The sequence below is a fragment of the Glycine max genome, chromosome 4, assembly GCF_000004515.6.
Source record: "Glycine max cultivar Williams 82 chromosome 4, Glycine_max_v4.0, whole genome shotgun sequence".
Taxonomy (NCBI): domain Eukaryota; kingdom Viridiplantae; phylum Streptophyta; class Magnoliopsida; order Fabales; family Fabaceae; genus Glycine; species Glycine max.
In genome coordinates this window covers 17,221,484-17,332,101 of record NC_016091.4, presented here as the reverse complement: position 1 = coordinate 17,332,101, position 110,618 = coordinate 17,221,484, and the positions used below count along the sequence as shown (strand labels likewise).

Sequence of the window (110,618 nt, the reverse complement as noted above, 5' to 3'; positions counted from 1 at the left end):
AGTTCTTACGAATTCAGGTACAAATAAGACATTATCCAAATACAAACTTTTTTCGGAAGTAAAAACTAAATTCACACAACCTAATCTTAGGATTGGTTCAGTTGCAACATTGCCCATCTTCACAATAGAGCCATCATCGATTGGTGTAAATTCCTTGAACCAACGACAATCTTTGCACACATGGCTTGTTGCTCCCGAATCAAACCACCAAGCAACGTCATCATCCTGCACATAGAATGCATCAGATATTAGTGATACATAATTTGAATTCGTATTCGAATTAAAATTATTCACTACAATCTGACCTTGTTGCTTTTCAGGATCATTAGACCCAATTGGACCAGCCTTGTTCTTTCCTTTGAACACCCGGCAATCCCTTTTTAAATGACCAGGTTTCCCACACTTCCAACATGACAATTTTGTCTGTTTGTTTGGACCTTTGTTCTTATTTCCTTGAAATTTTCGTTTGTTAACTTTAGCATTGTAATTTTGCTTAATTGTTCCACTTTCCTCTACCATATTAACGGAAGAGGATCCTGCTACGTTTTTATCATTGACTTTGTCAATTTCCTGAGCCCTCAGCGACTCCTCAATCATGAAATGACTACCGAGTTGAACCAGAGTCAACTCTTCCTTCTTATGTTTCAAGGTATGCTTGAAGTCTTTCCAAGAAGAAGGCATTTTATCAATTATAGATGAAACTGCAATGGATTCATCCATTTTCAAATCATGTTGAGTAAACTGACCCAAAATCCACAGCAGTTCATTATACTGTTCCATAACAGGCCTCGAATCAATCATTTTGTAATTAAAGAAATTACTAACTAAGAATTTGTTACTTGAGGCATCTTCTGCCATATACTGGGATTCAAGAGAGTCCTATAATTCCTTAGCAGACTCAACATTTTGATAAATATCAAAGAGAGAGTCAGACATACCGTTCAGAATGTGTCCACGACAAATGTAATCGTCGTTCTCCCATTTTGAACGCTTCCTTGTTTGATCCAGAGTTTCGTCTTCCATAAACACCGGCATCGGTGTACTCAACACATACACCACCTTCAATGTTGTCAAGAGAAAGTGCATCTTCTTCTGCCATCTTCTGAAATCCTGCCCTTCAAACTTGTCCAACTTCGCAAACTTGCTTGTCATCTTCGAACTATCGTTCGTCATCTCGAAAAAAATTTGATTCAATCTTTTGTTGGTTAATTCTAAAATCGAGATGATACTGGATAAATCGGAAGTCGTGTATAACACTTTCAGATTGAATCAAATTTCGAGGTTCAACCAAAATTGTTCAATCGGATAAAATCAGAAGATTATAATTCAAGAGTTTTGTTTTGGTCTTGTATATTTTGTCACCCGTTATGCTTTCTGAACCAGAATGATTATTTATGATCAAAGAACAAGTGGTTTTTGGCAGTTGATGGAAGTTTTTTTTTTTTTTTTTAAACTGTCGTTGATGGAAGTTTTAGTAACTTCCATGTAACTTCCAACCGTTGATGGAAGTTTTAGTAACTTCCATGTAACTTCCAAAATTTGCCTAAACCGAACATCTCGTTATTACATTAAAACAAGCGTGCACTCTTATTTTAACATAATAAAGAGATCAATTACACTAAAATGTCCAACACTCATGGCCACTGCTCGGCCAAAAAGCAAGCATTCAGTTAGCGCTGTGCTTGACATTGTTATGAGAACTTAAGGCATCTGCTGTCTTAAATGACATGCAAGCCAATATAAAAATTATGTGTGAATTGATGTGCCTGATTGCTAAGAAAAAGGAAAATAAGGAAAAGGAGGAGACAAATCAATATAAAAAGACATCTCCAATCACCTGTTGTAAGGGTTGCAGCTGTAATCTCCTGACTTCGGAGTCTGCTGCTTGTTATTAGCAGAGTTGGTTTACCAGTCTGCTTGGAAGGGTGAGGAGTTGCAACATAGCCAACATTCTTGCTATCTGAACAGATCATTAATTATCATCAATATACTACATCTTTAACTAACTATTCTAAAAGGTGACACTATTTATGGGTCTTACTAACCAGTTCCCTAAGGGCACTAGTTCAGAAACTAAAAGGAAAAAAAACATTTAGTTTGAAAATCATGGGATAACACAAAAAAAATCATGGGTAGCACAATTTAATGCATAAGTGATTGGGGCTTCCCCTGTGAATAGAATAGTGACTGTTCCAAGAAAATACTTAGTGTGATGAGTAAATAATCATGGAAGGCCCAAGCAACAACCCATGACAACTTGATAACAACACGAAAAACCTCACATGTAAATTACAATATTCACATCTTAAAGTATCCAATTTAGCACATCCAAAATGAGTATAAAACAAATAAAGCTTGGAGTAAAAAATATAATACATGATTTACAAAAATAAATGTCACACAAGAAAGAGTTTGGGAGAAAAAAAAACATTACCAACTAACTAGTCTTCTGAGGAGTAACAAATTTTGTCTTCTTCACAGAAACAAGTGTTTTCTTAGAAGAGTCAATACCCGTGTTATTGCTTGCTTCAATCTATATGACAAAAAAAGGGAAGGTTAAATTCAAATCAAACCACAAAAATGAAACACCTTATAGTCCTTCCTTACCTTCTTGGGTGTCTCCTCATCAGATTCATCGTCTCCCTCCTCCTACATAACAATCTACTATCTCTCATATATTTACCAATGACAATGCCATGCATTTAGTTACAAACTACACTTATTATTCTATCTTTTTGTGGCCAATGAATAGTATTTTGGACTTGAAATCTTCAAACCATTTCATTTCACTAACATCAGCTTAAGAAAATTATATACCACCAAAAAAATTATGCAAGAGTCAACATCATCAACAGTCCATCATAAAAGTCGCTTGTGGTTGTTGTATAAATACCTGATCTTCACTTGAATCATCATCAGATTCAGATTCAGAGGAATCTTCATCTTCACCATTTGCTATCTTCTTCTATTTAGCTTCATTTGCATTAGGTTTGATGCCATTGTTCACCTCAATCTTAGGTTTACCTATTTAAATGTTAACAATATACACTAGATAAACTGTTTTATGGCATTATAACTACAAAAGATGGACATATATACCATTGGCAGCACTAACTGGAATATCTTCATGAAAATCTGAAACAAACATGATAATGGGTGCAAATAAGTTGTATAATAATAGTAGCAATAGTAATCAAATAAGGAACATAATCTCACCAAAAAAATGTTCATCATTATCAGTAATGATAAAAGAAGAATGACGTTAAGGACACACAATATCCATATGTTGTTGAACAAGTTGCCTCAGAAATTTTAAGAAGAGGGGAGGTTGAATTAAGATTTTGTTGACTATTCCTAATTGAAAATTTCCCTTACTTAGATATTCCCTAGATTCAATTATTTCTTTAATTATAAGTTACTCGAATAATAAATAAGGAGAAGTAACTTTAAAGAAATATAAAAACAACAGAAAGTAAAAGAGATTAAGGGAAGAGAAAATGCAAAACCGGATTTACATTGGTTCGGCCACAACCCGTGCCTACATCTAGTTCTCAAGCAAATTCTACTTGAGCGTTTTCACTAACCTTGTAAAATCCCTTTACAAGCAATGAACCACAAAGGACTTCCCTCCTTTGTGTTCAGTGTTTACACCAAGAGGCAATCCCACCTCTTGCAATGAACCCCAAAGGACGTTACTCCTTTGTGTCCAGTGATTACACCAAGAAGCAAATTTCACTTCTTGCAATGAACCTCAAAGGACGTTACTCCTTTATGTTCAGTGAATCAACCAAGTAGACCGTCTCTTGAAAAGCTTTTTGTAAGAATGGAGGAGAGAAAGAAAATAGAATAGCAGAAGTTTTTGCCCAATGAACTTTTCTTGACAAAGCAAGTGTTGAACAAAAACTCTTAGAAAGATGTTGAGAATAAACATTTTTAAATTCGTGCCATGGTCACATATTTATAGCCATTTGATGGCTCTTGAAGAAGCCATGTTAAAAGTTGTGACTTTTGGCAATTTCTTCAAAACCAGTCACTTTAAAAAGTTGTGACTCTTGGCAATTTCTTCATGTAGAAGCAAGCTTCATGATGAATCAATATTGATTCAAGGAGTTTTGATGATAACAAAGATGATGACAAAAAGCTCAAAAGTCAAGATCACTTCATGATAACAAAGATGATGACATTCAAGAATGAGTTCAAGATTGAGTCAAGAACACTTCAAGGATCAAGAGGAAATTTGATTTCAAGAATCAAGATTCAAGATTCAAGATTCAAGAATAATCAAGATCAAGATTCAAGACTCAAAGATTCAAGAATCAAGAAAAGACTTAATCAAGATAAGTATTAAAAAGTTTTTCAAAACATTGAGTAGCACAAGAAGTTTTTTACAAAATCATTACCAAAGAGTTTTACTCTCTGGTAATCGATTACCAGATTATAGTAATCGATTACCAGTGGTTTTAAAACATTAAGATTTTCAAAATTCAAAATGAAGAGTCACATTTGTTGATGTGTAATCGATTACACCTTTATGGTAATCGATTACCAGTGACTGTTTTTGAAAACTTCATTTCCAAAAGTCACATTTCTTCAAGTGACTTGTTTCTGAAGATTCTTTCAAAAGTCATATCTTTTTAAGTGATTAGTTTTAAAGGAATTGCCAAGAGTTACAAGTTTTGACTCGAGTAATCAAGAAACTATAAATATGTGACCTTGGCATGAAACATTTTTAATTATCTCATTCAGATCTATCATCTCTTTCAACCATTCTATCTTTCAATCTATCTTTCAATATCTTCTTTCATTTCTTTCAGAACTTTCTTATTTCATCTTCTCTTCATCTTTCTAAAAGTTTTTGTTCAAAAATTTTTCTTCCAAGAAAATTTCTTTGTTCAAAAACTTGTGCTATTCATCTTTTTCATTCCCTTCTCCCTTTGCCAAAAAGAATTCGCCAAGGACTAACCGCCTGAATTCTTTTTGTGTCTCTCTTCTCCCTTTTCCAAAAGATCGAAGGACTAACCGCCTGAATTCTTTTGTGTCTCCCTTCTTCCTTGTCAAAGAATTCAAAACGACACAGTCTGAGAATTTTTTTAATTCTTCCCTTTCCCTAAAACAAAAGATTTCAAAGGACTAACCGCCTGAGAATTCTTTTGTTTCCCCCTTCACAAAGTTTCGAAGGACTAACCGCCTGAGAACTTTGTTTTAACAAATTGGAGGATACATCCTTTGTGGTACAAGTAGAGGGTACATCTACTTGGGTTGTTGACTGATAACAAGAGATGGTACATCTCTTGTGGATCAGTTCTAGTGGAGGGTACATCCACTAGGTTATTCAAAGAGAACAAGGGAGGGTACATCCCTTGTGGATCTTTGCTTGTAAAAGGATTTTTACAAGGTTGAAAAGAAATCTCAAGGACCGTAGGTCTCTTGGGGACTAGATGTAGGCACGGGTTGTTGCCAAACTAGTATAAAACTCTTGTGTGTTTGTCTCTTTCTTCCCTACTTTTTTAATTTCCGCTGTGCACTTTAATTTCTGCTTTTACTTTTGGTTAAGTTTCTTTTCTATTCTTTATTTTCTTAACAACATAGTAAAAGCCTAAGAAGGGTAATTTTTAATTAGTAAAGGTCTAGTAATAATTAATTAAACCCCCTATTCTTAATTATTTTGAGGCCACTTGATCTAACACTTCAAAACTAGTCACTATAAAAGTTGTGACTCTTGACAATTTTTTCAAAACCAGTCACTTTAAAAGTTGTGACTCATGGCAATTTTTCAAATCTAGTCATTGGTAATCGATTACTATAATGATATAATCGATTACACAGTTTATTTTATCAAAAGTTGTGACTCTTCATGTTGAGGTTTGAAATCCAACGTTCAAAAAACACTGGTAATCGATTACAGATATTGTGTAATCAATTACACTATTTTGAAAATACTTTTGAATGTTACAAGACAATGGTAATCGATTACTACTTTGTAAATCAGTTATAAAATGTTTTGGGCTTCTGGTAATCGATTACTACCTTATGGTAATCGATTACCAGAGAGTAAAAACTCTGGTAAAAGATATTTCTTGAAAAATTCTCTTGGACAATTTTGTGTTGTTCAATCTTTTCTTTGAAAAATTCTTTTTAACTTACTTTGATGTTTTTCTTGAGGCTCTTGCATATCTTGAGTCTTCTCTTGAATCTTCTTGATTCTTTAATCTTGTTTGAATGAATCTTTAATAATTTTTGGCATCATCAAAATAATCTTGGAAGCTTTGCTTCTACATATGTGAGAGAATATTATAGAATGCGTTAGTGACTGTTAAGAGAAAATGTGTTCTTATATCAATGTAAAACAGTATCAAAAAGGATATCCATAAATGGGGTACAAACACCTTGCCTCTGCATGTCAACACACAAGAACCTTTAGGGAACAATCGACACACTAACTACAGAAATGTAGCAAAAGAGGACAACATTTAAATTAAAAGAGGACAAGTTTAAGCACACTACACCTACTAAACGATTCAAAGGTGTGTAGACATACAACATAGAATTGAGATACATTGAACACCTCATCACTGTAACTATATATAATTACACTAAATTATGGAATGTATATGTGCTACCTGATTTTTGTTCTTGTTAGATGCGTTGTCAATAGAACTACCATAACAATGACTTGCAATCAATTAGTGTGCCACAACAAAAAACACTTATCCTATCAGGTTTATCATCTTAGTCGATCTGAATATTTTAAATTTTTAATTCATTATTTTAGTGACTCTATTTCTAAATTTCGATTGTATGGGAATCGACAGGTCAATCCTTGGTGTGGCCAGCACCTTTTTATGGTACTGTTCTTCCTCAATAATATGATATACTAGAGTCACCATTATACTAGAATACTTATACATCATCCTCTGTTTTACGTAACTCATTTTGCTTCAAGCAACAATTGATCCGTGGGTTGCCACTGTTGTTCATATTAATATCTAGGCTTCTCATGGGCCAAGCTTTGCTAATTCCCTGCTCTTTAGGACACTTGGTTGGAGAATCTCCATTGAAGTAAAAGCATTTTTTAAGATATAAAATGAGCACAACTCACAGAAGAGGCAGAACAATAACATGTAAGAGGAACTTCTACTATCCATCATCATTCATCCCATTTTGGCAATTAAGGCACACTTTTTAACTCCTTTAACTACGAGTGAACCTAAATATAAAGCCTACTAGTTGAGAGTTTCAATTTTTAAAAAAGATAATCATACAAATAACTTGACTAAAAAGCATATGTGCAGATGAAGCATGGGTACTCTATTGTGGCAGATTTGACGAACATGCACGTAGATATCTATTCAAACTTCTTAACATGTTTCCAAGATAATTCAGTCAAATAGTATCTAGTAGTCTTATTTTAATTGTAAATTAGGCTCTTAAATTGGGGTTACTTATGCATGTTACACTCACTATTTACAGTAATTAGTAATTAGAAAATTTATTAGCTTCGCAAAAGACTGTGAACAGAATCAAAATGTGTTCAAATACCTTGCCTTCTTTATCTGGTCATATACAGCTCTATAAGTATACTTCCACCAAGACTCGAAAGCGGCTTTTATTGGCACTAGTTGATGTAAGCTCCATTGGAGCTTGTAGGCCTAGGATCTTCTTCATCAATGGATTCCTTTGCTTCTTGGAAGATGAATAGCAGCAGAATGGAGAAGGAAGAGAGGAGGAGACGCCACTTCAAGGAGAAGATGAGTCTAGAAGAAGCTCACCACCATAGGAGGCCATGGATAAGAGCTTGGAGGAAGAAGGAGATGAATGAAGGGAGATGAAGAGAAGAGCACGAAATTTTATGCTCTAAAAGAGCTCTGAAATCTGAAGTTTAATTTTCAAATGATCAAAGTTGAAAAAATGCACACACATGACCTCTATTTATAGCCTAAGTGTCACACAAAATTGGAGGGAAATTTGAATTTCAATTCAAATTTCACTTGAATTTGTGGAGCCAAAATTTCACTAATTATGATTAGTGAATATCAAGATGGGTAGCACTAATCCAAGATCAATTCCAAGATTATCCACTAATTGTGCTTAGGTGTTATGAGGCATGTAAAGCATGAAGGACATGCACAAAGTGTGACTATATGATGTGGCAATGGGGTGTAGTAAGCAAATGCTCACCTCCCCCTCTAAAATTTAATTGGATTGGGCTTCTACCAATTCAATTAAATTTATTTCCCAACACACACATCAAATGTTCACTTAGTGCATGTGAAATTACAAAACTACCCCTAATACAAAAACTAGTTTAGGTGCCCTAAAATATAAGGGTTGAAAAATCCTATATTTCTAGGGTACCCTACCTACATTATGGAGCCCTAAATACAAGGAACAAATATAATGACATCCTAATCTAATATGTACAAAGATAATTGGACCCAACCTTGGCCCATGGGCTCAGAAATCTACCCTAAGGTTCATGAGAACCCTAGGGCCTTCGTCAGCAGCTCTAGCCCAATCCTCTTGAGTCTCTTGCTCATGGCTCTAGTGACTGGTCCCTTCCTAGGGAGGATTACATCATCCTCTCCCCCTTGAAGAGGATTTGACCTCAAATTTGTTAGTTCCTCCTCCTCAATATCAGCTCCACCTGCAAAAGGAATTAAATCAGAAATGTTAAAAGTGGTGTTGACTCCATACTCTTCTAGGAGGTCTAACCTATAGGCATTGTTATTGATCCTCTCCAAAACCTGGAAAGGTCCATCCCCTCTAGGGCTAGGCTTGGATTTCCTTTTAGTAGGGAATCTATCCTTCCTAAGATGGAGCCAAACCCAATCACCCTCATTAAGAATTAGCTCTTTTCTTCCTCTATTGCTTTTAGTTGAATACACCTTTGTTTGGCTCTCTATTTAGTTCTTAACCCTCTCATGCAACTTCTTTACAAACTCTGACCTAGATTCCCTTTCTTTATGTATAAAAGAAGTGTCCATTGGAAGGGGAATGAGGTCTAACGGTGTTAGGGGATTGAACCCATAGACAACCTCAAAAGGGGATTGCTTGGTGGTTTTATGAACCCCCCTGTTGTAGGCAAATTCTACATAAGGAAGATACTCATCCCAAGACTTATGGTTGCCTTTCAGAAGAGCCCTTAAAAGGATGGATAAAGACCTATTCACTACCTCTGTTTGCCCATCAGTTTGTGGATGACAAGTGGTAGAGAAAAGAAGTCTAGTTCCTAGCTTAGCCCATAAGGTTTTCCAGAAGTGGCTAAGGAACTTAGCATCTCTATCTGACAAAATGGTCCTAGGCAAACCATGGAGTCTCGTAACTTCCCTGAAAAAGAGTTTTGAGATGTGGGAAACATCATCCACCTTGTGGTAGGGTATAAAGTATGCCATCTTGCTAAACCTATCCACCACCACAAAGATAGAGTCTACACCTCTTTGGGTTCTAGGAAGCCCAAGGACAAAGTCCATACTAATGTCTACCCAAGGTGCAGATGGGATGGGTAAGGGTGTGTATAGCCCATGAGGCATCACCCTAGACTTGGCTTGTAAACAAGTCACACACCTAGTGCAATGCTTATGGACATCTTTCTTCATATGGGGCCAATAAAAATTTTCTTCGAGTAAGACAAGGGTCTTGTCTATCCCAAAGTGGCCCATGAGCCCACCCTCGTGGCTCTCTTTCACAAGTAATTTCCTAATGGATCCTTGGGGTATGCAAAGCTTTCCCTCTTTGAACAAATACCCCTCAACCAAATAGAATCCATCTTGGGCCTTTTTCCCACAACTCTCGTAAATGGGAGAAAAATGTTCAACTAAAGCATACAAGTCCCTAATGTTATCAAATCCTAAAATTTGAGCTTTTAGGGAGCAAAACAATGTGTGTCTCCTAGAGAGGGCATCAGCTACCACATTTTGATAACATATGGAAATTACTCTAGGTACTCTACCCATTTTGCATGCCTTTTGTTTAACTTGTTTTGCCCTCTAATGTACTGAAGTGATTGATGATCACTATGAACTACAAATTCCTTGGAAAAAAGGTAATGTTCCCAAGTTTGCAGGGCTCTTATTAAGGCATAAATATCTTTATCATAGGTGGGGTAGTTGAGGGTGGCACTATGAAGTTTTTCACTAAAGTAAGCAATAGGGTGCCCACCTTGTAACAATACAACTCCAACTCCCACTTTAGAGGCATCACATTCTAGCTCAAAAGTTTTAGAAAAGTCAGGAAGAACTAGAACAGGTGCCTTAGTAAGCTTTTCTTTGAGAAAAGCAAAGGCTTGCTCTTGTTTTTCACCCCAGGTAAATGCCACATTCTTCTTCACCAGCTCATTGAGAGGTGATGCAATTGTAGAGAAATTAGGAACAAACCTTCTATAGAAGCTTTTTAATTCATGGAAGCTCCTAATATCTCCCACATTTCTTGGGGTGGGCCATTCTTGGATGGCCTTGATTTTCTTAGGGTCCACTTGGATCCCATTTCTACCAACTACAAACCTTAAGAAAACTATATTATCTACACAAAAGGTACACTTCTCTATATTTGCATAAAGGGTGTTTTTCCTAAGGACTGAAAGAACTTGCCTGAGATGTCCTAAGTGATCATCTAGGATCCTACTGTACACTAAAATATCATCAAAATAAACAACTACAAATCTACCTATGAAATCCCTTAAGACATGATGCATAAGCCTCATAAAGGTGCTTGGTGCATTAGTGAGCTCAAAAAGGCATCGCTAGCCATTCATACAAACCAAACTTGGTCTTGAAAGAGGTTTTCCTCTCATCACCCTTTTTCATTTTGATTTGGTGATAACCACTTTTAAGATCAATTTTTGAAAAGATATTGGCACCATGCAACTCATCAAGCAAATCATCAAGTCTAGGAATGGGGTGCCTATACTTTACAGCGATGTTGTTGATGGCCCTGCAATCTGTACACATTCTCCACGTACCATCCTTTTTGGGCACCAACAACGCTGGCACAACACATGGGCTTAGGCTCTCTTGGACCCTACCTTTCTCCAACAATTCTTTAACCTGAGACTCTATCTCCTTAGTCTCCTGAGGGTTAGTCCTATAGGCTGGCCTATTAGGAAGGCTTGCTCCTGGGACTAAATCTATTTGGTGTTCTATTCCCCTTAAGGGAGGTAGCGCTGGGGGTATCTCTTTGAGAAATATATCACCAAATTCATGTAAGAGTTCTTGGACCTTTAGGGGTAAGGTCTCAAATGTAGGAATTGTGGCAGTGCTAAGGGATGTTTCCCTTGATAGGAGAAGGTAGAAAGATTGTTTAAGAAGAAGTGCTCTTTTAATATCACCTTTTGTTGCAAAATGATTTTCCTTCTTAACAATCTTCTTGGAGGAATCCTTTCCCTCTTTTTCCTTCCCCTTGTCCTTTGAAGACAAGGCCTTACTATCCTTATTTTTCTTTTGTTTTTCTAGTTTTTCTTCCTCATCCCTCTTATCTTTCATAGTTAGTTGATCTTTGGCCACCTGTGAAGGTGTTTGAGGATGCAACACAAATTTAGTGCCAAGATGGGTGAGGGTAATCTAATTAGTTAGGCCATTGTAAATGATCTTCCTATCAAATTGTCACGGCCTTCCTAAAAGAATATGTCCTGCCTCCATGGGAACTATATCACAATTAACTTCATCCTTATATGTCCCAATGGAGAAAGGTACCTTCACTTGTTGGTTAACTATCATTTCCCCTTGCTCATTGAGCCATTGAAGTTTATAAGGTTTTGGGTAGGGAATGATAGTGAGGTTCAACTTGGAAACTAATCTTGTGCTACAACAATTGCAATAAGATCCACTATCCACAATGAGAGAACAAGTTTTATCTAAAATTTTGCATCTTGTATAAGATGTTCTATCTTTGGGATTGAGATAGATCACAAGATTGACCTCCAAGGAGCCTTCTAACCATTAAGAGGTCATCTTCTTCATGGGAGTAGACTTCCTCACTAGACTCTTCACCCCTTACATCATCTTCACTCCCACTAGAGGAAGGGCAAGAAGTAGTCTCCTCTTGACTACTATAAATGTCTTGACCCTTCATGATCATGATTTTCTTTGTGGGGCATTGAGAGGCAATATGACCTCTCCTAAGACATTTGAAGCATTTAATGTTGCTAGTCCTTTCTTGGGAACTAGTCTTAAGGGTGTATTTCTCTATGGTCTTACCCCTATCTTCCTTTGGTTTTGAAGGTGCAGCCCCCAAAATTCTATGGGCTTGGTCTTTCCTTGTATAAAAGTGAGAGCCATAAGATTTTGAAGAAGACTTTCTTTTAATTTTTTGCTCCACTCTTATACAAAGTTGGACTAGCTCATCAAGGTCCCTATATGGAAGGAGTTCAACCTTGTCCCTCACTTCTATACTAAGCTCACTAAGGAACCTAGCTATGCTTGTTCTTTCCTCCTCCCTAAGTCCAGCTCTTAAAAAGAGTAGTTCCATTTGTTGTCTATATTCTTCAACACTCATTCTCCCTTGTCTAAGCCTTTGGAGCTTGTCCATAAGCTCCCTTTCATAGTAGGAGGGAATGTGCCTCTTCCTAAGGGCACTCTTAAGATCATTCCAATACTCTACTGGAAGATCCCCATGAATCCTTCGTTCCCTAACAAGGGAAGTCCACCAATAGAGGGCATACCCTTGAAAGCTAAGGGTAGCCAATGGAACGTTTCTCTCTTCGCTAATACGATGGCAAGCAAAGAGTTGTTCAACCTTCATTTCCCAATCCAAGTAGGCCTCAACATTATCTTTTCCGTGGAAATATGGGAGGCTAATGTTAACCTCTTGAGACCTTTTATCCTTTTCTCTTCTTTGGGAATGATGTTTAGTATGTGAACTATGACGCCCTCTATAATAGTTGCTAAGTTCTTCACTTAAACACTTGCAAGAGTCATGACTACTATAGGAGGCATGCTTTTCTCTTTTTATTTCTTTCATTATTTTTCTTCTTTCTTTCTCTCTTATTTTGTCTCTTTCATCTTGACTTATTTCTTCCACTCTTTTTTTACCTTTTTCTTATCTCTCTTGGTTTTCTTTCCACAACTTAAAGGATCTCAACTCATCTAATATCTTATACAAGGGGTTCTTAGGAGTAGAACCCTCACCATTAACACTAGATGAAGAATGAAGACTCATGTTGGTTCCTAAGTTATGGTTCTTTCTTGTTGGGGGTTTGAAAACAAAAGGTAAAAGAAACTATGGTTGAAACTAGCCAAAATAAACACTAAAAGAGGTGTGAAAGATAAGGTAAAAACTAATTGGTAAAAGGTAATCTATCTAGGCAGTTTGACAATGGAAGGTAAAGGAAATAAGCTATAAAAGTAAGCAAGAAATGTAAACTAGGAGAATCCTAAGAGTGTTTGGATGACCACATTTAAGGTTCCCAACAAAACACTCACAATCCTAAGGGAAAATTGCCTAAAATTATTACACACAAATGGAAGTAGGGTGACCTATTAGAGGCTCCCAACTTACTTCCAATAAAAGGCCTTTTTGTTACAAAATTTGAAAGCAATGAAAATAAGTAAATTGTCAATTACAAAATTATAAAAAGGTCCTCAATTTTGGTGGTTGTTCTCTCTTTGGTGATTCACTTAATTTGGAGTGCTTCTCAGTCCAATAGCTCTTAAAGTGGTTTTCCCCTTGTTTCTTGACTCAAATTCTTCAAGGGATGGCACCAATCCTCCTTTCCAATTCCCTATATGGCAACTCACAAATATGGAAACAAAGAGACAAGTAATAACCAAAGACCAAAAAAATGAAATTAAATCTAAACTAATAGAGTTTTAACAAGACAAATTTTCAAGGATTATTCAACAATTAAAGCAATGAAAGGCACATAAAAGCAAGCTAGGACTCAAAGAGAAACTTAGAATGACTCTAGAGTAGAGTAAAAAAAACTAAAAAAAAAGACTCAAGAAACCTCTAGTTTTGGAACTTGTATTCATAGTAATTTTCAATTGAAATTTTAGAACTAGGATTGGTATAAAATAGGCACCAATTATAGAACAAATTTTGAGGCCAAAACAACAAGCACACTTCCCTTTCACTTTTTTTTTTCCTGGACACTGATTTTTCTGTCAACTTGTGTGATTTTTCTTATTTTTTTTCCTTTAATCCAAATCGCTTGGTTCTTTTTTCATAATTTTGTTCCAGATGTCTAGAAAATTCAGTAAAAATTTCAGCTCAAAAAAAGTAGTGACCAATTCCCAGTAATTTATACAAATTCTTATGTCCAAGCTGCCAGCACCAGCGATATCAACCTAGAAATCAAGAATTGTGTTTATGTTGCTTAAGGCTTGGATAGTTACAATTTGTGTTTGCTTATGCTCAATTATCTTGAATAACAAAATTCAATAGAGCTTAAGACTTATTTTGATTTACAAATCCAGTCACAAATCAGCACCACAACTCAACTTCATCATAGGCATCATGTAGGAAACTTAGAAAAAAAAAGAGTTCAACAACAAGACTACTTCTAGGAATTTATTTAGAACATGTTATGAACTAAATAACATGCATGAATTAGACTCAAAATTCAAAAGATAGGATAAGAATGACAAGAATACATGAACAAATGTATCTAGAATTCAATCAACAAAAATAAAAATTCAACACAAACTTAGAACATAATGTGACAATTACTATTACTAAACATGACTCTAAGACAACATGGATTAAGTGATTTACACTTAGATTTTTGTGTTTTTTTTTCTAATCAATATTTTGGAAGAAAATTTAGATCTAAGGTTCAACATAATAATATTATGAATGAAAAATGATAGAACCTAAAATCAACACAAAAACATGATTCAAGAGTAGATCTACAAAATTTAAACCATAGAAATGCAAGAACAAGTGTAGATCTAAGATTTAATTGGTTTATTTTTTTGAATCAACTCTAAACAGCACCAAACCACAAGATAATGGAGGATATAGATGGAGAATATGATGAAGAACAAGGAATTAAAGAGAATTCACTGAACAAAAAGATAGAGGAAGCAAAAGAACATCACCTAGATGAAGATGCTCTTGATACCACATGATGTAAGCTCCATTGGAGCTTGTAGGCCTAGGATCTTCTTCATCAATGGATTCCTTTGCTTCTTGGAAGAATGAATAGCAGTGGAATGGAGAAGGAAGAGAGAGAGGAGATGCCACTTCAAGGAGAAGATGAGTCTTGAAAAAGCTCACCATCATAGGAGGCCATGGATAAGAGCTTGGAGGCAGAAGGAGATGAATGAAGGGAGAGGAAAAGAAGAGCACGAAATTTTGTGCTCTAAAAGAGCTTTGAAATCTGAAGTTTAATTTTCAAATGATCAAAGTTGAAAAAATGCACACACATGACCTCTATTTATAGTCTAAGTGTCACACAAAATTGGAGGATAATTTGAATTTCAATTCAAATTTCACTTGAATTTGAAATTGAATTTGTGGAGCCAGATTTTCGAGCCAAAATTTCACTAATTATGATTAGTGAATTTCAGTTATGGTTCAGCCTACTAATCCAAGATCAATTCCAAGATTCTCCACTAATTGTGGTTAGGTGTCATGAGGCATGTAAAGCATGAAAGACATGCACAAAGTGTGACTATATGATGTGGCAATGGGTGTAGTAAGCAAATGCTCACCTCCCCCTCAAAAATTTAATTGGATTGAGCTTCTACCAATTCAATTAAATTTATTTCCCAACACACACATCAAATGTTCACTTAGTGCATGTAAAATTACAAAACTACCCCTAATATAAAAACTAGTCTAGGTGCCCTAAAATACAAGGGTTGCAAAATCCTATACTTTTAGGGTACCCTACCTACATTATGGAGCCCTAAATACAAGGACCAAATATAATGACATCATAATCTAATATGTACAAAGATAATTGGACCCAACCTTGGCCCATGGGCTTAGAAATCTACCCTAAGGTTCATGAGAACCCTAGGGCCTTCATTAGCAGCTCTAGCCCAATCCTCTTGGAGCCTCTTGCTCATGGCTCTAGTGACTGGTCCCTTCCTAGGGAGGATTGCATCATAGTGTCTTAGTGGCGTGTGCCTATTGAAAAAAGATGATGAAACTCAATAAACCAAGAGGGTGGGTGAATTGGTTTTCAAACAAAATCGTACTTTTAAAAATAGTTGCAGAAATTTTTTTTCTAAACGAATCGTATCACAAAACAAATGTAAATTGAATGTAATCAATACTTAATCAATCATTCCTTACACATGATCCTTCATTAACTTTCTTTCTGTCAAAATCATAAAACTTAAATCTTTTCAAACCTTGAATAAAACTTGAATTAGTTGATTAAACCTTGAATGAGTGAAAGATATGAATCAAGAGACGAAGACACAATCTTTTATACTGGTTCACTCTCTATTTCTAGAGAAGCTAATCCAGCTATCTAATCTACAACCTGAATTAGATTTCCACTATACATCAAGAATCCTTACAAACAATCTACAATTCCCACCCCGAAAAAAGAGACTCAGGCACCAACACTAGGACCCTCTGTGTATATAATCCTAAGAGAACCCTACTCTTAGCCCAACCTAGAAAAACCTATTCTAGCATGTTGTAAGAAATTCACGCATAAACATAAGACCGTGTAAAAACCATACACATGACAAAGACTAAGTTGGAGAGATACAACTTGACCAATCTTTCCACAAAAACCTTGGTGGATTGAGAAGTTGATCTTCTTTTACTCAAAAGAAACAACTCACTTCCAAGAAAAGATCCTCCAAATCTAAAGATTAAGAAGTTGTGAGTTACTATAAAGCTATTTTCTCTCTATCTCTTGTTCACCAATGAAAGTACAAAATCTTGCTCATACTGAGGCTAAGAAGTAATTTTTGAGATGTATTGAGTATTCTCTAATGATCTCATGATATGTAGATATGAACACAAGCTGATTATTTATAGAGAAAACAATTATAATCACCTGTAATCAATTAAATTTATAAGGTAATTGATTATTTCAATGAAGTAATTGATTATATTAGCTAAGTAATTGATTTAAGTGTTCATCCAACATCTAGAAAACAACTCAAGAACAATGTAATCGATTAGATGACCTAAGTAATCGATTAAAGTGTTATTGTTCACCTCTGAACAATTAAGCAAGAGAGAAGTAATCGATTAATACATCTGGTAATCGATTAAAGCAGAGACTCCTGAAAAAATCAGTCATTGTCTCAAACAATAGTGTAATAAATTAAACCAATACAAGGCTTAACTCTTTAAGCTTCAAACAACTTGTTGTAATCAATTATGACAACTCCGTAATCGATTAAAACATAGAGTTTTTGCCTTTGAAGAAATTTTTCTAACTTAGAAAATTTCCTTCACACACACTATGATGATGCACAATGCAAAACAAATATCAAATGTACTGAGATGCAACAATCAAGTTAACAACCAATACAAATGTTACTCAAGGGAGTTGGGCATGTAAAAGCCAAAACATCTTCTAAAGATCCTTCAAACTTTTCCTCGAGCTTCAAGCTTTAGCCTTAGGTTGTTCCATGTTGCTCATGTTGCTGCTCCCCTATCTTTAACACCCGCGGTTAGTGATTTCATAATCACTAATACCTATGATGAGGACTAAACACTTTGAGGCTCGTTTAGAATCAAAGTGGTCATTTATAGAACGCAATAGCTATCTCCTATAATGGTTCAAGTTCTAAAATAATTATATTGAGATTTTTGTACAATCTCAATAAGGTCTAAATTTTATTCTCATTTCCTTAGTGTACCAAAATTAAATTTCTAACCAACAATTGTTGCTATAGAAATTCCAATTGTAGGGAGTTATGTATAAGGAGGAGATTCAAGCATGTATGGGCCAGATGGAATCGTGTCGTATGCAAGATGATCCTCCTGCATGACAAAGATATCATGAGTTATAGAAGAGGATGCAATCACTACTTATACAGGAGGACTGCTATTGGAGACAATGAGCCAATACTTTTTGGTATCGTGAGGGCAATAAGAACTCATGATATTTTCAAGCAATTGCTTTGACGAGAAAGAAAGGCAATAAGGTGAAATGCTTGGTGAATGATGAAGGGGAGGAGGTTTGGAATCATATTGGGTTGTGTGGTGTTGCCAAGCTATATTTTGAAGGTCTTTTTCAAGAGAAGGATATGATTTTGGATCATATAATAGACATCTTGAGTCCTCATATTATGGAGGAGGACAATAACATGTTAACAACACCCTTTGAATTGGAAGAATTTAGACATGTGATGTTCTATATGCATTCTGATAGAGCCTCGAGTTCGAATAGTCTAAACCTGGGGTTTTATAAGAGGTATTGAGAGGTTTGTGGAAATGATATATTTAATGAATGCAAGAAGTGGTTAGAGGAGGGTGTCATACCAATGAGAGTGAATGATACAAATATTGCCTTAATTCCTAAGTGTGATAGCCCAAATACTATGAAAAACCTATGGCCAATTTTGCTTTGTAATGTTGCTTATAAAGTTTTATCCAAATTGCTTGCAAATTGGCTCAAGACATTACTTAGCATGTGCATAACAGAGGAACACACAACTTTTCTAGAGGAGAGGGCAATCCTAGATAATGTGTTAGTTGAGAATGAAACTATTCATTATCTAAGATGCAAGACGGGAGGAGGGATGAGAGAGGCAACTATGAAAATTGATTTCAGTAATGCATATGACAAAATAAACTGGAAGTATGTTTGTGCCTTAATGAAGAAGATGGGTTTCTCAGAAAGGTGGGTGTCCTGGATCTATATGTGCCTCAATTTTGTGGTTTATTCTGTCTTGATGAACAATGAGCAAGTGGGACCTGTCATTCCAAGATGTGGCAAGTGAACTAAATTGCACAAGTAATATAAAATAGAAAGTCCAAGTATCATTTTTCCAAAGGACTTGTCAATCAAAGTATTAGTATTCAAAGGAATTTTTGTGGGATGGGGATTGATCAGGAAAAAAGAAAAATAAGTTGGGTGAGTTGGAGAAAATTTGTTTCACGAAGAGCCACAAATTTCCTTGGCATTAAACACATTAAGATTTTTAATGTGGCTTTGATGGCTTTGTGGGTGAGGGTTATTCAATCCAAGTATGGTGGTGGGAAGGAATCTTAGAGGTTAATAATATATCATCTATTTGGTGGAGGGATTTGGTATAAACTTGCGGAAGGGGCAATGACTTGAGATGGCTTGATAAGAGAGTTTGTTGGAAGTTAGGAGAGGGGGTCAAGCCGTTTGATAATTGGGGTGGTGTCTTAGCATGGCTGAGAAATTGATGTGCCATCATTTTCTTCTATTTTCTAAACCCTTTTTGCACCATTTTAATTACTGATTGGTCTTAATTGTCAATTAATCAGGCAGTTTTATTATTTGGGCTCATTTAGCTAATTTGATGTTTTTAATCTAATTTCAGGAATTAATGAAACATTGGGCTTAATCCGGATTTTGGTTATGGACTTGAAGAGGGAAAATTAAGCAGCGCTTACCTTAGTTAATTAGGAAATTTCGCAATTTTATTTTATGTTGTTCAGTGTTTATTTCGTTTTGGGCCAGAGTATTGTAATAGGGCCCAATGGCTTTGAGTGACTCTTTTTAAATAGCAGCCTTGGGATTCGTGCAAGGCTATTATGTTATGCTATTCATTATTCAGAGCTTTTGTTTTAGGGTTTTCGTTTTTCTGCTTTGATGCTACTGTTCACGTAATGCAATTTTACGTTTTCTGCTTCTAATTACAATTTTGTTCTTGCTTCTTCTTCTACTCTCATTTACGTTTCTGTTCCATTTACAATTCTGTTCATTTACGTTTCTGCTTCATGTTTCATTTGCGTTTTCTGTTTGAATCCATGGAAGGCTAGATTTTCTGGTGTTGTTTCCTTTTGAGGACGAAGCCCAACTTTCTTTGAGGTTTCGCTTGTAATGTGGTTTCCTGGCAGTTTTCCCTTCACCAGTTATCCCAAATTCGTGAATATTAATCAGTGCACGCTTCGTGTTCGATTAATTGCCTCTGAGCCTAACTTGCGTTCATGCTTAATGGACGAAGGGCTAACTGGTGTATGTGGTGCCTAATCACGTATTGAAAATCCTAAGTTGATTTTCGCTTAGTAAATTGAAATAGGGTTGGATTAAGTGGTTAACTGTCAGGGACGAATTCTCCATAACCCAGGATAAGAGAATGGCTTCTGAATCAGAGGAAACAACCCGTTTTTAATATTAGTAGTTTCGTATTCCAGTTTACTTGTTCTGCTCTTTAATCACAAAACAAACAACCCCCCCCCCCCAATTGTTACTGTTACTGCAAGTATATTATGAACATTTGGTTTGTCACTGCTCGTTGGGAAACGACCTAGGATCACTTCCTAGTTACTGTATTTTCATGTTTATTTGATTCGGGTACAGCCTCGATCAAATTTGGCGCCGTTGCCGGGGAGCAGTGTCCAAAGGTTCATAATAGCTAGCGTTGTGTGTTTAATTCTTTCGTGTTTTATGTTTAATTGTTAGTATTGTGTTAGTATGTGTGTTAGTGTTGTTTAGTGTCCTGGTATTTTGTTTAGTGTGTGTTCTGTTTCAGTTTTCCCATTAAGCGTTTTCCCTGTTTCAGTCTTGGGTGTTTTGCTGTGAATAGTGTTTTGCGACGGACTTTGCGACCACTTTTGCTTGCGGCAAAACAGAGTAGTAGTAGAAATCAATTAGAGACGGATTTTAGCGACCACCCATGCTGAATTATTTGTGATTTTTTGTTTTAGTAGCTAGGGTTGTTATTTTTGGCTGCATTTTTTTGTGGTAACTTCTTTTAATCCATATTTTGTGGGAAAAATAGCTAGAGCCTTTAGTTTGGTCAGATTTGAAAGTTTCAAAAAACTAGCAAATTTTGTGTTTGTCAAAACTTCAAACGACCATAACTTTTGCTCCGGTTATCAGAATCGCAATTATTATATATGCATTTGGGGTAGAAAAAAATTTCCTACGCCGTGGCAGCTTGCGGTCGGCTGAGGTCTCCATCGTCCAAAAAAAGCGATTCTGTCAAATTTTTTTTATTTTTCAAGTTTTATTCACTTATTTTTCTTAACCTACCATTTTTAGCTTTCATAGTTAGACTTTGAATTTTTGTCTGAAATTTGTTGTGCTATCTTCTCATCATTTTATAAGGTTGCTCACAAAATTTCAAGTCATTTGGATATCATTTGAGGGTAGCTGTAGTTCAAACCTACACCTTTATTTACATGACAAGGCAACTAGTTGTGTGCATGCTGAATGTAGTGTATGACTAGAGGCAATCCATCTGACTTACAACCCTTTGATCCTGAGATAGATAGGACATTTCATAGATTAGTTAGGCATCATTTTATACCTTTTGATCATTCTGAGCATTCCATTACTGGTGAATCTGTGCATTCTGTTATTGGTGATTTTGAACATCCTGATCTTGAGCATTATAATTTTGAGCATTCTGATTCTGAGCATTCTGATTTTGCACATTCTGAGAACATGGCACAACCTCCACCCCGTGAGAGGACTCTAAGGGAAGACCCGCACAAACATTTGAAAGAATTTCACATTGTCTGCTCCACCATGAAACCCCCAGATGTCCAAGAGGATCACATATTTCTGAAGGCTTTTCCTTATTCATTAGAGGGAGTGGCAAAGGACTGGCTGTATTACCTTGCTCCAAGGTCCATCACAAGCTGGGATGACCTTAAGAGAGTATTCTTAGAAAAAGTTTTCCCTGCTTCCAGGACCACAGCCATCAGGAAGGATATCTCAGGTATTAGACAACTCAGTGGAGAGAGTCTGTATGAGTACTGGGAGAGATTTAAGAAACTATGTGCCAGTTGCCCCCACCATCATATTTCAGAGCAGCTTCTTCTCCAATATTTTTATGAAGGACTCAGTAATATGGAGAGAAGTATGATAGATGCTGCCAGTGGTGGAGCCCTTGGAGACATGACTCCTGCTGAAGCCAGAAATTTAATTGAGAAGATGGCTTCCAACTCCCAGCAATTTAGCGCCAGAAATGATGCCATAGTCATTAGAGGAGTGCATGAGGTAGCTACAAACCCATCTGCATCATCTGAAACTAAGAAGCTTGAAGGCAAATTGGATGCATTGGTTAACTTGGTAACCCAGCTGGCCTTGAATCAGAAATTTGTTCCTGTCGCAAGAGTTTGTGGTTTGTGCTCCTCTGCTGACCACCATACAGACCTTTGCCCTTCCATGTAGCAACCTGGAGCAATTGAGCAGCCTGAAGCTTATGCTGCAAACATTTACAATAGACCTCCTCAACCTCACCAGCAAAATCAACCACAGCAGAACAATTATGACCTCTCCAGCAACAGATACAACCCTGGATGGAGGAATCACCCTAACCTCAGATGGTCCAGCCCTCAGCAACAACAACAACAGCAGCCTGCTCCTTCCTTCCAAAATGCTGCTGGCCCAAGCAGACCATACATTCCTCCACCAATCCAACAACAGCAACAACCCCAGAAACAGCCAACAGTTGAGGCCCCTCCACAACCTTCCCTCGGAGAACTTGTGAGGCAAATGACTATGCAGAACATGCAGTTTCAGCAAGAGACCAGAGCTTCCATTCAAAGCTTGACTAATCAGATGGGACAATTAGCTACACAATTGAATCAACAACAGTCCCAGAATTCTGACAAGCTACCTTCTCAAGCTGTCCAAAATCCCAAAAATGTCAGTGCCATTTCATTGAGGTCGGGAAAGCAGTGTCAAGGACCTCAACCCGTAGCACCTTCCTCATCTGCAAATGAACCTGCCAAACTTCACTCTACTCCAGAAAAAGGTGATGACAAAAATTTACCTAACAATTTCTGTGCAGGTGAATCTTCTTCCACAGGTAATTCTGATTTGCAGAAGCAGCACATTCCCCCTCTTCCATTCCCTCCAAGAGCAGTTGCCAACAAAAAAATGGAAGAGGCAGAGAAAGAGATCTTGGAAACATTTAGAAAAGTAGAGGTAAACATACCTCTGTTGGATGCAATCAAGCAAATTCCAAGATATGCCAAATTCTTGAAAGAGCTGTGCACTAATAAGCGGAAGCTTAAAGGAAGTGAACGGATTAGCATGGGCAGAAATGTCTCCGCATTGATTGGTAAATCTGTTCCTCAAATTCCTGAAAAATGCAAAGATCCAGGTACATTCAGCATACCTTGTATTATAGGGAATAGTAAGTTTGACAATGCCATGCTAGATTTAGGAGCTTCTGTTAGTGTTATGCCTCTGTCTATTTTTAATTCTCTATCTCTAGGCCCCTTGCAGTCAACTGATGTGGTAATTCATTTAGCTAATAGAAGTGTTGCCTACCCTGTTGGTTTCATAGAAGATGTCTTAGTCAGAGTTGGTGAACTGATTTTCCCTGTTGATTTTTATATTTTGAATATGGAAGATGGATTTTCTCAAGGATCAGTTCCCATCATTCTAGGCAGACCCTTTATGAAAACTGCTAGAACTAAGATAGATGTTTATGCAGGCACACTGTCCATGGAGTTTGGTGATATAACTGTTCATTTTAATATTCTGGATGCTATGAAATACCCATCTGAAGATCTTTCTGTATTTCGTGCTGAAATAATTGACCATGTTGTTGATGAATACATGACTGATCTTTATTCTAATCTGCATGCCTCTCACTCTTCATGCATTGAGTCTGAAATTGTACTTGATCATATGTCTGAATTTGATGCTGAGAGTGAATCTGAGAGTGATATTGATTGCATGGCTGGTGGTGGTGTTTTACCTCTTGAGATTGATTTTATAGAGTCAGATAGAACTAACCATGTTTCAGGAAGTACACATACCTCTGACTTTCTTTATGAGGTAAAGGCTGAGAAACCATCTCCTTCTACCACTGTCCAGTCGACCACACCAGAGTTGAAGCCTCTGCCATCAAATTTAAAATACGCATACTTGGATGATAGCAAGAGTTTTCCAATGATTATATCTGCCTCCCTTGCTGATGAGCAAGAGGAGAAGTTGTTGTCAGTTCTCAAGAAACATAAGAAGGCTATAGGCTGGACCTTGGCGGACATTCCTGGTATTAGCCCATCCACATGTATGCATCAAATAAATTTAGAGGATGGAGCTAAACCAGTAAGACAGCCACAGAGAAGACTCAACCCGGTGATTCTTGACGTAGTGAAGAATGAGATAACCAAGCTTTTGCAAGCTGGAATCATTTATCCTATCTCCGACAGCCAATGGGTGAGTCCCGTCCAGGTAGTCCCGAAGAAGACCGGCCTCACAGTGATCAAAAATGAGAAGGAGGAGCTAATTCCTACTCGGGTGCAGAACAGTTGGAGAGTCTGCATTGACTATAGGAGGCTGAACCAGGTTACCAAAAAGGACCATTTTCCCCTGCCATTCATTGACCAGATGCTTGAACGCCTGGCAGGTAAATCCCACTATTGTTTCCTTGATGGTTTTTCTGGTTATATGCAAATTACTATTGCTCCTGAGGATCAGGAAAAGATCACATTCACCTGCCCCTTCGGCACTTTTGCTTATAGGAGGATGCCTTTCGGCCTGTGCAATGCCCCTGGTACCTTCCTGCGGTGCATGATTAGTATTTTCAGCGATTTTTTAGAAAATTGCATAGAGGTGTTTATGGATGATTTCACTGTATATGGATCCTCTTTTGATTGTTGTTTGAATAGTTTGGAAAAAGTTTTGAATAGATGCATTGAAACTAACCTTGTTCTAAATTTTGAAAAATGTCATTTTATGGTTGAGCAAGGTATAGTTTTAGGCCACATTATTTCCAATAAGGGTATTGAAGTAGATCCTGCAAAAATTTCTGTTATTTCACAATTGCCTTACCCCTCTTGTGTGCGAGAGGTGCCATCTGTTCTTGGTCATGCAGGATTCTACAGGCGCTTTATAAGGGATTTTAGCAAAGTAGCCCTTCCACTGTCCAACTTGTTGCAAAAGGAGGTGGAGTTTGACTTTAATGACAGATGCAAAGAGGCTTTTGATTGCCTCAAAAGAGTGCTGACTACCACCCCCATCATCCAGGCACCCGATTGGACAGCCCCTTTTGAACTTATGTGTGATGCATCAAATTATGCATTGGGGGCTGTCCTTGCTCAAAAAATTGATAAATTGCCCAGGGTGATATATTATGCTTCTAGGACTTTAGATACTGCCCAAGCGAATTATACTACTACTGAGAAAAAGCTTCTAGCCATAGTTTTTGCTCTTGAAAATTTTCGATCTTATTTGCTTGGTACCCGCATTATTGTTTATACTGATCATGCAGCTCTAAAGTACTTGTTGAAGAAGGCTGATTCTAAGCCTAGGTTGATCCGATGGATGCTCTGGCTCCAAGAGTTTGACTTGGAGATCCGTGATAGGAACGGAGCACAAAATCTAGTTGCTGATCATTTGAGTCGGATCGAACATGTATCAGATGCGGATTCACCCATTCGGGATGATTTCCCGGATGATCATTTGTATATACTGTATAGTATTTCTGACTCTCTTTCTACTCCCTGGTTTGCTAACATTGTCAATTATTTAGTTGCCTCTGTTTTTCCTCCCTTAGCATCTAAGGCCCAAAAAGATAAAATTAAAAGTGATGCTAAGCATTTTATTTGGGATGACCCCTACTTGTGGAAATTGTGCAGTGATCAGGTAATTAGACGATGCATTCCAAATCATGAGACTGACTCAGTCCTGCAGTTCTATCATTCTTCCGCACCGGGAGGTCATCTGGGTGTTCAAAGGACAGCTCGCAAGGTGCTTGATTGTGGTTTTTATTGGCCCACCATCTTTAAAGATGCGTGGAAGATCTGCAGCACTTGTGAGTAGTGTCAGAGAGCAGGAAATACACTTACATGGTGACAACAAATGCCTCAGCAACCTATGCTATTCTGTGAGGTGTTTGATGTTTGGGGTATAGATTTCATGGGCCCTTTTCCTGTCTCTTTTGGTTATGTTTACATTCTCCTTGCAGTTGACTATGTTTCAAAATGGGTGGAAGCCAAGCCCACTAGAACTAATGATGCTAAAGTTGTTGCAGACTTTGTCAGGTCTAATCTGTTTTGCAGGTTTGGAGTACCTAAAGCAATCGTTAGTGATCAAGGAACCCATTTTTGCAACAGGACAATGCATGCCCTACTTAAGAAGTACGGGGTGGTACACAGGGTATCCACACCATACCACCCCCAGACCAATGGATAGGCAGAAATTTCTAACCGGGAAATCAAGCGAATTTTAGAGAAGATTGTGCAGCCAAGCAGGAAAGATTGGAGTGCTAGGCTTGATGATGCTCTCTGGGCACATCGGATTGCCTACAAAGCACCCATAGGAATGTCTCCTTATCGGGTTGTCTTTGGAAAGGCATGTCATCTTCCAGTGGAAATTGAGCACAAAGCTTACTGGGCAGTGAAGACTTGCAACTTCTCTATGGATCAAGCTGGTGAGGAAAGAAAGTTGCAACTGAGTGAGTTAGATGAAATCCGCCTAGAAGCCTACGAGAATGCCAAGTTCTACAAAGAAAAGACCAAGAAGTTCCATGATAGCATGATAGTTAAAAAGGACTTCATGGTTGGGCAAAAAGTGTTATTGTATAATTCTAGGCTCGGACTCATGAGTGGTAAGTTGAGGTCTAAGTGGATTGGTCCTTTTGTTGTTACTAATGTTTTTCCTTATGGTACAGTTGAGATCAAAAGCGACTCCACAAACAAGAGCTTCAAGGTCAACGGACATCGACTTAAGCCATTCCTCACGAACCCTTCTTTAGTGGACGTAGTGGTGGAAGAGACTTCCTTACTCCACCCTACTCTTCCTCCACCATGACTTAGGGAGTTTTCCTTTTCCTATCTCCTTCTTTGCTTTTATTACACTTGTCTGATTCTCTTTGATGATTTAATTGTTTTTAATCTTTTAATTGTGCTACATTGAGGACAATGTGTTGTTTAAGTATGGGGGGGAGTGTTCTTTGGTTTTGCTAGTTTTGTTGGTTTTGTTAATTTGTTAGTTGTGTTAATTTGTTAATGTTGTTAGTTTCGTCGGATTTTTAGTTTAATATTTTGGGTCAATTTTGTGTGCATGTACGACTTTGCATGTTTTTCTTTGAATTATAGGATATGTTCAAGAAATGGGTAATTGTTTTGAAAATAAAAGTTCTTGACATTTTGTGACTTGAAATCCTTGATTCTCCTCTACATGTCATGATAGTTTTGAAAGCTCAATTTGAAAGTGATGAGTTTACCTTTGTGAGAATTTGAGCCATCCATCATCATAATCATTTGGTGTGTTTTGCCCCATTGATTGCTTGCACAATAGCCTTGGCTTGATTCTTGTTGATGCTTCCTAATTCACATGCATATTTGGAAATGATTGAGGCAATTTTGTTCTTATAAGCTTCTAGCCAAATGGACTTACCTTGAATTAATTCCTTTGATAGCCCTTTTGAGCCTTGTTTCCCTTTCCTTGTTTTGAAGCTCACTACAAGCCTTAAATGAAAAACCATGATATCACCATATCCTTAAGGAATTTTGGAGCTTTGGAATTGTTTTGGGAATAAGTGTGGGGGTTTTTTGTTTCATTGGATAACTTGTTTTGTTGGCTATGTTTCATGATGTATTTTGGGCCATACTTGATGTACATTGTATATTGGTTAAATGTTGGACATGCTGAATGAAATGTTGTTTCTCAAAGGCTATAGAGCTAAAAAAAAATTAAAAAAAATAAAAAAAAATCGAAAATAGAAAAAGAAAAGCAATAAAGTTGAGTGAATAAGATCTTAAATGACACAAGAATGAAGAAACTCTTGGTTCTACTCTTTATGTTTAAATTTTATCTTTACTTCTTTTTATTTTCATATTTTTTCTTAATATGCACTTATTCCCCATTGCTCCTCTATTCCTTTGGGATTTAGCCACTTATTCCATATTTTTCCATACCTTGTCCTTGGCCCCATTACAACCTTAAAAGTCCTTTTGATCCTCATGTGCTAGTGTTTATGGGTTGATTGTCAATTTTAGAATCTTGCCAAGTTTATGTGGTGTTTGCTTTCATGGGTGCTTTGAGGGTAAATAGTAGCCTAGACACTTGAGAGATAGAGTGTATATCTTGTGAGGCTTTATCACTTTTCATTCTTGAGCTGATTAACTATTTTGCCATGATTGGGTTACTTGGATGATTTTCATGAATGTCTTGACTTTTTGGATCTCCTTATGTTAGATGTTACCCATTCCTTTCATTCCTCGATGTTCATTAAGAAATATGTGAATGTTTTTGTTTGTCTCTCTTTGATATCCTTGGATTTTGTTCTTTGTTTCATTTTGCCCAGGAGTGCAAAAGGCTAAGTATGGGGGGTTTTGATGTGCCATCATTTTCTTCTATTTTCTAAACCCTTTTTGCACCATTTTAATTACTGATTGGTCTTAATTGTCAATTAATCAGGCAGTTTTATTATTTGGGCTCATTTAGCTAATTTGATGTTTTTAATCTAATTTCAGGAATTAATGAAACATTGGGCTTAATCCGGATTTTGGTTATGGACTTAAAGAGGGCAAATTAAGCAGCGCTTAGCTTAGTTAATTAGGAAATTTCACAATTTTATTTTATGTTGTTCAGTGTTTATTTCGTTTTGGGCCAGAGTATTGTAATAAGGCCCAGTGGCTTTGAGTGACTCTTTTTAAATAGCAGCCTTGGGATTCGTGCAAGGCTATTCTGTTATGCTATTCATTATTCAGAGCTTTTGTTTTAGGGTTTTCGTTTTTCTGCTTTGATGCTACTGTTCACGTAATGCAATTTTACGTTTTCTGCTTCTAATTACAATTTTGTTCTTGCTTCTTCTTCTACTCTCGTTTACGTTTCTGTTCCATTTACAATTCTGTTCATTTACGTTTCTGTTCATTTACGTTTCTGCTTCATGTTTCATTTGCGTTTTCTGTTTGAATCCATGGAAGGCTAGATTTTCTGGTATTGTTTCCTTTTGAGGACGAAGCCCAACTCTCTTTGAGGTTTCGCTTGTAATGTGGTTTTCTGGCAGTTTTCCCTTCACCAGTTATCCCAAATTCGTGAATATTAATCAGTGCACGCTTCGTGTTCGATTAATTGCCTCTAAGCCTAACTTGCGTTCATGCTTAATGGACGAAGGGCTAACTGGTGTATGTGGTGCCTAATCACGTATTGAAAACCCTAAGTTGATTTTCGCTTAGTAAATTGAAATAGGGTTGGATTAAGTGGTTGACTGTCAGGGACGAATTCTCCATAACCCAGGATAAGAGAATGGCTTCTGAATCAGAGGAAACAACCCGTTTTTAATATTAGTAGTTTCGTATTCCAGTTTACTTGTTCTGTTCTTTAATCTCAAAACAAACAACCTCCCCCCAATCGTTACTGTTACTGCAAGTATATTATGAACATTTGGTTTGTCACTGCTCGTTGGGAAACGACCTAGGATCACTTCCTAGTTACTGCATTTTCATGTTTATTTGATTCGGGTACAGCCTCGATCAGAAATTCCCTAGGTTTTTTTCTTGTCTCCTTGCAACAACTGTTGCGTATTAAGGAGATGGGGTCGTGGGGTGAGAAGGCTCACAATTTGTAGAAGAGTTGGACCAAGTCTGGAAATTGAAAATTCAACCGAAAAGTTGCTTCTTGATTTGGAGATTACCTACTAAGGATAATCTAATCAGCAGAAATATCATTGATGCCCACCATGACAGTTTGTGTGTATTTTTGTTTGGAAGAAGAAGAAACGGCCTCACATTGCTTTTTCTCATGCTGCAAAATTTATGGTATTTGGAGAAAGTGTTATGCTTGGCTATAGGTATCAACGGTTCTGCCACAAACAATTGCTTCAAATTTCTGGCAGCATTCAGTCTTCTTGACGTCTAGAAAGAAATTATTATGGAGAGTGGTGTGGGCAGCGGTAAATTGGTGTGTATGGAAGCTTAGAAATGAATGTATCTTCAGGGAAGTATCCTTTAATTCAGAAATTCTCATGCAAATATCTTGTTTACTGAATTACTGCTTGGGCGTGGAGCAAAGATAAATTTCCAGATTTTATTTTTTACTTCTCTCAATGCTCCGCAACACCTGGAGCGTGTATACTGAGAGGCGAAGGATGAAAGTGAGGAGCGGTATGGGGATTGGAGATGTCTCTATCATTTAAAATTGTTTGGCAGCTTGACACAAGCACAATTCTGGATTTTAAAGGAGATAAAGATATGGGTGGGGATTGATTGGTGCAGCGAAGGATTTTATTGCTGCATTGGGTATCATTTTGCTGATCAATGGGTTATACATCATTTAGTTGCATGTTGCCTCTAAATGATTGTTTAACCTATTGATAGGAGATGTATGGTTTGGTTAGATATGTCCACCACTCCACCATATTAACATTTGTGGTACATCTAGTAACTCAGATTTTAGCATGTGAGTGGGGGTGTGGATTAGTTGATGAGAGAAGTTATAGGGATAAAAAAAATTAAAAATGATTTTGGAGATATATAAAATGAGAAAAAAAATGTAGAATAAAACATCATATTTCCTTTTTTTAATAATATATATAGATATATAGTTGTTTTGTTGATAAAAAATATATATATTTTCCAAGTATCCGGATGAATGAGATTGTTTAATTTATGAAACCCTAGTCAGACGATTTTCCTGAAACACTCATATTTTTTTTATCAAAATCAAATCAATTTAATCGCATAAAAAAATATGGTTAGGTAAAACGGGGGAAGAACTTTATAACATATACTTTGATTTGAAGAACTATTTTTCTCTAAAAATTCTTCTAGATAAAATTAAATTATTAATGTCTATATCTTTGAAAAATAACGTTCACTTTCTAACATGTTATTATCTATTATCTATGGACTATTCTATTTATTCTATTATTTTCTATTAAGTGGAATTGTAATTTTGATTCTATTATTTTTTTTAATTTTTACAATTTCAGTCTCAACATTTTTTAAAATCTGTACTTTTATTTTTTCTTATATTTTATTTCTTTCATTTTGACCTAATTAAATCCTAGATCTAATATATTTATTTAATCATTATAAAAAATAATTTAGTTAATTAAAATATAAAAAATAAATGTATGAAAAAATTGAAAATTTTAAAATATAGAGATGTAAGAAAAAATTAAGGGATCAAAAATCATGGAAAATCAAAAGAAGATGAAAATTGCAATTTAACATATATATTATCTAATCTTTTATCATTCAGAAAGAAATCTATTATATAATAATATACAATCCAGTTAAGTTTTATTTTTAATATAACAATTGTATTTTAAAAAAAAAAAGACCGGCCACGCTGAAGAACAGAAGAGAGTTTCAGAAAATCATGGTGTACGTGTGTGGGAGGCAAATTATGAGTGCATGTAAGTTGTGCTTGGTATAGACGAAGGAAATTAGATTGGACTTTTATTTATCAAATGGGCTCTAGCAGTCTCATAAATAGGGCTGCTCAAGAAAACTAATTTTAAAAAAATAATTCTAATTATGTCTAGTTTTATAGAAATATATATTTATTTTAAATAATTTATTTTTATTCTTTCATAACCGATTATATAATTGGTTTTAGATATAACTTGTTAAATAATTGATTATATAACTAGTTAATTTATAAACAATTATATACCCATATTTTAAAAATAATAATTGATTATATAAAATTATAGCTAGTGATGATTATTATAGTTATAATATTTTCTTATAATTTAATTATTTATTAGTTATAGTTATAATTATGTAAACATTAAAATTATGAGTATCCCTACTCGTAAAAGTTTTTTTCTGTTTAAAATTACCTCATTATATAACCTCCACCTCCATTATCTTTCTTTTTTATTTTAAAAAATAAACATGGAGAGGCAACGAGGCACATGATGCCTCTTTTCCCCTAGCTAGTGTATATAAACACGTTTGCCCCCTCTTTCTGGAATATGAAGTGGAGTATGAACCATGCAAAGAACTTCCCCTTTATTTATTAAATGAGTTATACCTCGCAGATGAGATGAGTAGTGGAAATTCTTTATAAAGATCAATGGAACCACCAAATCATTTGCTGGAGCTGAAAACCGAAAAGAGAAATTAAATCAAATTAAGAGCAAGTGTTGAAAAATGTCCATGCAAACCTACGAAGATTTGGAAGCGAAATATGGAACAGAAGAAACGCCTGAATCAATCCTCCTGCTTGTTCAAATTCCTGATGGTTTGTTTGGTTTTCTATTGCTCTCTTTCTATAATAAGCAGCATCAAGTTTTTATTTCTCCTATGGCGAGGTTATTTTATAAGATTTATCAAGTTTTAATTTTTTTTTCAAGAAAATTTGATATAAACTCATCATGGTAAAGTAGGTTTACTGTTATCCCATCACAAATAAATTGTAAATGATAAATAATAAATTTATTGATATGTTATGTACTGATAATACAAATTAATTTTATAATTTTATATTTTTATTTAATAACAAATTCTAATAATTTTTTTAAATTTTATATAATTTTCTTAAAAGTCATATCAACAATAAGTGTTGATTGCACGACAATATAAAACTTTTATCATTAAACTTATTTTTATACTAATTATCTTATAAATTATATAAATAATGATTTTTATTAGTTGCTAGTGTAAAAAATTTACATTAACAATACATGACCATTAAATTATAATTTTTACATTTAAATTAACCATTTAGTTTTTATAGGTGATACTCATTTAGAAGTTATTTTCTATGTGAAAAAAAAATAACTTCAAACCCTTATATATACACTCTTATTAGTATACGTTGGTCCTTGATGTTACTATGTTTTAGTGTGTAAAAATTAAATTCATAAGTTTTTATGTTTTTCTAATATAGTATAGATTATCAATAATTAATACTAGTATATTAAAATTAATGAAAGATAAAAATATATAAATATTCACACATAAAAATTAAATACAAAAAATGTTTTATTAAATTTTATGCATTTTTTTCATTTTTATTTTATACATTTTTTTCTTTAAATTACTGATTGATACAAATCAATAATATGTTATACCTTCTTGACTATTCTTGTGAGCGACATAATAATTGGAAAATTAAGGAACCGAAATTCCACATAAAGTAAAATATAAATCCCAAAAGAGCTATTTTTGTTAAAGCAATTTTTATAACCATATTGTGCATGTTGTTTTCCACGAATGTGCAGGTTTTGCACGAGAGCATATTGGAGCCAAAATTGAGTACGAGTTTGCAAGGGTGAGAGTTCATGGTGAGCGATCACTTGGAAACAATAGAAGGTCACGTTTCAATGTATTATATCAAATTCCAGAATATTGTGACATTAATAGAATTAAGGCAAAGTTTGATGGCAAAATTGTCACCATCACAATACCAACCATTCCAGGAAAAGTCTCTAAAAAAGAAGCAGAATCAAACCCAGGGGATGAAAAAGAAGGTACTCCTACAGATGATGATCAAAAGAAAACCATTGTTAGTGATCAGGTTCCCAAATTAATAGTTGAGTGTAAAGAAGAGATTGATCATGAGGCTTCAACCCCATCAAATTAAGGTCACAGAAGAGTCTATGCATCAAATGGGTCAAGAGGCTTCATCCCCATCATGCTAAATGTTGTGTGAGATTGAGGCCTCTAGTAAAAAAGATAATAAATCAGATAGTTAGCAATGTAAACAATATGCTTAGGAATAAAATTTATGGTGCTTGCAATAAAAAGGACTTGGGTAACCCACAAGTTTACTTCTCTCAATTATTGTTGCTCTTTTCTCTGTAGTTTCAGAAAAATTATTAGATGGTGTGAGATTATATTATATTGTCGACTAATCTGTACATAATATATAATCAAGGATTACTAAAAAAAAATCATAAATTAAAAAATTTAGTATGTGCTATACAAAAATTAGTTGGAATCGTGAATATATGGTGGTCCGAGACTATTTAACATTTTCATTTTCACAATATGTCTTGAGTGACAACTCAATGTAGTCTTTAAGATATGTGCAATGAATTTTGAACTTATTGAACGGAATTATAATGGACGGGTAAAAAGTAAATATTGATTTATTTATAAATCCCTGGAAACTATTTAAAAATTTATAATAAAAAATACTAAGCCCATTAACTAAGCATCCTCTCTATATAAATTAAAATAATGTATATTGAATGAGAATAATTTTATTCTTTCAATTTATTATTTTCAATATTTCTAGTTCAAATTTAAATTTCAATTTATGATTAACAATAATTAAAAATAGCATTGCATCAAAATATAAATTATTTACCAAAAATGTAAAATATATTTTATATGTTTAAGAATATCTTTTTATTACATTTTAATTATAATATATTTATATGTTTAAAATTATTTATTTATTATAAATTTTAATTATATAAAATAAACATTTATTATATACAATACACATATTAAAATACTGGTTTGTTATAAATTAATATATAAACCACCCATTTCATGTATTATATTTTATTTTTAAAAGCTATTTTTGTAGAATTAAATTTAATATTTCTACATATTCTTATACCGAAACACCTTAGGATTTAGAACAATTACTTTAAAGACCTATACCCAACTAAATAATTTTGGACTATTTGATCTAAGAATTATAAAGGTGAGAGTTCACATTTCCAATCTCAAGCTCACTTAAAAGATTGAAAACTTTAAATTAAAATTTCAATTAAAGTTTCCCAGTAAAACACATGTTTTCCTCTCAAAATCCAGTGTTGGATTGAATGAGTACTTAAAGATTTAAATTTAATTGTCGGTACCTAATAATAAAAAACCTTAACTTTAAATAAAAAAAAGTTTAATTGAAATTATCAACTAAGTTCAGCATAGTTAATAAATGATTGGGTTTCTTAAGTATGCTAATAAGAATTTGATTCCTTGGTCGTGTGCCTAAAGAAGGCTTTGTTGGAATGGTAAAACCCACTTTAGTGATTTCTACGTTTCGAGTGAAATATCAACAATCACACTAGAATGAAAATTGAATAGTGTTAATCAAATATAAGAACTTTTTTGTAAATAAAGTGTTTTATCCCAAGTTCAGAAAGATATATGCACTGGAGTTGTCCACTAATAAGAAAAACCAAGTTTAATGAAAATAGAGGTTGATCGTCTAGTAAATATAAAACAATATTTTCAAAAAGGTTTTCAGATAAAAATTTGGTGAGAAAATAATGACAAAGTAAGCTATGAAAATACTTAATAAAACCGCTTAAGAAAGACATAAAAACACTTGATTTATACCAGTTTACTCAAACACAACTACATCTAATTCTCCTTTACACAACTGTAAAGGATTCTACTAATCAAAACTTTGATTACAAAACAAGCATTTTGTCATGTCACTCTTGACTATACAAGTATTCTTCGAGCCACTTCTAGCACACCCTTAAACTCTCCTTGAATATAAGAACGCCTAAGTATTGTTTAACACTAAGTCACTTTTAACTTTCACAAACAAAAGTTTGAATGAGTATAACGATTCAACAACACTAAAATAGTGAATAAACAATTTGAGCTCGAATACAAATAGTTTTGCTTAGCAAAGGATAGACAATATAATCTCAAGTGTATTGTCTAGTGATTTCGCAAAGTTTTGCTTCAAAGATTTTGTTCATTTTTTTAATGATTTTTTTGTGTTATGCTTTCGAGTACAGACTGCCTTTTATAAAATTTAGTGAATGAATCATTACGGGATTAGCATTGAGTTTTGATATGATCGTTGTCTCACATTTGGAAGATGGACAACATGACATGCTCTGATTAGAAAGGAATGGAACAATAGTACAGACAACAACATGTATTCCTCTTCCGCGTCGAAAGCGAACTCTAGAAGAATATTCTTTAAATACCTTCTTTTGTCCTCTATTCTATATTTTCCTTAAATTCAAATGTTAACAATTCAAATAAAGAGAGACAAAACTGAATTTCGTAAAGAGAGATAGTGCACTTTCCTTTGTGGCTAACATTGTCTTTTCGTACTCAAATGGATGTCACCTTTTAAGAGTGTAAAATGAGTGTGTAAGTAATATATATCAAGTGGGCATGAGTAGTAAACAACTCAATGTATAGACATGGGTTATCACAATAAGTGGACGCGATTGATTTTATAATGCGTTGGACGTTGGATATATCTTTAAAAAATGTTTTCCACTTTAAGTACAGATACAACTTAGTAGAGCATAGATGTTGATATAACAATGATTAAACTCTTTTACGAAGATAGTCTTATACACTTAACAACAACTAATTAGTTTATCAACCACTTATACTTTTATAAACATCAAAACTAAGGTGTGGTAGGTACGTAGTTCAATTTAATGGATCGTCCAAACCTAACATTGAGTTTTTGTCTCATGACTTTAGTAGAGAATAATTGTGCCAACATGATTTTAATATTCTAGACCACCATTTTGTAATTCTAGAATTGTTTTTCTTATGAATTCAATGAGATACCAATGAGTAATTTCTAATTTCATGACTCATGATACAATGAAAAATGCTTTAAGGAATTAGAAAATTGTCTTCATTAAAGTTTATTTAAATTAAAATATATTTTCAAACAAACTTTTTTATTAAGAAAAGGATAAATTAGTTGACAAATTAGAGATATGCATAAATCAATTCAATCAAAATAAAAATAAAAAATAAAAAATGAAAATTGAATAAAGAAAAAATAAATAAATAACAAAAAAATCATTAGATTTGATCGGATTTCAAAATTTGATTTTGAAAATCAAACCAATCCAATTCAATTCAAATTGAACCTATAGGTATGAATACATTTTTATTTATAAATTTACTATAACACATATTTTTATTTTTATTTTTTTATAAATTTATTAAATTATCAAGTAACTTATTTATGATAAATATATTTTACTAGAGTTTATCTTTTCATTAACAATATAAATAAATGTATATAAATATAATTATCAAATTACATTTTTTAAGTCTATTTTTTAAGAGTTGTACTGTTATTAGCATCAAATGCTCCAATAATTCCCTCAACGAAAGTAGATGCACTCTATGAGCAAATAAATTTCTACCTTTTTGAATACTTTTTAATATTGTATCTAATTTTCTTTAATACACATGTACATTTATGACTTAAACTTGATATTATTGAATAAAATTTAAATTATAATTTTGATTTCCCTATATTTTAAATATGTAATTTTGGTCTTCTTATTTTTAAATCAAGACATTTAGTTTTTTTATTTTTTAGAATAAGCAATTTTGATTTTTTCGTTAGTTAATCATATAAATTCAAATGTTATCTTTCTTACGACATATTAGTGCTGATGTTTAAACATTATTTTATAAATATTATTTTACATGTATCACTAGTCAATAGTTATTATTTTTTTTCAAATTATAAAATATAAAAATTAAAATAAAATATTTAATATTTAATTTTACATGTATTATACTTATTATAAAAATTTATTTTAATATAAATTAATAAATTATCATATATAAGAAATTTTTCTTATTTTTTTATAATTTTAAAACAATTGCATAAACTAATATATAGATTATTTTAAAAAATATTTTACGTAATTTACACAAATTACGTCAATTTAAAATAATATTTAAATCATTTAAAAACAAAAAATTAATAACTTATTACTTTTTATAATTAAAATAAAAAAAATTATATTATTTATATATAAAAATAAATTTTCATAATTTTAATAAATTAAATAGAATAATTTAAATATTAATTTATGTAATTTTCTTGATTTATATAATTGGTATTTAAAAACTTATTTACTAAATAAATGTGTAGAGTTAAAACAAAAATATTAACATGTAAGTTTCCTAAAAAATTAAATATCAAAGTATTATTAATTTATATAATTAAAATAAAAAAAATTGACATATTAAAATAAATTTACTTAATTTGTATAATTTACACATTAATTGATGCAATTATATTGATTTATACAATTATAGTAAACATAATTTGTATATTAAATCAATTTACAAAATAATTTGTATAAATAACATATATATTAATTTATGAAATTATATTATAAATTTTTAAAATAAAAAAATGTAAACTATTCAAAATAAAAATATATAAAATGATAAAAAAATATAATTAAAAATATTTATATATTAAATATTTTTAAATTTAAATTTTTTTATAATTTGAAAAAAATTAATAACTCTTGACTAATGATACATATAAAATAGTGTTTATAAAATTAATTAAACAAAGTAAGTGTTTTAGTGATTTATTACCTTATCTTTGAATAAAAGGTCATTTGTTCAATTTCTCTCAAGACCCTTCTTATGTTCACTTTATTTAACTCCTTGTGATATATGTATCATATCAATAGCTTAGACAAATATCATATCAGCACCAATATGTCACATCACAGTCAGCATTTGACTTTAAATTGTCAACTAACAATCAATTGGAAGGATCAAAATTACAATTTCACCTTGATTAAATTAAAACAATATAAAGATTGAAAATTAATATAAACTTATATTTTAAAATATAAAATAGGTTTAGTTTAAAAAGCTTCAAATTGAGTTTATTATTTATATATATATATAATAGAATAATTATCTTGAATGAGAGTGTTTTTAGTTGTCAAGTTTTAATGAGGGCATTTTTAGGAGCTTTTCAATTATAGTGTTTTTAGAGATTTTTCTTAACCTTTTCAATATATCATTTTGGATATCTTTAGTCTAAATTCTAACTTTAATATCAATACTTTTAAAATAAATTATCAATAATTAAAAATAACATTATTATACGGTATAAATTACATATTATTAATCATGAATTTAAAATATAATTTATATGTTGAAAAATGTTATGTTGTTGCAAATTTATTTATAATCTAATTTATATATATTTAGAAGCATTTATTTATTTTAATTTCTGGTTTTATAAATTTTATTTTATGCAGCTAAAATACCAATAAATAAATATTTTTGAACATATAAAATATGTTTTGAATTTACAATAAATAAACAATGTAAATTTTGATGCAAGATTAACTATTAATACTATTGATAATTGCTAAAAATTCTTAGTTGAGGGATGTAAATTTAAGTAATTATCTCATCTTTTTTGTTACTAAGAACCTTGTTTGGGCCTTTTTAATTATAAATTTGTGAATGTTTATTTTTCTATTTAGTTTATCATTTTGATAGGTTACATGTGCTTATTGATGGATTGTTTTTTTTTTTTAGGAATTTGAAGTGGTTTAAAAGAAAACCTTAACCAAAGATTGAGAAAGCTTCAAGTGGAAAGTTACAACAAATTTGCCTCAAACTGAAATAGGTCAAAATGTGTAGATGCAAAAATATGCCTTAAGCCCGAAATTTTGGCTTAAGCTGATTCTTATTAAAAAGCTATTATTTTAGGGATTTTAACCAAATCTCCATTTTGAAGGGAGCTTCATTTCAAGACAAAAACACTATTTGGTGAAGGAAAGCTTCCCTATTTCTCCTTTCTTTCATTCTTCCATCCATTATTGGATTTTGGTGCTACCCATGGAAATAAGTTGCTAGATGTAACTAAATGTTTATATATGCATCTTGTTCGTTAATGGTAGTATTTTACTTCTACTCTTAATGCTTGTTATGATTTGTTATTGGAAAATGTTTCCATAGTTTAATTTTTAGATGAGATTATGATTGCAAAATACTCTATTTATCTTGAATTGTAGTAGAACACTCTATAAACCTTGGAGCTAACTAGGAATAGAATAAGGGTTATTGGTTATCTTTGGGTCATTAAGCTTAAAGTTCTTTTTATTAAATGCGCAAGAGATTAACATTTAATGGAGGAATTTAGGCTCTTTTTCATGTAACCAATTAGGATTAGAATATTATTTTTGAACAATGATTGATATTAACATTGAATCTCAAGTTAGGGATTGTGTTTTATTGCATGGGAGTTTGATTTGGTGAAATCAAACCCCAACAACGTTCATCATTTGATTTTCGTACCATTTTATCGTGTTTTTATTTAAAAACCCAAAAAATATTTTCAAACTTGTGCCTTTGTTGATTTAATCCTTGTTATTAAATGTTTTTACTATTTTTTGTTAGCTTAGATAGTAAATTTGCCAAGTATTACGTGAGTCTCACTACTACAAAAAAGACTTTTTGAGACAGTTATTTTACTTTTTTCACGATGGTTTTGAACCGTCTATAAATCTGTTGTCGTAAAAGTGTTGATTTTTCACGACGATTTTTAAACCGTCTTAGAATCTCAATTTTTACATCGATTTTCTTAAAAATCGTCTTAGAATATATTTTTTTTAAAAATAAAATCTAAAGATATCGACAACTTAGTACTCTTGTCAATGAGTCAACAAGTTTTTTGGTGTCATTGTTGGGGACTTGCGTCTCAATACTAGGCAACCTCACATTTTTCTACTTATTTAGGCTTCATTCTTTAGATTTATTTTCTAAATTATGTTATTTTGTGCTAACTTGTGTGCTCTAGTCTTTTGTTTTCTAGTTCTTTGTATTGTATTGTGCTAATTGTAAAAAAAAATTAAAAAAAAAACTCTTTTTCTTTGAGGCTATACATGTAAGATATTTGTAGTATTCACGCGTGCGCACACACACACACAACAGAGACTTCTTAGTAACCAATTAGAGATGTTGTCTGAGCATCTTGAAATCATGTAGTTGAGGATCAATCATCCACAATCTATCAATTGTGATTTTTGTGGAGGAAAACATTTCAATGGTGATTGTCGTCTTTACTCCAAGAAAAAATCTTGGTGGGAGCAAGAGTCATACCCTTCTAATTAACTTGAAGAAAATAACTCTCCTGAAAATGTGTTGATGCAATTCATGGAAGTTTCCCAAGCTAGCTTTGAAGTCAATCAAAGTTCGATTAAAAATCTTGAGATTGAAGTTGGGAAGCTAGCATAACAAATTGTTGAAAGGTATCCTTTAGCCATAAGGGGAGGCAAATCAACTGAGGTTAAAAGTTAAAACACATGAGGAGAGTCTTGAAGTAGAGCATCATTCAAGAGAAAATGGTGAAGAAAAAGAATAGAAAGATGAAGAGAGAACACAAAAACGATGTGAGAAGTGCTTGCGAGTATAAATCCAACAAGTAGAAAGCCTTCCACAAGTTAATATCTCTTTTCACCAATTGATTGTCAAGGAAAAAAGACACAATGAACTTGATAAATCCTTAAGTGCCCTTTTTGTATTGCTCATCAACACTTCCCATGCATTGATATGGAAACCGCTTTATAGATATATGATCATAGAGCTTCTAGCTAAGAAGCAAAAGTGGAAGAAGGATATAATCAATGTGACCTTTATGCTTGTTCAATGGATGAAATTTGGATAAACCATGTGGCCTAACAAAAGTACACTATCATTAAAAATAATTGTTTCTAACAATATCAATATTTAATAAAAACCCCTACAAACATTCTCATTCAAGACAACAATTCATATTTATAAAGATTAGATAGATTTTGGTGGTAACCTAATTTTCAATTTTTTTTTCATTTTGTGTTGATTCTGGTTGTGATAATAACTAAATATTTTGAATCCTTAATTTCAAAAGATGAAAATTACCATTTTTACTTATATAAGATAAGATTAAAGAAATCAATCAATTTATAACTTTTAAAGTAGTTAAATTTTGCAGTAAAAAATAAGTAGTTAAATTTTCAAATATTTTATTTTTTAAAAAACTAATATATATATATATATATATATATATATATATATATATATATATATATATATATATATATATATATATATATATAGGATGGATCAACTTATTCCAAGAATAACTCTTTTAGGAGGGAAGTCATTTTTCTGTTTGGCAAATGAAGGAGTTTGGAATTGTAGAGTCTTGGACTCTGTTGCTGAAAGTCAGTTATCAGCGTCTTCCAATATCTAATTTATTTTGTTACCGATTTCCATTGTGGATGTCTAAAAAGGGAGAAGTCCTATTGCTGGCAAGCAATGCAGGTTTTGAAATAATTTTGTACAACTTGAGAGATAACAAGGCAAAGTAGATTCAAATTCACACCAATCTTAGTTGTTTGTGAAGCTTCTTTCATTCACTATTACAAAAAGTAGTTTTAACATCGGTTTTGTACAGAACCGATGTAAAGTTAAACGCGGTGGCATATTTGTAAATAAAGTATCCTTCTTAACATCGGTTTTCCAAAAAACCGATGTTAATGCATACACGTTAACATCGGTTTTTCAAAAACCGATGTTAACATATAATATGCTAACATCGGTTTTCCAAAAATCAATGTTAATGCATACACATTAACATCGGTTTTTTAATAACCGATGTTAACTAATAATGTTAACATCGGTTTTTTAATAACCGATGTTAACTAATAATGTTAACATCGGTTTTTGAAAAAACCGATGTTAAGAAGTGAAATTTAATAACCGATGTTAACTAATGATGACCAACATACAAATGGAAGTGAAATTTAATATTTTGGTTATTACCAAATGCATTGTGTTAAGAGTAAATAGTGGATGCTACTAAAAAAAAAAGAGTAAATAGTGTATGTTAATAATTTAATTTTTTACACTAATATTTAATAATAAATTATCATGTACAATTTTTTCTCATGTTAGTTATCCTAAAAATTGTAGTAATAATAAATTTTAACTAATGAATGATATAAAAAAATTATATGGTTTCTTTATAGAAATTAAAATCTTGCGTAACTTTTTTTTGTCAAAGATCGGTCTACCGCAAATGTCCAAATGTAGTATGTGACTACTATCCAAGTAAGTGTAGGGTCGGATTGATTAATTTTTTTTATTCGTAAAAATTAAACATAAAAATATATAATAACCGTTCAACCAAGAAAAGACAAAAAAAAAAATTCTTTAGTCAGATCTCTTTGACTATCAAGTCAAGGGTAAGTCGTAGATACCATTTACGACTTTAGAGTTTTTTTATTTTTGGTTTTTTTTAAAAGTCGTGAAAATTTCTTTGACTTTATTATGAAATCTAATTTTTTTAGAAGTTGTTGGGCCCGTGACTTTTTAGTTTTCCTTTTTTTTTAATATGTTTGAAACAGAGGTCGTAGAATATGTAGGGATTTCTTTCTTTTTTGAAATAAGTATTATTAAAATAAAAATTTATTTAATTTATTTAATATGATTATTTTAATATTAAGGATAAAATATTTATTTACTAATAAAAGGTAAGAAAAATGCGAAAAAGAAAGAAATAAATCATGGATAAACTCATGACTTCAAATTGAAATTGAACAAAAAAAAAATGAGGTTGCAAGGGGTTTCATGACTTTGGTGAGGACAATTTTTTTTAAGAAAAGAAAATTAAGAACATTTTAATATAATTTTTACAACATAGATTTTACTGTGTAAATGTGGTTTACCAATTGTTTAGATTAATAAAGAGAAAAAAATTAAAAGGAATGAAAGAAAACAAATAAAAATTAAAGATACATATAGTCGAAAAAAGTGTTGTTTAGGCAAATATAAAAAAAGAAAAATAAGTGGAAATATTAATATTACTTGTTTGAATGAACGTAAAAGAAAGCAAAAATAAATAAATAATTATATTAAAGCCTAATGTTTTTTGCATGTACTATAAAAAATGAGTGATATAATGTTTTATTAGTGCCTCAAGAACTCCAATTAAGGATGTAATAATAAAAATATTTTTATTAAAATCCGTACAAATATACTCCTCATATAATTCATTAACTAATACCTTTAGAACTAGCAAAATCCAAAAGTTAATTACATTGAGGGGACATCGCTATCAGGACATTTTCATGCGATTTTCTAAAGCAGTCATGAACTAAACAAAGGTTTAAATGTCTTGAAAAATTAATTAATTTAAATTTATATAAATAATTAATATAATTTTATTTGAAAATATAAAATTAGGAAGAGAAAAGTATGAGATAAAATGAGTAATTAATATGATAGACAAAAATAAAAATAAAATTTGTAACTAAAAAATTATTTGATCCATAATTTCACTAGAATACATATTTTTAGTTGTTGAAATTAATTTATTCTACTAATCAATTATGTCATATAATCAATTTATATTAGCTTTGAATGATTTCTTTATCACGTTATTAGTTTATGTGATTTATCTTAGTATAAGAACTAAAAATATGTATTTTAATAAATTAGATGTTAAATAAAAATTATAAGAAATAAAACTAAAATTATCTAATTTCTAGGTGATAAATCACTTCTGGCATAAAATCTATTACTATTTTGAAACTGAAAGTGAATTTTAAAAGATTTAAATAAAATTAAAAAAAAAATGGGAATGATACATAGTTATTATAATTGGATATTATCAGAGTTAATATAATTATTATAAAGAATTAATAAACTTAAAGTTATTATATATAACACTTTCTGATTTAACACGTAAAAATCCTTTATACACCAAATGGTGATGGTTGTAATATTTTTGGTGGGATAGAGCATGGGCTGGAGGCCCAAATGTAGATAAAAATGAAATATCGGTTCGAAACAGATAAAAATGTAGGAGCCAGAAAACTGCTACTTCTCGACCCACTTTTGAAGTTCAAAACTTAACCCTAGTTGTCTCTCTCTCTTTCTTCTGCATCTTCAACCTTGGCAAGGGAAGCCACAGCTAGTGAGCAACATCAATGCCTGCACTGCCGTCGCCAACGTCGTCCGCACCACCCTCGACCCTCGCGGCATGGACAAGCTCATCCATGACGACAAGGGAGCCGTCACCATCTCCAACGACGGCGCCACCATCATGAAGCTCCTCGACATCGTCCACCTCGCTACAAAAATCCTCGCCGACATCGCCAAGTCTCAGGACTCCGAGGTAACTTTAACTTCCCTTCGATCTCATGCAATGCCACTGCTTTCAAGATCTTTTCATTTTCGCTTCATTCAGATGCTTTACACTGTGGAATTGGAATTTTAATTTTGTTAGTAAATGAACTCTTGTATTGTTGTGAATGTGAAAAAGGTTGGCGATGGAACCACCACTGTGGTGTTGCTTGCAGCTGAGTTTTTAAGGGAGGCCAAGCCATTCATTGAAGATGGTGTTCACTCTCAAAACTTTATAAAATTAATATTTTATATAATAAATTAAATTTCATATACTGTAAAAAAATATTACAAATTAGTTTTATTAATTATTTTTTTACATTTTAAATTAAAAAGTTTAAATATATCTATTCAAATAATTTTATATATTTTTTGTAATCACTAAAATAAGTTCATGTTAATTAAATTTATTTAATATACTACAGTATTTTTTATCAACATATCCTTTCATTGATTGAGACGGTTTTTTTACATATATATATTTATTTAAGAAAGAATGTATTTTTTTTATAATTTAAGAAAGAAAATATTGTATCTGTAAAAATAGAAGTCCAGAAGCAAAATTTGTTCACGTAACATGATTTACTATATGATTTGAGTGTTTGAACTGATTAGTGACAAGATGTGGATAAGATTTATGCATATCCTAACTCAAATTATCAACGTTAATTAAATCCGCACTAGTGAAGTGAGTTGAAGCTAAATAAAAAAGAAATAGTAGCATAATATAGGTCTATTTTTTAGATGCTCCATGTGGGTCCCACTATAGGTCTATTTTTTAGATGGCATAATATACTTGGACCCCTTCATTCATTTCTTTTATTTATTTTTTAATATATATGTTGATTATATTAAAATAATTGCATATATTGTATTTTGTTTGTATGAGTGTAACATCTTGCACAGGAATTTGTATACTTTTTCTTTTTTTTTTCTTTTTACTTTTTTTCTGGGATTTTATTGTTTTCCTATTTATCAAAGACAATAGTATTTAGTTTTGGGGGCACACGGATAATATTTATTTTAAAAAAATGTGTCACAATTATGAGGAAAATTGGGGTATGAATCAAGATATGGTGCATGGTGGTAGAGAGGCAGGGTAAGATGATGGATGACAATTTGACGCTTTTTAATTTTTATCATTGGAGAACGTTAAGGACCATGTGGTCCTACGAGTGCCACGGTCAATTCCTCTTGTATGCCCGATTGCAATTACCATTAACAATATCTTCTGCAATGATACCATGAATATACTGTGTATAATTGGACGCATCCAATTCTTGGATGAAATTAATGTTGGTTGTTGGCTTAGCCAATTTCTCTTAATCTATTCTCTAGTTTGGACGCATCCAATTCTGTCTGATGTCCGATAAATGTATAAAATATTAAATTAGCATTAATATAAATTATGAGGTATTTTATTATATTTTGTTTGTATTTACATACGAATACGAATTTTTTGCATATAGTTTAATTTTGTCCCTTGTGATCTCAAATTTTCCAATTAAGGAGGCAGCAGTAACTTTTCTCTTATTTTCTAATTTCTAATTAGGTTAATGTATATAGGTGTGGATTTGGATGAAAGTGGTGTGTGACTGAAAATGTGGGGGATCCCGTGACTGGGCCTGTCCACAGTGCAGTTCTATGATCTTGTGAGAGGTAATATAAGTTATTGGTGTCTGGTTATGTTATGTTGTTAAGGTACGTGATTGAAATAAAAGTTCTACTTATATATATTTTATGTGTGTGTACACTAATTGTAGTTAACGTTTAATTAATATCCAAATTTCATTATGTATTTAGTGTAATAGACAAAAAGGAATCACTGAATGTGGCTACTACGTGATGCATTGGATGTCCACGATAATCTTAGGATCTTTCAGGAATAATTAGGAGACGGTAATTGTTTATTTCAAACAAAGTTGGTTTTTTTATAATTGTTATTATATTATTAATTTATTTTTTTATTTGATCATGCAGTATTTTAATTTTAATGAAGTTAGACCATTGGAAGCAGAGAGATTCAAGGCACTTCGCATACAGTGGGCACAGTATTATCTAAAAGTTAGAAATCAAACATAGGATGTTAGGTAACTATGTAACTTTAGGTTACTTAATTAATTTACATACTTTGCATTACATTTTTTACAATTGTTGTTTCATCTTAACATTCAATAACCTTTGTTGATAGCTAGTTTTTTGCTAAAACTTATTTGAAAACAAAATGCAAATGATATATGTTGTGTGCTGTGTGGTCTGATTTTAAATTTACAGGTTAAATTTTGATTTTTTTGTAAAAACAGAGACATTATTTAAAAAAAATTCCTGAAAACAACATCGATTTTTTTTATAAAAACCGATGTTAACTGTCAATAATAACACATTCGTTAACATCGGTTTTCTGTAAAAAACAGATGTTAACGTTAGTTAACATCAGTTTTTTGAAAAAACCGATGTTAACTGTCAATAGTAACAAATTTGTTAACATCGGTTTTTTTACAGAAAACCGATGTTAACTGTCAATAGGAACACATTCTTTAACATCGGTTTTTTACAAACAACCGATGTTAACTGTCAACATTAACAAATTCATTAACATCGGTTTTTACAGAAAACCGATGTTAACTGTCAATAGTAACACATTCGTTAACATCGTTTTTTTTACAGAAAACCGATGTTAACTAACGATGACATCGGTTTTTTCAAAAAACCGATGTTAACTGTCAACATTAACGCATTCGTTAACATCAGTTTTTTGTAAAAACCGATGTTAACTTTCAACATTAATATACATTTTCTGGGTGTAATTCATATTACCAACATCGGTTATTTATATAACCGATGTTGGTAATTTTACGTTAACATCGGTTTTTAAAAAACCGATGTTAACGATAATACTATCAACGTCGGTACTTTCAACATCGATTCAAAAACTGATGTTGAAAGTCATAAATAACCGATGTAGAAAGCATATTTTCTAATAGTGATTATGTTCCAAGCTTGGTTTTGCCTTATTGAAATTGAGCTCCAGAGTTGTGATTGGGTTATCTGAATTTGTGTTACAGCAAGTAAGTGGTCAAAAACCTTGTGTGAACATATTTTTGGTGGTTCTGCAGTTTGACTAATTTGTTGGTTCATTCTATTAGCTATTGTTATAATTGTTGGGTAAAAATCTTAAGATTAGATGATGTCATTTTAATTTTCTATTTATTACTCAAAGGAAATTGTTTCTCTCCTAAATTAATATTTTTTTTCTTTGGTCTTCAAAATCTTCAAAAAGGGATTCCACCTAGTGGAATCTAGGAAGATAGATGTTTGCAGCCTTGTCTCCATAAGTAGAGTGGCCTTATTGTTACAGCAAGGTTCTTCCTCTTATGTAAAAAAAAACTTGAGTTATTTCATTTCTTCCATTAATCTTATTTTCATTTGCTTAATGCGTGCAATCCCTTTTAGATTGCATAGAACATGTTGAAGATTTTAAAAGGACTTCTTTGCAATCTTTGTACTACAATCACCCATCTCATAATTAGAATAAGTCTGACATTTTCTTTTTCTGTAGAGACTTTACTTGTTTTACAATACGGACTCATGATAGAAGCTTTTACTATATGTATTAGCTAAGTGCTTATCTGTTCTAATTTAGAACGAACATTTACATGATACTCTTGTTTCCATGATTATCTGTGAAAGGGATCAAAACAAGAGTATCATGTAATTTTTTTGAGGCTGAAGCATGTGATTATCTGCTCTATTTAAAATCAAAATTTTGACTTTTCACATTAAAATAGCAAAACATAATCTTTATCTAATAAAGTTGATGTTTTTTGTTAATAACAACAGACAAAAGTATTAAAGAATGAAAGAAAGCGTAAAGGAAATTGAGACTGCAAAGACTTGTTTTATTCAAATATGAAGCAACGTATTTATAAACATAGAAAAGAAAGTAACTGCAAACAGAGAGATAACATCACTAATAGATCATGCCTAGAGAATAGAACCAAAACTGCTTTATCCTATCAGTCAACATGACTTTTATTTTTCCTAAAAAATAGCATAAAAATATGATCTACTATAGTTTGTTAGACAGTTCCAACAGTCACATCTTAACACTCCTCGTTGACTTTGGAACTGCAAACTCCAAGCTTTTGTCTCAAGTATTCAAATCTGGCTTTTGGAAGTGCCTTGGTCAGAATGTCAACACTTTGATTCTCTGTTTTGCAGTAACTTCACTTCTCCTTCCCTTTGAACTTCTCTTAGAAGAAAAAGCTTTATCTTGAAATGCTTAGTTTTGCCATGAAACACTGGATCATTAGCAATTGAGATTACAGCCTGGTTGTCCACAAAAATCTGTGTGCTTTCTTCTTGTTTCATATGCAAATCTGTCATAATTTTCCTGATCCAAAGAGCTTGATTCACTGCAGCAACAACAGCTACATACTCTGCTTCTACAGTTGATTGAGCTATAACTTCTTGCTTTTTAGAACACCAAGAAAAGACTCCAGAACCAAAGGAAAACAGTAACCAGAGATGCTTCTCATGTCATCAGTACAACTTACCCAGTCACTATCAAAATATCTATGGAGCTTACAATTTTGAGAATGAGAGTACATTATACCATAGTCTAAAGTGCCTTTAACATATCTAACAACTTGTTTGGCAGTGTAACATCCCATTTTTCGTAAGCCAATCTAAAAAGAATTTTTATTTTTAAATAAATAGAGTTTTAGAAAAATGATCAGGTTTTTATAAATAAATAAATAATGAGAAATAATGATTTGAAGGAAAAAAAAAAGAGAACATTTGATTCATTCATTTGATAGGGAATAAAATAGAGTTCTTTTTTTATAAAATATAAAAAACAAATAAATAGAGTAATAACAAGCTGTGTGTACCCTAGGTATAAATAGCGATGTTAGGTCAGTTTTCATACTGACGATGCCTCTTCTTTCCCTCATTTTCGTTTTTCCCCTTCTCCTCTCAAAATACTTTCTTTTTCCCGCAGTCCACCAAACCTGTCTCAGAAAAACGACGATCTCGGACTCATTCACTGTTAGATCGTCGTGAAATTTGAGCACCATGTTCGCAACCCAATTCCGAGCATTCTCACTGTTGGGAATTTTGATATCATTTTTGAGCTGAGAGAAATACCTTTCGCATCGTAGCCTTTTCCTTTCCCGCAGAAACCCAAAACGACATCAGTAAAACTACAACCTCGATTTCGTTGACCGTTGGATTTTCATGAAGTTTTGATATGTAGTTCGCGATTCAGTTCCTCACATCTTCACCATTGGGATTTGCGAGATAATATTCACGGAGAGAGAAAAAGGAATCACACCAAGACAGTACAAGTGGAGGCTTCAATCCCTTCTCTCTCTGACGTTTGGGAACTCTATCGGACCAGTTAGAGGAAAAAGCTGAAGGAATCTCAGGGAACCAGTAAAGATGCTGCTATCGTTGGCTGAAGACACATGAGCCCGCTTAGAGGTAAGGGATGAGTTATTCACAATTGGAGATTAGTGAGAACATGTGTAGGAATCCTTAGAGATATCAATTGGAATGAATTTTGGGGTGTTTTTATAATTTTCATTTTATCCTTATAATTATGACAGTGAATTATATATGTTTGATGAATCAGTTGACGTCCCAATGAGAAATTGCTGTGAAATTGATGTGTTTTTGTTGAGTGTGAACCCCTTAAAAAAATTAAGTTTTTTTTTTATTAACGTAAATTATATTTTAAATAATATTATTCAATGACTTATTTTATACAAATTATTATCTTGTTCTAATTTTTCTACGATGATGACCAACATGTTACGTGTATATAATTATTGTAATACTAGAATAATAAATTAAAAAAAATTGTAAGGTTAATGCCTAGTGGTAATTTCTTTTGATGTAATATTAAATTAATTGTTATAGAAATCCTTTGATTAAAAACAATGTAGTTTAATTTACTATATACATATACATATATATACATATACATATATATATATATATATATATATATATATATATATATATATATATATATATATATATATATATATATATATTGTATCATGCAAATATTATTATTGTGTGAAGTATATATGAGTTATAAGGTGTAATAAGTTATTATAATGGTGTTATAATATTATAGTGAAGATTGAGTAGTATAAAGTTGAATGTGTTAATTTGCGAGATACATGTAAAAACGAGATGGTTGATGTGATATTATAAGATGTTAAATTGTTGGCATGATATTTTTTTGTGAATAAGTGTGTGTGTTTGACACTTGATGTGGCAATAATTATATTATGAACTATGAATTATACAATAACCCGACCAGTGTTATCTTGAGAAAAGTGTAAATGCGCAGTATTAAAGAGAAAATGTAGGTTTCCTATTCAGGAATCAGTGTTAAATTGTAACACAATGTGTTAAACGTGTTTGAAACACGAGTGTGAGGTCGTGGGTATTGTATAATTCATGAGCAGTGCTTATAAATGAAATATGTGATGAATTGTGGAATAATATGTTGCCTTGAGATTTTAATATTGTTATTGAGATTGAGTCAAAGTGTAAAGTAGAACAGGTGTTGAATTGTGAGATACGTGAAAACATGTGATAGTGGATTGTGACATTATGAGATGTGAAATTGTGAACGAGTTTTGGTTGTGAATAAGTGTGTGATTAACTCTTGATGTGACATTATTTGTGTTGTAAGCTGTGAATTATACAATAACCTGACCAGTGTTATCTTGAGAAAAGTGTAAATGCGCAGTGTTAAAGAGAAAGTGTAGGTTTTCTATTTAGGAACCAGTGTTAAAGAGAAAGTGTAGGTTTCCTATTTAGGAACCAGTGTCAAATTGTAGCGCAATATGTTGTACGTGTTTAAAACACGAGTGTGAGATCGTGGGTATTGTATGATTCACGAGCAGTGTTTGTGTGCTAAAATGATTTTAGGGGTTGGACCTGAATCAGGAGGGAGAGACCCTGACGGACTCTTCGGAGTGTAGGCCTTGGGGGTCACCGGGTTTGAGTGCTCCTTTAAGCCTATGCTGATCCCATATGGTTGGAGCATTCTCGCAAAACATCGTGACCCTGACTGGTCTCCCTATGATCTTACTTAGTGAGAGTGACCTGACAAACCCATTGTGTGGTGTGTCTTGTTATGTACTCCTAAGCGTCCAGGGTGATCTTTCATTGACATGGTACCACATTGCATATAGGCTTGAGTCTTAGCATAACTGTCTCATGTGCTTGCTAATTGTTTATTATGGAATTGATGTGTTATTGTGTCTTGATCAGAGCGTGTGATTCTTGTGTAATGTGATTGATGATTGAAAAGTGTGATTGATGGATGAAAAGTGAACTTTGAATGACAAAGTGGTGGAATTACGTGAATTACGTGTAAGTAAGTTTTATTTGGTTTATATGATATGTATATCTAGTTGTCTTGTTTCTCTATTAGTTAGGAATGTGATAACTCACTCCCCGTGTGTTGTTCGTGTTTGGATCTTGTGATGATCTTGAACTTTGTGTTCGGGGGAGCAGATGACTAGGTGAATTGCTTTAAGGAACCTTGTGTTGAAAGACGTCGAGACACAACGCTCTGATAGGATGTGGCATTGGGGTATAGGGTTTTATATTAATTGTATGAAGTCTTAGACGGTCTTGTTTGAACCGAGATGACTTTATTATATGATGTAGAAGAAATTGAATGTGAGCCTTTTATCCCTTTGAAAGGCTTGTATTTAAAAATGTAAAAAAAATAAAAATACTTTTAATTAATATTTGAATTTTTATTCCTTTGTTAGTATATATGTGAGGGGTAGAGGGTATCACAGGCAACTTGAAGATGAATTTCACTAGCACAATGCATGAACCTTGAAAGTATACTTACTGCAAACAAAATGTCAGGTCTAGTTGCAGTAAGATACATTAAGCAACCAATCAAGCTTCTGTAATGCATTTCGTCAACTTTATCAGCTCCATCAACCTTGCTAAATTTCTCCTTTTGGTTCATTGGAGATGTAGTGCTTTTGCAGTCCTCCATATGAAACTTCTTGAGTATTTCCCTTGTGTACTTCTTTTGGTGAATGAGGATTCCATCATGATCTTGTTTCACCTCCATTCCCAAAAAGAAACTCATCAAGCCAAGATCTGTCATTTCAAATGCTTTAAGCATTTCAGCTTTAAACTCCTTTATGAGTTTCTCATCACTTCCTGTCACAAATAAATCATCAACATAGACAACAATAATGATTAAGTTTGCATCTACCAATTTCACATATAATGCAACCTCACTTGGACTTTTGACAAATCCAAGATCTTGAAGATGATCATCTATTATGCTATACCAGGCCCTAAGAGCCTGTTTAAGACCATATAATGCCTTTTTCAACTTGTAAACTTTATGCTCCTCTCCTTTGATTTGAAACCCCTCAAGTTGCTCTACATAAATCTCTTCCTGCAAGTAACCATTTAGAAAGGCAGATTTTACATCTAAATGATAAACTTTCCACCTTTTATGTGCAATCAAGGCAAGTAGCATTCTAATTGTATCCAGACGTGCAATTGGGGCAAAGGTTTCTAAAAAATCCACTCCAAACACCTGAGCATAGCCTTTCACCACCAACCCGACCTTGTATTTATTTATAGAACCATTTGGATTAAGTTTGGTTCTATAAACTCATTTTACCCCTATAGGTTGTTTGTGTTAAGGTCTGTCCACTAGCTCCCACGTGTCATTTTTTTATCATTTTCAAATCTTCCTTCATAGCATTTATCCACTTGTCATTCTTTTTAGCTTCTTCAAATTCTACAGGTTATAGGACAACTACATTACTCTTTTGATAAATCTCAGATAAAGATCTTGTACCTCTGACAAGAATGTCATCTACATCATCATCAAGGAACTATGGGATTTCTGGCAGCTGCTTCCTTATTGGTTCATCCCAACTCCATTGTTGATCTTCCATAAATTTGACATCTCTACTCACAAGAATTTTTCCATTTTGAGGTTGGAAAATTCTGTAAGCTTTGGAGGTGTTGCTATATCCAATGAAAACTCCGGGTTCTTCCTTCTTATCAAGTTTTTCCCTTTTAACCTGTGGAACATAAAAGAAACAAACACAACCAAAGATTTTTAGATTTTGTAAATCTGGTTTGTAACCAAACCAGCCTTCAAATGGAGTTTTTTTGTGCAGAACTATTGTAGGTAGTCTATTAAGTAAAAATACTGCAGTGTTTGTAGCCTCCGCCCATAGCTTCTTTGGCAACTCCTTTTCATGCAACATACACCTTGTAATCTCCATGATACTTCTATTTTTTCTCTCATTCACACCATTTTGTTGTGGGGTGTAAGTTACGGTGAGTTGGTGCTCAATACCAGCTTCTTCACAAAATTTATCAAAAACATCATTTCTGTATTCCTTCCCGTTGTCAAGTTCTTTAAAGAGTTTCAAGTCATTAGTCATATGGTTTGTGCAACTGTTGTCTATTAACCATGAATCACTGGAACTATTGCTTGTGGCAAAGCATGTTGCGACAAAGAGTTGCTTATCTTCTTGTTCCTCCGCAGCCACCTTTGCCTCTTCTGATTTGGACTTGCATATTCACTCTACATGTCCCATATTGCCATAATTTCTGCACTTGACATCTGGTCTCCACCAACATTTTCTTTCAGGATGATTTGTCTTTTTGCAATGCGGACAAGAAGGAAAGGTCTCACCTTGCAGCTTGTTGGAGCCTTCTGGTTTTTTGTTCCTCCATTTGTTGTTCTTCTTGTCTTTGCCACCTTTTGAATTTTGTGCTTTCGTATGAAACACACCTTGTACCACCTCCTCTTGTCTCATCATTCTTCTCTACTCCTGGGCTTGTAGAGCATTTATGAGTTCTCCCAAGGTGATGATTTACAGGTCTTTAGACTCCTCCAATGCTGATATCTTCGATTCATACTTCTCGGGTATAGTGACCAGTATTTTTTGCACTATTCTTTCATCAGGAAAGTCCTTCCCAAGAAACCTCACTCTATTTGCTATACCTAATAGCCGGTCAGTGTAGCCTTTAATTGTTTCAATCTCTTTCATGCTCTGCATATTGAATTCTCTGCCCAAGTTGAGTACTTGCATGCCTTTGGTTCTTTCACAGCCTTGATATTCTGATCTAAGATAATCCCAAATCTGTTTGGCAGACTTGAAGTTCATAATTCTTGTAAAAATAATTTTTGACACAACAGAGAAAAGGCAATTTTTAGCCTTAGCCTTTTTGGTATTCCTCTCTCTATGATTCTTCATGTGAGCCACCATTGGATTTAAAGGTAGTTCAAGAACATCATAGTTTTCTTCTACTACTTGTGAAACCAAAGCTTCAAGATGAGTGGTCATCCTTGTAGCCCATAATTCGTACTCTTCACCATAAAAAATTGGTGGTGGACCTACTGTGTATGATGTTTCTCCCTCCATTACGATTTCTCTCAATTCATAGATCCCTTAAAGATAAGAGCTCTAGATACCAATTTGATGTTTTTTGTTAATAACAACAGACATAAGTATTAAAGAATGAAAGAGAGCGTAAAGGAAATTGAGACTACAAAGGCTTGTTTTATTTAGATATGAAGCAACGTATTTATAAACATAAAAAAGAAAATAGCTGCTAACACAGAGATAACATCACTAATAGATCATGCCTAGAGAATAGGACCAAAACTGTTTTATCCTATTAGTCAACATAACTTTTATTTTTCCTAAAAAATAACATAAAAAATCTGATCTATTATAGTTTGTTAGACAGTTCCAATAATCACATCTTATCAAAAGTATATGGATGCAAAACAAAATTTTAACTCATTTGACTCTTGATCATTACTTTTGGTGGTAGCTTTTATTTTTGGCCTCTACATTTTTCACTTACATAACCCAACCAAACCTATATAAAAGCCTTGATGTTGGATAAATTAAGTGAACTTAGTACAACGTTAAGAACCCCACTATATATGCATTACAAGCTTATAGAAACTTTTGAGCAAATCTTATTTAGCGTGTTTAATTATTCTTGCGCTGGCGCATGTTTAAGTATTGTCACAGATTTGGAAAGCCTTTTTACTCTACACTTGATATTGATATAGAATTTCATTTTTAATAACACTGCTATTCTATCACCCAAGCTAATTTATTTCTTTGTTTACTGAGTGATTTGGCTATTCATTTAGCATGATACATCTATTCTTTTTTGTGTCAAAATTAAAAAATTTGTAAAGGCTATCTGTGTAGATGCTGCATCTTTCCAATTCAGCACATCATGGATTTTTTAGATGTGCAGAGGAAAGGAAGGAAGACAGAAGGGATTACTATAGCTACAGTTTTTCTCTTCATTTCTTGGTACCTGTTCGGTGAAAGACATTTTTGGCCCTTTTCATGCCTCTATTTAAGTTCTTTTGGGAACAATGGTTGCAACTTGCTACTAAAGAATTACCCTGTCACTTCATTTCATAAATTAAATTAGTTAAATTGTTTTAAATCTTTTACTTACAACTCACCAAGTAAAATATAAAACTTTTCTTAAAATTATAAAATATCAAAATTATATATAGTTTTATAAAATAAATAGTTTTATAAAATAAATAAATAAATAAATACGGTGTATATTATTTTACAGTGAATTTATATTACATATTACTATGTATATTTTAATACTATATATATATATATATATATATATATGTATATGTATATATACATATACATATAATATTCAACGTTTATTTATAATAATATGTAATACTATATATAAAGTAATAAGAAAATAAATTATATAATTTTATTGAATAAAATAAATTATACAACTGTCATACAAATTAATATATCAGTATACATTATATTTATTATATTATAAATCTTTTATTTGTTAGCATAATATTATTATACATATTTTTTTAATAGTTTAAATATTATAATAATATATATAGATAAATAGAGAGATGTGAGCTTATTATATCCTATTGATTGCAACATATTCACATAATAAACAACATATTATAACAAGACAGGATCATGTCTTGTACTATTTTGACCATCAATCAGACCCTTAATTTATAATTATTGATATGTAATTATTTGACAATACTCTCATCTATATATTATATATTGTACTCATTTTTCTCTGGAATAGATCATTCTTACCACCAAACAGACCTTTAATTCATAATGTGTATGGCATTATATTATAAGTAAAAAAAATATTAAATTGAATTCATTAAAAAAAAATTAGTCCTCTTACACCTTACTTGAATGAGGTGAAATAAGAAGATAAAATTAAAAAAGAAAAAAAAATCTTATTTAGATGCGTTGAAAAAGATAGAAGAGTTATAATAATTGGTCGGTTTTACCAAAAGTATTTACCATTTAAGAGACATGAAATGGGAGTAAAATAGTGAGTGCTATTTTTTAATTCTAAAAAAAAAGATAAATTATTTTATAACATAAAAGAATAAAATAATAATTTTGTGTTAAAAAGAACGACATAAAAAAATTTAATTTTAATTTTTTATTAAATTTATTTTCTATAATTTCTTTATTTTTACTTCTTCCAATATCTTTATCTAAGGTGCATAGTGCAAGCCTGCAAGTAATTCATTTCTCTTTTAATTCCCTTTTTAATGCTTCTTAATTAGAAACATTCTAGTAGTCAATGGAAATGTAGGAGTAATTATGCTTTATAGAACAATAGGTATCATGAATATTGTTTGTGTGTGTGTCTATATATATATATTAAAAAAAAACGTTTGCCCCCTCTTTCTGGAATATGAAGTGTAATAGTCAAGCAGAGAACTTTCACTTTATTTATTAATGAAGTTATACCTCACAGATGACTAGGGAAATTCAAGAAGTTTAATCATGTAGGAAAACCAATGCAGGCAAAAAGGTATGGTTTCACTTTTAAGAAAACTCAACTTCTCAACTATTCACTATTAAGATCGGAGGAACCACCAAATAATGATCAAGAAACATCGTATCCATTCTCGCATTGCCGTACTTAATTTGCTGAAATTGAAAGGAAAAAAAATAAAATCAAAGCACAATTGTAGGAAAATGGCTACCACGCAATCCTTCGAAGATTTGGAAGCGAAATATGAAACAAAGGAAACTTCTGAATCAGTCATCTTAGTTGTTCACATTCCTGATGGTTCGTTTGGTTTACTTACTGCTCCTTTTCTATTACTTGCATTAATTTTTTAATTGTTCAGTAGGTATCAAATTTATGAAGAGATGATTTTCCTCCTAATTTTTTAATTGGTTAAATTAAGTCCTTCATCTCAAAATTTCATCCAATAATTAACAAAAAAAAATGTAATGAATGTATAATATATTATTTTTTTTAGAAAAGTAATATATATATATATATATATATATATATATATATATATATATAATTTTTTATATTCAAACTGAGTAAAACAAAATGACTTTATTACATTTTAATTTTTATTTAATTATTTTATATACTTTCTATATAATACAAATCAATAATATGGTATCCCTTCGTTACAATTCTTGTTAGAAGTATAATTGAAATAATTGAAAAACTACACAAACCGATATAAACAATTAAATTTAAAGAAAAAAAACAGATATATCGATAGACTGAAATTGAAATTGTTATTTTTTTAGAGTAATAATAAATAAATACTCTATTATTTTAAACACTCTATAAATATCTTTTGTTTTTATTTCTTTCTATCACATCATTAATCTTATCATACCTATATTTTTTTTTCTCTTTCTAAATATTGGATAAGGATTTAGATGTCTATTAAATTTCTTCCTTTTGTCAAAGTAATTTTTGTAGTAGTCATTATTATTATATGCATCTCTTTTCTCTTTGATCTTGTTTCAACAACATTTTTCTTCTTAATTCTCTATTCATTCCTTGTCAATCATTTATCACATCTATTATTTTTCTCTTTCTTTTTTTATCTTTCTTCCTTCCTTCTACCCAATGCCTCATTTTTGGAGTGTAAGTTGACCATTTTCCTTTTTCTATAATCATGTGCATGTTGTTTCCCATGATTTTCCTTTGTACAGGTTTTGTACGAGAGCATATTGGAGCAAAAATTGAGTACGAGTTTTCAAGGGTGAGAATTCATGGCGAACGATCACTTGGAAACAATAAAAGGGCACGTTTCAATGCATTATATCAATTTCCAGAGTATTGTGACATTAACAAAATTAAGGGAAAGTTTGATGGAAAAACTGTCATCATTACAATACCAACAATTCCAGGGAAAGTCCCTAAGCTAGAAACACAACCAACTGAACAAGAACCACCCAAAGAACCATCAGAAGAAGAAGAATCAAATCCAGAGGAAGAAAAAGAAGGTACTCCTACAGATGATAATCAAGACAGTAAAGAAGAAGCTAATCATGTGACTTCGACTCCACCAAATGCCACACAAGAGTCCATGCATCAAAAGGATCAAGAGGGAATTCCCCAAAAAGCTACACTTACCAAAGTTGAAAGTGAAAAACATGTTGGTCAAGAGGCTTCAACTTCAACCCCACCAAAAGACACACAAGAGTCTAAGGGTCAAGAAGGAATTCCCACAAAAGATACTATTACAAAAGTTGATAGTAAAAAACAAGTTGCTCATGAGGCTTCTTCAACCTCATCACAGGACACACCAGAGTCTAAGGCTCAAAAGGGTCAAGAAGAAATTTGCACAAAAGATACTATAACAAAAGTTGATAGTAAAATACAAGTAGGTCATGAGGGTTCAACTTCAACACCATCACAAGACACAGAAGAATCTATGCCTCAAAAGGGTCAAGAAGTAATTCCCCCAAATGCTACACTAGCAAAAAATGGCAAGCTTCAAGGAGAGCAAAATTCTGAAGGAGAAATTGACGAAAATGTGGAAAAGCAAAAGCTTGTTGAAAAGGAAGAAACTGAAGACCATTCCAAGAAGACTTGGGAATCAGGAAAGCCACCTGAAAAGGCTATGGTGGATGATTCCCCTAACAAGGAAGGGAAGGAAGAAAGCAAAGGTTTGGGCCCATCTGAAGGAGAGAAGAGAAGGGAAATAAATGGTAAAATTGGCAATAATGTTGGAAAAAAGAGTGATAAGAAGGCCATTCCTGAATCAACAACAAGGGCAAGAATTAAGGAAGTGGCTGCTTCTGCTTCTCAAGCTATAACTAGTCTAGCCAAGAAATTCAATGAAGAAGATAAACAAAGGATAGTATACATGGGTGCAGCAGTTCTTGTGGTGGCACTTGGAGTTTATGGTACCTACAAGCTTCGTTCACGTAGACCATAGGCAATTAATGGCATCACATCTATTTCCTTTCACATGGTTTTTTTATTACTAAAGAGTTTCCTTTCAATAAATAAGGACTTGCAAAAATATTGTAGAAGAAGCATATTTGCTTCAGAAGTTATTTGTTCAGGGCTCTTTGTGTATGCAATTATGCTTTAAAATAACATTTGTGCTACTTGCGCAATTTTACTCCTTTCAATTGTTTATCATTCTTTTCTCCTTGAACTCCGCATCATGCCTAAGTGACAACTCAATGCAATTTTGGGGCACAAAGAGTAAACAAGGGTGTGAAAAGGGATGTATTTAATGAATTATAATGGATAAGCAAAATAAAATAATCTATTAATTTATTTATTTTTAATTTGTCAAAATTCTCTAGGATTAGAAAATTAATTAATCATGAGTTGGTTTACTTAATTGATCACATGGATGAGTCTCTTAAATTTGATGAAGTGACGTAAGGCATAGGCCACACTAAAAAGTGGTGTTTCAGAAAAATTATATACATGCGCGCAAGATAAATATACAAAAACAAATAGTTGTTAAAAATTAATTTCAGAGATTATTTTCAAAACTAATAGTAGTACTAGTACATCTACAGGAGAAAATGAAAAAAAAAACATTAAGCAATACGCTAAACCAGAACACCGTCATTTCTACATTTAAACAAAATTTTGGACCATTATTAACAACATAAACCCCAAAGTAATTAAAATTAAGATACTACTTAAAATCAAAAAGTATATAACACTTACATCGTATAATCGTAATACAAATAGAGAGATCTTAAGCCCCAAAAAAAAAATTATAAACACACTCATTTAAATAACTTTAAAATCACTACCAACATTTAAGTAAACTTTCCATGAAAACGAATAAAAGCTCACACAGTCACATACAACTTGAATGTCTCAAACTCAACTTCTATAAGTTTTGATCACTACTCATAATACCAAAAGCAAAAGCAAACAATCCAACTCTAGATCATTACTCCAGCAAATCATTCAAGCTCAAATCATAATAACCATCTTCCATATGACCCTTATCACCTTCATTATCCATGGCATCTCTCCATCTCCATTAAAGTCATCATCAAAATTAAGAATCTCCAAATCATTAACAGGGTAACACTACCATCACCATTAGCTTACTCTCCATCTTGATCGAGTCTTCTTTATTTGGAATATCCAAGTAGTCTATATATATATCTAAACTCTCAATGTTAGATGAACTTTCATCATTATCCACAACCTAATTATCATTGCATGAAATACCATTGACATTATAAACAAATTTTCCTAGTTGCTTCTTGGCTAATTCATCACAAACAAATTATTCATTCTTTTGCTTCAAATGGGTTCATCATTTCTTCGTATGGACTTAAAATACAAAAGCAAATAATCAACTGCAAGTAGTAGATAAAAATGAATCTCAAAGGCACTCAAATTATGATCACACCCAAAGGAACTGCATGCAACTTTAATATTTGAACAAAAAACTTTTTTGAGTTCTATATGTCCATCCCCATAAGATTCACGCCATTATGATTAGTTTTGGTGTTCACTAGAATCGTGACTATCAAAAACATTTTTATCATGTGTTTGGATGGAGATATTTAACAAGGTAATTCATTTTTTTATGGAATTTAATGCTTTATAGAAAAATATCTTGTTTGGAAAGAATATTTAAAAAAAATAAATTCTAATATTTTTACAAGATATTTTAAACAGTTAAAATGCTAGAATTTCAAATTCTCTCAAAATCTAAGGAATTTGAATTTCTTTTTCGCTAAAGCTCTCGCTCACCACTCTGTGTTTGTTTGATTTTATTGTTGATTATGAATGCAATTAGTATTTAGTTTGTAATCTTCTCATTTGCATGATTGTTTGGAACCAGCCAGTGGTGAGTCTGATTGCTTATTTGTTATGTTTTTTTTCTCACACTTTGTATCTGAGCCAATTAATGGTGTAGAAAGCATTATGTTTTCACTTTATAGCATATATCATATAGCTTTTTAACACCTGTTTTGAACAAAAAAGCTTGTTTGTTTGCATATTAATCATAGGGTTTCAAGGTTTCATTTTCTACTCTGTTTGATTTCGTTGTCTTGGTACAATGCAATTCATTCTTGTGTTGAGACTGAGGTCAAAGGTGCATTTTAAAGAAATCTGGTGCAGCGGTAAAGTTGTGCCTTGGTGACTTGTTGGTCATGGGTTCGAATCCGAAAACAGCCTCTTTGCATCTACAAGGGTAAGGCTGCGTACAATATCCCTCCCCCATACCTTCGCATAGCGAAGAGCCTCTGGGCAATGGGGTACGAAGTTTTTTATTTGGGAACTGATTTCGTTGATTGATTGAGGTTACCTGGACAATTCGTTGATAATATATACAATAGAGATTCTGCAGCTTGGTGCCTATAATTGTGGAGAACAATTCAAGCAGTTTCATGAACTTGGAATCACATTTATTGGGTGTCTTTAACCCTTGTTGCTTTTTTTGTTTTGAGAAATGTATCAATGCACCAAGGCAGCATTTAATCCTTCATTGAACACCTAAACCAGCCAAATGATGATGTGAAGTGTAGATTCTGCATGGTTATGCAGAATTCTTACAAGTTGCTCCAGTAATAAGCCTATTGGAAGCCATCATTGATCAATTTCGATGCTTTGGGCGTATGTATTGTTACTAACTTGTTAGCTAATGCTTAGGGGTAGAGACAAATAGAACATAGTCATGCTAGAGATGACTCAAATGTTCTACTTTACAACATTTTTCTTTTTTTTTTTGTTTAATTAGAAGTACTTAGACATATCACCATAATAATGTGTAATTGGAGATCGATTTTGATTTTAATTATTATTACAAATAAAAATGTTTACCTTTTAACATTTTGTAAGTTAGGTATGTGAGATTTTGGAATTTTGGTTAGGCTAGAAGTGGATCCAATTGAATCTCAAGGAAAGATTTTTTTTTTTTTTTTGGTGATTGATAGAAAAATATATAATCGAGTATAGTTACTTACACATGAACTTGTTAAAAGGCTTACAAGAAAATTTAATGATTGAATCATCATTGAGATCTTGTGTTTTGACTCAGCAGTTTATTCACTTTATTGATTTATAGCTTGTTTAATCATACTCTATCCAGAAAAAAAAAAGAATTTAGCTTTTGATTTTGGAGTCATATTACTCATTATGTTGATCATATTAATAATAATACTTTTTTTTTGCTCAGCAAAAATAAATATCATATAAAACTGAAATAGTACCAGTGGTACTATAATTGCATATGTTGAGGTATGGGCCCGGCTGGTTCCAGCTTTTTCACAGAACCAAGCTAGGGACACATTAATTTGTTACATAGTCCAGCCTCACCCATCCCCTCCTAGTTACTAAATCCTTCCTTGAGATTTGATGACCATTGGTTGAAATGTATTACAAAATCCTTCTCGATGGTTTTGATCCACGTCCAGATTAAGAGAACTGCATCGTTCAGCATTTTGCCATCAAAAGTTGCATTCTAAAAAACTATTTTATTTCTGTGCTGCCAAATTGTCCATGTTAGAGCAACCCACCAACATTTCCATCTTGTGGACTTCTTTCCATCAGCAACCCCACTTCCATGTTGCATGTAATGATCCCTAGGATTTTGTGGCATTGTTGTTGCTAAGTTAACCCAGGACAGTGACTCCCACCATAGAGGGAGGATATTACTACAAGTGAAGAATAAGTGAGCAGTGTCCTCCTCTTTATTTCTGCAGAAAGGGCACAACGTATCATTTACCATCACCTATCTCCTTCTAAGGTTTATCTTAGTTGGTAGTCTATCCCTAATTAGCCTCCATGCGAACACTGTAGATTTGGCTGGAATTTTGAGTTTCCATAGCTCCACAAAGTCAAAATTCTGATTTACCTCCATTAATTCTCCCCATATCGTGTCATACCCACTTTTTGTTGAATAATACCCACATGGGTCAGGTTTCCAAATCCAGGTATCTTCTCTTTGTGGGTGTATATGCTGCTGTGATATCTCCCCAATAAAAGTATCCACCATTGCTACTTCACAATCAAAAAGAGATCTCCTCCAATTGAGCTTCCATTCCCATTCGGTGTTCGTGTTGCTCCCCATCTGCATGATGGTTTGCTTTTGTTGGCATGAAATCCGATATAGCCTTAGGTATTTCTTCATTAATGGTAATTCATTAGCAACCCATCGGTCCTCCTAAAACCTAAACTTATCACTACCACCCACCTTCCATATTGTTTCCCTTTTAATTACATTATTCTATTGCTACAGTTGTAATGTGACCAGGTCCTTCCACCATGTGGAATCTTGACTGCCTCTTCTCCCTTCCTCTAATGTCCTCCACCCACCATACTTCGAGAAAATTATTTTGGCCCATGGTTCCTCCTGCTTATGAAAGAGATCCCAACGCCATTTCCCTAACAAAGCTGAATTAAAGGTCCTGAGATCTTTGATGCCTAGTCCACCTTTGTCTTTTGGTAGACAAATTGTCTTCCAGTCGACCCATGCGATCTTCCTATGATCTTGTCCCCCTCCCCATAGAAATCTTTGCTGAATGGCTTCTAGTTTGACTATTATTTTTGAAGGTACCCTGAAAAAGGAGAAGAAATAAATAGGAATTATTGTTAGGACTGCATTAATGAGAGTCACTCTCCCCCCGAAGGATATGTGTCTCTGTTTCTACGTGGCTAGTTTTCTCTCACATTTTCTAATTATGGGATCCCAAAACTCACTACGTCTTGGGTTATCCCCAATGGGGATACCCAGATACAGGAATGGCAAGGACAATATTCTGCAATTAAGGTATTCAACTGCCTCCTTCCGCCATTGATCGAATTTCCCTATTGCCCCAAAACTGCTCTTTGCAAAATTTATCTTTAAACCAAATGCAAGTTCAAAGCTTCTCAACATTGACTTTATGGTCTTCACATTCTGCATTGTGGTTTCACCAAAAAATATGGTGTCATCTGTATATTGTAATATGTTAATTGGTGTTTTGTTTTTTCCCACAAGGAGGCTACTGAAGAGGCTCTTATCCAGTGCTTCTTTCATTAATCCAGTTAAACCTTCCGCGACAATATTGAAGAGTAGAAGCGCTAGTGGATCACCTTGCCTGAGGCCTCTGTGTGGAGTGAATTCATTTGTGGGGCTACCATTAACCAGAACAGAAATGGAGGTTGATTTAAGACATCCCTCTATCCAGCATATCCACTTAGGTGAGTCATATGTTCTCTCATAGTCCACTTTGAAAACCAGGCATGGCTTGTTGCACCCTTTTGCTTCCTCCACCTCCTCATTTGCTATCAGCATGCTGTGCAACAATTGTCTTCCACTTATGAATGCTGACTGCCTCTCATCAATTATTTATGGCATCACCTTCTTCAATCTATTCGCTAGGAGCTTAGCCACAGTCTTATAAACACAACCTATTAATGAGATAGGTTTATATTCATTAAGATTTTGTGGATCTTTCAACTTTGGGATGAGGGCAATAAAAGATACGTTGCTGCCCCTTGAGAAGACCCCATTAGCATGGAATTCGACAAGGAATCGATTGATGTCGGGCTTTAATATCTCCCAAAACTGTTTAATGAATTTGAAGTTTAGACCGTCTGGTCCTGGACTTTTTTCGCTCCCACAATCCCATACTACCACCCTTATTTCTTCCTCAAGAAAACTTCCCACCAGCATGTCATTTTGCTGTTGTCCCATCTCATAAAATCTGGTCCCATTATGGTTTGGTCTGCACAGCTCAAGCTCATTGAATCTGTTGTTGAAAAAGCTGCGGACCTCTTCTTTCACTCTTGTGGGGTCATCTATCCATGAGCCATTAATGATTACGCCTTTAACTGCATTATTTGTGTGTCTAGAGTTCATCAACAAGTAGAAGTAGCGTGAGTTATAGTTCCCCTATTCCACACCTTCATTGCCTCCTTGAGTTTTTTTATTTTTACTTTGAGTGCATAGCCCCTCCAACCCCTTGGTTGTGTGTTTGTCCAACACTCCCTGACTATCCGTTCAAGAGATTTTTCCTTCAACCAGCAATCAAACACCCTGAATGGTTTTGGCCCCCAATCGATCAATATTGTTAAGCATAATGGGGCAATGATCTGAAAATTTTCTGTCCAAAATGAAACTGGTACAACCTGGCCATTTTTGAAGCCACTCATGGGATACAAGGAATCTGTCTAATTTGCTCTTAGCAGCCCCGTTTGGTTTGAACCACGTGAATTTTCTCCCCACACTAGGTATTTCTTCAAACTCTATGTCAGCTATCCATTCATTGAAATCATTGATGTTGTTGGCTTCCACTACCCTATGAGGCACGGGAAGCACCACAGTCCTTGAGGACCATGTTTGAAGAAATACCTAGGAAGCATTGATGTTGTTGGCTTCCACTACCCTACCATTGATGCCTGATGTTGTTGAAATCTCCCAGGAAGCACCACAGTCCTTGAGGACCATGTTGTCTCAACTGCATGAGTGAGTCCCATAGTTCCCACTTATTCTGACTATCAGATGGGGAATATATATTTACTATAGATGCTTTCTGATTTTCTTGGGTCCACACTCCTTCCAGTAGGATGAAGCCTCTTCCCCTAACTCTTTGTTCCACTTTGAAAGCTTGTTCACTCCAAATACACAGTAGTCCTCCCGCTATATTTATTGTTGGCTGAAATTCCCATCCAACATCCATATCTCCCCACAGAACCTGGCACATAGACTTGTCAATTTGCTCCTTCTTGGTTTCTCGAATGCATAACATGTCTACTTTGTGTTTCCTGACCATTCTCCTGATTGCAACCCATTTGACCCCTCTCCCAAGCCCTCTAACATTATAGGAGACAATATTCATGACGAAGATTGTCTGTCACCCAATTCCTCAACCTCTTTCCTGTCTCTGTTCTCCATAGCACTGATTTTGTTGATGATTATGGTATGCTCTGAATCGCTAGACACCCACATGATTTTTGCAAGCTCCCATTGAGATGATGCCTCTTCAATCTATCCTTCGTTGGGTCCCTTAGATTTTGGAAGCAGCTTTGGGTTGTTTTCAGTGGTTTGTTCTGATGTGCCTCTTTCCATGGAAGATGGGTATGATGGATACCCCGTAGTTGTTGATTTCATGGCCGCGCTAGTGGGATCCTGATGGGTAGTCATGTTAGCATCGCCCAATTTGAGTTGATTCTCACTCTTTTGGGCCATATTCTGTTTACACCCCTTTTTCCTGGCAAACACCTTCCACTCCCTTCCACCGTCGGAGGTTTGATAAGAATGGGCTGCATTGTTGTGTTGTGGGTTATTGGCAGTGGTGTGGTTAGAAAGGCCCACCTTAGTAGTTGGCCTAGCTTCAGCAGCTGCACAGTCACGTGCCACTTTTGAGGGCATTATAGGCACGTTGGTGGCTTTGTTAGGTGTTGGGCTGCCTGTTGTGTGTTGAATAAGGCCCAGTTCATTTGTTGGCACGAATTCATTAGTTTGGGTTTGAAGTGACAATTTTAAGGCCATTTGTGGCCCGTTGGGAGTTTCATGGTCAACTCTCTTTTGAACTTGGGCAGTCGCAACAACTATTTCCTTTTGAGGGTGACCTGAACGCTCCTCTGCTACTCTCAACGTACCTCTACTCCCCTGGGCTTTCTGCATTGGCACCTCACTTACACAATCTTCACCGATCTTGGGCGTTATCTCTGCGAAAAAGTGCGCCGCGAGCTCCTGCTCTTTTTCCTTTTCCATGTCTGAACGCGCACAATTATTGATACTGGGAAGTTGTGCCCAGCTTCGATGTGCAATACCCACTATGTTCTCCTTGGGTCGAGTACCTTTGGGTAAAAGCAGGGATTGACTGTTGTCGGTAACAACATTTCGGTCGCCGTCGGGGCTGTTTGGCGGATACCGGAGATTATCCGTTGATGACGTCGCTGTGCGCGATGATGCGTTGTCGATATCATCGGAGTTGATCTCCTCCAATGAATATGAGACTTTTCGACCCATATAGTGGCGCGTTCCGGCATCGCTCAACCCCTTTTCGACGATGTACACATTATGTACCTCCCCTCCGATGTTAACTGCGACTGTGTGATGGATTAACGGTCTCTATGGAGTTCTGATGAGGATTCTGGCCCCATCTAGCCTTCTTAGCTCTTCAACATCGTCGGCGACCTCGATAAGGTCTCCGACTGCCGCCACTATTTTTCGAATGTTCCCTATGTCCCATGCTTCTAAAGGGACTCCCAAACATTGGACGCAGACCAATCTATTTCCCGGCCTGATCGTTGGATTCCACTTTTCTATCGAGTGGAACGGAGATGTGTCGTGTTGGGTTTCTTCATTGATGATCTCCTCAACTTTGATATCCGATAGCCCAAGGAGGAGTATCATATCATCGCCGATATATTTCGACACCACATTTACTCCTAGCTCCTAGGGTAGGTTGTGTTCGATTCTTTCGAATGCCCCTAGTTTCTTAGGCCGACCCACCCATGCGTCTGTGAGCCACTTCTTTTCCCCCACTGCAACTTCAAGGTGGACCGAGGATTGTGACTCAGCCTGTCTGGGATGCGTAGGTGGGAAGTGATTCTTGTGTTCGACATCCGCTTTGGTAGTGGAAACCACCTTCGCATACGACTTAAGAGGGGTCCTATAGTGCATTGACGTGTGTCGCGCGATTGCCACTTCATTGTTGTGTCCTTCCATTTGGGTCCTAAGTATGGTGGTATGCTCGTCAAACCTCACCTTTCCTCTCCCATACTTTAGAACATTGACATACATCTTGAGTCCATCTAATATGATGTTATCAAGCTGTCTTTCTAATTTGCATTCGTCGGATACCCCTTTGAACCTTACGAATCCATATCTTCTGCCCCTTTTGTTCCTGTGGTTAGGGATGAAGATCTCTCTCACATCTCCCCATTTCTTGAAATGAGCCCAGAGATCCTTCTTTGTTGTGTGTTCAGGGAATCGCGTGAAGTAGAACGTTGTGATAGCATCTTTGTCCCTCCAGTTTTCATGGTAATACCTTTGAGATTGTCCTGGCTTGTTGTAGGCATAGTTCGTTTTGGGATCCTCTCTCTTTCTCTCCCCTTCCCTCTGTCTTCCTCTCCCTCTGATCACGGTGGTCCACTCACTCTCGCTCCCTCTCACTCTCTCTCTCTCTCTCTCTCTCATGATTAATACACCATTCATCCCCGCATATTGAATCTCTTAGATATTGACCACTTCAGTTTTGTCCTAAGTTTTGTTTGTTTGGTATTATTTGCCTCCTATTTTGTTAGTTTGCACCATTTTTAGAAATATGTTTGTACCATCAATTGCAAGTCTTCCATAATCCCAATTATTTACTCTTAAGTGCAAAACAAGTCATCCTTTGTACATTTTCTATTACTACTTCCAGTTCCAGAGACTTTGGCATAAATCTAATCTCTCTTTTCCTAATGATTTACTCTTAAGTGCAAAACAAGCCATCCTTTGTACATTTTCTATTACTACTTCCAATTCTAGAGACTTTGGCATAAATTTGATCTTTTTCTATTTGAACAAAATCATAATACATCTCTAATTCACTTGTTTAGTATTTTTATTTTTTATTCGTAAATTGATTAGTAATCCAAGTCTTCATTTGCTCTTGTGCTGATATAAATATTTATTATACATAATATTGATCAATGCTTGTACTACTGCCCAGGACCATACATAGGATGAAGATCATCCAGTCCAATCTGAAACTGCCACGCCAAAGATTATACAGACATACTCTGCATAAGTCATTGAGCCAATTGGAATAGAATGTGTTGTCCTCTCATCATTATCTAGGTTTAGTTGTGGAGAGAATGAGAGTTGTACAACTAATGACTTATGCATTCAAAGTTTCAATTTATAGTTATCCTTGTAAAAATATTGAATAGTTAGAAATTGTATGCTTTGCTAAATTTGTAAGATGTTATCTCACTTATTTGATTGTACTACTTTTACTTATTTTTCATGATTTTATTTATTGAATTTATTTTCTCATGATTTGATTTGTTTCATGAATATTTTATAAATTTATAAATGAAGTTTCTTATATGCTGGTGCTTGTGAATTCTCTATATTTGTATTTTTGAATTATTATTAAAATTATTTTGAATTATGATATATTTAAAAATTAGTTGATATTTATTTTTAATAAAGTTCAATATTGAAATTTTATTTTTTAAATAAATATTTAAAAACAAAATTTTACATACAGAAAAAATTGAATTACTCTATCCAAACAAGTAAATTGAAACACAAGGAATTTGAAATGCTTTATTCAAACAAATTATTTGTAAAATGAAGGGAATTCAATTACAAGTAATTCAAATGCTATGTATTTTAATTTCCTTAAATTGCTAGAATTCTCCATCCAAACACATGGTTATTCTTTAAGTCTTCAAACTAAGCATCAATCTTAGTTGCTTTAAAACACTTGCCACCATCCTTTTTTAATAGTTAAGTTTTAACTTCAAAATCAACTTCGAATCTAGGACTAGAGAGTAATTGAGGGCTAAGGTACTAGGTTACAACATGCAATGGCCTATGGAATTGTTTGTCTCATGTCTGTAGAGGCATATATAATGAAAAAATAGCATTACTTGTCAAACAAAGACTTCCAACATTTAAACTAAATTGGTAATTTATTTACCTTTTATTGACACCATCGAAGGCATTTTGCATATTCTCTTTTGCCCAATCCATTTCCTCATACATCACAATTGGCTTCTCATCCAAATCAACCAAACAATACATTTGCTTCTCATCACAATTGTCTTTTTAAAACTGCTTATCCATAATCATATTTCCAAAAGAACTCCCATCCTATGTCTTTGCAAACCTAGATTTCCATTGACTTGATGAGAACATTCTAATCAATGCTCCCTTGTTGTCATTGAGAGGCATCCTAAACTTAGGTATGATGTGGGAAACAAGTAATGGCAGATTCCACCAAATCTTTTCTTTAACTCCGTCATTTTTCCTACAACTTTGTGATTTGCTGCATTATCTGTCACAATAAAGGCAACATTTTCTTCATGAATCTCCACAACAATGTAATCTGTCATCTTAAAAAATTTGTCAACTATTTTTACTTTTTACAAATGGGAACAAGCCAACTAGGCTTGAGCCTGGCCTGGTTCATAATTACAAAACCTAAGTCTGGCCCTTTTAATGTTACAGGCCAATTTTTAAGGCCAGGACTGTTTGAAGGACTAGCCCTAGCCTAAGTCTACTTACATGTCTGCTTTATATAAGGCTTATAAACAAACCAATGGGCCTTTAAAAAAATAATATTAATAACTATATGTTTTTATATTATTGGGTGCAAATTGAAGTATATGTATTATATATATATATATATAATTGGTTTTCTTTTAAAGCCTAGCCTTTTTACTTAAACAAAGTTTTTAAAAAGCCTAAACTTAACTTTTTCAATAAGCAGGCCAGACTACCTGCTTATTTCCACCCAACTATTTTGAATGTGAGAACAATCAACAGAGTTCAAAAAATGTTTCCTAGGACAGTTCACTAATAATGGATTTGGTTCAAATGAAATGGTGAGGGAGTTTTTTTTTTTTTTTAATTTTATCTCATTGGGCTCAAACATTTGGAGAAGGGAGGAGATGAAAAATGAGGGAGCTAAAATCCCTCCCTTCTAAAATTAGGATGAATTTGAATTGGAAAGGGAGTAAAAGTGGTTTGTAATTTTTAGAGTGAACTAACAATATCATTCTTGAAGTTCTATTTGCCTTTCTCTTCCCTTCTAATACTTATTTACTATTATTTTACTATTATTTCCCACCCCCTAGCTAACCCAACAAGGGGAACGTCACTTCTCCCCTTTAACCAAACCAAAAAAGAGAACCATTTCTTTTCTTTCCTTTCCCTAATTTGAATCATAGTGTAACAAAAGTAATATGGGCCTCCATCTTTTGTTGATCCACCCATCTATTATTATGGTACATTTCGTTTTCTTTCAATGAGCTCTACATTCTTCAATAGCTTCCATAGTCAAATTCATTATTCTTTAAAAATTTGACTCTAATGTTATGGTAGGATGGTGGCTTAAACAGTATGCCATGCCTTGCAACAAATTCCAACAAACTTGTCAAGTTCATCACCTAACCATAATGAATGGCATGGCAAACTTGTAGAACAAAGAAGCAATCACTCTGTATTCTTCTCTCAAACCCTTCTTAACAATGTTATTGATGGTGGATTGACTGCTTCCTCCCCACTTCAAAATATTTCCACAATGGTGAATTGATTTCTTCCTCCCCTCTTAAAAATGTTTCCACAATACACAATTTTGGCGCGTGAAGTTCACACTTGCCCTCTTTTCCAGCACGTGACGCATCTCCGATGACACTCGCTTGCTGACAAGACAACCCCGGCCTCTTCCATCTAAAGCGACCCACACAAGCCCCTTGTTTGGCTATATTTTTGTTTTCACTTTTAATGGCTTCTTTAGGTACTATGGACACCGTCTCTGCCATGATGTTTATCATTGTCCCACTTATTCCTTGTGAGAAATTAACCGGATCTACCAATTATACTACCTGGGCGGCCACTATCCAAGCTTTGCCTTCGCAATCAAGAACATGCCAACCACTTGACCACTAAGGCCACGGATATTCCCAATAATGATTGAGCCCATTGGCGGCAAATCGACACCTCTTTATGTAGTGTCCTTTGGTTCTCTATTGATTCAAGCTTTGTACCAAGCATTTGACACGTGTTATAAGGCTTGGAGCAAAGCCAAGAAAGTCTACTCCAATGATGTTCATCATCTCTATAGTGAGATAACCACTATGTTGTCCACCAAACTTGAGAATGTGGATATATGGACATATCTTGGTAAGCTCGACCATTTGATAGTTGATTATAACAATTTGATGTCTTTCACTTCTAATGCAAAGACCTTTTATTGACAATGTAACTAGTACTTCATGGTTCTAGCTCTTGCTGCTCTCCTAAATGACCTTCATTCGATGCGTAACCAGATTCTATCGGCCCCTACTGTTCCTACTTATGACATGGTTAGTGAACAATTACTGCATCTCTCCACTTCGCATGTTTTTGATCATTCCTCTACCTCTGCCTCTTCTGCGGATTCCTTCACCCTTGTCTCACACTCATCTCCTGGCAAAAGGTATGGGGAGGTGGCTGAGGTCGTGGTGGGAAGAATCGATGTTGCAATTATTGTCAAATTTATGGTCATATTGAACCCGATTGTTGCAACAAGGCCTGACACCAGTTGAAATCAGCAAATGTTGCCCAGGTCATTAATCCTGCCCCTTTTGAGGATGTCACTATCTCCCCCAGTGAGTATCATGATTTCCTTCAGTGTCTCTTCTGCGGATTCCTTCACCCTTGTCTCACACTCATCTCCTAGCAAAAGGTATGGGGACGTGGCTGAGGTCGTGGTGGGAAGAATCGATGTTGCAATTATTGTCAAATTTATGGTCATATTGAACCCGATTGTTGCAACAAGGCCTGACACCAATCGAAATCAGCAAATGTTGCCCAGGTCATTAATCCTGCCCCCTTTGAGGATGACACTATCTCCCCTAGTGAGTATCATGATTTCCTTTAGTGTCAAACAGCCCAACAATCTGCCTCGACTGTTACTGTCACGACTCAGTCTGGTAATCCTATAGCCTTTGTCTCTCAATCATCCTCACTTGGACCTTGGATACTTGACTCTAGTGCCTCTGATCATATGACCGATAACAATCTTTTTTCTCTCAATTGTCATTATCAGATTCTTTGCCTTTTGTTACTCTCACAAATGGCTCTTAGATTAAACTTCGTGGCATTGGTCAAACCCACCCCCTTCCTAACCTCCCTTTGAAATCTATCTTGTTTGTTCTTGATTGTCCTGTCAATTTGATTTCCATTAGCAAACTCACTCGCTCCCTTAATTTCTGTCTTGCTTGTTAATAATTCTATTCTTGTTCAAGATCAGCGTACCGGATGGAGGATTAGAGTAGGACATGAATCTGGGGGATTGTATCATCTTTCACCACTGATTTCCTATGTAACCACTACTTCTATCGATCTTGCCCATCAGTGCCTTAGTCATCCCAACTTGGAGAAGTTACGCCTTTTAGTTCCTAGTCGTTGTACACTTAAGGTGTTTCAATATGAGTCATGTTAGTTAGGAAAACATGTTCGTAGTTCATATAGTCCTCGAGTCAATAAATGTGTTGCATCACCATTTACTTTAGTTCACTCCGATATTTAAAGGCCTAGTCGAGTATGTTCAACTTTAGGTTATTACTATTTTGTTACTTTTATTGATGACTTTTCTCGTTGTTCTTGGGTCTTCTTCATGAAAAGCTGTTTTGATGTCTTCTCTATCTTGCAAAGTTTTTTGCATGAAATTACTAATCAATTTGGGATACCCTTTAAAATTTGACGCACTGATAATGCTAGAAAATATTTGTCATGCCAATTTGAGTCTTTTCTAACATCGCAGGGAATTTTCCATCAAACTTCATGTGCTCACACACCACAACAAAATGGTGTTGCTAAACGAAAAAATCGTCACCTAGTTGAAACCGCTTGTACCCTTCTCCTTCACTATAATGTTCTTATCTGCTTCTAGGGTGATGCGATTCTTACTGCACATTCCTTGATCAATCGCATGCCCTCGTCTATCCTCAACAATCAAACCCCATATTCTATTTTGTACCCGCAACAGGACCTCTACCATGTTCCTCTCTATGTCTTTGGATGTACTTGTTTTGCCCATAATCTTACTCCAAGTAAAGATAAACTCTCTACCAAGTCTCTTAAGTGTGGTTTTCTCGATTACTCTTGCCTCCATGAAGGATATCGTTGCTTTTGTCCACAGCTTCAAAGGTATATTGTTTCTACTGATGTCACTTTCTTTGAGTCTACTCCATTTTTCTTTGAGACTGTTGACAATAATGCACCTCTGGTTGATCAGCCTATTGTTCCAACTTAGATTGTTGTTGTTGCTCCACCACCATTAATTGTTTATCAGCAACAACAGCGACATCCACTGGTGGTTCCACCTACTGATACCCCAGGCATCATCTCCTACCCCAAACAGCCCTCCAACAACATCTCTTGCACCTAAGCTTCTCATTGCCTTGCACAAAGGTATTCGGTCTACAAGCAATGCTAACTCTTTATATGCTTGTACTCTTCATTATCACCAATTATCTTCTTCCTATTTCTCTTTTATCTCCTCCTTGGATTTTGTCTATTCCCAAGTCTACAGGTGATGATATGGTTGATCCCCATTGGCAACATGCAATGTTGGATGAAATTGTTGTTTTACAAGCTAGGGGCACATGGGAGTTGGTCTCTTAGCCTCCAGAGAAGATTGTTGTTAGTAGTCGCTGGGTGTATATAGTGAAGGTTGGACTGGATGGTAGTATTGATCGGTTCAAAGCTCGTTTGGTGGCTAAGGGATATACTCTCAAATCTTTGGCCTCAACTATAGGGATACCTTTTCGTCTGTGGCCAAGATTACTTTTGTTTGCTTGTTTCTTATTATGGCTGCTATTTATCATTGGCCACTTCACCAGTTGGATATTAAAAATGCCAACTTACATGGTGAGCTGCAGGAAGAGGTTTACATGGATCAACCCCTAGGTTTTATTGCTTCTAATGGATCTCATCTTGTTTGTCGCCTTCGACACTTTATTTATGGCCTGAAGCAATCTCCCTGTGCCTGGTTTGGCCATTTTAGTTCAGCCTTAATTCAGTTTGGTATGACTTGCTATGAAGCTGACCACTCTGTTTTCTTCCTTCATTCTTCATCTGGCCAATGCATTTATTTGGTGGTCTATGTCGATGATACAGTCATTACTGGTGATGACTCTAATGGTATCTGCTGACTCAAATCTCACCTTCAGAGTCAGTTTCAAATGAAAGATCTTGGTCCACTCAAATATTTTTTAGACATTGAGGTTCCTCAACCCACTTCATGTATTGCCATTTCCCAAAGGAAATATGCTCTGGACATTCTCACCGAGATTGGTATGCTTGAATTTTGTCCAAGTGGCACTCCTATGGATCCCAACTTCAAGCTTCTTTCGGGTCAGGGGCAACCACTAATAGACCCGAAAAGATATCGTAGACTTATTGGCAGACTCAATTACTTCACTTTCACCAGACCAAACATCGCATTTTCCGTAAGTGTGGTAAGTCAATTCCTTAATGCCCCTTGTGATAGCCATTGGCATGCCGTCATACGCAACCTTCGATGTGTCAAGAATGCACCAAGTCACGGACTCTTATATGAGGACAAAGGCAATTCCAAAATTGTTTGTTACTTTGATGTTGATTGGACAAGATCGCTGTCAAACAGAAGGTCTACCTTTGGCTACTGTGTTCTTATCGGAGGTAACTTGATTTCATAGAGGAGCAAGAAGCAGAATACATTTGCTAGATCCAGTGTTGAACTGAATATTGTACCATGAACTTACATGGCTACAGCAACTTCTCCAACAGCTCCAATTTGGAGACACCTAGGGCACTAAGCTTATTTGTGATAATCAAGCCGCTCTTCACATTGCATCTAATCCGGTCTTCCACGAACAAACTAAACACATAGAGATAGATTGTCATTTTATGAGAGAGAAAGTGCTCTGAAGAGAAATCACCACTGACTTTGTCAACTCTAGTGACCAACTGGTGCATATTTTTACTAAATCTCTCAAACGGTCTCGCATTTATTATATTTGGAACAAGTTTGGTGCATATGACATATATGTTCCAGCTTAACGGGGGATGTTAAAGATATGGTTACAATAGATTGAATGCAAATAGGGAAATAGGATATATTTCATAAATATGTCAGGATTTCATATCCTTTCTTTCCTTAATTATTTTGTACCTATGATTATAAATAAATCGGTGTGTGTATGACACAATACACAATTCCTGATAAACACTTCTATATCTTTCTCCCCTTAAAAATGTTATTGATTTCCTAATTGATTTCTCTTGCAATGATAAAACAATTTCATACATTTTTTTCCTCACTTTATCACTAATAGATTTGCAAGCTCCAACATTTTTGTGTTCCTGCCAAATGATGCTTCAATCAATAAACCCCACCAATTATTACCGTCTACATAGTTTGCATTTAATTTTTTAGGCATCTCCATCAACTGAGATAGATAACACTTTTCATCCTACATCACTCCTATTTCCAGGAGCATTTTCTGCATTTAAAAAACCCCACTCTCACACTCTTGGCATCATCAAAGCGACCAGCAGCACCTGCACCCCCATTAACTCTCACAACACCACTACTCCCACATGAAAACATTTCAAACCAGCATGATACAACACCAAAACAAGACAAACTTATAGAAGCAAAGGAGAGAACAACTTCACAAGCACTCAACCCAAAAGCAAAGAAGAAAGCAGAAGCAAAAAGAGAAACCAAACAACAGAAGTAATCAAATAAAATATACCAGAAGCAGTTGAACCAAAAGCAGTCCAACAACCCAATCATAGAACGAGACAGAAATTAAAGAAAATGAACCCGGTCAAATAGAGAATATGAACACAGAACACAAATCTGAATGGTAATCGAGAAGTGGCGCAAAGAGGTCAAAATGAGCAGGAAAAAAAAAGGTTTGAGAATTTTGATGAAGTGGAACAAGGGTGGGTCTCAATTAATAGATCTTTTTTTTGCCAAAGTAGAATCAGCCTATTCTAATGATTTTAAGCTCACTATCATGCAATCCAACCAATCACCCCAAAACAAATTCAGCACAGCATAGGATTGTAGGCTGTTTGAAAAATCATAAGATCATGCAATCCTAAACAATTTAACTAGCTTCACAAACCCTCTTACACCAACTTCCATATCTGTATATTAAACAAAATACGGGACAATGTAAAGCTCAGGAAGTCAGAATCATCCACTGTAGACCGATGGATAACTTTCTTCAGCATTCACCTACTGCAGGATCATTGGTTACTGCTAGAAGATGGAAACTTTGGTGGTTGGCAGCTACAAATGCAATCTGGAAGCTCAGGAATGATATCATTTTCCATAGTCAATCCTTTGATATCTCTAAACTGGCAGATAGTATTCTTTTTCTTATGTGGACCTGGCTGAAGGGGTGGGAAAGGGATTTTAATGTCCCTTTTCTCCAGTGGTCCTCAGCAATGTCTTTAGCATTTTTTTAATGTTTCTAGGAAGGGCAGGGTTGTGTTTTTTCTGTAGTGTTGTTTGTATGTTTTAGTATCCCTTCAACAGTCAATCTTAATCTGTATCTTGTAGTACCACTGGTACTTCTATCATTAATATAAATTAACTTTGCAGCTCAAAAAAAAAAAAAAAACGGGACAATGTAAAGCAAAACAAATATACTTTAAAGTTTAAACTATACTTTAACATAAACATTTTTTACATGGGACCACAATCAATTTAAACAATGGAGCGCAAATCATTGTTAAAAAAGAAAACAAAAACAAAAACAAAATGCAGAATGCAACAGTGCATTTATACAAAAGAAGACAACAAAACAAAACATTGAACATGCTTCAATAAATACAATAACAAAAGGGGTGTGGATTTTGCATTAACCTCAAACAACTTCCCCTCTTTACTTCAAAACCCCACCCACAACAAGATCCATCAACTCCGAATGGGATTGGAAGTTATGCCTTTGTATGAGAATGGGGTAAATCAGTTTAGAGGAAATTTTGGGGGAGGAAAAGAGATGTTTATTGTTGGCTTTGTTGTCATTTACATGTGACACTTAACATGCCAACAACAAAGTGTGTTGTTTGTTGCTCCAAACAATAGCCATCCAATGTTTAGAACAAACAAGACTGACATATGCAATGTTTGGAGACTCCACATACATATTTTTTAGTTATAAACGTAGTGGTAAAGTTACTAATAAGATTATTTACTCTTAGATCAAATCAAACTAATTGAGAAATTTATTTAATATTGCTAAGCCAAAAGTTCAACAAGTTTAAAAAAAAATAAAAAAAGTTAACATTAGCCAATTCAAAGATATTCATATGAACTCAAACCCAATGTTGTTAATGGCGGATGGCGGTTCATGGCGGAAAGTCAAAAATCCGCCATAAAAATATGGCGGATGGCGGACGTTATGGCGGACAAAAAATAAATAAAAATATACGTATAAATATTAATAAAAAATTGAAAAAAACAATGGATTGCATTCAAATAACAGAAAAGAAAAAAAAACAAAAAACGGGTGTCAAAAATAAAAAAGGATGTCAAATAGAAAAAGGAAAAAAAAAAAGCAACCCTCATCAAAAACGGGTGTCAAACAGAAAAAAGAAAACGCCCTTAGCCTAGGAAAAAAGAAACAAACAATTCTCAAATGTCTAGACTTTCTTCCTTCTTTGTTTAAGAGACCAGTTTGCCATGGACAAAACAAAAAAATTAAAACGCACCAAAGCACTGCCGTCGCCGTCGACGTGCGTTGGTGCATTGGTCGTCGGTCGTCTGTCTCTCGCATGCGTCGTCTGCTGGTCTGCTGCCGTCATGCTCGAGAACGTCGTCTGCGGTTGTCGTTTGTGTCGCCGGCGCCCACACCGCCATTCGTCGCGCTGGAGACTGCTGCTGGTCGTACCGCTGAAGAGGAGAAACTCGGGTATGGTTGGCTCGGGTCAGCCCAACCCCTGTCACGCACGTTTTTTAAAATAAAAAAATCCGCTATTCCGTCATTCACGTGATTCCGCCATGGCCGCCATAAGCAACCTGCAACGCCACTGCTATTTGGTGGCGTTTTTCCAAAATTCCGCGACGCCATTCCGCCATGGCCGCTTTTTAATAACACTGCTCAAACCTATCTCGAAAAAACTCTATTATCAATGAGGATGGTCAAAAAAATATAAATTAGAGAACACATCAGCTTTCACTAACCACCACCAACTTAGAAACATAGGTCAAGGATAGAGAGAAAGGAGGCAAGTTTAAATAAAGCCATAAAGGTAAGTTTTTTTAGAAAAGAAAAACTAATAAAGACAAAAAATGAAGATAAAACTGTGCTTTTGTAAACAAGAATTTCATAATCTACAATTATTCATCATAAAGTCCATCACCATGAAAACCGTTACCATTATCTTGATCGGCCAAAGATTTGCTCTTAGGTTTTGCCAATTTGCTAGATTTTGAGGGTTTCTTAACTTTTTCTGCTTGTAATTCCAACACCTTCTCTGAAGGTTTCCGCTTTCTTTTCATGCGCCCAGCATCATCTTCATAACAATAGAAAAATAAAATATTATTATTAAAGGCATCAGAAGAGTCAAAGGTCTGTATTAGAAAAATGCATAGACAATACATTACAACTTAACCACCCATTGGGGATAAAAAGGTGGACTTTTAAGTCTTGTCTAAATAAAATTGGGGAGACTTTGAAACTTTTTAGAAGCATAATTAGAGACTAAATGACTAAGTTAATTGGTCCTAAACTATAACTATCACATTAAGCCTACCACAATATTTGGTTATAAAGAAATAGAGTAGAAATAATAAAAAAGAACAAATAATGACGCATTTCTTTTTGTTTGGTTTAAGAGAAAATGGAGAGAGAGAGAGGGAGAAAGAGAAAACTAGACTTTAAGAAACAAAATTAGAGAATTTTCTCTCCGCCATTATCTTCAATTCAAATTTAAATATTTCTCTCCCCTCATTTTCTGTCCATTCAAACAAACAGAGACAAATAATCCATTTCTTTCAGTAATAGACTTAATCAAGTTGAGTTGCAAATTCCAAAGTCAAGCCCACCAAATAAATTTGCTGGCAAAATTACAAGATCATGACTCTATACCTTTTATTTATTGGAGGAGGGAGTATTAGAATTTGAGATTCTAAAGAACTCAAATACTTAGCAACAAGCATATAATGCAAAGCATGCTATTACCTTCAAGAGGACTAGATGCATGATTCATCATATGTCCATTTGGTCCAGCTTCTTCCGAAAGAGGGGATCCAGTGTTATTGCTGTCCAACAACTTAGAAGAACTTTCTACACACTTCTCTTGCTGCTCAGGAACATCACGACTAGGGGTTGATGGCAAGTAACATAGCTCTTCTTGAGACATATCAGAATCACTGAAAGCAGCATCTTTCTCCACTGTTATAATGTCAACTTCCTCATCTTCATTAACATCAGGTCCTTTCACCTGCAAGCATATAACATAAAAAGAGAATGGGCAAAAAGAAAGAATGATGTCCATGACCAATCGAATAAATAATCTTTTACCTTCTCAGTCTCAGGAATCAGATCAAATTCATCTTCACGCTCTACATACTCCTCATTTTCCTCAAGCTCCTTGAAATCAGGAGCAAATGCACTCCAGTTCTCAGTATAATCTTTTGCCCATATATAAACCAAACCATTCAGCGAAACAGATACAACAATAGGATGCACAGGATGCCATGCTAAATCTATCAGAGCTTCCTTAGGCCCTTCAAGGATTTTCACAAGATGTCCAGCTCTATCCCATATGTAAATCTTGTGCTCACCTTTGCTAGCAGAACCACCGACTACCCACTCACCATCACCACTGAAACAAGGTGCTTTCCAGTGTACCTTCGTGATGGAATCTTGAAATTCCCGGAATAAAGTTAAACATTTTGATCCAACAGCCTTCAAATTCTCGATATTATTTAGAACATTGTGGTTCTCACTCAGGTCATCAAGGGCTCTGACTTCATCTTTCAGGGGTAGACGGTTTTCATAGATTCGAATTATTCGATCATTTGAATTTGTGAGCAGATACTGCCCATTCCTGCTGAACACAATGTTCTTTACAACAGAACCACCAGAGATTGGAACTACAGCACGCACGTCACCATTTTTGTAATCAATGGCAAGAATTTCCCCTTTTGAGTTTCCCACATAAACCAGAGTCCCATACTTATTAAAACAAGCAGCAGTTGGTGTGAAGGAGGTAATTCCATCAGAACATTTATTACGTGAAGGAGGGGTTGGTGTTGGTCCATTGCATGTCTCTAAGACAGAAACTTTAAGTAAAGTTGTGTTTCCTGTGTTCAGATCAACAATCATTGGAGCACATGAAAGAGGACATGCTAAGCAAAGAGATGGGGTCGAGGATCCTGGATGAAGACGAGCTTGTAGGGGGGTTTGTTGCAAAACTATCCGTGTTATCTTCTTACTACTCATAACATCCCACAATATCAATGATTTATCAGCAGCAGATACAAGAATTTGATGACCATACTTTGACCAGCAAATGCTAGTTATGGGAGAAGAACATTCATCATCACGCAGAATCTTAGCAATGCCTCTGGTTTCAAAATCCCAAATAACACAACTTCCATTGTTGCATCCAGCTGGTTCAATTGAGCAACTCAAGATCAAAAGTAAGAAAATTGATATTGCAAATAACTACAATAAATAATTCATATTAGTTCGACACTTGCTATAATATTTACTCCAGTCACATTTGAACAAATACCACACATACCCATTATTGCCTCCCAAACTTATTCCAGTATAATGGTGAAGTAAACATCAACTACATCATGCACATCAAGCTTATCCAATGCCTTCAGCATCAATTGCATCATTACTGCGTTAGGGAAAAATGTATCCATACCCTTTAATATTTCTCCATCACCAAGCCAAGGCATGAAAAGTTAAAAACAGGACACGACCCTTGATGGTAGAATCCCAAAATTCAACATAAGCCCCACAATGAAAAGTGTCAAAAAAAACACCCTACATAGTACATATACAATATATACAATATGAGTAAAAATAGTGTCCTTTTCTTATCTGGGTCATCAGGGAAAAAGGGAATTATGCACTAAAGTTCGCTACTTTAACCTTGAAATCGATATTTAGTACATAAAATTCAGTTTTTACCCACAACCCGTTTTCTAAAACCAAATGATTAGCATAAACACAGGCCACAAAAAACCAAAAGATAAAAAATTTTCACGAAAATGCATCAAAGGAGAATACCCTGGAAGGACACAGCAGCAGTTGAATATGAAACATAAGAGAGAGAGAGAGAGAGAGAGAGAGAGGCGTTACCAGCAAGAAGGGTGCCACGGCGATTGAAGGCAATGCATTTCATACAACCATATTCCAAATACTCCTCTATCACTTCAGGGAAATCGCCCTGCAACGGATCTTCAATAACGGTGCACAACACAACGTCAAAAAAAAGTGAAACAAGGAAGATGAGTGAGATGGAGATAAAGAAAAGGGTGTGAGAAAAGAAGAAAACGAACCAATGATGGAGGCATTCATGGTTGCTGGAGAGAGGGTCAAGGTGCACAAGTGTAGCAGAGAAAATGGGAAGAGAGCAGCAAAATTGAAATGAGGGAAAGAAAGAGGGAATAAGGGAGAAATAAAAGAAATATTTTGCTGCTGCCGGTGATGTCTATTTCTTTGGTCAAATACAAAATTACAAATAGGACCCCGGACAAAAAGGACTTCCAGTATATGTTTTTTTATTCAAAAAACAAAAATCAAAAAGTGGGCTAACGAGATTATTTTTTTAAATATAAATTAGACTAAATACGAACTAAATTATATAAATAAACATACTATCGGTTATATTATTAATTTAAGGATTCTTTTCAAATTAATTACCAAGAAATATAAAAATTTATTTAATATGTGATTGGTTATCAATTCAAATTATTTAGATTGATAAAAAAAAATGTGCTTATTTTTGCATTTTTTATTATCATTTGTCTTTATTTTATAGATTAAAACTTGGAAGAAGATGCAGGAACAAGAAATTTGTTGAGTCTAATCCAGTCCAAAGTGAGTGATGCACAATCAAAAATGTTCAAAATATTACTTCTTTATGAAAATAAATGATTAATTTAGTTACTAGATTTATATTTTGTTATCATTAGTCATTGAAATAAATAAAAACTCAAATAAATTCTTGAAGTCTTTTAAGGTTTTAGCAAAGTTCCTAAAATTAACCCTTATCTCTCATGTTGGTTCCAAAAATTTTGTTATTACTATTACTTAAGTACCTGGAATAGGACCAAAATGATAAAACTAGTTAATTTTAGGAATTTAAATGAAATCTAAAGCAAATTTTATGAATTTATTTGAGTTCTTCAAACTAAAATCACAACAAAATATAAAATAAAAGATTAAATTAACTGTTACTATATTTTGAAATGTGTGAAAGCTGATTTGAAATGATAAAAACAGGTTCACAGACATATTTTCAATAGTTTAGACTTTAGACTATAGTTTTTGTCGGACAACAAACCACCACGTTATTTTATTATTATTCTAACTGCTTTATATCTTTGCAACCGAAGTACAATGGATAGAAAAGGGGTAATGTAAACAGATACTCACTATCCGAGGAAACGGATTTTTTAACTATCCATTTTTACCTGTCCTCCGGGTACCCGCTATATCCTATCGCACGATGGCAGAGTGGATATCATAATACCCTCATATATATAACGAGTTAGGCTTTGGAAAAAACCGTACTCTTTTCACTCACACTTTGCGCATGGCGCAGCTCCAGTGCCCCACAGGCCACAGCCTCACTCTCTCACCGCACCGCCACAAAGCACTGCCACCCGGCAACGCACCGCCGCAAAGCATCGCCGCTCTGCACCCCATACTTCGACACTGCCAACACTCAACACCGTCATGACCGCTGCACCGCGCAAAGGGCCGAGGACAACCTCCTCTTCTCACAACCTCGTCATCACCGCCGCACCCCACACTTCCAACACCGTCACCAATCTTCTCACAACCTCGACGCACATGTACATCTCCATTCAATTTCTATTTTCTTCTACAATGTCCTTCGCCCTCCTAATACTATGATTTGGGGGATTTGAAACTTGGTTCTGGTGTGGATGAGGTAATTAGCAATTTAGCATTTAGAATTTGAAACTTGGGGGATTTGGGAATTTTAGGGCTAAAGTTTCGAATTTTGGATTGGCAAGAGCTGTGGAGGATCACTGGGATAATGGTGGTTTCAATTGACAAGGCATTCTGACTAATAAAAAAAAAGTACACATCAACGTGGCATCTCCGCAATTTTTCTGATATTAATTAATTTCTCATTTGTTCTTAATAGATTAAAAACGTAAAAAGTACTCAACTGTAGTATTGACTCGTAAAATGTATGTTATGTAATCCTTACATTTTAATGAGAAATATACTTCATTGTATATAATTATATTATATATACTTGCACATGTTAAAAATTAACCAACACCAGCACACAACACCTTAAATCATGAATTAATGCAGAAAGAAGGCACTGTACAAAAAGGGGGAATGGAAAAGAAAGCAATCTATTTCCCCTAAATGGAACCTGAAAGGGTCTTGCCTGATAAGCCTATCGTGATATACATTTGGGATATTATCAGGGCCGCCAGAAAGTTGGGATTGATAGCTAGGGGTAGATGAGTATAGCTAGCAACTTCTCAATGACTTGCACTTAAGTTCAGATTCTGAACAACCAGAAATGGTTCACATATACAACTGACAGGAGATGAAAGGGAAAATGAAATGAACAACAAAGGCATTGCTTTTCCTGATTTCTGCTAAGAGTGTGCTTGAGCATGCTTAGGTTTCTGATGGCCAAATCTCCTATAGCTGATAGATAGATGATGATTAGATGATCATTATGGTATTGCTCAATTGCTTCGATGGAACAAGATATTCTTTTTTAATCTTGTAATTGCTGAGTTTTCTTTTGGCCTCTTTTTTAATCCTCTACTACAAATGTTAAATTTTCATGTTTCTCCTGTATAGCTTTCATTTTTATATTTACCTCTTATGAATTATTATACTATTGAAATGAAGTAGTCCATGACCTTAGGTTGATGGTTTCATTCACGGAAATGGGTCAAATTTATAATGATTATTGAGTCTTCATTTAGTACATATGGTCGTATTCTTACTTCACATCGTAGTAGATTACATCTAGATACTTTGGAGGCAGATTGACTTTGGACCGACATGGAAGGTAGTTAAATTGATACTTTAAATTAGCTATTCATATTATTTACATATTTTAATGAACTTGTTTTCTTTTTCAGGCTCAACTAAATCAAAGGTGGACAAAATGTTACTCCAAAAAGTGTTTGAGGAAATAGTTGATGATGTTAGTATCTTTTTTATATATATTTCATTCCAATTTTAACAATATTTATCGTCAATGGTTTTAATTTATATGTTTTTTTGTTTCGGGAACAAGTGACCAAAGTGAGGTTGTTGAAGAGTAAAGTTGAAGTTGTTTAGATTTAAGGAATTGAAGTTGAACTTCTTTTATTGGACTTATGTTGTAGATAGATTAATTTTATTTGAACCAATGTTTTAAAGAGACTAATCTTATTTGAATTTATGCTTTAATGTTATTTGAATTTATGTTTGAGTTATGCAATCAAGGTGTTGACATTATATATTTTTCTTTTTTTGCTACAAAAAAGATTTTTCATTTTTTAACATTCATGGATACCCATGGGTATTCGTAGGTATACAAAAATCCACGAGTAATTGGATTTGCGGATATCCACGGATTCGCAGGGCGGACACGGGCTGATTTTCTAACTCGTGGGACGGGTAATAGCTAGACATTATCCGTGTCTCTTGTCATTCCTAATCAAAAGCACCCAAATTTTGTTAGTAAATATTTGTTTTATAATTTAAAATTTTATAAAAATATGTTACTCATATTAATTCTACTTTTATAAAATAAACTATTTGTTTTAGAATCTCTTACGTAAAATTAGATTTTCTACCTTTTCTAAAATTTTGCTTTTAGTGGGTCAATACAGTTTGTTACGTATTTGTTACATTTGTTTTGACCTGCACGTTGGTTTCCAATGGTCAACATATTTTCCTCTCTGGAAAAGGCACAAGCATGATAAACAATTTGTTTTCTTCCTCTCTAAATTTTGTCTTTCCTTTCTTATAACAAAATTATTTTTGAGAACAAGAGTATTGGTGTTTAAAAAGTTCAGGGATCCTTTTGTTGTACACAATCGAAACCAACGGATTGTCGTATCTTGGGAGAGGAGCGCAATCAAATTTTCCTACCAGTGTAATGGGGTGTTTTCTCTCTAAGGATAGCGTTTGCGCACTTCAACCCAAACCCATTAAAAATTTCTCCCTTAAATTATTTTCCTTTGTGCTTATTGTATGATATATTGCATTGTTGATTCATGTTCTGTCAACTGAAGTTATTTTGCTACTATTGTTTTGTTATTTAGTTGAGGGTTTTGCATTTTCTTCTCATTTATTTCTTTTATTTTATTTTAATTTTGTAACAATCTTAGAGACAAAAACTACTTTCTTGTATAATCTTTGTTGTAGTAGCATTCTATTTTATCAAAATGTCTATAATGGATATGATTGAGTCTCTTTCTAGTAAGCCTGGAAAATTAATTGATGAAAACACAATGTATTATGCTCCATTAAAAATGTTTTTATTATATTATTTCATTTCCTTAAATTTTAAATTAGTGGGAGATTGTTGGAAAATATTTTCTTATAATTTAAATTTTAAAATTAAAATATATTTTCTTTATTAATTATGTTTTGTAAAGATAAAATGCTTTTAGAATTAGTCTATGTGAAAAACTAAAGGCATCTCATTACTTCTATTTATATACTAATTTCAGGAAGTTATCTTTTACTTGGTCAAATTCCTTTGTAAACTTACAAGTTTTTAAAATTAAGAAGTTTGTTGTTTGCTTTTTATTTTCTGTTGTTTAACGTCATTGTTGTAAGTATTTTGTTGCTACACATGGGTGACTGGTTGCCTCTATATATGTAGTTCCTTGCTAAAAAAAAATAAACGTGTGAAAATATAATACACAAAGCAATAAAATAAACACTTGGGTGAAGCTTTATATTCTGCATGTCATATTCTTATTAGGATACCTTAAGATTTTTTTTTTTTTGAAAACCCATTTATGAGTTATGAAAAAAAAAGAATCACATCTGAAATATCTTAAATTGTGGGAGCGCCTTGCAAATGTTAACATTCCTATTAATAAGAAAAGAAAAATTGGACCAAAAACTATGATTGTGTTTGTTGGATATTCTTTGCATAATATTACTTATAGATTTTTGGTTGTTAATTTAGAAGTGTATGAAACATCTAATGATACTATTATGGAATCTAGAGATGTTACTTTCTTTGAAAATGTTTTTCCTTTGAAAAATAAATTGTCTAAATTTGTTTGTGATACTTCTTGGTCTAATTTATCATCTTGTAGTAATGCTAATAAGGACATTGTTTTTGAACTTAGGAGGAGTAAAAGATCTGAAAAAGTTAAGGATTTTGGTTCTAAATTTTGTTCTTTTCTACTTAAAGATGATCCTAAAACTTATGGTGAGGTCATGAGGTATATTGATGTAACTTTTTGGAAAGAAGCTATTAATGATGAAAATAGTTCTCTTAAAACTAATAAAACTTGGATTCATACCGATCTTCCCCCTAGTTGTAACAGTATATGTTGTAAGTGAATTTTCCGAAAGAAATTAAGAATTGATGGGTCTATAGAAAAATTTAAGGAAAGACTTGTTATGATTGGTTGTAAACAAATAGAAGGTGTAGATTTCTTTGATACATATTTTCCTGTTTCTAAAGTTACTATTGTTAGAGTTTTAATTGCACTTGCTTATATTTTTAATTTAGAAATTCATCAAATGGATGTAAAAACTATCTTTTTAAATGGTGATTTAAAAGAATAAATTTATATGAGCCAACTTGAAGGCTTTGTAGAACCAAGTAAAGAAAAGAAATTTTGTAAACTTGTTAAATTTTTATATGGTTTGAAACAAGCTCCAAAGCAATGGCACAAAAAGTTTGATCAAGTCGTTCTTTCGTATGGTTTTCAAATCAATAATAGTGATAAATGTGTGTATGCAAAACAATTTGATGATAATTTGTATGTGGATGACATATTAATATTTGGTAATAATATGCATTTCATAAATGATGTGAAGTCTTTATTGTCTAGTAATTTTGATATGAAGGACCTTGTTCATGTAGATGTGATTTTGGGTATTAAGCTTATAAAGAAAGATGATGACATGATTTTAACCCAATCACATTATTTGAAGAAGTTTAATTATTTTGATGTGAAACATGTTTCTACTCCTTATGACTCATTCATTAAGTTAAAGAAAAATTTGAGTAAATGAATTTTTTCACATAAATATTCTCAAATTATTGGTTCTTTGTCACATTTGACAAACTTCTCTAGGCCTGACATTGCATATGCAATTGATAGATTAGAAAGTAATTGAGGGATTTAGTGATGCAAATTGGATTTCTGATTCTGATGAAATAAAATCGACAAGTGGTTATGTCTTTACTTTAGCTGGCGGTGTAGTATCATGGAAATCTGTTAAACAAACTATTATTTCACGTTCTACCATAGAAGCAAAAACTATTGCTTTAGATAATGCTACTAGTGAGGCTGATTTTCTTAAAAATTTGTTATGTGATTTGTCGTTATTGAATAAGCCTATACCTCCTATTTCTGTGCATTGTGATAGTCAAGTTGTTATATCTAAAGTTACTAGAAAAAATTTTAATGAAAAAAGAAGACACTTAAGAGTAAGACATAAGTCTATCAGAAATTTGATTTCTTATGGTGTCATTTCTCTTGACTTTGTCAGGTCAAAAAATAATATTGCAGATCCGCTTACAAAAGGGTTGACGCACCAACAAGTACTTGAGTCGTCAAGGGAAATGGGACTAGAGCCCATTATTTAGTTACAATAATGGACACCCATTTCCGTGTGATTAGTGATCCCATGAATGGAGTTCAACGAGTAATAACAAAATTGTTTATTGACTAAAGTACACCAAAATAAAATTTTGTGGAGTTGCTCCGTTTCTCATTTCTATGACGAGAAGTATTATAAATTGTGGCAATATTAAGGTTGAAATATTTATATATGTGTATTTTTGGTAAAAAAAAACATCTTAATGAATCGGATGACAATTATTGTAGGGATGAGGTCACAAACCACTCTTTGAGGATTCACCTAGTGAGTGTGGTAGTGGGGCCGCCACTGTGAGATATGGGTTAATCTCTAAGTGACACTCACGAAACAAGATACATGTGTAAGGCCATGTAACGCGCTATCACTTATTAGAACCTAAATGAATGTCAATATTGTAGGAGTTCTGTACTAAAGTCCAGTTAAAAAATGTGTAGTTCAAGAAAATTAAGTCACTACATTTTTCTCGGACGAAAATTCATAAACACTAGGTATAAGGCTTAAAACCGAAAGGTTCTTTATACCGAAATATAATATCACATGCTCTTTCTTTTATGTTCTATACAAATTATTTTTAAAAAAATATTTTAAAATTTTAAATTATGTGGGGGAATGTTAATAAATATTTATTTCAATGTAGTTTGTTACGTTTGTTTTGATCTACATGTTGATTTCCAACGATCATGTAGTTTTACTTTGAGATTTTTGTTATTATGTAACATAAGAGAGTTTATGTTTATATATATCTCTTTCCTCCTCCTCTATAGAAAAGACATAAGCAGAATAAACAATTTGCTTTCTTTCTATCTGAATTTTGTCTTTTCCTTTCTTATAAAAAAAATTATTTTTGAGAACAAGAGCATTGATGTTCAAAAGGTTCGGGGATCATTTCGCTGGACACGATCGGAACCAATGGGTTATCGTATCTTGGGAGAGGAGCGCAATCAGATTTTCCTACCAGTGCAGTGGGCGTGTTTTCTCTCGAAGGATAGCGTTTGCGCTTCAACTCAAGCTCATTAAAAATTTCTCCCTTAAATTATTTTTTTGTGTGCTTATTATATGATATATTGCATTGTTAATTCATGTGATGATAACTAAAGTTATTTTGCTACTGTTATTTAGTTTAAGACTTTGCATTTTTTTTTAATTTTCTATCAAATTTTATATAAAAAACAGTAAACAAATAAATGTCAATAATAAGTAACATCAATAACAAGTTTTGCTCTGTATTAAAAAAACTTGCCGGACATGTGACATAATGTAAGGAGAGTTGTATTTCTTTCTACTTTTTATACAACCAAAAAAATTATAAAATATTAAAACGATATGTAATAAAAATGATAATAAGATATTTACTTTTGCATCCAACAAGCATGCATATGGTTGGTTATACTTTTTTATGCAAGGATCATGACAGCGAGTATCACTAGAATGATGTAAAAAAAGAAAAAAAAAAAAGATCAACATATGTGTCTTAGCTACATTTTTATTTTTTTTCACAAGGCATAGATATAATTAGGGGTGGGAATAGGCCAGACCGGCCTATAGTGGCCTACGACCTGGCTTACATAAAGTCTGGCCTGGTCTATTTAATTAAAAGGTTAATCTCGGACTTTTTTAAAAGCCTATTAAATTAAATAGACCAGACTTAGGCTTATTAAAAAGTCTTATAAGTCTGATAGGCGGGCCTATATATATGTATATATACTTATATTATTTTTTGGGTACAATTAATTTTTTTTTGAAACTAGCAGACTTTGATTACACATTACTGCTCCATAACTTTCATTCTTCTAATCAAGTAAGACTTTAATTACAATTTAGGTGTGAGTCATGTACCCTTTTATATTCCTCATTATTTTTATTGGCTTTCATATTCCTGTTAACGTTTCTGTTCTCCTTTAACTTTCCTATTACGTTCCTACTCACAACAAAGGAATATTAAAGATTTAATATGAAGAAGGCTTTTAAAAAGGCTATCAGGTCAGGCTAGACTTTTAAAAAGGTCAGGTCGAGCCAAAATAAAAGCCTTTGATAGGCTATAGGCCAGGTTTAGGCCTTTTAAAGCCTGATCTGGCCTATTCCCACCCCTAGATGTAATTGATCCTAATTAAGATTCCTATGTTATGTGTTTATGTCTTGCATCCCGGACATCCAGTAAGTTACGCGGATAAAAATGGTGAAACTTGCTTAATATTTAATGTTTTTGTTGTAGTCTTTTTCATCTTTTTGGTGTTTCTTATCTGTTGCACAAGTAAAACATGTAAAAAAAAATAATATACTAGTGTGCCATATAACAAAAATTATCCTAAACTAGAAAGCCCCTATCAACCTTTTGGCCTATGCAAATTTAAGTGCCAACATTTTTTACTTGAATTGTCTAATAATAATAACAACCCCATAGAAAAACACTCAGCACTTTAATTCACGTATAGGAAAGGATAAATTCTCCGGGCTTATGATTTATGAATTTAAACTCTTGGCCTTTCATCACCTTGTCTCATGCTTCTTTTTCGTCACTAATAATTATTTCCCTTTTCTTTTTGTTAAGATAACTTCCTTATATAGGGATGGTGATTCAAAATAAATAAAATAATTTTGAACTATAATTTGTTAATAATCTTTGAACTATTCTAAGAACTAAATTCTCCGGGCTTATGACGTCCATTTTCCTTTAACTCCTATTCTAGAGCTTGATGATAAATACTAGACAAACTTCAAAAGGACTTGCTCAACAACAACAATTATAATATATTATGACAAGAAAACAATTATAATACATTCTTTGGGTCTCATATGACTTCTTTATTCTAACATTAACAAAAGAAAAAACACATTTTTTAAAATCTAATATCATGTTAATAATTATGTGTTGAGTTTGCTAGAGAAATTTTGAACATCTATCCATATAGATCTATAAATTAATCTACTCAAATTAACTAAGCAAAAAAAAAGTAGAATTTAGATCATATCAGTCTATAAATTATAAGAACTTAGGCATAAAATAAAAGGGGAATGCAGAAAGATACTTATATTTACTATGCAGGAATCTCTCCAAACAACTGCAAATAGCCAAGTACAAATCATGCAGGCATCAATAGAGACAAACTAAATTCGAAGTTATTAAAAGTGTTTCAAATAATTAAAAGTTATTAAAAAAATTATTTATCAAATGATTAAATACATTTTTTAGTTAGTAAAAAAATTAAAATCTAGTTAAAATATCTTTCCTAAATAGCCAAAAATATAAAAAAGGTATGTAAATTTCAGAAATATAGAAGAATTTAAACCAAAATTAAGTGCAAACATCTAAAACAGAGCAGCTAAACTGAAAGCAATTTAAACGAAAATGCTGTGAATTTTGCAAAAGAATTATACATACTTAACTTCGAAAGTAAAAGAATGTTTGGAAATATAAAGGATGCACACTTGAAAGATTTCATGAAATGCAAATGGGCAAGAAAGTTAAATTCAAAAGGCCTTTTGAGTCATGGATATAGGGCCCGTTTGGATGTGGCCCAAAAGATCTTTTATTATCTTATCTACTGAAAAAAAATCTTTTTTATTTTTTAAGAGTGTTTGGTTATTATTATTTTTTTAGCTTTTACAAAAGCAAAAGCTCTCAGCAGATCTTCCTCTCAAGTTTAGATTCCCAACTTCTCAAATCTCCTTTTCGGGAATCTGATCCCAAAATAAGGCTTGGACAATAATGTCCTCAAGAAAATTTCAAAATGACAAGCATACCCTCCTCATTTTTCTGAACCCTAAAATTTTCTCTCGTTCCTGAGAACTTGCGGTGCTGTGCCTTCCTCGGAATTTTTCTCCCATGCTTCCAATCTCCTTCGTCATCTCTTCCGATCATCCTTCGTCATTTTTTCTTCTTCCTTTGTTAGCATCACAGGTTCTTCATTAATTTCTTTTTCTTCTCAATATTGTTATGGATTAGGGTTATGCTTTTGTTTGTTTCATTAAGCTTGTGAAATGTCTCTTAATCAAGTTCCTGTGAAAAGAAAGAAAGCAGAATGGTGTGATAAGAATACTGAGATTATGTTGAAAGTGTGCATAGAAGAGGTGAATGCTGGAAATAAACCTCACAACCACTTCACTAAGCTTGGTTGGGCAAATATTGCAGAAAAGTTCAATAAGGCAACAAATTTGAGATATGAATATAAACAATTCAGAAATAGGTGGGATTCTTTGAAAAAGGAATGGCAATTATGGGCTAAGCTTATTGGGAAGGACACGGGTCTTGGCTGGGATGGGGAGAAGAGAACCATTGCAGCTAGTGATGAATGGTGGGAAGCCAAAATTCAGGTATTTGTTATTCAACGAAAATAGAGTTTTTGTGCATTTTTGTTTTTATTTTGCTTCATCTCTGTATATCATCACAACTTCAGAGGCTTGGTTCTAGGATTCAACTTCCAAAGGCTTACTTACTCTAATATATCTCTGATTCAAATTGTTCTGTGAGTTTTCCTGTTTTAGTCCGAGGCTTTGAGCTTTGTTTGATAGATATGCCAAAGGCAAATTGCAGTTTCTAATTTGTTGAAACTACAAAGATTGAGTTTAGAACTGATAGAAGAGTTACCATGTGTATCAAACTAGCATTAGAATTGGTTATGGGTGTTTGTTTTTTACATTCTTAGTTCTTATACACTACTAGAAACTAGAAAGAAGTGATTGGAATTTCAACTACCATTGTTGGTTTAGAGGGCAGAGGCTCCATTGAGTTAAAAGAATTATATTGTTGTATGTGATTCATATTTAGGTGCAGAATTGGTTATGGCTGCAGAATTTTTAAATGCTTAATATTTAGGTGCAGATTCTCAATTTCACTTCTGCTTCTCTTCTTTATATTGTTGTATGTGATTCATTACATTGCACGGTTGCCAGATTGGCCATGCTTTGTTCAGTGTATTCAGCAAATTATTAAAGAGTAGAACTCTGAATTCTCTGGTCTGAGAGATGTTAAAGTTGGTTGTTTCTGCGTCCCCTCTTCGTTTGCAATTATCCTCTCGCCATTCCATGTCATTAAATTTGCCACATTCTGCCAATTCATTAGAGTGAGTGGCAGGTTTCCATGTAGAACTCAACAACAAAGCACACTTCAAATCTTAGATCATTAATTGTGGCATCCTCCAAAAATATTTTAAAAACATAAAATAAAATAAACTAAATCATCTTTGGACTTTTCTGAACCTTTTCCTTTTCCTTTTATGGCACCATAAGTTGGTTCCATATATAATTTTATTCAATATTTTGGTACTGTCACTGTCACATGTATCTTTCACCACATGTGGGGTTAATAACAATTCCAATTTTTATCATATATTCAAAGTCTATTTCCCTATTCATTCTATTTAATTTATTCTTTAACTTTCCTTTGATTTATCCTTTCTTTTCTTTCTTTGTTGTTACTGGTTGATTTGGATCATGCTCATGTCCTCCAAGGTAATTGATTGCTTGCTTCTTATTTTGTTTTTCATCTCTCCTCTTCACTCCCTCTCTCAACACCGGTTAGATTCATGGGGAAATATATTTTAAAAAAATAAAGTATATAAATAAGTCACTTCGTTAACAGCTTGTGCGTATTCATAATCTAGAACAAAATTTGTATCTTAAGCATAGATGCGGTATTTTGATCTTTTATGAGCATACTCATCAGTGATGGTAAATTTGAAGAGTGGTTCTAGTTAAGGAGTTTTAGTCCCCAAAAATCCCTTTCTTAACTGAATTTCAGGTGGTCTTCAGGATTTTTCTTAAAAATTTCATGACAAGAGGCTTTATTTTGCCATGTTCTTATGTTGCTTAATTTCAAGCACATACCTTCCCACAGATATGGAAACCGGGAAAGAATCTTCTAACATGGTGTGTTTTCTTAGATTGCTGGGAATATTCAAGAAAAATAAGAGTTAATTACAATCTTGATTATATATTTGAATTCTTTGAATGCTTCTTTCTACAATTTCTAAATGATTTAACAGAAAATAGTGTAGAGCCGCAAATTGTTCAAGATGAGGGAGACATAACATTATTATTAACCCCAAACACTCTCAAATCATTATGTTTACTGTTTAAGCAACACATTACAGCTAAAAAATTGCTCACTTTTTCTTAAATCCTCACTATAAAATGAGTTGTAGTGAAGCATAAGAGTATCCAATTTTTACAGGTACATGTATAAGAATATTTTTGCTACTGCATATGCTAGTGAAGCATGTACTGCTAAATATTAATAAATGGCATCAATGTGGACAAGAATGTGTACAGTACAGAGCATAAATAAATAGGTTGACTCAACACTCTACACCAAGAAGTAATACTTAGAAGCCATAATAAAAACACAATTCTCTTGAAATATTAATTTAGGAATTGAAGGACGCCTTTGAGGCAAAGCAATCTAGAAAGTGCAAACAATTACTATGAATCTTATTATGTTCAAACAATTGATATTTTATTCTTGGGTGAATCTTATTATGTTCAAACAAGAAATACCCGTAAATGTATAAATGTATAATGAACCACATTTCATGTTCATTAATAATTTATGGGCTACTCAAATGGATCATACATGTAAGTAGTAAAAAGCAAGTCAAAATGTCTAAATTAAGCTCATACCAGCATATTCATGAAGCTGGGGAATACATATAACAAAATGTAGCTTAATTAGCAGGAAAATAAGCTGCAATTCCATTCTGAAGATCTTTCACTGACAACCCAAATGGAGAGTAATATTGAAGTGAGTTTGGAGGTAGCTACAGCCTGCAGGCAGAATATGCTGAAGCACTGTGGGGGACAACCTCCTATGAGAAAGACTAAAATAAAAGCAGACCGACAATGCTAACCAAATTTAATAGGAAATGAAGAGTGTGGTAACGACAAAAGAATGGTTTAGGAAGGAGACACACATGCTTCCTCCCTTTTCATAATTAATGATTGCCAAATGACAATTTCATTGTGAGAACTAAGAGTAGATAAAACCAACAAAAAAAAACACCACAGTATAATCTGAACAACAAAGTAGAGAGTAGTAACTTCTTTGTAAGGGGTTTGGACTTGTGTTAGTGTGCTTTGATTTTGAGAGAGAGAAAGAGAGGGAAGTGGCAAAGTACTGAATGACATAAACATTGATTGAGGCAGAGACTCGTTGAATTAACCGTGTGAATTGCATGTGCATTGGTTGAACGAAAGCGAGTCATTGAATCAAATAGCATAACATTTGACTTTCTGTATAGTTTATCGAGGCAAAATGATTCACCCAAAACATGATGGACTTATTCTTCTTGGTAATTGATTCACCCAAAATGATTATATATATATATATATATATATATATATATATATATATATATATATATATATATATTGAGACTACCCTGCTTTTACTTTGCTGCTTTTTTGGTCCAAAGTTCAAACCTTGCAAGTTATGTTTGTTATATATATATGCTACACTTTGATTTTTAACTTCTATGACTTAAAAATGCTTGTCTTCCCTTCTAGTTTCTCTCATTAGCCACTCTCCTACTCATGAATGGGATCAAAGGAAGATCTTCTTTTTTTTTGTTTGACATGTCAACTGATTGCCTCAGCTTCCCACACCACTCATGTTGTTGCTTCTTCTTTCTTGTTAGCTTTTAGTGATGTTAGTATTGCCAGCCTAGCCTGCTACTCAATATGCTCTATGTAGTTCATGATGTGTCTTAGTACTAGCTATATCTAATATGCTTTTTTTTCCATCACTATTGATACCTTTAGCTACTGTAGGTTATTTTTTAGTTCATTGTATTGTACCCCTATTGTCCTTCCATCCCTCTATTCTTTGTGATAAATTTTATTGGAATTGTCACCTGTTACAAACTCTTTGGCTTTGTGCATCATTGCGAATATGCTTGAAGCTATGCACATATTATCAAACTGCAATGTTGAGATCATAGTATAATTGCATTGCACCTCCGCTTTGTGTATGCCATGAGCTTTGTTACTGGTCTATTTTTCTCTGACATTAGAACATTTTCTTCACTATACAAATAGTAACATTTGCATGGAAGTAAAGATTCTTGTTGAAGATGCAAGAGGAAAAATTTATGATCATATATACGGATGGAACTTATTTTGACTGAATTGAACATCTGGTCTAAACTGCAGTTGCAGGATTTGATCAAAGTTTTTCTCTGGTTACATGATTGGTTTTGCATGTTGAGTCAGCAATTGAGTAGTGGTTCTTTGTGTGATTAGAGCTCTTGTTCTAGTTTTCTCAGTATTTTAGATAGCTTAATGTTTAATGGATGATTGATGTGGATTATTTTTAATGAACGAAATAATTTGTTTTGCTTCATTGCTTTCCTTGTGAGCGTATGGTAGGACCTGTTCTATAAATATTCTTGGTTTGTGACAGCTTTAATGTGTTGGGTAGTTGGTAGGCACGTAGCTTTTATGGTATGGCTTTTTGTAAATATGGGATTTTGAGTTATAATATTTGAAAGCAATACATGTGCCTTATTGTTAGACAATGGCATTATATTGAGAATTGTCAGGTTCTTGTTAGGAGGACTTATATTATGCCACAGGTTAACATATGCAAAAATTCATATTAGATTAGCTTTTGCTTAATTTAAATTATATAGGAATGTCAACCTTACCAAATATATTATAATGAGATTGATTTTTATCTCTTAATTATCATGCCAAATATATATTATAATTCTTATTTTTTATTTTATAGGAGGATCCTGAAGTAGCAAAGTTTAGAGAGCAAGGCCTCAAATTCTTACCTGAGATGGAATTCCTTTTTAAGGGTACTATTGCTACTGGTTTTGCAGCATATGCACCATCTGAAGATTCAAAACAATATGAAGGATTCAACACAAGAATAGAAGAGACAAATGATAACATTGATGATAACACTGACATGGAAGTGAATGAGCCTGAGATAAACACGACAACTCAGAACACGTCTTCGGCAAAGGAAAATGGACAGAGGAAGAGAGGAAGAGAGGGTGATAAAAGAATTGGGGTTGCTGCCAAGCTTTCTCACAATTAGATCATATTATTCAAACATTTGAATCTAGTGTATCTGCTCAAGACCCAACTAGCATTACTGCATGTGTAGCAAAGTTGAAAGATCTACCAGGACTTAAGCGTAGGAGTGAACTATTTTACAAAGCCACTAAACTTATGAAAAAAAGGGCAAACAGGATCACCTTTGTTGCTTTAGAAGAGCCTGAGCTACAACTTGGATGGATCAAATCTGAAACTTAAGCACAAATTCCTTAATTTCTCCTCTATTTTATATCATTGACACTTGCTAGTTTTGCTTGGTTATGAACCTTGGTTGTGTTATGGATCTTAGTTTTTAATTTAAGTTATGTCGTGGATCTTTGATTTTAATTTTGGTTATGTTATGGATATTAGTTATGGTTTGGCTCTTGATTTTTTTATTTTCAGTTGTGTTATGATTTTTTTTCCTTCTCCAGGATGTCTTCATCATTATCATCAATGACTCATCACTATCATCAAATGACTCTTCATCTGACGATGACGATCACATTACGAAGAACAAAGTGTTGATGTTTGCTGTAGCTAATGTTACCAATTACTTCATGAAATATGTTGTGAAAAATCCATGTAGAGATTCAAGCATGACAGGCCATCGTTGGTATCTGAAATTCTAAATGGTCATCCAATACGTTGTTATCAGATGTTTAGAATGAAGAAACTTGTCTTTCTTGAATTATGTGATATCTTGGAAACCAAGTACAACTTAAAGAAAACTCGAAATGTCAGCATTTATGAGCAAGTTGGCTTGTTTTTATACATGTTGAGTCAACCAGGTTTTGTTCATAATTGTGAGGAAAGATTTCAACATTCAGGTGAAACAATATCTAGACATTTCCATAATGTCTTAGAAGCTGTGTGTATGTTTGCAAAGGATATAATTAAGCCTGTTGATCCATCATTTAGGGATACTCCTGATGAGATTCTAAAAGATGCTAGATATCGCCCTTACTTTAGGGATTGTATTGGTGCAATAGATGGTACTCATATACGAGTTTGTGTTCCCTCTCATCTACAAGGAGTCTATATTGGTCGGAAAGGCTACACTACCACTAATGTCATGGCTGTTTGTGATTTTAGCATGTGTTTCACTTTTGTTTGGGCAGGTTGGGAAGGTTCTGAACATGATACTAAGATATTTATGGAGGCTTTACATAAGCCTGCATTGCATTTTCCACATCCTCCTCAAGGTACTTAAAATTTATATATTATAAATATATGTATCATTATAATTTTGTGTTCTAACATGCTCTATTGTTTTATTCTTTAGGTAAATATTATCTTGTTGATTCTGGTTACCCTACTTTTATGAGTTTTCTAGGACCGTACATGAAAACTAGGTATCATCTCCCGCAATTTAGAATTGGGCCTAGAATCAGGGGAAGAGTTGAAGTTTTTAATTATTATCATTCCAGTCTTCAAAGTACAATTGAACGTGCATTTGGTTTATGTAAAACAAGATGGAAGATATTGGGTAATATGCCACCTTTTGCTTTGAAGACACAAAACCAAATCATTGTTGCTTGCATGGCTATACATAACTTCATTCAAAGAAATGACAAGAGTGATGGAGAATTTGATTCGCTAGATGAAGATATAGATAGTGATGAGGATGAAAGTGAAGTTGGTCCTAGTATTACAACATGGGAAGAACCGGATGCTCAAAGTACTCTACAAATGGAACGATTTAGAGAATCTTTGAAGAATATGTTTCCAACACGTATTTAATTTCTTTATTTTTTAATACTACAAGGTTGCATGTTTATGGTATGGGTACATTTGAACAATTTTATATTGAAAGACATTATTGATCGTATTATCACCAAGTTAATGATATTTTATATTTTGTTATAAATTATAATTACATAGATAATAATTAAATTATAAACTAGAGTGTAAGTGACAACATTACTAAAACAATAAATTAATTAGATTTTAAATATGAAAAGTAATTATGTAGAAAGGTGTATAACTTTATTTTTATGAGATACATTTATTTTATTTTTATAAAAATAATTATTTTTTAATCAAAATTTCTAGAAAATATATAACAATATTTTAAATATAATGATAAAGTTAAAATATTTTTATAAATGAAATAGAAGAAGAAAATAATTTTTATTATTTTTAATAATATTTAATTATTTAAGGCATTTAATAATTATATAATAATGTTTAAGTATTTAATTATTAGTTATAATAATGTCAAAGCATATAATATCCTTTTTGGTAATTTTAATTATGCAAAAGATCTTCTACAATTTCATCCAAACAACATATTAATTTAAATAAGCACTTAAGAGTTTATCATCCAAACATCAAATTAACTTATGTAAAAGTAACTTTTCAGATAAGAGCTTCTTGGATAAGTTCTTTCTCTATAAGGTCTTTTACAATAGTGCATCCAAACAGGCCCGTATATACCAATGATACCATGGAGGCATGTGTGGACCCAATACTACCACGAGGAAAAAAAGACAAGTGAAAGCAGACAAAAATCATACCTTTATGCCTTAAGGATATGTTGTCACTCAAACTACGACCAAAATCAGGTTCATCTTTTCCCTTTTGTGACTGCTGCATCATACTACAAAAGCAAGGTTTGCACATTTAAAATGGTAGCAGCAACCATGTTGCAATAAAATAGTAGAAAATAGTTGCAAAAGTTAATTTAAAAAAAGAGAAAATTAAATTAAAAATAAAAAATAAGTGGCAGCAGCAACCATGTTGCAATCTTGGGAAGACCAGGTTCAAGCTTAATGTGCTTCCCAGCAAAGCAGATCCCATTCAATGCATAAAGAGAAGCTTCTGCAGCCCGGACATCATAAAATTCAATAAATTTGACATGATTCAATTATGGATATTCATAGATCTGCAATTACAGAGACAATATTTAACAATGCTTGTATTATTTTAAAACACAAAGGCCAAAATTGGATGAAAACCAACAAGAACAACTTCTCTAATTTCTCCATAAAACCCAAAAATTTGTTTTAGTTCATCATTCAGTAAGGGAGAAAGGAATTATGCATACATGAGAAGTTATTAAAATGATACCTTTGGAATTGAAAATATAAAAAATGATGCCAGGTGATGCCGCCATTTCACTATTCCCTGAAAATTCAAATATAGTTACATATTCAGCAGATGAACTACTTATTAATGGAATACAAGTAAAGAAACACAAATATGGATACACAGAGATGTTACTGCATTCAAAATTAGCATGATTAAAATAAACAACAAATTCTTAATAATATTTATACCAAAATCATGCATAAGCTCCAGCCCAGCAGAGGACAACATCTAAATTCATGAAATCACCATTAATTCCACAAGCAAACAAAACATTTATAAAAAATTGGAACAAAAAATGAGAGAAATATTGCTTTGAAATATACAATTGTATTTCATCTGAGACCTGAGATAAGTAACTAAAACAAATTTAATACTAATAAAAAATACTAGGCAATGAGACTTTGATGAATAATGTGTGAATATCATCCCTAAAACTAATTCATGTGAACTGCATAAAAATATAACTAGGCAATGAGGTGAAAAGGTACATTATAATAAACGCATTCATGCTGCTGCAGGGAGAATGGATGATGGCACAATAGAGAGTCACTGCAAAATGCTAATCTTTTGGTGGATATATAGAGTGTTCCAATTAGAGGTCTAGAGTTTGTTGATATGTAGCAAGCACATGGCTGTAAGAGCTTCTCTCCTAGAAAACCCCCAAATGTTTGTTGAAATAGCTTATCAGGCCCTCTTGATGTAAGCACCTTTGTTCCTTGAATAAGTCTAGCAATTGCACATCAACTGGCCTAGAACTAACTCTTACTGAATACAAAAAATAGATTTCCATTAGAATTGAATCAGGATGTCAAGCACTTAAATGGATTCCATATAAGTAAATAACTATTGCCCAACTTGGATTAGCTTCTAGCTTATGTAAGCTTTTAGTCAAGTATTTTATTCTTAACTATAAGAAAAGTTATAGGAGTACAAGTTTTCGAGAAAGTTAGAGAGTATAAGTTAATTTTAACCTAGTGACATTTTTTTGAGAATCTTGGAAAAAGTATTTTCTTTCTTGTAAAGTGTTTTTATCTTTGGGATTTGATACTACACCATATGTTTAAAATATATGGGGATCTACTTTATTACATAAGTGGATTCCCGACTTTTCTATCATGAGATAAGTAGATAATTTTTATTGTATAGAGTCAACCTTAAGCACACACACAACTCTACCTGTTGGCTAGTTAGATTAAAATTTGGAATGTAATTGGACATGGCAAGCATCATCTTTCGCGGACTCACTATAACCCTTTCTGAACTAAATGAACTCAGCTCTGCGCATGCATACAGAACATTCCATTAATGGTTTGAAACGTAAAACACGAATTGATTCGCAATCACAGAAACATACTCAGGCCCTGTTTCGATAACTTTCAAAAAGCACTTTTAGGAGGAAAAAAAACAAGAAACTAAGGACTAAAGCCCTGCATATTAGTTCCAATCATTTCAAAACAAGTCATAACATAGTAGTATTTTTTTTTAACACTATTACTTATTTTTTATGAAAAGGATTAAATGGAATAATTCAATTCTTTATTAGTTGATACTTGATGGTATAAATTTATATCCACCTGTTAACAACTATAAGAAAAATATTGTGATATTTTTAAGGTTTTTCATGGACTTGGTGCTGAAATCACCATTCATTTCAAGTTCTCAAAATGGAAATAATTCAAACAATAATCTGAAAAAGTAAAATACAATATAGGCTCTATGTTATGTTACCTGTAGTTTGAGGAGCTCCAGCTCCATTCCAATCTCCCTAATAGCAACAATGTAACCAATAAAATAAAAAATAGTGAAATAAAAGAATAATAAGAGCACACAATACTTCAAAACATTAGCTCGTCAAAATAAAAGAATAATATGAAAACCTGTTTTGCATGGTATCTACTCTAATTTCTATCCATCATAAAAACCATCACGACACATCCAAAACCACTTCTTATCCTAACAAGTTAAACAAACAAAACATTCCCATGTTCCTTTCTCTTCTTACCAAACTAACTATGGCAACACATCAGCACATACACTTATTTAAACACAACAAAAACCACTCTCACTCAAAATATCATTAAAACCCAACAACCTTAATTTGTCACACACACACTAATTAAGAATCCAAATGAAATTCATTGTACTCTTCTTCCTCCTAGCATCATCATCATCATATTCATTTGCTCAATCCCCTGTAGCACCGGCAGTGGCTCATGTCCCTTCCACCAGAGCAACGCTTCCCATGTTACTCATGATCTTCCTCTTCACCTCATTCGGCTCCATCTTCATTCTCTACTACTCCCACGAAGAACAACCCCAGGCGCTTCCACAAGCCATGCACGCAGAGTTGACCCGTGCATGCTCGCCATGTGTCCTTTCATGTCCTACTTCGTAGTCAAAATGAGGACCCCGCAAAACCCTGCGTTTCAGTGTGCGGTGTGTTTGGCGGAGTTCGACAACACCGATGATGCGCTCCACTTGCTATCCAAGTGTGGTCACGTGTTCCACGCGCACTGCATCGACGCATGGCTCAGTAGCGTTTTATCGAAGAAAATCGAACATAGAAAGAAAGGAAAGAAAATTGTGGAATGAATCGATGGCAGTAATTGTTATGGTTTCGTTAATTTCTCCAAAGGAGTTTCGATTCGAAAGAAACAAAAAGAAAAACCTAAAGAATTGAAGAGAGAGAGAGGGAGAAACCTAACCCTAAGTGGAAGTGAAAAGGGGGGAAATAGTAGAGAGAGAGGTTACCGCTTCATGGTCTTCTTCATTGTGTGTGGCGCGGCCTTGGCGGCTTCTTCTCTGACAACACCACAACAGCGGGCCTTCCTCTGCGTCACTCCTCCTTTCTCCTGAGGAGCATATTTCTCCTGGAAGCTTTTTAGGTTTAAGGGTTGTAAATTAATGAAAGTGAAAATGAATAAAATAATTAAAAATGACTTCGGTCAAAGACATTTTTTATAAAATCGCCTTTGTAACGTTAACATCAAAGGCGGTTTATAAAAAAACTGTCGTTAACAGCATAATATAGTTGGCATTTATTACAAAAATGCCACCGCACCATGTACTACATCGGTTTTTTGTTAACCGATGTAGATACCGCGACGTGGAAAGCAATTTTTTTAGTAGTGAATCCTAGCTCCAAAGTAACTCCATCCAACATAAACATCTTTTTTTTGTTCCCTTAATGGATCAAACCATTCCCTGGACTCCACCATGTCTAGAGCTTTGTAGCACCTAGTTTCCTTTTTTACTTTAATACTCACACTTGCATATCTAGATAATTCAATTGTTAGTTGTATCTCAAATGTATTTGGCCTTTTAAACAAAGTAAGAATTGATTCTTGGTGTTATCCAAACACACTATAAGATCTTTTCATGAATTGGTCTTGTAGGATGAAGTTAAGAGACTGTCTAAAACTTATATTGAGTTTCTATCAGGCCTTCTGAAAGTTACTAGGTGGTTATATAGTGTTATTAATGTAATTATAGAATAATAATAGCCTTGCTTCTTTGGCACCTATTTGTTGGCAATGTTCTTGAATATGTGCAAACCTTAGAGATGAAGTTATTCTTTGGTTAGGGGGTTTGATCCCTGTGAATTCCATTTTCCCATGCCTCATTCCCTAGTCGCATACATATTCAAAAAAAGACTTTTCATATGGTACTTTCATGGTATCTTCTTTATTGTTTTGCCTCTTAAAAGACTGGGGAGCAAGTAAAACTTCATATCCTAAAATATGGAATTATCAATTTCTGGTTTTGATTATCCATTCTAATATATTTTGAATTGTTCAGTTGCACAAACAATTTGGAAAAGGTTATTTGAAGCTTTTCTCTGCATAATCCTTCCATCATTGGATAGTTCCTTGGGGATTTTGATGGTTGATAATGGATGAGAAACAAGTAGATGGAGAAATTTTGTTTCTAGGTGTGCAATGTTTGTAGTAATTTTTTGTGCTTATAGATGTTAGAATTTTGTAGTTCAATGTTTAAAATTGTGTTTGCTTTCATAAAGTACCAAGGTTTTTTTTTGTTTGCTTCTTTCTTCATCCATACAATATACACACATTCTGACTATTATTCGATTATGTTTGTACTTTGAAATTTTTGGATTTGTTGAAAGGGGTTGGTTTATGGTTTCATGATGATTTTTTTGTGTGCCCTGTTACTTTTGTGCCCCGTTGTGTTAAAAAAACACTAAATTAGCACATGTTTTCATTTTTTCAGAATGTCTAAAATTAACCTTGTGTTGCACCACCAAGGGTTGTTTTGGCTGTAATGATGAAGGGGTGTTGGAGTATTTAGATAGGGAAGAATGTTACTGGCATTCAGTGGAGACTGATTTGATGAACATTTGGGTTATTTAGGATCTTTGTAAGGAATACGGCGGATATACCTGGTTTCGGACAGTTTTCTATTTGGTACCAGAAATAAGGTTTGAGGAGGGGTTACTTCCATTGGAGATTGAAGTAGATGTGTTGGGTATGTGTAACACAACTTCTATTGATCCGGAGAAGGATGTTCACATATATATTTAATCATGTGGTTGATGACAATCCGGAGGCTGTGATGGTGATTGAGGATGATGTGGGTGTTGAATACAATGGGCAAGTAATTCTGAAAAATATACAAAGGATGTTGATATTAGTGTGCTACAATGTGAGGAGGTGGACACTGAAAAATGTTCAAATGATATGGATCATAGTGTGCCATTGGGTGACAAGGTGCTTGCTGAAAAATGTGCAGAGGATGCCCATCATAATGTACAAGAAGAAGGGGGTGTGACTTTTGTTGAGGAACACAACTATGGAAGGGTTTTTAAGAACTCACAAGAAATGGGTTGCAAACAAGCTAGCTGAGAAGTTAAAGGTACACTTTACTTTAACTCATCATAAGGTACATGCCCATATGAAGGTTGACTACGGTGTGATTATAGAAGAGAGGATGATGTTTAGGGCTTTGAAAGTTACAAGAAGCATGGTTGAAGGATATATTAAAAAATAGTATGAAATAATTTTGGATTATGCTAATGAGCTGACAATAAGCAATGAAGGAAGCACAGTGAAAATTGATTGCATTCTTGTACCCTATTCCCAACCCATCTTTCAAAGAATTTGTGTGTCTTGATACATGCAAGAAGGGGTTTAAAGCTGGTTGCAAACCATTTATTGGCCTCGGTGGGTGTTTTTTAAAAGGATATTATGGAGGACAATAGTTGTGTGTTGTTGGTCAGGATGTTAACCATGGAATATTTCCTATAGCTTATGTTGTTATGGATGTGGAAGACAAGGAAAATTGGAAATGGTTTCTAACTTTACTACATCAGGATCTTGGTGATTACTCTCAATTTGGTTGGAACTTTATGTTTGACTTACAAAAGGTGAATTTCTCTCTTAATGACCTTGCATACATGCATGCTTGAATGAATGTTTTTGGTTGCATTAAATTTCATGGACCAATTTGTTATTAAGTGAGAAACCTTAGGGACCAATTTATCATTAAGTGACAAACCTTAGGGTCTAAATTGTCAATATAATTTATATTGAATTTTGATTGTGCCTTGTTACTGGTCACACAGGGTCTGCTCCCAACTATGAAAGAGGTCTTCCCTGGAGCTTTTCACAAGTTGTGTTATGAACTTGTGGAGGAACTTTTTCAAACAATGGAAATACAAGGAGCTGAGGGGATTAGTCTGGCAATGTGCAAGGACTACAACAAAACCAAAATTTGAAAAGGGAATGGAAGCTATCAAGAGGAAGAATGATAATTCATTCAAGTATTTGGACAAATGGCCAAAGGAATCCTGGACAAAAGCCTATTTCAGTGAGAATAGTAAGGTGGATATAATCACAAACAATAATTGTGAATCTTTCAATGCCAAGATACTGAAGTATAGGAGCAATCCAATCCTGACTTTATTGGAGGAGATCAGGTGCTATATCATGCGAAAAATGAGCAGTACAAACTAAAAATGGCTGCTAGAATAAGATCCTTGGCACCCATGCAACAATTAGGTTTAGAGAAAGAAAAGCATGAAAGCAACAAGTGGATTGCTTAGTGGCTGGGAGATGATGATGGCAACAGATATAAGGTTTATCACTACAAAACAAAGGTTGATGTAGATCTAAACACTGGACATTGTACTTGTAGACTACGGTAGTTGACAGGTATAACATTTCTAACTTTTATGGTTGTGGAATTCAATTCATTTGCTTATTGGTATATATGTCCATGCATATATTTAATTTTTCTTATTTCATACTATCCTATGTTTAGTGTTGAATTGAATTGAATTCCTATCTTGTTGTTGTCTTTTGTTGTATCTAGGTTTGCCATGCAGGCATGCCATTATTGCAATCAGTTTAAAAAATTACAGACTTGAGGGCTACTGTGATGGGATGTTGAAATTAGGGTCATATAATGCAACATAGGACTACTAGATCCATCCTATCAGGAGTCAACAATATTGGGTGAGGATACCGTATGACAAATTGAAGCAACCCTTAATGAAGAGAAGACCTGGATGGCCTAAGAAGGCTAGGAGAAAGGACACAACTGAGGGAGAATGCAACAACAATAGGACTATGATGAAAAGGAATTTTCCCACTATTACTGGTACGAGATGTGGCCTTGAAGATCACAATAGTAGGGGCTACAACAATGGTGGTGTGCCACCTGAACCCAAAAAATGGAAACCTTCACCTGAAGTTGTTGTTACTCTTACTGGAGCTGCAACATTTCAAATAATAATATACTAATATTTTTGGTGATCTATTTGTTATTTAGAAATCATTTACTCTCAAACATCAATATAGTAACTTATTTTAATTTTATTCATTCAATGTAGGAAGAAATGGTGTGTTCTCAAAATGCACCAGTCACTGAAGAGGCTGTAGTTGAAGTTACACCAATAGCAATTGTTGTTGAGGTTGCCAATGTCCCCACATTTGTACTACTTGTAGCTACAGTCAGACCACCTCTTATTCAATCTGCAAATACTCCAATGGTTAAAGTTCCATTTCCAAGTGGAGTATCTCCAACAGTGCCACAATAAGCTTCACGAGCTTCATTCCTACACATCGAATGGCCTCAACCTCTTCAAAGTGATTCAACGTGTTTTAGACATATTTTGAATATATTTTAGAACATTAGGTATTAACGTGTTTTTTATTTTTGGAAATTTCTATTATGACAGTGACATTGTGACATGCTTTGGTGTCTTTGTTTTTTTGGTAATTTATAATCATGGTAGAAATTTTACTACTACTTGGGAACTTGGGTATGTTATGTGTAATGAACAACAATTTTATGTTCTATGAATGCTCATTTTAGCTTTGTGGACTACGTGCATGCTATTTTATTTCATGAATGATTATGCTAAGTGCATGTTATTACTTATTTCAAGGCTAGTTTGTCAGTTAGTAATAATTATTAGGGATCAATTTGTCAATAAGTATATATGTTTTGGTGGAAAATTTTTAGAAGGCAAATTCATCTAAACGTAATATTTATGTGTTATTGCTTTGAAAATCAATACATTAAAAAAGTGACAATTTAGTCCAAAATGATGTGGAAAGCCATTGTGCACATATGTACTTGCCACATGGATGAACGTGGGCCTGATCATCCTATTTTCATGAATCTATGATTCCAATTATAATTGGAAAATTCCTTTGGATTGCAAACTAAAGATGACAACTAATTTTCTTTATGCCTAGGGATAGGGTAAAAAAGATTACTCATCATAAACCTATTTTATTAATGCAAATCGTTTCGTTATGCTAATTCGAGGGATTGATAGTATAATCAAGGGATTTAGGTCCTCGTGCTCTAGGATTAAGGCTAGGATAAAATTGTGGTTTAATGATAACATAAGCTTAATTGAATAGGAATACATAGTGATTGCTTACTAGGAAGTCTAATGAAGTTAAACCTCGGCTATTTCTCTCGTTGATTTCATCCCATTTTTTCACACATATCAAGTGTTTGACGAAATTCTCAACCAATTTTCTCTTACTTTTCTCTTTTATTTTTATGCAATTGTCTAGTTCGGTTACTTAATCTTTTAATCATTGTAGTCCATTTAATTTACTATTAATTACCCAATTATTGCACAAGTCCCTATGGAGTCGATATTTTACTTATCAATGTGTTACTTGAGCGATTTGGTACTTTTGTTCAAATCCCAACACTTGCAATGCCCATAGTCATTACCTTATTATTAAGGAGGGGGATGCAACAGGTCAAGCTAGTGACTGGAGTGAAGTTGTAACAAGGTAGTTGTATTTGGGAGTTTAAAAAATTTCATTAATTTTATTCAAGAGATTTTTTATCAGAGAGAAAGGATTCTTGGGGAAAAAAGAAGAAGAAGAAAAAATAGGTATAGTTACATAAAATCATTGATTCAACTATAGGATTTAGGTTTTACAAAAGAGTCAACAAATTAAGACCATGAAGTTAAACCCAATTTGAATCTTAATTGTGATCCAAATTTAGATCCGAAGAAC

General features: G+C 33.7%; 7 protein-coding genes, 1 long non-coding RNA gene, 1 other non-coding gene and 1 pseudogene across 21 annotated transcripts; 6 read left to right on the top strand and 4 right to left on the bottom strand.

The window, feature by feature from the left end:
- Positions 1-1,666: 1,666 nt before the first annotated feature.
- On the bottom strand, positions 1,667-3,148 carry LOC100817176 (histone deacetylase HDT1-like; annotated as a pseudogene).
- Positions 3,149-21,754: 18,606 nt separating this feature from the next.
- On the bottom strand, positions 21,755-21,862 carry LOC113001543 (small nucleolar RNA R71). Its single transcript, XR_003266937.1, has one exon. It is a non-coding gene; the product is annotated as a small nucleolar RNA R71 (small nucleolar RNA).
- Positions 21,863-32,017: 10,155 nt separating this feature from the next.
- Positions 32,018-33,744, top strand: LOC100816638 (inactive protein RESTRICTED TEV MOVEMENT 2). Its single transcript, XM_003523887.4, has 2 exons — positions 32,018-32,218; positions 33,201-33,744. The coding sequence occupies exons 1-2, from the start codon at positions 32,128-32,130 to the stop codon at positions 33,560-33,562; spliced, it is 453 nt and encodes a 150-aa protein (XP_003523935.1). The 5' UTR covers positions 32,018-32,127; the 3' UTR covers positions 33,563-33,744.
- Positions 33,745-44,450: 10,706 nt separating this feature from the next.
- On the top strand, positions 44,451-47,128 carry LOC102661973 (T-complex protein 1 subunit eta). 10 transcript variants are annotated; one of them, XR_005891050.1, is made up of 4 exons: positions 44,451-44,872; positions 45,020-46,581; positions 46,684-46,779; positions 46,861-47,126. XR_005891050.1 is itself a non-coding variant. In XM_006578352.4 (2 exons), exons 1-2 carry the CDS (start codon positions 44,738-44,740, stop codon positions 45,143-45,145), a joined length of 261 nt encoding a protein of 86 aa, XP_006578415.1. In that variant the 5' UTR covers positions 44,493-44,737; the 3' UTR covers positions 45,146-46,420. The 10 variants fall into 10 exon arrangements, 1 of the variants encoding a protein (XP_006578415.1); XR_005891053.1 differs by having other exon boundaries at positions 45,020-46,539; positions 46,861-47,114; XR_005891051.1 differs by having other exon boundaries at positions 44,470-44,872; positions 46,433-46,539; positions 46,861-47,128.
- Positions 47,129-54,782: 7,654 nt separating this feature from the next.
- Positions 54,783-55,334, bottom strand: LOC100815579 (uncharacterized). Its single transcript, XM_006579092.1, has one exon. The coding sequence runs from the start codon at positions 55,332-55,334 to the stop codon at positions 54,783-54,785; it is 552 nt and encodes a 183-aa protein (XP_006579155.1).
- A 2,472-nt stretch (positions 55,335-57,806) lies between these two features.
- LOC102661830 (inactive protein RESTRICTED TEV MOVEMENT 2) lies at positions 57,807-60,375 on the top strand. Its single transcript, XM_006578351.4, has 2 exons — positions 57,807-58,053; positions 58,953-60,375. Exons 1-2 carry the CDS (start codon positions 57,864-57,866, stop codon positions 60,182-60,184), a joined length of 1,422 nt encoding a protein of 473 aa, XP_006578414.1. The 5' UTR covers positions 57,807-57,863; the 3' UTR covers positions 60,185-60,375.
- Positions 60,376-70,841: 10,466 nt separating this feature from the next.
- On the bottom strand, positions 70,842-83,616 carry LOC100818581 (protein RBL). Of its 4 annotated transcripts, none has more exons than XM_006578350.3 (7): positions 83,466-83,481; positions 83,266-83,364; positions 82,694-82,798; positions 81,466-82,559; positions 81,124-81,385; positions 80,318-80,455; positions 70,842-71,225 (listed from the first exon to the last, which is right to left on the bottom strand). In XM_006578350.3, exons 3-7 carry the CDS (start codon positions 82,695-82,697, stop codon positions 71,092-71,094), a joined length of 1,632 nt encoding a protein of 543 aa, XP_006578413.1. In that variant the 5' UTR covers positions 82,698-82,798; positions 83,266-83,364; positions 83,466-83,481; the 3' UTR covers positions 70,842-71,091. The 4 variants fall into 4 exon arrangements, 3 of the variants coding, with proteins under 3 accessions (XP_006578413.1, XP_006578411.1, XP_006578412.1); XR_005891022.1 differs by lacking the exon at positions 82,694-82,798 and adding an exon at positions 79,652-80,046 and having other exon boundaries at positions 71,117-71,225; positions 83,466-83,616; XM_006578348.4 differs by lacking the exon at positions 82,694-82,798 and having other exon boundaries at positions 83,466-83,616.
- Positions 83,617-84,514: 898 nt separating this feature from the next.
- Positions 84,515-86,555, top strand: LOC102661222 (uncharacterized). Its single transcript, XR_001387929.3, has 2 exons — positions 84,515-86,200; positions 86,274-86,555. It is a non-coding gene; the product is annotated as an uncharacterized lncRNA (long non-coding RNA).
- Positions 86,556-93,739: 7,184 nt separating this feature from the next.
- LOC102661075 (L10-interacting MYB domain-containing protein) lies at positions 93,740-99,016 on the top strand. Its single transcript, XM_014774658.3, has 2 exons — positions 93,740-94,290; positions 98,699-99,016. The coding sequence occupies exons 1-2, from the start codon at positions 93,958-93,960 to the stop codon at positions 99,014-99,016; spliced, it is 651 nt and encodes a 216-aa protein (XP_014630144.2). The 5' UTR covers positions 93,740-93,957.
- Positions 99,017-99,636: 620 nt separating this feature from the next.
- On the top strand, positions 99,637-100,861 carry LOC106798505 (putative nuclease HARBI1). Its single transcript, XM_014775100.3, has 2 exons — positions 99,637-100,220; positions 100,301-100,861. The coding sequence occupies exons 1-2, from the start codon at positions 99,674-99,676 to the stop codon at positions 100,756-100,758; spliced, it is 1,005 nt and encodes a 334-aa protein (XP_014630586.2). The 5' UTR covers positions 99,637-99,673; the 3' UTR covers positions 100,759-100,861.
- The last annotated feature ends 9,757 nt before the right edge of the window (positions 100,862-110,618 follow it).

Bases quoted from the DNA above. Each gene is read 5' to 3' on its own strand.
- LOC102661075 (XM_014774658.3), top strand. From the start codon at position 93,958: ATGTCTCTTAATCAAGTTCCTGTGAAAAGAAAGAAAGCAGAATGGTGT. The intron at 94,291-98,698 runs GTATTTGTTATT...TTTATTTTATAG, and splicing joins GGTGGGAAGCCAAAATTCAG to GAGGATCCTGAAGTAGCAAA.
- LOC102661830 (XM_006578351.4), top strand. From the start codon at position 57,864: ATGATCAAGAAACATCGTATCCATTCTCGCATTGCCGTACTTAATTTG. The intron at 58,054-58,952 runs GTTCGTTTGGTT...TCCTTTGTACAG, and splicing joins AGTTGTTCACATTCCTGATG to GTTTTGTACGAGAGCATATT.
- LOC102661973 (XM_006578352.4), top strand. From the start codon at position 44,738: ATGGACAAGCTCATCCATGACGACAAGGGAGCCGTCACCATCTCCAAC. The intron at 44,873-45,019 runs GTAACTTTAACT...AATGTGAAAAAG, and splicing joins CCAAGTCTCAGGACTCCGAG to GTTGGCGATGGAACCACCAC.
- LOC100818581 (XM_006578348.4), bottom strand. The intron at 80,456-81,123 runs GTAATAGCATGC...ATTGTTATGAAG, and splicing joins TGCATCTAGTCCTCTTGAAG to ATGATGCTGGGCGCATGAAA. The intron at 71,226-80,317 runs GTAACGGTTTTC...TTATTGTGACAG, and splicing joins TTTGGCCGATCAAGATAATG to ATAATGCAGCAAATCACAAA.
- LOC100815579 (XM_006579092.1), bottom strand. From the start codon at position 55,334: ATGGAGGGAGAAACATCATACACAGTAGGTCCACCACCAATTTTTTAT.
- LOC106798505 (XM_014775100.3), top strand. From the start codon at position 99,674: ATGTTTAGAATGAAGAAACTTGTCTTTCTTGAATTATGTGATATCTTG. The intron at 100,221-100,300 runs GTACTTAAAATT...TTTATTCTTTAG, and splicing joins TTTTCCACATCCTCCTCAAG to GTAAATATTATCTTGTTGAT.
- LOC100816638 (XM_003523887.4), top strand. From the start codon at position 32,128: ATGTCCATGCAAACCTACGAAGATTTGGAAGCGAAATATGGAACAGAA. The intron at 32,219-33,200 runs GTTTGTTTGGTT...ACGAATGTGCAG, and splicing joins GCTTGTTCAAATTCCTGATG to GTTTTGCACGAGAGCATATT.